Source organism: Lagopus muta, chromosome 11 (genome assembly GCF_023343835.1).
Source record: "Lagopus muta isolate bLagMut1 chromosome 11, bLagMut1 primary, whole genome shotgun sequence".
Lineage (NCBI taxonomy): Eukaryota > Metazoa > Chordata > Aves > Galliformes > Phasianidae > Lagopus > Lagopus muta.
In genome coordinates, this window is record NC_064443.1 from 1697717 (window position 1) to 1836788 (window position 139072).

The following is a 139072-nucleotide window of genomic DNA, read 5'->3' on the forward strand; positions in this document are numbered from 1 at the left end:
ATGGCTCTTCCTGGGCTGGCACACGCTACAACAGCTGGAAAGTCTCAGTTGGTTTGAGAAATTTTCTGGAAAAGTTGGTGCCTTCACATGCTAAATCCACTCCTAACTCAGTATCTGAATGTTGAACAGGACTTGAAAGTGCAACATATATGAATATAAAGGCTTACCAAAGAGAAACCAGTATGCAGGGCTTCACCACGCTCCTGCAGAAACAGAGGAGTAATCAGAACAGCTTTGCATGACCAAAAGTGCTTACAAAGCTACTGACTTCACAGAACTTTCTGTGCAAGATAACTGCGGTCAGCTGGAAAACCTTCACAAATGGGAACAATCAGATCATTTATTAAGTCCAAATGGACAGATTTTAAGTTTTATATCTCTGTGAACTTAGTCACAATTGTGTTCCTGCTGGTAACATTGGAAAAACTGACTGCCCAAACTACAGAGCAAGCAGGAACTCTCCTTTGTTATTCCACTATGTACAGAGAAGCGTGTTAAAGCAGACATAATATAAATTAGTGGCAAATTTGCAAGCCCCATCTTACCAGAGGATGATATCCCTGGTTTCACAGTCTGCCTTGCTCATCTCATTTTAGCAGTGCATACACTCGTGAACAACTGTTTTCAAGGATGAAACACAGGAAGAATAAAATATCATGGAACAGATCCTCCTAGAAGTTATGTTAAGGCACATGCGAGATAAACAGGTGATTCAAGACAGACAGCAAGGCCTCACCAAGGACAGATCGTGCCTGACCAATCTGGTGGCATTCTATGATGGAGTGATGGCTTTGGTGAATGGGAGAAGGGCAGTGGATGTCATCTACCTGGACTTCTGCACGGCCTTTGATGTGGTCCCTCACCACATCCTTCTCTCTAAATTGGAGAGGTGTGGATTTGAAGGGTGGCCTGCTCGATGGATTAGGAATTGGCTGTCTGGACACAGCCAAAGGGCTGTGATCAATGGTTCTGTGTCAGGGTGCAGGCTGGTCACAAGCGGTGTCCCTCAAGGGTCAGTCTTGGGACCGGTGCTCTTCAACATCTTCATCAATGACACAGTCATCGAGTGCACCCTCAGCAACTTTGCAGATGACACCAAGCTGAGCGGTGTGGTCAATACTTTGGAAGGAAGGGAAGCCATCCAGAGGGACCTGGACAGGCTGGAGAAGTGGGCCCATGAAAACCTAATGAGATCCAATAGGGCCAAGTGCAGGTGCTGGGTCAGGACAATACCATGTATTTATACAAACTGGAAGATCTCCTGGAAGCAGCCCTGCAGAGAAGGACCTGGGGGTCCTGGCGGACGAGAAGCTGGCCATGAGGCAGCAGTGTGCGCCTGCAGCCCAGAAGGCCAGCTGTGTTCCGGGCTGCATGAAAAAGGGGCAGCCAGCAGGAGAGGGAGGTGATCGTCCCCCTCTGCTCGGCTCTTGTGAGGCCCCATCTGCAGCGCTGCGTCCAGGCCTGGGGCCCCCAGCACAGCAAGGACGTGGAGCTCTGGGAGTGGGGCCAGAGGAGGCACTGAGATGAGCAGAGGGCTGGAGCAGCTCTGCTGTGACGAAAGGTTGAGGGAACTGGGCTTATTCGGCTTGGAGAAGAGAAGACTGCAGGGAGAACTCATTGTGGCCTTCCAGTACTTAAAGGGAGCATGTAAACAGGAGGGGATACAGCTGTTTACAATGGTGGATAGTGATAGGACAAGGGGAATGGTGTTAAACTGAGACAGGGGAGGTTTAGGTTGGATATCAGGAGGAAGTTTTTCACCCAGAGGGTGGTGAGGCACTGGCACAGGTTGCCAAGGAGGCTGTGGATGCCCCATCCCTGCAGGCATTGAAGGCCAGGCTGGATGTGGCTCTGGGCAGCCTGGGCTGCTGGTTGGTGACCTGCACACAGCAGGGGGTTGGAACTGGATGAGCACTGTGCTCCTTTTCAACCCAGGCCATTCTGTGATTCTATGGTTCTGCAGCACACACGCACTCACCCAGAGGTCCCCGGCCTTGGCTGCAGGGCCCAACCGCTGAGCTTATGCTCTACAGCATTGCTCACTCGGCCCGTATGCTCAGCCGAAGGGCGAAGCGCATTCTTTTCAGGCCCCCCAAAAGGCCGGGCTCTCCGGGGCCACATCTGCTATCAGCGTTCCGGCCTGATGACCCGCGGTCGTCGGAGCGCTACAGGGACGCACGGCGAACCGCGAAACAGGCGGCGCCGCCCTTCCGGCCGAAACTACAGCTCCCAGCGTGCAGCGGGACGGTGCGCATGCGCGCCGCAACCGAGCGGACCAGGCTTTTTGAGTTACGGCTGCTTGAATCCACGGGGAGTGCCGCAGAGCTGTCCTGGACGAGGTGTGGGATACGTGGCGCCTAGCCCAGGAGGAAGGCCCGGCTCCTGGCCCACCCCACAGCCGGCAGCAGCCGCGGGTCTGCCAAATGCAGCAACGTCCCCATGATGAAAGAAACACCCCCAGAATGGGCTGCAGCTGCCAGCCTGGCCTCCTCCACACTGCATGTTGGAAACGTTGTGCTCCGCTGGAGTCAGGGCCAGAGCCCAGCTCAGCCTGAACCCAGCCACGGGGAGGAAGGAGTGGGTTGGGTGCTGCAGGGAAGGGATCCCTGTGGCTGCAGCCCCTACAGCTGCCCACATCGGGAAAGGCAGAGAAGAACCAAACCGACAGTGGCATGATGGAACTGTCAGATTTATTGATGGACTTTGATGACTTTATACAGCAATTGGAGCTGGCACACGGCCGCTCCTATGACATCAGTGGGGCCGGCGGTTGATGTTCCGGGCCCCACGTGGAACCCGGGAGCGGCTTCGGCCCCAGGCTGGCCGTCGCCGCCTGGACCGGCTCCTGCGGCGTCTCTGGGGCTGGCTGTTGGTCTCTGCAGCCCGATGGTCCAGAGGCGAGCGGCTCCGAGTCCTGGCCCGCTGTGTCTGCCCGGAGAGCGGCTCAGGCACCTGGGAGCTGTGATCTGGTCCCGATGGTGCCTGGTTGGTGGTGTTGGAGCTGCTGCTCTCCTGTCCTGTAGGGCCTTGGGATGGCCCCAGTCCCTGCTGGCTGGTGGTGTTGGGGCCAGCGCTGTCCGCATTGGTGCTGGAGGCTGTAAGGGGAGGCAGGAAGGTGAGCGGGACAGATGTCCAGCCCCGGGGTGGGACAGGCTCTCATCCCTCCTGGGCCAAAGGGACTTGAGCAAGGCCTCGCCTGGCCCCAGCCCAGCAGCACGCGGCCGTTTGCCTCTTACCGATGCCCTCTCCAGCACAGGTGTTGCACTCCCATCTGGTTGTGCTCAGACTCAGGTTGGAGCAGAGTCGATGGGTGCCTTGTGCAGCGCAGGAGCTGCAGAGGAGCAGCTGCCAGGGCCTGGAGAAAACAGCGGGTTGTGGCCGTGAGGACAAAGTGAGCTGAGCCAGGGAGCGCCCGGCACAGCTCTGGTGCTCAGTTTGTGCTCTCCCAGCCCGTGGTGAGGCTGCGATCCCACACCGAGCCCCAGAGGGCTGCTGAGGTAACTCACCCGTCTCCCTCTTGTCGTTCCCTGCCGCCTGGGTAACGGCAGTCGCTGGCATCGCAGCGCCGATGCCTAACTCCCAGGGATGCGTAGGCACGGTTGTTCTCCCACTTTGGTTTTCTGCCAGAGAAAGGAGGGAATGTGATGAGCTGCCAGTGCCTGTAGAGTAAGACTGAGCAAAGCCACCCCCGCAGCCAAGGGCCAGGCCTGCTGGGGCAGTCCTTGGGCAGGCACAGCTCTTGTGCCCTCATGTGTCGAGAGCTGGCTGAAGGCCACCCACCTGGCTGGGATGTGGATGCCCAGGTTGATCATTTCCTGAATGAAGACCTCTCTGTCTCGGCAGAGAGGGCACTGGAAGCAGCGAAGCCCAGCGCTCTTGGCCATTCCCTGCAGCAGAAACACAAGCAGTGTGAGCGTGAGCCAGGCCTGGTGCTGCTGAGCGCCTGCCTGCCTGCTGGGCGAGGGGAGAGCTCCTACCTGGATGCAGGCGCGGTGGAACCAGGCGTGTTGGCAGGCAGGGCACACCATGGTGCTGTACGACCTGCAGACCCCCACGGGCTCCATGCAGATGATGCAGGTCGTGTCCTGCGTTGGCGCTGTCTCCACTGGCTGCTGGGGGAGGTGCTCCCAGCAGAAGGACCTGGAGGAAGGTGGGAGGGACGGGCAAGGTGAGAAGTGCTGCCAGGAGGGCAGAGGAACAGGAAGGAGCCCCAGGCCTTGGCTGTGGCTCTGCCAGGCTGCTGGGAGGCATCACGGCGCGCTCCTCGCTTCTTTGGCTGGTGCTGAAGCAGGGGTTGGAGGCCCACAGGCGATGCCTGGCAGCCCTTACCAGTGTCGGTCAAAGTGCTGGGTGACGCATTGACCCTCGTTGGCGCAGGGGAAATGGAAGCTGCGGTCGCAGCCCGTCTCCGCGCAGGTGATGGTGGCCCCGCGCTGGCCACAAACAAAGCAGAGCTGTAAAGAGCAGAGCATTTCCCATCAGCTGCAGGCTCAGGGCCTACGCAGCGGGCCCCGCACCTCTGTGCAGGGCACGGGATGGGGGCAGGGCTGGCTGGCACTCTGCAGAGCTGCCTGCTGAACAGGGCTGGTCTGCAAGAGCAGGGATTTCTCTTGGGGCTGGCTGGAAGGGCTGGGATTGCTTTCTTTGGACCAGGCTAAGCTCAGCCATGCCTCCGCTGGCACCAAGCTGCCTGTTCCGGTGCGGTGCTCACCGTCTGCTCTGCCTGCCTCACGGTGCGTATGAGGTCTTCAACGTGGAACAGACCTTTATTTTGATTGTCTATTCCATGTTGACAAAGACCGTTGGCAAATCCCTGTAGAGGAGGAAAGAGCATGATGTTATTAATGCCGAAAGAAGGGAAGCACTGGTTGGAGGAAGGTGTCAGGAGGCACGAGGGAACTCACCACACAAAATGCATGGAAACACATCCCATACATCTCGTATCTCCTGCCGAAGATGGATTTCTGGTTATCCACTCGGCCACAGAGCACGCATGCTGGAGAGGAGAGAGAAACAGCAGTGAGCAGCTTGCCGGGCCAGGTGTTCCCAGGGCTGTCCCAGGGGCTGCTGTGTGCCAGCGTGCCAGCTGAGGGGCAGGGCTGGTGGCCGTGGAGGGGTGCGTGCAGGGATACTTTGCTCTCACCTGGCTCACTCGAGCCGGTGGCATCCTGAGTCCCCTCGGACATCGTGTGCACAAACGGCGAGCACTCGCAGAGTGTCTGTCCCAGCAAAACCAGGCTTTCTCCTCCGCGTGACAACCTAGGGGAGAAGCGGGACGAGGCTGAGTTCTCAGCTCCGGCCCCGAGCGCTGGGGAACCCTCCTCCCTGGGCAGCCTCAGGCAGCCCCTTCCTCCCTGCTCACCTCACCAAGTCGCACTGAGCTCGGCCTGAGCCCCGCAGCCTCGGCTCTGTTCTGCACCCCGCAGGTCACAGTGGCCGTTCCGTGCCACCCTCTGTGATGCCATCACACCTCACCGGGGCTGAGGGCACCCAGGCAGCAGGGCGGAGGCTCTTGCAGCCAGCGCAGGGTGAGGGGCCCGGTGCCGGACGCAGCGCCGCTGGAACCCGGCGTGTTGGTGCTGCTGAAGGCACTGGGTGACACGTCCACCCTCCTATCCCCACCTGAGTGCTGCCGGGCCTGTGGCTCCAGCAGTATCCCAACCAAGCGCTCAGCTGTTCCCGTGACTTTTTGTTGCTTGCTGCTCATTACCTCTCGCTACAATAAATGACTCGATTCACAGAATCACAGCGTCCCTGTGGTTGGCAAAGACCAAAGATCCCCAGGTCCCACCGTCCACCCCCCACCTGCCCACGTCCCTCAGTGCCACATCCCCACGGTTCTGGGACGCCTCCATGGGCGCTGACTCCCCCAGCTCCCCATGCAGCTGTGCCAGTGCCCGACCGCTCTTTCAGCAAAGACGTTCTTCCTCAGATCCAGTGGGGATCCCCTGGTGCAACTGCAGGCCTTTCCCCCTCGTCCCAATGCTGCTACCTGGGAGAAGAGGCAGACCCCCTCCTTGCTACAGCCTCCTTTTGCAGAGTTATACGGCGTGGTGAGGCCTCCCCCGAGCCTCCTCCAGACTGCACAACCCCAGTTCATTCTGCCCCTCCTCATGGGACTTTTGTTCCAGACCCTTTCCTGCCCCGTTGCCCTTCCACGGACACACTTTCCTTCCTGCCTTCCTCCCATCCTCCCTTCCTTCCTTCAATCCTTCCTCCCTTCCTCCCTCCCTTCCTCCACCCCTCCCCTGCTCTGCCCCCCTCCCCCCTTCTTCCCTTCCCTTCCCTTCCCTTCCCTTCCCTTCCCTTCCCTTCCCTTCCCTTCCCTTCCCTTCCCTTCCCTTCCCTTCCCTTCCCTTCCCTTCCCTTCCCTTCCCTTCCCTTCCCTTCCCTTCCCTTCCCTTCCCTTCCCTTCCCTTCCCTTCCCTTCCCTTCCCTTCCCTTCCCTTCCCTTCCCTTCCCTTCCCTTCCCTTCCCTTCCCTTCCCTTCCCTTCCCTTCCCTTCCCTTCCCTTCCCTTCCCTTCCTTCTCTCTTTCTTTGTTTCCTTCTCTTTCTTTCCTTCTCTCTTTCTCCCTTTCTTTCTTGCTTTCTTGCTTGCTTGCTTGCTTTCAGAGGGAAGTGTATGTATTTATTTATTTACTTTAAATCACTGAAATTACTTATCATATATATCATATTTATTGCAGATCATATGCCAAACATCCTGTGGATCGGGGGGTTGCAAGTCTGGTTCCTTCCTCGGGCTCACCAGTCTGGTGTCTAAAGGGCAAATGGATCTCCGGGGCCCCAAAAGGTCTTTAGCCACAGAGCGCGTAGCTGCACCCGACAGCCTCGCTCCCGCTTTGTCCCACGTTTCTGTGTCACAGATCACAGCCCCATCTACTCCTTCTACATTACGAGACCCGCACCAAAAGTAGCCTTGAACCGAAGTTTCCACCTTAGCGTGGTGCTCCTGCAAAATCGTTTCCATTGATGTGGAACATCCTTCTTTGGAGTTGTTTCAGAACGGCGTTTGCTTAATTATGAACTAGGCAAGGGGTGTAGAGCGAACAAAGGCAACGACAGGCACTGCAGCGAGGGATGTTGAGGGGGGGCTTCGAGTCCGGGCCCCCCCTGGCTGCCTGGGCCGGCTTCCATCGGCTGCTGTGGAATCCCCCAAGGACCCTGATGCTCCCGGTCTGGTGAAGTCCTGTGCTGCCTGTGGGATGCGGAATAACAAAGAAGAAAGCACCAATAGCTTGTCAGTCTGTGATTTATGTTGGCTGTACCATTCCCGGGGATACGGAAGCCTGGGGATGACCTCAGCTGCACATCAATACAGATATTAAACACGATGGGCCCCAATCCCGACCCCTGGGAAAGTGAGAGGCGCTCAACTCCAATGGTTTCTGATCAGGAAATGATCTCAGTGAAGCAGCAAAGTTTTTATTCATTACTGCAACAGTGGGTGGGCAACCCCTTAGGGCAGGGAGACATTGGGCGCACGGTCAGTTGAACACTTCTCATATTATATATACATATATGTATGGACACTATATTATACCTCTTTCTCCCATCACAGGTTTTTACTGTTTCCTACTGGCCAAGTACTCCAGGCGTTCAATCCATGCAACAGTTAATAACTCGTCTTCCCATATGAGAGGTACCACGAGCCTCACGTTTTCAGGATCATTTTGTACATCTCCATGCATACAGGAGGGCAGTATTTCTTGAAGCTGTTATGCCTGTTTCATCCTATGCCAAGCCTTTCTTACCCTGCTCTGTATTTTTCCTTCCCTTACTACTTAGAAAGGACATGTTTAAGAATAAACCTGTAACAAAATACCTAAAGTTACTGAGCCCCAATTCCTGATTTATGACCCCTATTATGCTGCGCTAGCAAGCATAAACTTAATTCTGTATTTACATTTATTCAGCAGTTTTTCCCTCGCATATTCCTTTGCAAAAGCTCACATTGCTTGTGTTTGAACATGGTTGGTGCTGCTCAAGCCCTCTGTGTTAATTTCTTACCCCGGTCCATGGCCTAGCTTCTGCTCTGTTCTGCTGCTCAGCATCCTTCTTGCAGCAACTGCTTTGTAAGAAGGTTACAAGTTCAGTAAAGGCCTATGCCCTAGTATTAGAAGTTTCTACTGCTGTCACAGTTATCTCTAGATCTGTCTGTGTCCGTGGCAGGGGAACAGCAGGCCCACAGCCCCCCCCAAAAAAAGAGGGTGGGGGGCTGTGTCAAAGGTTTACAGGCCCATTCGGACCGGTTCCGTGACTGATGGGGCAGGGGACCCATAGACCCACGCCCAGGGAAAGGGGGAAGGGGATACAGGGGGAAGGGTAGGGAGATGGGCCTAAAAGCAAAACAGTGGCAACAAGCTGAGGGAGAACACTGATTTACTAACTATGATGTTGGAATGCAAGATAGCACAATACAATACATACAATTGGAGTTGAGGCTAATGAATCAAATAAAATGAGAGTGTCCAAAACCAAAGGCCTTACTCTAAAGCTGAAGGCAAGACAGCTGGGGAGCACGCACTGCTGAGACGAGCTGCAGAAAAAGAGCAGTCTTGTGACTTGCAAGCAGTTTTATCTTTCCCGCTGAATGGAGAACAGAAACACAAGGCCCTCTAGGGTACGCAGTTCTTCTCTTGTGAGAACCAGGCACCGGCAATGCAGCAGCCCGTGGTACCGGAGCTCTGACTCCAGCTCCCGGTGCTTCACGTGCTGTTACGGTGTGGAATACTGATAACAAAGATCATACAAGCATGACATTGGCAAAAACACAATCTAACTCTCACAGCAACACAACTCGTGACAGGTCGCCAGCCGCATTTAACTCCATTCACCGCCGCTCTGCACCCAGCCCTTCAGCCACTGCTTTACCCATCCCAGCCACGGGATGCCAGTTTCTCCAGAAGAATCAGCAGGAGACAGTGCCAAAGACTTTGCTGAAGTTAAACTACATCAACAGCCTTTGCCTCATCTACCAGGCAGATCACCTGATCATAGAAAGAGATCAGGTTGATTGAGCAGGACCTGCCTTTCATGAACCCACACAGGCCTTATTCTGCTTCCATCCCAGACCTCCAAGTCAGGGGGTGGAGTACCTGAGAATAATTGGTCTGACTTCTAAAGACAGGTGTAAAGAAGACACTGAGAACCTCAACCTTTTCCTTATCCACAGTAGTCATGTTCCCCACCCCATCTGGTAAAGGATGAAATCCTCCTTAGCCCTCCTCTTGTTGTTAACATATTTGTAAAAAGGTTTTTTGTTCTCTTTTCCTACAGTGGCCACCTTCAGTTCATGTTGGGCTTTCATCTTTCTAAGTTTCTCCCTGCATGATCCTGACCACTTCTGTGTGCTCCCCCTGAGTTGCCTGTCCCTTCTTCTACAGGAAGCAAACTGTTCTTCTCTCCCGGAGCCTCAGCAAAAGTTCCCTGCTCTTCTCTGCCGGCTCATTTTAAACCACATGGGAACAGCCTGCTCCTAGGCCTCTGAGACTGGGAATACAGGAAAACCTGTTCAGAGCAGCAGCTGTGGAGCAAGATAAACAGCATGAGAACCAAGGACACCTCTAGAAGAAGAAAGAACGGCTCACGGCTCTGATTGGATAAGCGCCTGCATGAACGGTTGAAGAGTGCTTTGTAGAATGCTCTGTCAATGTGGAGGGGTGGATGGCAAAGTTGTAGGGCAGGATGGGAAAGCAAGAAAAAGAAAACTTGTGAAGGTATGCAAGTGATGTGAGAACTTGTAATAAACACTTTGGATCATTCACATCTGAGTCCGTGCATCAGATGCTGCATAAGACTTCCTTCTGGAGGAGCGACCAGCCTTCCTAGACCCCCTAGCTCGTCTGGGCTGAATCCCAAGGGACCCTCCCTACCAGCATCCTGAGTAATTCAAAGCCTGCCCTCCTGAAGCCCAGGGTAGCAGTTTTGGAGAACCTGCAGTGTGTCAGGGAAATGACGCACGAAGGGTCTGGAACAAAAGTCCCACGAAGAGGGGCAGAATGAACTGGGGTTGTGCAGTCTGGAGGAGGCTCAGGGGAGGCCTCACCACGCCGTATAACTCTGCAAAAGCAGGCTGTAGCAAGGAGGGGGTCTGCCTCTTCTCCCAGGTAGCAGCGCTGGGACGAGGGGGAACGGCTTCCAGTTGCACCAGGGGATCCCCGTTGGATCCTAGGAAGAACGTCTTTGCTGAAAGAGCGGTCGGGCACTGGCACAGCTGCATGGGGAGCTGGGGGAGTCAGCGCCCATGGAGGCGTCCCAGAACCGTGGGGATGTGGCACTGAGGGACGTGGGCAGGTGGGGGGTGGATGGTGGGACCTGGGGATCTTTGGTCTTTGCCAACCACAGGGACGCTGTGATTCTGTGAATCGAGTCATTTATTGTAGCGAGAGGTAATGAGCAGCAAGCAACAAAAAGTCACGGGAACAGCTGAGCGCTTGGTTGGGATACTGCTGGAGCCACAGGCCCGGCAGCACTCAGGTGGGGCCAGGAGGGTGGACGTGTCGCCCAGTGCCTTCAGCAGCACCAACACGCCGGGTTCCAGCGGCGCTGCGTCCGGCACCGGGCCCCTCACCCTGCGCTGGCTGCAAGAGCCTCCGCCCTGCTGCCTGGGTGCCCTCAGCCCCGGTGAGGTGAGATGGCATCACAGAGGGTGGCACGGAACGGCCACTGTGACCTGCGGGGTGCAGAACAGAGCCAAGGCTGCGGGGCTCAGGCCGAGCTCAGTGCGACTTGGTGAGGTGAGCAGGGAGGAAGGGGCTGCCTGAGGCTGCCCAGGGAGGAGGGTTCCCCAGCGCTCGGGGCCTGAGCTGAGAACTCAGCCTCGTCCCGCTTCTCCCCTAGGTTGTCACGCGGAGGAGAAAGCCTGGTTTTGCTGGGACAGACACTCTGCGAGTGCTCGCCGTTTGTGCACACGATGTCCGAGGGGACTCAGGATGCCACCGGCTCGAGTGAGCCAGGTGAGAGCAAAGTATCCCTGCACGCACCCCTCCACGACCACCAGCCCTGCCCCTCAGCTGGCACGCTGGCTCACAGCAGCCCCTGGGACAGCCCTGGGGACACCTGGCCCTGCAAGCTGCTCACTGCTGTTTCTCTCTCCTCTCCAGCATGCGTGCTCTGTGGCCGAGTGGATAACCAGAAATCCATCTTCGGCAGGAGATACGAGATGTATGGGATGTGTTTCCATGCATTTTGTGTGGTGAGTTCCCTCGTGCCTCCTGACACCTTCCTCCAACCAGCGCTTCCCTTCTTTCGGCATTAATAACATCATGCTCTTTCCTCCTCTACAGGGATTTGCCAACGGTCTTTGTCAACATGGAATAGACAATCAAAATAAAGGTCTGTTCCACGTTGAAGACCTCATACGCACCGTGAGGCAGGCAGAGCAGACGGTGAGCACCGCACCGGAACAGGGAGCTTGGTGCCAGCGGAGGCATGGCGTGCTTAGCCTGGTCCAAAGAAAGCAATCCCAGCCCTTCCAGCCAGCCCCAAGAGAAATCCCTGCTCTTGCAGACCAGCCCTGTTCAGCAGGCAGCTCTGCAGAGTGCCAGCCAGCCCTGCCTCCATCCCGTGCCCTGCACAGAGGTGCGGGGCCCGCTGCGTAGGCCCTGAGCCTGCAGCTGATGGGAAATGCTCTGCTCTTTACAGCTCTGCTTTGTTTGTGGCCAGCGCGGGGCCACCATCACCTGCGCGGAGACGAGCTGCAACCGCAGCTTCCATTTCCCCTGCGCCAACGAGGGTCAATGCGTCACCCAGCACTTTGACCGACACTGGTAAGGGCTGCCAGGCATCGCCTGCGGGCCTCCAACCCCTGCTTCAGCACCAGCCAAAGAAGCGAGGAGCGCGCCGTGACGCCTCCCAGCAGCCTGGCAGAGCCAGTGCCATGGCCTGGGGCTCCTTCCTGTTCCTCTGCCCTCCTGGCAGCACTTCTCACCTTGCCCGTCCCTCCCATCTTCCTCCAGGTCCTTCTGCTGGGAGCACCTCCCACAGCAGCCAGTGGAGACAGCGCCAACGCAGGACACGACCTGCATCATCTGCATGGAGCCCGTGGGGGTCTGCAGGTCGTACAGCACCATGGTGTGCCCTGCCTGCCAACACGCCTGGTTCCACCGCGCCTGCATCCAGGTAGGAGCTCTCCCCTCGCCCAGCAGGCAGGCAGGCGCTCAGCAGCACCAGGCCTGGCTCACGCTCACACTGCTTGTGTTTCTGCTGCAGGGAATGGCCAAGAGCGCTGGGCTTCGCTGCTTCCAGTGCCCTCTCTGCCGAGACAGAGAGGTCTTCATTCAGGAAATGATCAACCTGGGCATCCACATCCCAGCCAGGTGGGTGGCCTTCAGCCAGCTCTCGACACATGAGGGCACAAGAGCTGTGCCTGCCCAAGGACTGCCCCAGCAGGCCTGGCCCTTGGCTGCGGGGGTGGCTTTGCTCAGTCTTACTCTACAGGCACTGGCAGCTCATCACATTCCCTCCTTTCTCTGGCAGAAAACCAAAGTGGGAGAACAACCGTGCCTACGCATCCCTGGGAGTTAGGCACCGGCGCTGCGATGCCAGCGACTGCTGTTACCCAGGCGGCAGGGAACGACAAGAGGGAGACGGGTGAGTTACCTCAGCAGCCCTCTGGGGCTCGGCGTGAGATCGCAGCCTCACCACGGGCTGGGAGAGCACACACTGAGCACCAGAGTTGTGCCGGGCACTCCCTGGCTCAGCTCACTTTGTCCTCACGGCCACAACCCGCTGTTTTCTCCAGGCCCTGGCAGCTGCTCCTCTGCAGCTCCTGCGCTGCACAAGGCACCCATCGACTCTGCTCCAACCTGAGTCTGAGCACAACCAGATGGGAGTGCAACACCTGTGCTGGAGAGGGCATCGGTAAGAGGCAAACGGCCGCGTGCTGCTGGGCTGGGGCCAGGCGAGGCCTTGCTCAAGTCCCTTTGGCCCAGGAGGGATGAGAGCCTGTCCCACCCCGGGGCTGGACATCTGTCCCGCTCACCTTCCTGCCTCCCCTTACAGCCTCCAGCACCAATGCGGACAGCGCTGGCCCCAACACCACCAGCCAGCAGGGACTGGGGCCATCCCAAGGCCCTACAGGACAGGAGAGCAGCAGCTCCGACACCACCAACCAGGCACCATCCAGACCAGGTCACAGCTCCCAGGTGCCTGAGCTGCTCTCCGGGCAGACACAGCGGGCCAGGACTCGGAGCCGCTCGCCTCTGGACCATCGGGCTGCAGAGACCAACAGCCAGCCCCAGAGACACCGCAGGAGCCGGTCCAGGCGGCGACGGCCAGCCTGGGGCCGAAGCCGCTCGCGGGTTCCACGTCGGGCCCGGAACATCAACCGCCGGCCCCACTGATGTCATAGGAGCGGCCGTGTGCCAGCTCCAATTGCTGTATAAAGTCATCAAAGTCCATCAATAAATCTGACAATTCCATCATGCCACTGTCGGTTTGGTTCTTCTCCGCCTTTCCCGAAGTGGGCAGCTTTAGGGGCTGCAACCACGGGCATCTCTTCTCCCCAGCACCCAACCCACTCCTTCCTCCCCCCAGCCCGGTTCAGGCTGAGCTGGGTTCTGGCCCCGCCTCCAGCAGGCGCAACGTTTCCAACGCACAACGTGGCGGAGGCCAGGCTGGCAGCTGCAGCCCATTCTGGGGGTGTTTCTGCCATCGTGGGGATGCCGCTGTGTTTGGGACACACGGGCAGCGCCACGGCTGCTGCCGGCTGTGGGGTGGGCCAGGACCCGGGCTTTCCTCCTGCATTTGGGCAGTGCCTCAGGTCTGCTGTCACTGCAGTCCTAGAGCTGGGGTAGACATCAGAGCTGCTCTCAGTTGAATACAGGCTGTTTGGCATTCTGGATTCCAGTCCAAAATTTCTCCTTCTCCTTTCACAGCTTCCTATTCCACGATCCTCCATCAGTCCACAGTTTGGTATCCATAATCTACAGCATCCTGCCGTCCCTAAGGAAGCTTGCATTTCCCATTTATTTGGATTTTGGCTCTGGTATTTGACGTACGGCCTCCTTGCCCTCATCCCCAGGCTTTGGTATCCCCGACGGATGGTAAAACCAACATAAATCACAGACTGACAAGCTATTGGTGCTTTCCTCGTGGATCCTCTGCATCCTGCAGAGCTCGGACAATTCCGGAGACTTGTTGCCACTTGTGGTATTTCCTCCTTGCCTCAGCACCTATAAGGAGTTCACCTGCACACTGGCGCAGTGTAGCTTCCAGCCGTCTGTGCCCTCGTCCCTCCAGTTCCTTAGCAAGCTGATTCCCAAGCATGATGGGGCGGGCTATTTGTAAAGCCCTCAGGGAGCACAGTCCAACACCACTGTGTTTTCCTTCCAGTTTGGGGGTTTTTGCACTCCAACACAAAGGAGGGCATGTGGGTTTTCCATAAGGGGATGTGCTTCCATCACAATTGGACTGACAGCCTTCCATCCTGAACCAGCTGACGTTCTGTGCAGTGAGGCTTTGTGGCTGGCAGAAGTGCGGTACTGCACCGTGAGCAGCATTCAGTGATGGTCCGTGAGTCACAGCACTACCAACCAGAGGCTGAGTTCCTCTCCTACCTTCCATTTCTAGGAGGTACTGGCTTTGTCTTGCGGGCTTAACTCCTGGCTTTAGGGGTATTCAGACTGTCTCTGGTGCTTTGGATCACCCTGGAATTTTAGCAGCCCACCCCAGTGGATTTACAGCAGACAGCACTTCATGGGGGCCTACGATTTTATTTTATTGGCAGTTATTTGCACATTCAGTGTGTTCGCTAAGTCTCTCCCAACTCAAGGTATTGGACACTGAAGGACATACGAGAACTCCTGGGTAAACACCTGGCTTCCAATCCTCTTCTCAACTGCCTTTGTCCAACCAGAAAGTAAGGCTGCATGGCTTTGGCCGTTCAGAAGCCTGCGTTTAGCCAGAGTATCAAAACGCACTTAATTGCCATAGCAGATGTTCGCCCTGCACCCCGAGGCCCGGTTTCAGCCCAGGTAGGGCTAACGTTGCACCAACGTTGGCTGGTTGGTGAGCAATGAGTGCGCACCCGCGGCCGGGCCGGGCCGTTGTGTGCGAAGAGCTGCCACCATGATGGCGTGGGGAAGGGGAGCCCATGCGCCGTGAGTTGGGCACGGACAAAAGAAACCGGACCCAGGCCAAAAAGCAGCAGCACAAGCCGCACCCCTTCTCCCACAGCATTGACATCTGCAGCAGCCGCCGGGGCTGCTCCAGCCAGCCAGGCCTGGGACGCTGCATGGGGATATGGGCGCCACGGCGTGTGGGCCTGGGGGGCCGCTGGGCTTCCTCCGAGCGGAACCACTGCGGGGGGCGATGCCTGGTGCTGACAGGCAAAGCGGGCGGGAGGAGGGGAACGAGGCCAAGGAAGTAGGAATCCGTGTCTGCTCCTGGGGGCCTGTGAAATACAAGACCTGCTCTGAGAGCCTTCCCTGTCGACTGGCTCTCAAATTGGCTTGGCTTTTATTGAGACTGGAGCCCTTTCTGCTCAGACGTTCCCCCGATGGAGCTGCTGTTCTCTGGATCTCCTCGCCAAGGAGGGCGACTTTGCCCACCGTCTGCCTCAGGGCTTGTGGGACAAACAAAGACATTATGAACCCTTGCAGCCTTGCAGATGAGTAAACAAGCTTTGCCGCTACTCGCGCCAGGCGTAAACACACACGAGGCGCCTGGCTCCTGCACGTTTCCAAGGGGCTGTGACGGGGCTATGAAAGCTTGTAAGCACCTACAGTAAAGGTCTTTGTTCTGCACCAGCAACAGAGTCCGCGTCTCGCTTGCCACAAGGACCCCTGCCCTCCCGGCAGCGGGTTGCTGCAGTTTTCAACTGGATGCACGCATGGGTGAACATCCAGTTATTCACGGTGCCTGCGCTGCTTTTCTGGTCGTCAGCTTGTAACAATGTCAAAAGACACATGCATTTCAATAGTTGCCACAGTATCTAAAATAGATACGTACTTCTGCGCCCAGCGGTACAAAGGCTGCTCCAGAGGTATCTCCTCCTGTCCGGTGATAGTGGCCCATGGCATCAGGGGGGGATGTGGGTGGGATGGCAGCAGGGCTTGCACCTTTCTGGCAGCAGGGAGCACAGCGAGGCACTGGGCTGTGCGGTTCAGCAGTGCTGACAGCCACAGTGCGTTACTCCCGCTGGTGCAGGCTTGTACGACTGTGGCATGCAGACTGTCCACCACTGCTGATGAAAATGCGCAGCTAATGGTTGCAACTACGTTGAGAAATAGCCTATGGAAGTGCAGAATTTGCTTTATTAAACAGTGTTATTATGCTGTGTCTGGAGTAGTTTCAAAGGAAATAGGGCAGGCATTATTTTTGGAGTGACCTACCTAAATCTCAAGTCATTCGATACCCAGATGCTAATGACAAGGACTTGCTACCACCAAGTACTAGTGGTGAGTAAAAGATGTGAGTGGTGCTCCAGAGGGCTCCAGACTGAGGCCAGTGGGGAAGAAGCGCTGATCTGCTTGAGAGCCCTGCACGGGGATCGGGATGGCTGGCTGGATGGGCAGAGCCTCAGCAACTGGATAGGGCCAAGAAGACCAAGTGCTGGCTGCTGCTCTTTGCTCACAGCAACCCCAGGCAACGCTACAGTGCTGCAGCACCGTGCCCAGGTGCCCAGGAAGGCCGAGGGCATCCTGGCTTGCAGCGGAAACGGTGCAGCCAGCAGGAGCAGGGAGGTGATCGTGGCCCCGTAGCCTGCGCTGGGGAGGCCACAGCTCAAGCGCTGGATTCTGTTCTGGGCCCCTCACTGCAAGAAAGACATGGAGGCCCTGCAGTGTGTTCGTGGAAGGGCAACGGGGCAGGAAAGGGTCTGGGACAAAAGTTCCATGAGGAGGGGCAGAATGAACTGGGGTTGTGCAGTCTGGAGGAGGCTCAGGGGAGGCCTCACCACGCCGTATAACTCTGCAAAAGGAGGCTGTAGCAAGGAGGGGGTCTGCCTCTTCTCCCAGGTAGCAGCGTTGGGACGAGGGGGAACGGCCTGCAGTTGCACCAGGGGATCCCCACTGGATCTGAGGAAGAACGTCTTTGCTGAAAGAGCGGTCGGGCACTGGCACAGCTGCATGGGGAGCTGGGGGAGTCAGCGCCCATGGAGGCGTCCCAGAACCGTGGGGATGTGGCACTGAGGGACGTGGGCAGGTGGGGGGTGGATGGTGGGACCTGGTGACCTTAGAGGTGTTTGCCAACCACAGGGACGCTGTGATTCTGTGAATGGAGTCATTTATTGTAGCGAGAGGTAATGAGCAGCAAGCAACAAAAAGTCACGGGAAAAGGTGAGCGCTTGGTTGGGATACTGCTGGAGCCACAGGCCCGGCAGCACTCAGGTGGGGCCAGGAGGGTGGACGTGTCGCCCAGTGCCTTCAGCAGCACCAACACGCCGGGTTCCAGCGGCGCTGCGTCCGGCACCGGGCCCCTCACCCTGCGCTGGCTGCAAGAGCCTCCGCCCTGCTGCCTGGGTGCCCTCAGCCCCGGTGAGGTGTGATGGCATCACAGAGGGTGGCACGGAACGGCCACTGTGACCTGCGGGGTGCAGAACAGAGCCAAGGCTGCGGGGCTCAGGCCGAGCTCAGTGCGACTTGGTGAGGTGAGCAGGGAGGAAGGGGCTGCCTGAGGCTGCCCAGGGAGGAGGGTTCCCCAGCGCTCGGGGCCTGAGCTGAGAACTCAGCCTCGTCCCGCTTCTCCCCTAGGTTGTCACGCGGAGGAGAAAGCCTGGTTTTGCTGGGACAGACACTCTGCGAGTGCTCGCCGTTTGCGCACACGATGTCCGAGGGGACTCAGGATGCCACCGGCTCGAGTGAGCCAGGTGAGAGCAAAGTATCCCTGCACGCACCCCTCCACGGCCACCAGCCCTGCCCCTCAGCTGGCACGCTGGCTCACAGCAGCCCCTGGGACAGCCCTGGGGACACCTGGCCCTGCAAGCTGCTCACTGCTGTTTCTCTCTCCTCTCCAGCATGCGTGCTCTGTGGCCGAGTGGATAACCAGAAATCCATCTTCGGCAGGAGATACGAGATGTATGGGATGTGTTTCCATGCATTTTGCGTGGTGAGTTCCCTCGTGCCTCCTGACACCTTCCTCCAACCAGTGCTTCCCTTCTTTCGGCATTAATAACATCATGCTCTTTCCTCCTCTACAGGGATTTGCCAACGGTCTTTGTCAACATGGAATAGACAATCAAAATAAAGGTCTGTTCCACGTTGAAGACCTCATACGCACCGTGAGGCAGGCAGAGCAGACGGTGAGCACCGCACCGGAACAGGGAGCTTGGTGCCAGCGGAGGCATGGCGAGCTTAGCCTGGTCCAAAGAAAGCAATCCCAGCCCTTCCAGCCAGCCCCAAGAGAAATCCCTGCTCTTGCAGACCAGCCCTGTTCAGCAGGCAGCTCTGCAGAGTGCCAGCCAGCCCTGCCCCCATCCCGTGCCCTGCACAGAGGTGCGGGGCCCGCTGCGTAGGCCTTGAGCCTGCAGCTGATGGGAAATGCTCTGCTCTTTACAGCTCTGCTTTGTTTGTGGCCAGCGCGGGGCCACCATCACCTGCGCGGAGACGGGCTGCGACCGCAGCTTCCATTTCCCCTGCGCCAACGAGGGTCAATGCGTCACCCAGCACTTTGACCGACACTGGTAAGGGCTGCCAGGCATCGCCTGTGGGCCTCCAACCCCTGCTTCCGCACCAGCCAAAGAAGCGAGGAGCGCGCCGTGACGCCTCCCAGCAGCCTGGCAAAGCCAGAGCCAAGGCCTGGGGCTCCTTGCCCTCCTGGCAGCACTTCTCACCTTGCCCGTCCCTCCCATCTTCCTCCAGGTCCTTCTGCTGGGAGCACCTCCCACAGCAGCCAGTGGAGACAGCGCCAACGCAGGACACGACCTGCATCATCTGCATGGAGCCCGTGGGGGTCTGCAGGTCGTACAGCACCATGGTGTGCCCTGCCTGCCAACACGCCTGGTTCCACCGCGCCTGCATCCAGGTAGGAGCTCTCCCCTCGCCCAGCAGGCAGGCAGGCGCTCAGCAGCACCAGGCCTGGCTCACGCTCACACTGCTTGTGTTTCTGCTGCAGGGAATGGCCAAGAGCGCTGGGCTTCGCTGCTTCCAGTGCCCTCTCTGCCGAGACAGAGAGGTCTTCATTCAGGAAATGATCAACCTGGGCATCCACATCCCAGCCAGGTGGGTGGCCTTCAGCCAGCTCTCGACACATGAGGGCACAAGAGCTGTGCCTGCCCAAGGACTGCCCCAGCAGGCCTGGCCCTTGGCTGCGGGGGTGGCTTTGCTCAGTCTTAGTCTACAGGCACTGGCAGCTCATCACATTCCCTCCTTTCTCTGGCAGAAAACCAAAGTGGGAGAACAACCGTGCCTACGCATCCCTGGGAGTTAGGCACCGGCGCTGCGATGCCAGCGACTGCCGTTACCCAGGCGGCAGGGAACAACAAGAGGGAGACGGGTGAGTTCCCTCAGCAGCCCTCTGGGGCTCAGCCTCACCACAGCCTGGGAGAGCACACACTGGGCACCAGAGCTGTGCCGGGCGCTCCCTGGCTCAGCTCACTTTGTCCTCACGGCCACATCCTGTTGTTTTCCCCAGGCCCTGGCAGCTGCTCCTCTGCAGCTCCTGCGCCGCACAAGGCACCCATCGACTCTGCTCCAACCTGAGTCTGAGCACAACCAGATGGGAGTGCAACACCTGTGCTGGAGAGGGCATCGGTAAGAGGCAAACGGCCGCGTGCTGCTGGGCTGGGGCCAGGCGAGGCCTTGCTCAAGTCCCTTTGGCCCAGGAGGGATGAGAGCCTGTCCCACCCCGGGGCTGGACATCTGTCCCGCTCACCTTCCTGCCTCCCCTTACAGCCTCCAGCACCAATGCGGACAGCGCTGGCCCCAACACCACCAGCCAGCAGGGACTGGGGCCATCCCAAGGCCCTACAGGACAGGAGAGCAGCAGCTCTGACACCACCAACCAGGCACCATCCAGACCAGATCACAGCTCCCAGGTGCCTGAGCTGCTCTCCGGGCAGACACAGCGGGCCAGGACTCGGAGCCGCTCACCTCTGGACCATCGGGCTGCAGAGACCAACAGCCAGCCCCAGAGACGCCGCAGGAGCCGGTCCAGGCGGCGACGGCCAGCCTGGGGCCGAAGCCGCTCCCGGGTTCCACGTCGGGCCCGGAACATCAACCGCCGGCCCCACTGATGTCATAGGAGCGGCCGTGTGCCAGCTCCAATTGCTGTATAAAGTCATCAAAGTCCATCAATAAATCTGACAATTCCATCATGCCACTGTTGGTTTGGTTCTTCTCCGCCTTTCCCAAGGTGGGCAGCTTTAGGGGCTGCAACCACGGGCATCTCTTCTCCCCAGCACCCAACCCACTCCTTCCTCCCCCCAGCCCGGTTCAGGCTGAGCTGGGTTCTGGCCCCGACTCCAGTGCGTTGCAACATTTCAATGCACAACGTGGCGGAGGCCAGGCTGGCAGCTGCAGCCCATTCTGGGGGTGTTTCTGTCATCATGGGGACATCGCCTGGCACAGGGGCTGCCCCCAGCAGTGCTACCTCAGCGGGGGGGGGACGGAGTGGCCGCATCCATGTCCTTCCGGGCCGGGGCCGGCAGCTTGGTGGGAGGCTGCCCGCTTCTGGCCTTGGGGACATTGCTGCATTTGGCACGCGCGGGCAGAGTTGGGACCCAGGCTTTCCTTGTGCTTCCAGGCGGTGCCGTGGGTCTGAGGGCTGCCGCTGGTCTGGGGATGCCACCTGGCTGGCGGTGCTGGCGTTGTCTCCTCGCCCTTGCCACGATGGCAGGGTGGAGTGCAGCTTCCCGACAAAGCTGCGTTGGCTGGCTCTCCTGCCCATCCTGTGCCAGCCCGATTTAAAACCTGGCCTCCCCCGTGCCGTTTGTTCTGCGCTTCCTCTAAAAAGGGTTCTGCTTGTGGCTGCCCAGAATGGGGAGTTCAGTGCCTGGCCTCAGTCAGAGCGCACATTTGCTGGGGCTGTATGGCTGGCTTTGTTTTTAGGCACCAAATCACCGATCCGAGCGGTGAAGAGGCTGATGTGTGTGCTGCTCTGCCCTCTCTCTGACCTGCTGGCAGCACCGTGGATATGCGCTGTGGCACGGCAGCAGTGCTGCACCCTCCTGCTTGTTTAGGGCATCCAGAAGCTCGGGTCCCTGGCTGGTCACTCCGCGTGGCACTTGCCAAGGTCCTAACTTGTCTCAGACCAACTTGCTACACGCTCTGTATAAGATGCGTCGCAGAATCTCAGCATGGTTTGACTGAGAGGGACCTTATAGCCCCCAGCCCCACCCCTGCCATGGTCTGGCTGCCCCCCAGCTTGGGCTGCCCAGGGCCCCTCCATGGCCTGGGGCACCTCCAGGGATGGCACCCACAGCTCTGGACAGCACTGCCAGTGCTTCACTGCCCATTGAGCAGTCAGTGTAAGAAGTCATTCTCCCTCCTACCTGCAAGCTCCCCTCAAGTACTGGAAGGTCACAGTGAGGTCTCCCTGGAGCCTTCTCTTCTCTGTGCTCATCACCCCCATCTCCCTCAGCCTGTCCCATAGGAGAGGTGCTCCAGCCCGCTGAGCATCTTTGTGGCCTCCTCTGGCCCCGCTCTAACAGCCCCACAGCCCTCCTTTACTGTGGCCCCCAGGCCTGGACGCAGTGCTCCAGGTGGGGCCTCATGAGGGCAAAGCAGAGGTGGAACAATCCCCTCCCTGCCTGCTGCCCCCCGCTGTTGATGCAGCCCAGGATGCTGTTGGCCTTCCAGGCTGTGAGCGCATGCTGCTGGCTCATACAGAACTTTTTGTCCATCAGGACCCCCCAGGTCCTTCTCTTAGGGCTGCTCTGAAAAAGCTATTCTCCCAGTCTGTACACAAATCTGGTATTGCCCCAAGCCAAGTACAGCACCTTGCCCTTAGACTTACTGAACTTTGTTAAGTTCACATGGGCCCACTTCTCAAGTTCGTCCAGGTCCCTCTGGATGGTATCCTTTCCTTCCATTTTATCAGCTGCACCACCCAAGTTGGTGTAATCCAAAGACATGCTAATCCCGCTGTATGTGTCATTGGCAATGATGTTGAAGAGCACTGGTCTTAAGATGGTCCCCCTGAGGGACACCGCTCGTCACCGGCTCCCACCTGGACATAGCGCTGCCAACCAGCCACTTCCTTATCCACCAAATAGTCCTCCCTTCAAATCCATATCGTGGGAAAGACTGGGGAAATCCTGGGAAGATTTTGGGCAGTTGGACAAGTGGATCTGAGAGCAGGATTGGCAGCTGTCACCAGCTTTGGGCTCTTGTGTGGTGGCATTAGTGGTGGCACTTGGACTTCTTTGGCTTAACCCTGTTGTTTACTCCAGGTGCATGAACCCACAAGAAAGGGGGAAGTCCTCAGGTGGCAGCATCCTCCCCAGAAGTTCTGTTCTAGCTGTCTGTCTTACCTCTGCTCTGGAGCTGGTGCCTGTGAAGAATGACCTCTCGGGGTGCTGGGACGGCTCTGTCAAGGAAGAACTACCGGCTGAGCACTGGGCCAGACAAGTCCAAGGTTGCAGGTATGGGCTGAGCATGCTTTGTATGAGCAGGACCGCTGTGGATCGGGGTGAGCGGCCCCGGCCTCACCTGAGATCACCTGCGTTCCAGTTGCACTTATCTTGCTGACAAGAGGCATAGCGGGGCTGAAAGTGAGCAAATCTCTGAGCTGAGGTGAGGTTTTGGGAGGGCCTTTCCTGCCCTATGAAGGACTCCACCAGCAGCTCAGGTCACAGTGCCCTTTCTTCAGCGATGAGAGGCTGGAGGGCATGGTGTTGCTTGTCTTTGTCCCATCTGACTCGGGGTAGATGGCTTCTCAGGTTCTGAGATCAGTCTTTTCCTTGGAAACGTTGGTACCTGGTAAGCAGTCCATTTTCTCCTGGACTGACCAGTCCATCAGAATCATGCGTTAAGATCACAGATGTGGGATTTGAGGGCTCTGTGGCACCCAGAGCTTTGTGACACAAGGGATAGCTTTGCACAGTGAAAGCTGGTGTGAGGTGTACAGGATTAAAGAGAGCTGTGAGTTTAGTCTAGATGATCTGTGTCTGCAAGCCTTCCTGTCTCTGCATCTTTAGTGCAGTTAACCTAAAATGTTCCAGGACATCAGGAATTGTAACACCAGTATTATTTACGTTTGTTTATGGGGGTTTGGTTTTGCTTTTAAATTGGATCCCCACTTTCAAATTTGAAGTTACTTTATCTAGCAGCAGTAAGCAGGGCTCCTGAAGATGTCGTCTCCCCCTGGGGAACCACTGGTAGCCAGAACCACTGGTTGCAGAAATGCACTCGCTCCACGTTGCTGGGCTCTAGGGCTGTTAGTGAAGAGAGCGAGAAGGTAAATAACTTCTGTGAGCCATTGGGCCAGCATAACACTTCCCCACCCTTGCAGCTCCACTCAGCCTGCTAAGACTTGGGGGTACTGCTAGACCTTTTATCTCTTAGGTGAGATCATTTCCTCCAGGACTCCTCAGCTTTTGGAGTACATTCCATTTAACAACATACTACAAAGGCAGTGAAAGGGACCTGCCATGACAAACAAACTGAGAGCTTTTAGTCTCACAAGCCCATTTCCACACGTCCCCAGTGCCGTGGGGTTAAGAGACAGCATGCTGAAAATGGAAGTACATCCAGCTCCCCGTGTCAACTCTGTGCTTACGCTTCCTTTGCTTTCCTGGAATGGAGCCTTGCACTTCCCAGAAATGCTAATGCCAGCACAGTTCCATTGCATTTAGTGCAGGGACAGCTGCTGGGGGAAAGTCCACCTCACATGTGCTGCAGTATGTTGAAAAGCTTTCCTGCCAGGCTTGGCAGGAATGGTGCAGAAATGCAGCTCGTTCTGTTCAGAGCTCCTGCATCTCCTCCAACCGCTGTGGGCAGGAACAGCACAACCAGGGAACCCAGGAGACCCGTGGCCGATGGATGCAGTGCTTCTCCTCTTGCAGCCACTCCATCTACAGCTGCAGCACCATTGCCTCATGCCTGAAGCGCTCCTGCATCAGTGCCCCATGCTCCCACGGGACATGGAGCGGTGCTGGTAACGCCTCACAGCGCTGTGCTGCAGCCGCCGTGTCCCAGTAGCCCTGCACAGCACCTCCACAGTACAGCCGCAGCGCGTCAGTGCAGCCACACAGCAGCATGGCACAGCAACACCGTAACACCTTTTTACAACCACTTCTCACCTGCAGTCCCACACAGCACCTCCATGGTGCGCTCAGAATGTCTTCATACTGATGCGAATTGCAGTGATATAACTAGCTTGGTAATGCTCATTGATGAACAGCCGTGTAGTTTGTTTAGAAAACAGGAAGAACCTGTGCCCTTGTACCAAGGAGCTAACAATGAAATACTGAACTCCTTATGCTAGGCAGGTAAGGAAGTTCTGCTTGAGTCAGCTTATTTTGTGAAAGCAAATATTGCGCAGTCAAGGCAAGGAGATAATTGAATGTGTGTGAAGATCAGGTTCAACCAGCAACCACAGTGAGAGAGAGTACTGACTTCATCCACCACAAAAGACCCCCTCGTCCATGCGCCAGCAGAAGGCGTCTGCCTGTTGCCAGAAGCCCGGCTGTAGCTCATCCTCCTGCAGTTCCTCCCATACTGCCAGCACCACGTCGGCTGCCAGCTGCTCCAGCACTGAGCTGCTTGGGGGAAGCTACCATGTGCTTTCCATGGGGAAACTACAGTGTGCTGGAACCATCACACAGCCACACAACGTGTCATGGCACAATGAGCATGGATAAAAGAATTACAAGACAGACCAACCACCAAGGTGAACTCCTCCAAAGAGGTGATTGCTCCTGTTGCTGCAGGACACGGCAAAAACATTAAGGATACTGATCGTGAGTCAAGGAAGAAGAATGATAGAGTTAACAAACAGGGGGCCCAGTCCCCAGCCAGGAGGGGGAAAGGGCAATAGAATATATTGGACTGAGTGGATTTGATAGCGTGACACATCAGAACAGAAATATGAGGCGCCGGTGGACACTGGTGCGCAGTGCACTCTAATGCCCTCGAGTCACGAAGGGACAGAACCAATTCATATTTCATCCCCAGGTGTGTGTTGGAAACGTTGGGCCTGCTGGAATCAGGGCCAGAACCCAGCTCAGCCTGAACCAGGCTTGGGGGAGGAAGGAGTGGGTTGGGTGCTGGGAGAAGAGATGCCTGTGGTTGCAGCCCCTAAAGCTGCCCACCTTGGGAAAGGCGGAGAAGAACCAAACCAACAGTGGCATGATGGAACTGTCACTTTTATTGATGGACTTTGATGACTTTGTACAGTAAGTGGAGCTGGCACACGGCCGCTCCTATGACATCAGTGGGGCCGGCGGTTGATGTTCCGGGCCTGACGTGGAACCCGGGAGCGGCTTCACCCCCGGGTTGGCCCTGGCCGCCTGGACCGGCTCCTGCGGCGTCTCTGGGGCTGGCTGTTGGTCTCTGCAGCCCGATGGTCCAGAGGCGAGCGGCTCCGAGTCCTGGCCCGCTGTGTCTGCCCGGAGAGCAGCTCAGGCACCTGGGAGCTGTGATCTGGTCTTGAAGGTGCCTGGTTGGTGGTGTTGGAGCTGCTGCTCTCCAGTGCTGGTGAGCCTCAGAATGGCCCCAGTCCCTGCTGGCTGATGGTGCTATGGCTGCCAAGATCCTAGTTGGTGCTGGGTCCTGCAAGGAGAAGCAAAGAGGTGAGGGGGTGAAACTCCAGCCCCAGGGTGGGCCAAAGGGACTTGAGCAAGGCCTCGCCTGGCCCCAGCCCAGCAGCACGCGGCCGTTTGCCTCTTACCGATGCCCTCTCCAGCACAGGTGTTGCACTCCCATCTGGTTGTGCTGTGACTCAGGTTGGAGCAGAGTCGATGGGTGCCTTGTGCAGCGCAGGAGCTGCAGAGGAGCAGCTGCCAGGGCCTGTGGAAAACAGCGGGTTGTGGCTGTGAGGACGAAGTGAGCTGAGCCAGGGAGCGCCCGGCACAGCTCTGGTGCCCAGTGTGTGCTCTCCCAGGCTGTGGTGAGGCTGCGATCCCATGCAGAGGTAACTCACCCCACTTCCTCTGCCTGCTCCCTGCCACCTGGGTAAAGGCAGTTGCTGGCATCACAGCGCCCATGCCTTCCTCCCAACGATGCATAGGCATTGTTTTCCTCCCACATTGGAGTTCTGTTACATAAGAAAGAGAATGTGGTTAAAACTCAGTGTCACCAGAATAAGTCTGAACCAGACCATACCAGTTCTTCCAGCCCAACCCATTTCCACCCTGTTCATGAAGCAGCAAAGTGCCAGGCCTGCCATAACGTCTCAAGAGCTGGCTGAAAGACACCAACCTGTCTGGAATTCGGATCCCCACGTTGAACAAATCTCCTAAGAATGTGTCTCTGTCTCGGCAGAGAGGGCACTGGAAGCAGCGAAGTCCAGCACGCAGAGCCATTCCCTGCAGCAGAAACACAAGCAGTGTGAGCATGAGCCAGGCCTGGTGCTGCTGAGCGCCTGCCTGCCTGCTGGGCGAGGGGAGAGCTCCTACCTGGATGCAGGCGCGGTGGAACCAGGCGTGTTGGCAGGCAGGGCACACCATGGTGCTGTACGACCTGCAGACCCCCACGGGCTCCATGCAGATGATGCAGGTCGTGTCCTGCGTTGGCGCTGTCTCCACTGGCTGCTGTGGGAGGTGCTCCCAGCAGAAGGACCTGGAGGAAGATGGGAGGGACGGGCAAGGTGAGAAGTGCTGCCAGGAGGGCAGAGGAATGGGAAGGAGCCCCAGGCCTTGGCTCTGGCTCTGCCAGGCTGCTGGGAGGCATCACGGCGCGCTCCTCGCTTCTTTGGCTGGTGCTGAAGCAGGGGTTGGAGGCTCGCAGGCGATGCCTGGCAGCCTTTACCTGTACTCTCCAAAGTACTGGGTGACGCATTGACCCTCGGAGGCACAGGGAAGGTGGAAGCTGCGGACACATCCCAGATCTGAGCAGATGATGGTGGCCCCACGCTGGCCACAAACAAAGCAGAGCTGTAAAGAGCAGAGCATTTCCCATCAGCTGCAGGCTCAAGGCCTACGCAGCGGGCCCCGCACCTCTGTGCAGGGCACGGGATGGGGGCAGGGCTGGCTGGCACTCTGCAGAGCTGCCTGCTGAACAGGGCTGGTCTGCAAGAGCAGGGATTTCTCTTGGGGCTGGCTGGAAGGGCTGGGATTGCTTTCTTTGGACCAGGCTAAGCTCGCCATGCCACCACTGGCACCAAGCTCCCTGTTCCGGTGCGGTGCTCACCGTCTGCTCTGCCTGCCTCACGGTGCGTATGAGGTCTTGACTACAGAAGTGTGCATTCCCATCTCTTCCTCGCTGTAAAAGGCCAGAGGAAAATGTCTGCAGAAGAGCAAAGTGTGTGATCTTGTTAGGACAGAAAGGCATAAGCCATTGCTTGCAGGAAGGAAGATGGCACTGTGAGGTCACTCACCACACAGAAAGTATGGAAATAGATCCCCTTCATAACGTATTTGTTCCCTGTGATGCCAAGCTCAACGTTCATCCGGCCACAGAACATGCATGCTGGAGAGGAGAGAGAAACAGCAGTGAGCAGCTTGCAGGGCCAGGTGTCCCCAGGGCTGTCCCAGGGGCTGCTGTGTGCCAGCGTGCCAGCTGAGGGGCAGGGCTGGTGGCCGTGGAGGGGTGCGTGCAGGGATACTTTGCTCTCACCTGGCTCACTCGAGCCGGTGGCTTCCTGAGTCCCCTCGGACATCGTGTGCACAAACGGCGAGCACTCGCAGAGTGTCTGTCCCAGCAAAACCAGGCTTTCTCCTCCGCGTGACAACCTAGGGGAGAAGCGGGACGAGGCTGAGTTCTCAGCTCAGGCCCCGAGCGCTGGGGAACCCTCCTCCCTGGGCAGCCTCAGGCAGCCCCTTCCTCCCTGCTCACCTCACCAAGTCGCACTGAGCTTGGCCTGGGCCCCGCAGCCTTGGCTCTGTTCTGCACCCCGCAGGTCACAGTGGCCGTTCCGTGCCACCCTCTGTGATGCCATCACACCTCACCGGGGCTGAGGGCACCCAGGCAGCAGGGCGGAGGCTCTTGCAGCCAGCGCAGGGTGAGGGGCCCGGTGCCGGACGCAGCGCCGCTGGAACCCGGCGTGTTGGTGCTGCTGAAGGCAATGGGCGACACGTCCACCCTCCTGGCCCCACCTGAGTGCTGCCGGGCCTGTGGCTCCAGCAGTATCCCAACCAAGCGTTCAGCTGTTCCCATGACTTTTTGTTGCTTGCTGCTCATTACCTCTCGCTACAATAAATGACTCCATTCACAGAATCACATCGTCCCTGTGGTTGGCAAAGACCAAAGATCCCCAGGTCCCACCGTCCACCCCCCTCCTGCCCACGTCCCTCAGTGCCACATCCCCACGTTTCTGGGACACCTCCATGGGCGCTGACTCCCCCAGCTCCCCATGCAGCTGTGCCAGTGCCCGACCGCTCTTTCAGCAAAGACGTTCTTTCTAGGATCCAACGGGGATCCCCTGGTGCAACTGGAGGCCGTTCCCCCTCGTCCCAGCGCTGCTACCTGGGAGAAGAGGCAGACCCCCTCCTTGCTACAGCCTGGTTTTGCAGAGTTATACGGCGTGGTGAGGCCTCCCCCGAGCCTCCTCCAGACTGCACAACCCCAGTTCATTCTGCCCCTCCTCATGGGACTTTTGTTCCAGACCCTTTCCTGCCCCGTTGCCCTTCCACGGACACACTGCAGGGCCTCCATGTCTTTCAGCGCTTCTTGACCACTGGCCTCAGTCTGGAGCCCTCTGGAGCACCACTCACATCTTTTACTCACCACTAGTACTTGGTGGTAGCAAGTCCTTGTCATTAGCATGTGGGTATCAAATGACTTGAGATTTAGGTAGGTCACTCCAAAAATAATGCCTGCCCTATTTCCTTTGAAACTACTCCAGACACAGCATAATAACACTGTTTAATAAAGCAAATTCTGCACTTCCATAGGCTATTTCTCAACGTAGTTGCAACCATTAGCTGCGCATTTTCATCAGCAGTGGTGGACAGTCTGCATGCCACAGTCGTACAAGCCTGCACCAGCGGGAGTAACGCACTGTGGCTGTCAGCACTGCTGAACCGCACAGCCCAGTGCCTCGCTGTGCTCCCTGCTGCCAGAAAGGTGCAAGCCCTGCTGCCATCCCACCCACATCCCCCCCTGATGCCATGGGCCACTATCACCGGACAGGAGGAGATACCTCTGGAGCAGCCTTTGTACCGCTGGGCGCAGAAGTACGTATCTATTTTAGATACTGTGGCAACTATTGAAATGCATGTGTCTTTTGACATTGTTACAAGCTGACGACCAGAAAAGCAGCGCAGGCACTGTGAATAACTGGATGTTCACCCATGCGTGCATCCAGTTGAAAACTGCAGCAACCCGCTGCCGGGAGGGCAGGGGTCCTTGTGGCAAGCGAGACGCGGACTCTGTTGCTGGTGCAGAACAAAGACCTTTACTGTAGGTGCTTACAAGCTTTCATAGCCCCATCACAGCCCCTTGGAAACGTGCAGGAGCCAGGCGCCTCGTGTGTGTTTACGCCTGGCGCGAGTAGCGGCCCAGCTTGTTTACTCATCTGCAAGGCTGCAAGGGTTCATAATGTCTTTGTTTGTCCCACAAGCCCTGAGGCAGACGGTGGGCAAAGTCGCCCTCCTTGGCGAGGAGATCCAGAGAACAGCAGCTCCTTCGGGGGAACGTCTGAGCAGAAAGGGCTCCAGTCTCAATAAAAGCCAAGCCAATTTGAGAGCCAGTCGACAGGGAAGGCTCTCAGAGCAGGTCTTGTATTTCACAGGCCGCCCGGAGCAGACGCGGATTCCTACTTCCTTGGCCTCGTTCCCCTCCTCCAGCCCACTTTGCCTGTCGGCACCAGGCATTGCCCCCCGCAGTGGTTCCGCTCGGAGGAAGCCCAGCGGCCCCCCAGGCCCACACGCCGTGGCGCCCATATCCCCATGCAGCGCCCCAGGCCTGGCTGGCTGGAGCAGCCCCGGCGGCTGCTGCAGATGTCAATGCTGTGGGAGAAGGGGTGCGGCTTGTGCTGCTGCTTTTTGGCCTGGGTCCGCTTTCTTTTGTCCGTGCCCAACTCACGGCGCATGGGCTCCCCTTCCCCACGCCATCATGGTGGCAGCTCTTCCCACACAACGGCCCGGCCCGGCCGCGGGTGCGCACTCATTGCTCACCAACCAGCCAACGTTGGTGCAACATTAGCCCTACCTGGGCTGAAACCGGGCCTCGGGGTGCAGGGCGAACATCTGCTATGGCAATTAAGTGCGTTTTGATACTCTGGCTAAACGCAGGCTTCTGAACGGCCAAAGCCATGCAGCCTTACTTTCTGGTTGGACAAAGGCAGTTGAGAAGAGGATTGGAAGCCAGGTGTTTACCCAGGATTTCTCGTATGTCCTTCAGTGTCCAATACCTTGAGTTGGGAGAGACTTAGCGAACACATTGAATGCGCAAATAACTGCCAATAAAATAAAATCGTAGACCCCCATGAAGTGCTGTCTGCTGTAAATCCACTGGGGTGGGCTGCTAAAATTCCAGGATGATCCAAAGCACCAGAGACAGTCTGAATACCCCTAAAGCCAGGAGTTAAGCCCGCAAGACAAAGCCAGTACCTCCTAGAAATGGAAGGTAGGAGAGGAACTCAGCCTCTGGTTGGTAGTGCTGTGACTCACGGACCATCACTGAATGCTGCTCACGGTGCAGTACCGCACTTCTGCCAGCCACAAAGCCTCACTGCACAGAACGTCAGCTGGTTCAGGATGGAAGGCTGTCAGTCCAATTGTGATGGAAGCACATCCCCTTATGGAAAACCCACATGCCCTCCTTTGTGTTGGAGTGCAAAAACCCCCAAACTGGAAGGAAAACACAGTGGTGTTGGACTGTGCTCCCTGAGGGCTTTACAAATAGCCCGCCCCATCATGCTTGGGAATCAGCTTGCTAAGGAACTGGAGGGACGAGGGCACAGACGGCTGGAAGCTACACTGCGCCAGTGTGCAGGTGAACTCCTTATAGGTGCTGAGGCAAGGAGGAAATACCACAAGAGGCAGCAAGTCTCCGGAATTGTCCGAGCTCTGCAGGACGCAGAGGATCCACGAGGAAAGCACCAATAGCTTGTCAGTCTGTGATTTATGTTGGTTTTACCATCCGTCGGGGATACCAAAGCCTGGGGATGAGGGCAAGGAGGCCGTACGTCAAATACCAGAGCCAAAATCCAAATAAATGGGAAATGCAAGCTTCCTTAGGGACGGCAGGATGCTGTAGATTATGGATACCAAACTGTGGACTGATGGAGGATCGTGGAATAGGAAGCTGTGAAAGGAGAAATTTTGGACTGGAATCCAGAATGCCAAACAGCCTGTATTCAACTGAGAGCAGCTCTGATGTCTACCCCAGCTCTGGGACTGCAGTGGCAGCAGACCTGAGGCACTGCCCAAATGCAGGAGGAAAGCCCGGGTCCTGGCCCACCCCACAGCCGGCAGCAGCCGTGGCGCTGCCCGTGTGTCCCAAACACAGCGGCATCCCCACGATGGCAGAAACACCCCCAGAATGGGCTGCAGCTGCCAGCCTGGCCTCCGCCACGTTGTGCGTTGGAAACGTTGCGCCTGCTGGAGGCGGGGCCAGAACCCAGCTCAGCCTGAACCGGGCTGGGGGGAGGAAGGAGTGGGTTGGGTGCTGGGGAGAAGAGATGCCCGTGGTTGCAGCCCCTAAAGCTGCCCACCTCGGGAAAGGCGGAGAAGAACCAAACCGACAGTGGCATGATGGAATTGTCAGATTTATTGATGGACTTTGATGACTTTATACAGCAATTGGAGCTGGCACACGGCCGCTCCTATGACATCAGTGGGGCCGGCGGTTGATGTTCCGGGCCCGACGTGGAACCCGGGAGCGGCTTCGGCCCCAGGCTGGCCGTCGCCGCCTGGACCGGCTCCTGCGGCGTCTCTGGGGCTGGCTGTTGGTCTCTGCAGCCCGATGGTCCAGAGGCGAGCGGCTCCGAGTCCTGGCCCGCTGTGTCTGCCCGGAGAGCAGCTCAGGCACCTGGGAGCTGTGATCTGGTCTGGATGGTGCCTGGTTGGTGGTGTCAGAGCTGCTGCTCTCCTGTCCTGTAGGGCCTTGGGATGGCCCCAGTCCCTGCTGGCTGGTGGTGTTGGGGCCAGCGCTGTCCGCATTGGTGCTGGAGGCTGTAAGGGGAGGCAGGAAGGTGAGCGGGACAGATGTCCAGCCCCGGGGTGGGACAGGCTCTCATCCCTCCTGGGCCAAAGGGACTTGAGCAAGGCCTCGCCTGGCCCCAGCCCAGCAGCACGCGGCCGTTTGCCTCTTACCGATGCCCTCTCCAGCACAGGTGTTGCACTCCCATCTGGTTGTGCTCAGACTCAGGTTGGAGCAGAGTCGATGGGTGCCTTGTGCAGCGCAGGAGCTGCAGAGGAGCAGCTGCCAGGGCCTGTGGAAAACAGCGGGTTGTGGCCGTGAGGACAAAGTGAGCTGAGCCAGGGAGCGCCCGGCACGGCTCTGGTGCTCAGTGTGTGCTCTCCCAGCCCGTGGTGAGGCTGCGATCTCACGCCGAGCCCCAGAGGGCTGCTGAGGTAACTCACCCCTCTCCCTCTTGTCGTTCCCTGCCGCCTGGGTAACAGCAGTCGCTGGCATCGCAGCGCTGGTGCCTAACTCCCAGGGATGCGTAGGCACGGTTGTTCTCCCACTTTGGTTTTCTGCCAGAGAAAGGAGGGAATGTGATGAGCTGCCAGTGCCTGTAGACTAAGACTGAGCAAAGCCACCCCCGCAGCCAAGGGCCAGGCCTGCTGGGGCAGTCCTTGGGCAGGCACAGCTCTTGTGCCCTCGTGTGTCGAGAGCTGGCTGAAGGCCACCCACCTGGCTGGGATGTGGATGCCCAGGTTGATCATTTCCTGAATGAAGACCTCTCTGTCTCGGCAGAGAGGGCACTGGAAGCAGCGAAGCCCAGCGCTCTTGGCCATTCCCTGCAGCAGAAACACAAGCAGTGTGAGCGTGAGCCAGGCCTGGTGCTGCTGAGCGCCTGCCTGCCTGCTGGGCGAGGGGAGAGCTCCTACCTGGATGCAGGCGCGGTGGAACCAGGCGTGTTGGCAGGCAGGGCACACCATGGTGCTGTACGACCTGCAGACCCCCACGGGCTCCATGCAGATGATGCAGGTCGTGTCCTGCGTTGGCGCTGTCTCCACTGCCTGATGTGGGCAGTGCTCCCAGCAGAAGGACCTGGAGGAAGATGGGAGGGACGGGCAAGGTGAGAAGTGCTGCCAGGAGGGCAAGGAGCCCCAGGCCTTGGCTCTGGCTTTGCCAGGCTGCTGGGAGGCGTCACGGCGCGCTCCTCGCTTCTTTGGCTGGTGCGGAAGCAGGGGTTGGAGGCCCACAGGCGATGCCTGGCAGCCCTTACCAGTGTCGGTCAAAGTGCTGGGTGACGCATTGACCCTTGTTGGCGCAGGGGAAATGGAAGCTGCGGTCGCAGCCCGTCTCCGCGCAGGTGATGGTGGCCCCGCGCTGGCCACAAACAAAGCAGAGCTGTAAAGAGCAGAGCATTTCCCATCAGCTGCAGGCTCAGGGCCTACGCAGCGGGCCCCGCACCTCTGTGCAGGGCACGGGATGGGGGCAGGGCTGGCTGGCACTCTGCAGAGCTGCCTGCTGAACAGGGCTGGTCTGCAAGAGCAGGGATTTCTCTTGGGGCTGGCTGGAAGGGCTGGGATTGCTTTCTTTGGACCAGGCTAAGCTCGCCATGCCTCCGCTGGCACCAAGCTCCCTGTTCCGGTGCGGTGCTCACCGTCTGCTCTGCCTGCCTCACGGTGCGTATGAGGTCTTCAACGTGGAACAGACCTTTATTTTGATTGTCTATTCCATGTTGACAAAGACCGTTGGCAAATCCCTGTAGAGGAGGAAAGAGCATGATGTTATTAATGCCGAAAGAAGGGAAGCACTGGTTGGAGGAAGGTGTCAGGAGGCACGAGGGAACTCACCACACAAAATGCATGGAAACACATCCCATACATCTCGTATCTCCTGCCGAAGATGGATTTCTGGTTATCCACTCGGCCACAGAGCACGCATGCTGGAGAGGAGAGAGAAACAGCAGTGAGCAGCTTGCAGGGCCAGGTGTCCCCAGGGCTGTCCCAGGGGCTGCTGCGTGCCGGCCGTGCCAGCTGAGGGGCAGGGCTGGTGGTCGTGGAGGGGTGCGTGCAGGGATACTTTGCTCTCACCTGGCTCACTCGAGCCGGCGGCCTCCTGAGTCCCCTCGGACATCGTGTGCATCAACGGCGAGCACTCGCAGAGTGTCTGTCCCAGCAAAACCAGGCTTTCTCCTCCGCGTGACAACCTAGGGGAGAAGCGGGACGAGGCTGAGTTCTCAGCTCCGGCCCCGAGCGCTGGGGAAGCCTCCTCCCTGGGCAGCCTCAGGCAGCCCCTTCCTCCCTGCTCACCTCACCAAGTCGCACTGAGCTCGGCCTGAGCCCCGCAGCCTCGGCTCTGTTCTGCACCCCGCAGGTCACAGTGGCCGTTCCGTGCCACCCTCTGTGATGCCATCACACCTCACCGGGGCTGAGGGCACCCAGGCAGCAGGGCGGAGGCTCTTGCAGCCAGCGCAGGGTGAGGGGCCCGGTGCCGGACGCAGCGCCGCTGGAACCCGGCGTGTTGGTGCTGCTGAAGGCACTGGGCGACACGTCCACCCTCCTGGCCCCACCTGAGTGCTGCCGGGCCTGTGGCTCCAGCAGTATCCCAACCAAGCGCTCAGCTGTTCCCGTGACTTTTTGTTGCTTGCTGCTCATTACCTCTCGCTACAATAAATGACTCAATTCACAGAATCACAGCACCTTTATGTCTTTCCATGTGATGCTTGAGGCTTTGCATCTCCCAGCTCCAAAAGTTAACGCCTCTCCTTTATTTCCTCGGAAACAACAACAGGTTTGAAGAGCACAATAACGCTAGGTGATACAGCAAGTTGTCAGCTACAAAACACTTTTTCAATGGTCTCCACTGTTAGCTGTGCATTTTCAGCAACTATGATCAACCGTCTGCATGCTACTCTCATACTATGCGCACCAGCCATGGTGATGCACTGTTGCTGTTGCCACTGCTGAAACGTACCACCCACCACCTCACTGCGCTCACAAGCGTTGCCTGGCCTCCAGCAATGTTCAGCAAGCATCAATCAACATCAGTAGGTGCCTTTGTTCTGCACTCATGAGTTCAGCAACACACATTTGCCTAAATGCTCTTCCATGTCCAACAACGCCATTTTCTCAGGCTGCCCCTCCGCTGCCATCTCTTGTATGACAACAGAATGTCAGAGCATATAGGTGGGAAGGTTATAGGGGAACTTCTCAGCGGGGGTGGCTCCAGTCACTGTAAAACCCAAGCCATTTTTAGAGGCCACCGATCGGTTTTTATAAGATCCATTGGTCTTGCAGCTCAGAAGGCCAATGGATCCTGGGCTCCATCAGAAGAGGGGTGGCCAGCAGGGACAGGGAGGTGATTATCCCTCTTTGATTCCTGATTTATGACCCCTATTATGCTGTTTTAGCAAGCATAAATTTAATTCTGTATTTATATTTATTTAGCAGTTTTTCCCTTGCATATTTTTTTGCAAAGGCTCTCAATGTTTGTGCTTGAACTTGGTTCATATTGGTCAAGCCCTCTGTATTAATTTCTGATCCTGGTCTGTGTCCTAGCCTCTTCTCTGTCCTTCTACTCAGCATGTTTCTTTCAGCAGCAGTTTCATAAGAAAGTTACAATTTCAGTAAAGGCCTATAATAGAAGCTTCTATTGCTATCACCAAGTTATCTCTGTATCTGTCTGTGTCCGTGACAGGCAAACAGCAGGCCCACAGTCCCCTCCCTCCCCCCCCAAAAAAAGGGGTTGGGGGTGTTAATGATTTACGTTTAGGGTTAGGGTTTGGAATTAGGTTTTGTATTAGTATTATGGCTAGGGTTAGGGTAATTGTTAGGGTTAAATTCAGGGATAGGGTTAGGGTTGCCTTCGGGCCTAGCAATCCACATTCCTTTTGGCGTTCAGCACTTCAAGCCTCCTTCCTTCACGAGTTCAGCTCAGCATCTCCAGTTTCTTCTGGCTTTGTGCTGAGTAAGCCCATTCCATCTGTGTTTCTGTCCAGTGAGACCCAATCCTTCTCGGTTTCTGTCCAACAGTGCCCATAACACTACCCTAACCCTAACCCAAAAACTAACTTAAACCATAACACTAAGCCTAACTCTAAACCTAACACTAACCCTAAACCTAAACACAACTCTTTTCCTCCCCTTACACTAACAAAACCCAAACCCTGAATCAAACCCTAGCCTTGATTGCAACTCTAAACCTTACTCATGATATAAACACTAACAGTAAAAACCTAAAACTAACCCTAACACGAACCCTAACCCTAATGCTACCATAACCCTAACCTTAACACTAACCCTAAAGCAAAACCTATCCCTAATTGTGACACTACACCTAACCCTATACAATATCTAAGCTCTAAACCTGACTCAAACCCTATACCTAAAAGTAATCCCAACATGTAGCAAATATAAACCTAATCCTATCCCTAAACCTTAACCTAACCCTAACACATTTATCTGAACCTTAACACAAATGCTGTATTTACCCCTACCTCTAACCCTAACCCTAACCGTAACTCTAACGCTTATCCAAACCCTAACCACAACACTAACACAAAACCCAGCTCAAAACCCTAATGCTAAACCTAAATGTAACGCTAATCCTTACTATAACTTTAACCCTAAACCAAACCCAATCCCTAACCATAACCCTAAAACTACCCAAAATTAAACCCAAACTCTAACCCTAACCCTAACTCTAAAGCTAACTCTAACACAAACCTGAAATCTTGCCCTAAACCTATTCCCAAATACTAACCCTAATACTAACATTAACCCAGCACTAACACCAGCCCTAACCCTGACCCACTCCATGACCCAAACCAAACACTAACCCTAATCCTAACCTTAACCTATATGCTAACCCTCGCCCTAAACCCAACCTTACCCTAACCCTAATCCTGTCCCTAAACCTAACAGTAAAACTAACCCTAAACCTAAACCTTACACTCGACCTTATCCTAATCCTAACCCTAACCATACCCTAGCCCAAACCGTAAACCCAAGCCTAATTGTGAAACTTAACCTTACCTAAACCCTAACACTAACCGTTATCCTAAACCTTACCCTAGCCACTAACCAAGTCCAACAAGACCCCTTCCTTTTGATTTGTGGCCCAACACACCCCCTTTCTTCTGGATTTTGGCCCAGCATGCCCCCTTCCTTCGGGGTAAGGGTCCAGGAAGCCCTCTTCCTACTGAGTATGGGAACAGCAAGCCCCCTACATTCTGTGTATTGGCCCAGCAAGTCCCCTTCCTTCTGCGTTTTGCACAAGAAAGCCCCATTCCTTCTTACTTTTGGCCCATCAAGCTCCATCTCTTTTGGGTTTTGGCTCAGCAAGCACCCTCCCTTCTGTGTTAGCCCACTTCCATCTGCCATGGGGCCAAGCAAGTCACACACACTTTAAAACATCAGTTCTGTGGCAGACAGAGTAAACAGTCCAGCAAGAGGAGGTATAGAAGGGTTTCTCCTGGAAGAATAATTAGCTACAGGAGGTAGAGTTGGTTGGTTTGGTTTTTCAGTGTGTGTGAGCAAAAAAGATGAACGTGACCTCATGGCAATCTTAAGTAACATGGAAACGGGAAAATCTGCTCAGGTATTCTGAACTGTTCAGAGGACATGACAGCCATTTTCTTCAATGCAGCTACATATGCAGTAATGAACAGAAGAATGAAAATTAAGGCATTTGCCTTCATCTTAATGGCACTGTATGTGCCACCTCTCTGCAGAACTGTGGCACGGACAGCACAGGAGTACCAGAGAACTGCAGAGTAACAGCTAATTCATGAAGACTGCATAAAAAATTATTTGCCTTTTCCCATACACAAAGAAATGCTGGCCAGGGCTCAAGGAGGAACCAAGGAAGTTTGTGTACCAGGTATCCAGAAAGTTATCAGTTCACAGAACTGGACTATCAACACTTTAATTACCCATGCTTTACATGATGTTATGATGTGGAACGCTGATAACAAAGTCATAAAACCGTGTCGCCAGCTCCCTCAGCTGCTCCTCGTAAGACCTGTGCTCCACAGCGCAGCTCTGCTGCCTTCCTCTGGACACGCTCCAGCATCTCAGCGTCTTTCTTGTAGTGAAGGACCCAACACCGAGCACAGTACTCAAGGTGCGGCTTCATCAGCACGCAGTACAGAGGGAAGATCACCTCCCTGCCCCTACTGACAACAGTTTCTGACACAACCAGGATGCCACTGGCCTTCTTGGCCACCTGGGCACGCTGCTGCCTCATGTTCAGCCAAGTGTCGACCAACACCCCCAAGTTTCTTCCACACAATCTTCTATTTACTGTGCCCCAACCCTGTAGCATTGCCCGGGGTGGCTGTGGCCAAAACGTAGAACACAGTATGCGGTCTTGCTGCTTCAGCCTAGCAATCAGCCTGTCCAGATCCCTCTGTAGGGCCTCGCTACCCCCAGGCAGATTGACACTCCCTTCCACCTTGGTGTCATCTGCAAACCTACTGAGAGTGCACTCAGTGCCCTCGTCCAGGTCATCAGTAAAGATATCGAACAGGACGGGCCCCACTACCGACCCCTGTGGAACACCACTGTGACCAGCTTACAGCTGGATGTGACTCCATTCACCACCGTGCTCTGGGCCCAGCTCTCCAGACACTTCTTTACCCAGCAAAGAGTGTACCTGCCCAGGACACGGGCTGCAGCTTCTCCAAGAGAATGCTGTGTTAGACAGTGCCAAAGGCATATCTGAAGTCTGGGCACATTACATCAACAGCCTTTCCCTCATCCACCAGGTGGATCACCCACTCATAGAAGGAGATGAGGTTGGCCAGGCAGGATCTGCTTTTAGTGAGCTTACGCTGTCTGGGCCCAATCCCAGGGATGGCCCACACGTGATTCCACTCAAGACAATCTGCTCCATGACCTTCCCCATACCAAGGCCAGGCTGATGGGCCTGTAGTTTCCCCATCTCTCTTCCAACTCTTCTTGCATATGGGCATCATTTTTAGAAAGTCGCCAGCTGTCTGGGACCTGGGAGCTCCCTGGTTGACCAGGACTGCTGGTAAACACTGGAAAGCAACATGTCAATCACTTCCATCAGCTCCCTCAGTGCCCTCAGGTGGATGCCATCAGCCCCATGGACTTGTGGCAGACAGGTGGAATAGCAGCTCACAAACTGTTTCCTCCAGAATTCTGGGGGTTTTGGTTATGGTCTGGCTTACATATTTGGGCTGTGGGTAAATGGTTTTCCTTTAGAGTTAGGATCTTTTGGGTTAGGATTAAGGGTTACACCTTTGGGTTAAGGTTAAAGGTTAAGGGTTATCCATTTGGGTTGAGGCTTCAGGGTGGACATTTTGGTTTGGATTTAAAGGTTAAAGATTACCTTTTTTGGTTTAGCATTCAGGGTTACCCTTTTGTGTTAGGGTTAAGGGTTAAGAATACTGTGCCCTAGAACTGACAGGCTGGACCATAAAACTTAGGGCATCAGCAGGAAAATCCAAATTTTGAGGGATCCAAAGCTGTGATCCTTCAAAATGGATATTTGGACCCCAAACCAAGGCTTTAGGCCCTAAAATTCAGGCCTTAGCCCCTAAAATGAGGCTTGGAGTTCTACAGAGAAGTATACAACTTGTCAGTGACTCTTTGGATCCCCAAGAGGAGGCAAAAGCTGATCACACAACAATTCAACAGCTCTATTTCTACGAATAGTAAAAATACGGTGTATTTACTTCTTCACATCGTAAGGAAAAGACACGGCGCTAAAACGGTGACAGAGCGCCTCCCCGCGCCAGCCCGGCGCCCTGCTCCGCAGCGGGGCTCAGCAGCGCCGAGCCGGCGGCCCAGCATCCCGGGACCCGGAGGAGGCGGCGCTGCGGAGGCGGGGCGGCGCCGTGGCCACGTGCGGCGGCAGCATGGCGGCGACGGGACGGCGGGCGAGAGGGGCGCGCGGGGTCGCGGCGGGGCGGCGCCGGCGGCCGCGGGTGGAGGTGAGCGCGGGGCCGGTTCCGACGGGCCGGTTCTCTGCGCGGCGTGACTCTGACGGTGCCGGCGCGTCTCCCCAGGGCTCGGGCGCCGAAGGGAAGCCCCGGCCGGCGCCGCTCCGGAGCCGCGACGAGGAGGTGTCCAGCGAAGAGGAGGCGGAGAGGTGAGCGCTGCTCCCGGGGCTCTCGGGGCTCCCGCGGCTCCCGCGGCTCGGCGCGGAGCTGACGCGACTCCGGCAGTGCGGCGGCGGGGCGGCGGCGGGAGGAGGCGGCGGCCGAGGAGGAGTTGGAGGAGACGCCGCAGGAGAAGAAGCTGCGCCTGGCCAAGCTGTACCTGGAGGAGCTGCGGCGGCACGGTAGGCGCGGGCGGCGGCAGCGGCGGGGCGGGCGGCGGCGGCGGGGCGGGCGGCGGCGGCGGGGCGGCCCTGAATCCCGCACCTATCGCAGAGGAGGAGCGGGCGGAGGAGGAGGAGGAGGAGGCCGCGGGTTTCCCCGGGGATCTCGTCGGCGAGCGCCTGAAGGAGGCCGTGGTGAGTGGGGGGCGACGGCGCGGCGGTGGGGCGGCCTCGGGGCCCTCCCTTAACCCGCTGTGCTCCCCCAGCTCGAGCAGCAGGGCCGGCTGCGACGCCCCGCGGCCCAGGACGTGAGTATACGTGCGGCCCGTAGGGCACCGCTGCCAGATCGCGGCCGGGACGAGCCGGCGCCGTCCCGCTCACGGCCCGGTCCCGCTAGGTGTGCCCTCCGGCCGCTGCCGCCATCCGAGTGCTGCGGGGCCACCAGCATTCTGTCACCTGCCTCGTCGTCTCTCCGGATGACAAGTTCATCTTTTCGGCTGCTAAGGATGGCTCCGTCATCAAATGCAAGTGCTTCCCTTCTCTTTCCTGCTGCGCTCAGCCTCGCTGCAATGGGAGCCTGGCGGGAGCGGGGCTGTGGGTGGAGGTGGATCTGCCCATCTCTTGCATGGAAGTGGCTGCGGTGCACAAGAGCTAGGCTTGTTCAGCCGGGAGACTTTAGGGAGACCCTGTTGTGGCCACCCAGGATTTAAAGGGAGTTTGTAAACAGGGAGAGCGACTTTTCACATGGGCGGATGGTGATAGGGCATGGCGTTGGTTTTACACTAAAAGAGGAGAAATATGGGTTACACGTGAGGAGGAAATCCTTTTCTCAGACGATGGTGAGGCCCTGGCACAGGCTGCTAAGAGAAGCTGTGAGTGCCCCTCTCTTGGAGGTGCTCACAGCCAGGCTGGATGGGGCTCTGGGCAGCCAGATCTGGTGGGGGGCAGCCAGCCCACATCAGGGGAGTAGGAACCAGATGGTCTTTTCTAAGCTGTTCTATGATTGGCCTCTGGGCAGGGCGGGTTGCATCGCTCTGGGCTTTGTGCACAGCTCACAGCTCATTCGTGCTTCCTGGGGCAAGGGAGGCTCCTGTAGGTGATGGTATTGCTTGTCCTGCAGGGGAAGTGGAGAGTGGGAAGAGACTCTGCGTGGTGCCTGGGGGCAAGAAAGGCACAGAGGGGCAGCCCATGGGGCACACGGCCCACGTTCTCTGCATTGCCATCTCATCGGACGGCAAATACCTGGTATGGTGACTGGGTGCTGGTGCTGCCCCATGGTGCCTCACGCTGTCACCAATGGCTCTTGGCTGTTCCCATATAGTCATGAACCTCTGAAAGAGGAGGCCAGGTGGGGAGGGGTGTCTTTTTCCAGGATTCTGGAGAACAGCTCCTAACACCCAGCTTATCTTCCTGGTGAAGCTGGGTTGAAGCAGCCCCTGCTTCAGCCATCGTCAGGAGTGTTCTTGGACATGCCCCCCCAGCAAAACACACGGAGTGGGAGTTGTGGGTCTGCTGGGGTAGGTGTTGGGCATCCCCTCCTTTCTGCCAGGCTACAGGAGACAGGAACAAGCTGATTCTGATCTGGGAGGCAGCCACCTGCAAGCGTCTTTATACGTTCACTGGTCATCGTGATGCCGTGTCGGTGAGTAAGGATGTTGGCTGAAATGGGGAGGAAGGCTCCCACCTCTGGTGGGCAGGGCATGCCACGTCCTCTTGGTACCTGGGACCAGTGGGGCCTCCCTGCAGTGGAGGCCCAGCTCTGAGACTGCCCTTGGGGACACTTGGGCAGGGCACTGTTTCATCTGTTGGTCTGTCCCTCCACAGGGCCTGTCTTTCCGGAAGGGCACGTACCAGCTGTACAGTGCATCCCATGACCGCTCCGTCAAGGTCTGGAATGTGGAGGAGAATGCTTATGTGGAGACCCTGTAAGACCCTGGTGGAGAGAGGTTTTGTCACTGTATCCCCAAGCAAAGGGAGGAGGAGTGAGGGTGCGGTGGGGTCGTGGCCCCTGCAGCTCCTTCTCATCTCCCCTGCCAGCTTTGGGCACCAGGACATCATCACAGGGATGGACAGCCTGAGTCGGGAGTGCTGTGTTACCTCAGGGGGACGAGATGGCACTGTGCGTTTCTGGAAGATCCCCGAGGAGTCACAGCTCATTTTCTATGGGCATCAGTAGGTCTGGGGCAGGAAGGGGGTGTGCTTCTGCTGGCGGTTCCAGCAAAGTTTCTGTATGTGCTCAGCATCACCAGGAGCCTGTCAGTACTGTGGGGATTCTGTCAAGCCTTTTGTGGGGATTTTGTCAAGCCTGGAGCTCTGCGCCCTCAGGATTCCACAATATGCTCATGGTTACTGTTAATTGTCTGCTCTTGCAGGGGCTCCATCGATTGCATCCAGCTCATCAATGAGGAGCACATGGTGTCAGGTGCTGATGATGGGTGAGTGCAGGGCTGGGATTGTGCACAGCCTTACCAATCCTTGTGCCTCCAGCGCCTTCAGCCCCTTCCCTGCAGGTCAGTGGCCCTGTGGGGGCTGGCGAAGAAGAAGCCACTGGCACTGGTGAGGCAATCGCACGGGACGCAGGGCGCTGCCCAGGACCTGCAGCAGCCGTACTGGGTATCTGCAGTGGCCGCCTTGCTCAACAGTGACCTTGTGGCTACAGGTGCCTGGTGCTGGGAGAGCTGTGTTCTCTTCTGGCAGGTTTGGGGTCCTGTGCTTTTGCTGGTGCTAGGGTGTGTGCCCTCTTTGCTCCAGGTTCCCACAGTGGCTGTGTGAAGTTGTGGAAGTGCGGTGAGGGATTTCAGAAGCTGGAGCCCCTCTGTGATATCCCATTGGTACAGATAGGGGGTGCTGGAGCTGGGGGGAGGCCCTTGCCAAGCTCCCCAGGGTGGGAGCAGGCCTGGGGCAGTTGCAGTGCACTGGTGCTGACACCTCTGCTATTTCCTCCAGATTGGCTTTGTCAACAGCCTGAAGTTCTCATCAACGGGAGACTTCTTGGTGGCTGGCATTGGGCAGGAGCACCGGTACCATTCTCAGGCCCCATTTTCCAGGGCTTAGACCTTCCCTACTAGCGCCTGGCTGGACCAGGAAGGCATGGAGGTGACACTCTTTTCACCTGCAGGTTGGGCCGATGGTGGAGAGTAAAAGAAGCCAAGAACTCCATCTGCATCATTCCTCTTAAATGTAGAGCGGGAGCCCCTGGTCCCACGGCAGCTGATTGCGCGTAGCCTCCAAGCGCTACCCCAAGAGCTACAGGAACTGGATCATTAAAGTCTGTGTAATACAGATACAACAGCTCCAGTGTTGTCAGTGCTGCTTGGGGCTGCAGCAGTGCACCTACCCCTGCCTAAGGGCCCTGCCTGGATACACACTGTGCCCTTCTTGAGGTTCAGCCAGACCTGGGATCAGGCAGAGAGTGTTAGAAAAACAATGAACAAAAATTGCTTACATACATTACCAGAAACAAACAAAACCCACAATTTTGGGTACAGAAAAAGATTACTTTTAAAAGGGGGTAGGACTTATCTGCTGTGGCCCTGTTCTTCAGCTGTGATCTGAGCCTGTGCACAGGTACTGCTGGGATCAGCAGTGCCCTGAGGCATGGAGCAGGTGTTTGCAGTTGGGCTCTTGTCCTGCTGCCATGGGAGCAGGGATGTAGAGGGGCCTCTGGTTCCTGCTTTTCAGGTTCCCCAGGGATAAGGAAATGGATGGGATCCTTACAAACCCAGGAGTAAAAATGAGAAGGAAGATGGAGCTGCCAAAGGTGCAGCCCCCTCTGATCAGGGTTGGCTGCAGATGTCTTGGGAAAGTTGATTTGTGGCATGGATCAGCACAAGGGAAATGTGAAATCAGAGAATGCGAAGGAGAAAGTGGTGTGAGGAAGAGCAGTGTGCTCCCAGATTATCTCTGCATGGAGGAGGCATACGGTGGGACACAGAGCAAGGGCTGCACAGCGGATAAGCATGGCTGACCTGGTTTGTGCAGCCCCCAGGCTTGAGCTGTTGCTTTTTGGGAGGAGGGGCAGGCGGGCTAGAGCACAACCTTCCCATAGCCATCACAAGGGTGATGATGTGGAGTCTGCTGATTAGTAGCTATTGCATGCTGTTGGCCTGCACTTCAAGGCCAAGCCTGGTGGGGAAGGCAGATGTTGAAAGTGTGGGGGTTCAGCACTTCAGCATAGGGCTTTAGAATTTAAAGCTGGGGCTTTGGACTCCCCTGTTTAGGGGCTGCTGGATACCAAAATGATGCTTTGATCCCTCAAAATGGGTATTTGAACCATAAAAGGAGGCTCTGAGCCCTAATTTTCAGGCCTTGTCTGATAGAATGGGGATTAGGGAACTTAAAAAGATGGGTCTTTTCTCTTTGGACCCTAAAAAGGTGGCTTTGCTGCTTGGGGCCTAAAAATTAGACATTACGATCTGAGAATGACAGCCTGGGTTGTAGAGCTGTTATCAACCAATATCAGAGCTGAGTGTAAGCAAAGTGATGACAGCTTTTGGTTCAGCATGGAGTCTCGGGGTCCTGGCAGCAAGAGTTTGGTCACTAAGAGCTGAGGGTCCAGCCGAGCAAAGGATTTGCTATCACAGATAGAGGCTGGAGACCCGAAAGCAAAGTTTGGAATCTGGAAATGAGACATGGGTAAAAACCATGGAAAAGAAAGAGCTTCGGGAGCCTGGGAATGGGGTATCTGGACTCTAAGATAGACCTGATGACGCTGAAAAGGATTTTTTATAACCGAAACGGAGGATCTGTGTCCCGAGCAGCAGACTCTGGGAGCTGAGAGCCATAGAATCGCTTCGGTTGGAAAAATTCGCTCAAAGTCTGTGGGGTGTCAGGTAGGCTCAGAGCAAGCCGGGACTCACAGACGCTTTGCGCTCCCTTAGGCCCCCCCCCCCATCCCGCTGCCCCGCCCAGCCGCGAGGAGGCGTAGTGGGACCTCCCTGCCGCCGGAGGGCGCTCCACCGCGCGCCTGCGACCGCGCGCAGCTGCGTTACTACGGGGGCCGGAAGGAGCGGAAAACAAACGGCAGCGCGCGGAAGGGCGGCATGGCTGCTGGCGGAGCGGTGAGGGCTCGGGCTGACGCGCTGCCGGTCCGGGAGTTCGGCGTCCGGAGAGCCGCTGAGGCCCGGTCGGAAGCGCTTTGGTGGTGGGCGGGAGCAGCTCTGGTTGCGTGGGGCCTTAGCGCTGCCGAGGCCGGGCTGCGGGACGGGGCAGGGATCGGGTGGCGCTTAGGTGTGAGCGCGGTCAGGAGGCGGGGGCTGCGTGTGTGGGAGCAGGGCTTGGGGGCCGGGGGACCGTTTGGGTGGACCGCTGGAATGTTTTTATTGCGTGAAGATGATTCTTAGTCTGTCTTGTCTGGACATTATTGTTTTCTAGGATGATCCGTCCCTAGAGAGGCATTTCAAAGGCCACAGAGATGCTATCACTAGTGTGGACTTCAGTCTCAATAAGAAACAATTGGGTAAATCATCATCTCTCTGTATTTTGATGGCCTGCTGATAAAAAAAGGATTTCTCTTCTTAAGTTATACAAAACTATGGAGGTCCTGAATTCTCAAAGAATTAAGAATTCATTTTTACAGTGCAAAGATTGGTGAGTGTTGGGACGAGTGTTTTATGTACGACTGGAAGAATTGCAGAAGTGCAGAGTGGTTGAGGTTGGAAGGGACCTGTGGAGTTTGTCGGGTCCAATCTCCTAACTGCTGGGTTCCTGAGAGCATGTTACCCAGGACTGTATACATATGGCTTTTAAGCATCTCCAGGGAGAGATTCCACAGCCTTTCTAGGCAACCTGTTCCAGTGCTGAGTCACCCTCTCTGGGAAGAAGTTCTTCCTCATCTTCATTTGCAACTTCCTATCCGCAAACTTTCTGTTTGTTCCCAGTGCCTCTCGTCCTGTTTTTGAACCAGAGTGACAGGCTGTGAGCGTCCTGTTGGAGCGTTAGGAATGTCTGCTGCTGCCTAAAGCTACCTTGCTTTGTGGTGCAGTAATTAAAAAATTACAAATTAAAACTGTATTTTATTATTTTTTTTCTGCTCTGCATAAGTATTTTTCTTCTTCCATCTTCTGTTTCTCCTGGTTTGGCATTTGCCTGTGGTTACACCAAGGCTTGTGTCACAGGTGCTGTTAGTTAACTTGCTGTGTATTCTTGGATCAGGAAACAGCAGAAGTTTTGGCTCTTGATGAAGCTGTAGTTTGGTCTGTGAGAATGTTGGTTCGGTTCACAAGGAAGATCAGGCAGAAACGGTCTTTGGAGGCAGTGTGTCTGATGGGCTGTGGACACAGACACGAGTAAACAGAAATAAAGCAGTCTAGCAAGTGTTGTAAATTGTCATAGTCCTGTTCTGTGTCTTACAACCTGCAGCACTGTAGTTCTGGAAGACACAAGGAAAGGAAAATCAAACCTGTATTGGACCAATGCTGTCCGTGTTGTTTTCTGCTGTCTTTTTCATCCTGCTCCTGGTATCTTTGATTATCTGGTCATATCTGGTCAGTGCAAATCTCTGCTCAGCTGGGATGCTCTGAATGTAACTTACCCTTTACCAACCGGACCTTGAGAGAAGTACTCTTGGTAATTTTAATAAATGTGATTGTGTAAGAAAGGGAATGAGTTCTAAGCATGTTTCTTTTTCAGGCGTCATTGGGTCAGTCACGTGTACTTTACTCTTAGGAGGTCTTAGAGTTCTTTCTTTCCCACATCCTTTCTTTTTCCACCAAAATCAGCCAATCAACCCTGAAGGACTCGATCTTTCTATTCGATTAGATTCCTTGCCTAGTCCAGTAAGGATGGTAATTACTGCTAACGAGTTCCAAATGGCATCCTACCAGAACACTAATGACACGTCAGAGCATTATTTTCCTTTATTTTTTTGGTATCAATCCTGTAAAAACTGAGGTATTTACAATAGTTTTTTGGCCAGATAATGTCTTAGTGAAACTTTGATTAAAGTTTAAATCCCTTTCTGCTCAGCCACGTACTCAATCTGCTTTTGTACACTTGTCTCCCTTTAAAACCTTAAGATATTGCTTGAATGAGATACAAAAGCAACAGGCAAATGTGTAAAGTTGTGGGCTTTTGTTTGTTTCTGTGTGTTTCTCCATCAAGAACATGTGTAATCATAGAACCATTGAGGCTGGAAAAGACCACTATGGTCTTAAGTCCAGCTGTGAGCCCATCCCCGTCCGCTCGCTGACTGCGTCCCTCAGTGCCACATCTCCACAGCTCTGCAGCACCTTCAGGGACGGTGGCCCCACCACGTCCCTGGGCAGCCTGTACCAATGCATTACTGCTCTTGGAAGGAATTCCTCCAAATATCCAACCTGGACCTCCCCTAAAGAAGGTCTGCACATCTGCCAGACTCAGAGCTCAGCACTCTTCTGCCCCATTGCTTGTGCACCAGCACCTGCTTTGCAAGTGACTCTGTATGAAATAAACATATCCTGAACCAGCATCAGAAGAAGATCGTTATTTTTCTGTTTAAGAGGTGGTGAAATGACATTTCTAGCAGAAGCTGTTTATTGTTTTGCCATAATGCTAATGAACTGAAATCTTCTCGTAATTACGATGCTGCCATATTAGGACCTACTGTCAAACTGATCTTTGTTCCTGGAGGAATCTTAAGATCTTGATGCAGTTATGTCCCATGTAGCTTTTGGGAAGAGAAAGACACCTTGGCAGTTAAAGACGTGCACACTGTGTACTCACCTGTGGAAAATCTAGAAAGTTTTCCATGGTTTAGGTGTTGAGGTGCTTTAGGAGGCAGTCTTTATTGGCACAGTCTCTGAGACTTGCTGTCTAGTGTTTTTCCTCTTTGCTAAGTTGATGCTATTATATATTTACTCTTTACCAATAACCAGGGGCACTGTGTTGCAGACTTTGTGCAGCATGGTGGGCTTCAGGGGCATGAACAGATTTTCAGTTTGCTGAGTTGGCAGTGAGACTGAGGAGGGCAATTGTAGGCTGGAATGGAATTTCTCCATGTAAGCTGCTTGTCTGGTGTTCTTGTCAGGGACAGTTTTCCCTCCCTACGTGTGGGGAGGAGCAATGGCTTGTATAAATTTCAGCAGCATGGAGATGCTTCTATTTGAGATGTGCTTTTGTCAGGTTGGAGCTGGCCTCTCCTTACAGCCAGCAGTGAGCTGTGGAAGGAAAGCAAGGCAAAGAACAGAGCATTTCTTGAAGACGGGGTCAGTTTTATTTGCTGTGGGTGCCATGTGCACGCATCTGAATCCTGCCTCTGATTTGCAGATCTTTTGCTCTTGCTGATGAAGGAGGTCTTAGAAAAACACCATCTGACTGGGGGCACGAACATTGTTCTTACTATAAGTAAAGCGTTTGTCCCCTGCAGAGTCCCTACAGCCCCTTCTTGTCTTTGGAGCATGCATTTCACCCCTTTTTCAGAAGCCCAGGAATAAAGACAAATTGCAGTTCGTGGTGGTTGCTTTTTTTCCCCTCTTTTTTTTTTTTTTTCTTCTAACTGTTGAGCATAGAAGTAGGCATGAGAATGCTGAGTGGGTATAGATAGGTAGAGGGACCCCTGTCTCCACCCAGAGTCCCTTAAGGCTTTTCATGATTGCCATGAAGCCCACTAACTCCTCCCATTGCAAAATGAGCACTGCTCTAATTTTATTGCAAGCTTGGATTTTTCCTAAGTCCTGAGCTGGGAGTGATCAACATTTTGCTACAAGAAAAGAGCTGGGTGTCAGGGGGATGAAATGTGTATGGGTTGCCTTTAAGTTATAGGCCACAGGGCTTTTCTGCCTAATTGGCAGGGTGCTATTTGATATTCAGACTGCCTCTGTTTCCACTGAAAAAGTGATAAGTTTAGAACTTCTATGCATTTCCTTAGTGTGTGTTTGTTTGGCTTTGCAGATTCTGTGGCCTTTTCCTCTGCAGCTCTTGCATTATCTTGGGAGCTGAAATGTCAGTTCAAGCCAATGCAAGGCTATGAATTGCTAATTAAATGCAGAGCGTGCAGCGCATCAGTGAAATGTGAAAGTGTGCATGAAGCTGTTGGAAGCTGTGTTGCCAAATGGAGAATGAAAAGTAGCTCCATTTTAATTGGAGGAGAACTAACACGAGTTGCCTTTTTTTCTTTTCAACACAGCGAGTGGCTCAATGGATTCATGCCTGATGATCTGGAGTATGAAACCTCAGATGAGAGCCTATCGCCTTGTGGGCCACAAAGATGCAGTGATGTGTGTTCAGTTTTCCCCTTCTGGCCACCTCGTAGCTTCGGGCTCCAGAGACAAAACTGTCTGCTTATGGGTTCCCAGTGCGTAAGTATCTGTTCCCTCTGTGTCTCCTTCTGTGTTTAACTCTGGCGTGGGATTTTTACCTCTTGAAAGCAGTTCTCCAGGTCTGGGACTGAGGAAAGAAAAGTTTCATGCAGCAGCAGCTCAGACAGAGAAGAGGCAATTCAGTCTTGAAATGCCACTGGAAATGAAATGGAAGCCCCTTAAAAAGCTTGAAGTCACTAATGTAGCCCCTTTGTCCCTGCCCTTGTCAGTCTCTTTTAGCAAACCAATCCTTTGCTTCTCTGCCAATCGAAGGCAAGATGCTTAAACTCCAGCTGGAGTATAGTGATGGAAATAATTGTTCTGTCAGCAGGGTGAAGGTCAGTAGCTTTCAAACCTGCTGTAGTCCATCCAATATTAGATCATTTCTAATCTTTATTTCTTGATCTAAACTAGTAACTTTCCTCCACTGACTGTAAATGATGGCATAGCACTAAAAGATGATTTTTGGACTGTGTATTGACTGCTTTTTGTGAGCTTTCATGTGATTAATTAGAATTTACTTACATTTTCAGTACTTTACTTGCTCTTCCCATAAAGATTTCAATTTTTGAGTAGAAGGCTTGGTTCCTTTGAATGGCTGTCCAACCTGTTGGCTTGCCTGGGTTGTCCTGAGTGAAGAGGAATTGTCTTGAGCTGTATATAAAGTATTTAATATTGTTAATGTATATAAGCTGCAAAACCTCTTAATTTTTTTTTTTTTTATTAAAGCATTAAAAGGCCAAAAACCATAACTAGCAGGATATTTGACCTTGTTTTAGTGGAACTAATGCATCAGTCTGGTTCATTGGAAGTGGTTGCAGTTCTTAGTGAGTTCCTAAGGTGTTCAGCAGAGATTTTTGATGAGATTTTGCTTTCTGTGTTTCATCCTTGAAAACAGTTGTTCACAAGTTTACGTACTGCCAAAAAGTCATAACATGAGCAAGGCAGATTGTGCAGCCAGGGACATCTCCCTCTGGTAGGATGGAACTTATAAAGGTCTGGTAAAGAGACATAATCAGATTTCTCTTTCAGATGAATATCTGATGGCAACCCTATACATTCCAGTTTAAAATTTGCAGATAATGTATATTATGTCAACTGAAAATGGAGTCACAGGTACACAAAAAAATTGATGATTCTTTCAGGCAATCTTGAAACCTGTTCTCAAATTGCTTTATCAAAATGAAAAGCAAGGCTGCATGTTTTTTGCTGTTCACAGGACTGTGTTTAGCCAATGTATCTGTAGTGGAAATGCTCAGTCACAACCTGAAGCAGTGTTTGAGCACCTGGTTGGAAAGCAGGGCCAACCCAGGGGAGCTCAGGTGCAAGCAGTGCAGCTGAGTGACTGGAAGGGGTGGAGCCAGGATTCATCCCTTCCCAGCCCTCATTTAAGGGTTGGCAGTGGAGGTGAGGGCATCTCTTGCTGGAGAGCCCTGCCTCCATGAAACCTTCCAAAGGTAAGCAGCTCTTTTCCTTTATTTTTGCATCCATGGCTGCTGCATTTGGGCTTCTTCTCATTTGCTGTAGCCAAGCGTTTTGCCACCCTGCTATCATCATAGATTACAGTATTAAAATACATAGTTATTAACTGGAGTCAGCCCTGTGCTGTGCCCACCTTGTGCCCTGGTTTCACCCCAGGCAACGTTAATAGCACACCTTAACTCATTTGCCAAGGTCTTGGCAGTCACTGAGAATCTTCATAGCTTCTTTTGTTTTAGTGTTATGCATTATTTCATGTGATGTATGAGAACACAAGCAGGAGAGAGCAGAGCTTCTGTTTCAAAACTTAATTTTGCTGCAAGTAAAGCTTTTTGTGGCTGAGATGCAGAAAAGGACCTCCCAGTTTTTCCTCTAACTTCTTGTGGAATTGTTTTTTTTTCTTTTTTTTGTGAATGGGCAGATGTATATAAAGAGGTGTTTGAGGTCCCTTTGCTTCTGAGCTTATTGACTGATGTTATTAAAGGTTAATAAATTGTTTCTAGAACCCAGGAGTGAAGCAGACCTGAAATCTGTGGTAGTAAAATAAAAGGGGTTTAAAAAACAAACAAAACAAATATCCCCCAATTTTAAACCTTCAGGAACCTGCAAAAGCATTTTTAGTTATTTAGGTTTTGTTGCTGGCTATGAAATACCTACTTAAAATTTTGTTGTTGTTGTTGATACATTCAATCATAAGCAGCCTATGTCATGGAGCTGTTAGGTTTTGAAAGTGTCTTTTTAAAAATCTGTCATAATGTTTGCTAGATTACTATTCTCTGTGTCCCCTGAGCTAAGTTAAATTTGTGTCCTCATTTCCAACCACTCACCAGTCATCGCAGGATCGCCGAGGTTGGAGAAGACCTCTGAGATCATCAGTATTTCCCACTAAATCATGTCCCTCACTACAACAGCTAAACGCTTCTTGAATACCCCCAGGTTTGGTGGCTGCACCACTCCCTTGGCAGCCTGTTCCAGTGCCTGACCACTCTTTTGGAGAAGAAGCATTTCCTAACGTCCAACCTGAATCTCCCCTGGTGCAATGCAAAGCCATTCCCATTTGTCCCATCATTAGGTATGTGAGAGAAGAGGCTGACCTCACCTCACCACTACCTCCTTTCAGGGAGTTGTAGAGAACAGTGAGGTCCCTCTGTGAGCCTTATTTTAACCCCTTCCCCCTTCATACCTAGTTCAAAGCCCACACTGTGTGCTCCTGTGCTGGAATCTGTTTTCCCCCTTTGAGACAGATGAGACTCAACTGCAGCCATCGGGCCAGGTGCCAAGTAAACCACCTCGTGGTCAAAAAAACCTGCCAAATTCCTGCAATTGCGCCAGCCTCTCAGCTACCAGAGATGGATTTTCCTGGTCCTTTCAGTATCCCTTCCTGCCACTGAAGGGATAGAAGAAAATACAAGCTGTATGCCCGCTTTGTCCTCTAACTACCCCAGTCCCCTGAAGTTCTTTTTGGTAATCCTCAGGCTTCCGTCAGCAACTCCATCACTGCTGGCCTGAACTGTCAATAATGGATAACAAACAGAGGGGTGAACCAGACAAGGAAGTTTCCTAGAAATAACCCTGACCTGGGTGCTGGGGAGGCAGCACACTTCCCTGGAGGTAGGATAGGGCCCTCTTATCCTCTCAGCACAGAGTCACCTATGGCAGTCATCCTGCTGTCCTTGGTGGAGGCAGTCTTGAGGTGTGGAGTCGGCCTTCTCACTCTGGACAGCCTCATGGGTGGACCTCCCACTGCATCCTCACTCACCTCTCCCTCAGGTTCCAGAGCCTCAAACTATTATGTTGGAGCACCTGGGGAGCTGAGGTAGGTTGGGATGAGGGTTGCCTGTGCTGTCAAGCTGGGAAAACAAAAATGAAGGGACTGCCATACTGGAATGATGCACAAAGTGGAGGGAGCAAGTACTGCCTCCAACTCCCATGCCCAACAGTCCACTTAATATGAAGTCCTCTCATAGAGGAGGTATCAGAAATTAAACTGCCAAGATATTAAAAGGCCAAGAAGTGATCATGGCACTCACCTGAAACTGATGCAGAACTCTTGTAAAAATTCCTAGAACTCACTTTGTATTCTGAATGAGTTACATACGTGAGGCAGATGTGTCATTTTCAGTTGACAAAAGTATGACCCCTTCTAGTGTAAATCTCAGTGTATCATTTAACTGCAAAATTATTACAGTGATTCATAATGATGTAATGACTACATGATAAATATGGGAGAAGTTTAATGCAGTTAAAATTGAATTCATAGTAAAAAAGAACAAAAATATGCACATTATAATTTAAATTACAGTTAACTTCAGCTTAGTTAAACTTTCCTGAAGTAAGTGATTGCAGTGGCATGTCAGCCTGTATGTTATTTAGAGACACAAGGTTAATTATGTTTGATAAAATTTTAAACCTTGCAACTCATCATTCTGGAGTAACAGAAGAGACTCACAGTGTCATTCTGATGTCTCCAGAGCTGTGCTGCTTGCTTTTTATAACACTGGAGAGGAATAATAGCGTAGAGTAGTTGAGCTAGAAAGGACCTATGAAGATAATTGAGTCTGCTGTCCTATCCCTCCATGCTATTTGTAGCTTTTTGAGACATGCATAACGTTGGCTAGCTTTCAGACAATGGGGGCTTCCCCATGCTTTTGGTAAACTGTTGAGAGGGTGACAGCTACAACATCCACTGATGCCTCAGCCAGTTGAATGAATTCCATCAGAGCTGATGGACTTGGGTACCACTGGTCCTATGCAGTTTTGGTATAGATGGAAACAGATGGAAAATCACTGCTCTGCCAGCCACTCACAGGTTTTGGCAGCCCACACTTTATCACTGGTGTTAAAAACAGAGACACAGAAACTCATTAAAGCCTCTGCCTTTTCCTCAGCCTTACTTGTTAGCGACTGTCTTCATCAAGTTTCAATCCTATGTTTTCCTTTCTCTTGCTGTTAATGTACATTAAAGGGTTTTTGTTGTTTTTTTTCTTCTAACATACTCTGGCCAAGGTGAGCTTTGGCTTTTCTTGTGTTCTTCCCACAGATATGAACCGCTGCTTTATCATCTCCCTGTGAAGCCTGACTGTGCTTCTGGAGTTGATGTATTTTCTTTTCCTGTGTGCGTTCAGGGAGGAGTTACCTGTGCAGCCATGCCAGCCTTCTACCCTGCTTGCTTGACTCGTGGCACAGTGGGATTGTGTGCTCCTGGGCTTCCAGGCACACCTCAGTCTTCTGGAGAGCCAGTTTCCAAGGGACCCTGCCTGCTATCTCCCTTAGCAGCTTGAAGTTTGTTCCCTTGAAGTCCGGGGTGGCAACTCTTCTATCTTCTCGTTACACCAGAAGTTTTGAATTTCATTTTGTGACCGCAGTGGCTGAGAAGGTACCTACAGCCATGTCCCCATAAGGCCTTCCCTGTTCTGAAACAACAGACCTAGGAGGGCCTTTCCTAGCTGTCTCTCTCAGCACTGGTCAGAGGACGTTACCTTCGGTACGCTCCAGGAATTTCCTACACGTGTTTGTTGCATCAGTGCAGTGGTTCCAGCTGATGGGAGATTTCAGCTTCCCATACAGAAGGATGATTTGCACAAGCTTGTTATATTTCTAGGAAGCTGTCATATAAATAAAAAGAGTAGGGGGGTAATGGCAAAACTGAACTTTAGTGATGCTATCTTAGTAATTTAGGGATGATCTCTGTGGACTAAACTACATCTATGGCTGTTGTGTCAGAAAGGTGCTAGTGTGACAGGCAAATTATTGGCATATCAGTTGTAGAATATCTTAGTGTGTGGCAGCTTTAATATGTGTTTACGTAGGGTTCTTTGTTAGCTTGTTTTCTTTAGACATGACTGAAACGAGGTGTTGAGGTTGAGTCAGTTTGTGACTTGTTTGCTTACTGCTTGTTGTATAGAATTGTTAAAGGGGAGGGAGAAGCCATAGCTTGGTCTGTTTGTTGGTCAGGACTTTGTTTCTGAAGAATCTGGGGCCTTGTAGTTGCTTTTGAGAAGGATATATTACTAACTGAATGCTACCCTGGTTGTGGATTTTTCCTTGTTTTTTAGGGGGGAGGGAAGCCATGTTAATGAATTTTACAATTTTGCTTCTCTGCTGTGAAATTTTACCAGATCTGGGAACGTTCTCTGGTTCTGTACAAAAGGAAAACTTCACCAACAAGAAATCTTTACTGTTCTTTGCCTTCTGACAATTAAGGATTAAATAAAACTTGGAAGCTTTGACCTCTCTGAAGAGGGTGGGGGTGTTGCTGGGAAGCACATAGTGTGATTTTCTGCTTTTCGGTGTCAGTAGTGCCGGGGAGCTCAGCATGTGCAACAGAATCCATTTTTCCAGAAGACTCAGAAATGTTTCCAGAAAGCTGGGCTGCTAAGGAGAATGGGAGTAAAACACGTCTCTGTTCTTTTCATTGCATTTGTGATAGTAAAGAATACATTGTGCATGCATGAGACTCTTACTGAATGTCAGGTAGTTGCCTTCTTGGCTTTACCTGGATGAGCTGTAGAAACACCTCTGTTTTTACCTGCGTTGCAATGAAGGTGCTGGTTAGCAGTAGAGAATCCCAGCCACTGCTCTTGTGTTGATGGTTCTGTAAATGTTTTAAATAGTTGCACAAATGAACAACAGCATTTTTGCCCCTTTCTGGGGCAGTATTGCAGTAGAACAACTTGATTTAGCTTTGTGTTCTGTACAGTTTGTTTGGGTTTGGCCAAAGTTTTCTCTCTAGTGTCAAACATAAATTTCCATAGAAATAATGGTTAACAGCACTTCATAGACACACAGAAGCTTCATTACAGTATCTGAAAATACATCTTTGCTGTGCTGCTCTGAGTGCTAAAATGTTCTTTCCTTCTGTATAGCAAAGGAGAATCTACTGTGTTCAAGGCTCACACAGCAACTGTGAGAAGCGTTCATTTCTCCAGCGATGGCCAGTCCTTAGTTACAGCTTCTGATGACAAAACAATCAAAGTGTGGACAGTTCACAGGCAGAAGTTTTTGTTCTCACTCAGTCAACACATAAATTGGGTTCGTTGTGCCAGGTAAGTACAGCGCTCTGGTGGTGGTTTATCCTTCAAAGTAGAAACTGAGCATTGTGGTCTCATATTCAGATGTGTCCAGTGTCTGAAATGTGTTGTTAACCTGCAGAGAGAGGCCTCAAATAGCAGTTGTGTAACCATTTTATATTTCTGTAGTGATCTTTCCCTCCTGTCTTTCACTTTGTATCAGTCATGAGTTCTATATCTTGAATTTACCAACAGAGACAAAAGAAGGATTATAATATAATTGGTTTTGCAGCTTGGTTGCCTTCAGTCTTGTCATGCATCTATTCAAAAAGGGCCATAGGTGCCTCATCATTAGCACTTGGTTAAGGAGAATACTTACAATTATACAGTAATAACCTCCAAGCATTTTGGTGCTTTGTGTTACTCGTTTCACACATGCAGAGAGTTCAGCTGATGATGTTTGCTTTTTCTGTGATAACAAGCAGGTGCACAGAATGCTGAAAGGGCTGCTGTTACGAGATCATCATTTCCTTGTTACTGCCTCAAAAAGCCAGTTTTCAGTGCTCTGTCATAGTTCTGAGGAATTGTGATGTGTATGTATTTAGTATAAAGCTGCAGATTTGTATAAGTGTGATAATTTCAGTAGATACTTTCATGGTGGCAGTGGTGGCATGGTGACCTGTAATACTATAGATGTCCACAGCAGAGTAGGTGAGGTGTGTTCTCTGCCATGCACAATGTTCTTCACTTAGACTCAAGTCCTGATCCTGTATTATATCTGCCTCTGAAGCTGTTTGTTGATCTCTCTTATATTAAGCTCCCATCTAAAAATTTTACATACGTTCATTTGATGCGCGAGAATGATGAAGCTTCTCCTCTAAGAGCTGTTATCTTGGAAGTAATTACGTTGTTGTGAATAGTTGTGGCAAAAGTAGGAATTGTTTCAAATGTATCTCAAGTTGTTTCTCCATCATGATTCAAAACAAGTAGGACAGGGGACCTTAAGTCAGACTGAAGACTTGCCTGGAGATGATGGAATGCACTTCTGGCATTGGGGATAGTTTGAGGGCTTACAGGTTGCTTTTTTCCCCCAACTTCTGACAATTGGATTTTCAGTCTAACTAATGTCAGTGTGGCTTCCTGAAGGATGAAGTGTGTGTTTACAGACTGACAAAGCTGGCTGAGTCCAGTTGATCCCGGACACCTTTAATTTTGATGCACTTTTAATTGCCATAACTGTTCTCCTAGATTCTCTCCTGATGGACGACTAATAGCATCAGCCAGCGATGATAAAACTGTCAAACTGTGGGATAAAACTAGCAGAGAATGTATACATTCCTTTTGTGAGCATGGGGGGTAAGTACTGCCAGGGTGTAAGGACTGGCCTGTTGTGATTGTTGAAGTGGGGATGTGATGGATGTTCATCTGTTTTGTTACTGCAGCTGGAGATTCCTCCCCTGGAAATAATTTGCACCTCTTAGGAAAACATGAGTGCCTATTACAGAAGGCAGCCAGAGAACAAGATGCAAAAAGAGCATCCAGAATTGCTCTGATCTTGTCCAAAGTTGAAGTGAACTAAAAGCAGAAATGCTTTGGATGCTTTGTTGCATCCTCAGAGTGACAAAGAGTTACTCAAAAAAGTTTTTATTTTTTTTTTAGTTGTCAGTTGAGGAGATTTTGTTTCATACAAGCTGTGAGCTGCACCAGAAATTAATTTGTCAAGAAATACAAAATGAGCCCTCGGAGTACTGAGATGGGCCTGTTCCCAGCTCCTCAAGGGTCATTAATTTTACCCAATTTTGTGCAAGATGTTCTTCACTAAAATTTTTTTGCTGTAGTTTTGTGTTTAAAAAAAAAAAAAAAAAAAAATAGAAGAAAAATGGTTGCAGACAAGTCCAGAAAGGAAGCTGGTCTCTACTCCACTGTCTTGTGAGTAGCAGCATGGGATTTGAGGCAGAAATTCAATTCATTTCTATCTTTAAAATTGTTTAAGACTAATAATGGAAAAGTCTGTGTTCATTTTTGTATATACTGATCTGGAAATACTGCTAAATTAGTAAAGGGCGGATATTATGTAGACATTTACACTTCAAAATGTTCTATGGTCAGATCCATGACATTTCAGGAGGTTCTTAACACCTGCAGCTCCTAACACAGCAGTGATGAAGAGCTTTGGGGGCAGCTATTTTGAGCTATGGTCTTGCAATCTGCTTGGGTTTATGAGCTTGGTCCTAACAGAAATTTGCCAGTATAAAATTTCAATTTATTCCCTCCTTTCCACAATGCTCACTGATTGTGATGTAGTTTTCTTTCCTGAAAAGCTAACTTCTTGATCTCAACCAAAGCTGAATATAAACAGTTGGATTTAACTGCAATTTGCAGGTTTGCAAATCACGTGGAGTTTCATGGCAGTGGTACGTGCATTGCTGCAGCTGGTACAGATAACACAGTGAAGGTGTGGGATGTTAGGATGAACAGACTCCTCCAACATTATCAAGGCAAGTTAAGATCTTTGAAAAACCTGACCTGTCCGTGTTTTGGTGTGGGTTGTCTGGAGTTCCAGGAATGTCTGTCTTGCTGTTTTTGCAGGGAGGTCGTGGCTTAGGCCCACAAGGGGAAGCCTTTCCTCACCAGCCTCCTGCTTGCTTTGTTCTAGCTCAGAGATAAATTCTTGGCTATTGATAAGAAATGCTTTTGTTCTGGTTTCTCTTTGCTCACTATGGAGAGGGGAAAAAAAGCCCTAAATTGGAACTGTCCCATGTTGCAGGTGTGCTTTGGTGATACCTGCTGTGCCACTTCTCTTCTGTTTACTTCAGGAAATGATGTGCAGTAAAAAAGATGTGGCATTTGCCACCAAATTAAAAACAAAAACAAAAAGAGTAGCTTAAGTTCGTTTATCCTTGGAGTAGCTTAGCTTTATAGTTAGGAGGCTGTATTTAATGGGGTTTTTTTTTTTCACCCTTACTTTCAAAACTACCTATTCTTGTCAAATGGATTAGTGCTGTTATTTGGTAGAACTGTGTACTGATAGCAGACCTTCCCCATCCCTACAAGCTTCTTTGAGCTTATTTTACTGTTCTGTGCATATTAGTTGAGCCTAAATTTGGCTGCTCTTCCTTTACTGTTACTGATTTGTGCAAAAAGAGGTTGGTGAGAAGAAGGAGCAATCTGCAAATTTTGGAAGCCTTTAGTAATCTTCTGTGTATAGTGGGCTGTTCTGCTCTTTGTATTTTGATCACATAATCTGACTGTTGTGCACTGAATGTGACATCATCATCACTGATGGTTTTCTTCTTGGGTTAAAATCACACACGTGTGTGCACATATACATGAACACACATGCACACAAATGTGTGTGCGTACACAGTATTCCTCCACCTGGATTATGTTTTGTCTTGGGTTCTAAGTTTAAGCTCACATTTCCAACTGTGTTGTTTTTTCTTTGCATGCAGGTCAAACAGCATTTGAACTGTTCAAATTTTAAACTGTCAGAGCATCTCAAACCCTCGTCCAAGGTTATTTGTGTGTTAGTTATTCCCGTGGTTATTACTGACTCACAATCACTTCTGCTTCTGATAGTTAACAATCTCATGGAATAGAGCCTTTTGAGGATTGTTGTTCCAAATCATTGTAATTGTACCAGCTGCATCATCAGCACTGAATGCTTCATCTTTCTTATGCATCATTTTCGCTGTGCTGCTCCTGTTGTGAACCTTACCATAACTTGGCAGTGCCTTTCTGAAGTCTTGCTGCTAACACAGGCAGCAAGTTTAAGTACTTCAGTGATGTCAGGTTGTCCCATAACCTACTTTATCATTTTTTCAACAGTGACAAGACTTGCAGTGCTTTTTTCCAGCCATCGTATCCTTTGGCTCAAAAATGGTCCTTCCTGCTTTCCCCTTACTGCAGTTAAATTGTCTGAGTGTAATGTGGTTTAGGTTCAACAGCCAGGTTCACTTTTGTCTTGGAGTTGTGTACTTTGCCTGTTTCTTACCCTTACTAAATAGCATTTTTGGCTGACGCTCTTTCTGTTGAAGAGATCTTTTCCTGTTATGAATGTTTTTTTAGCAGCTACTGTGCAAGTCCTCATAATGAATTAAATTTTGAGCTTAAACTTGTGAAAGCCAAAGAAACGTACAAGTGCTGTTGGCTGTCACTTCATCCCCTGATGCGAGTACTTCAAACTGATGCGTTCATAGGATGAGTTTGTGAATTCTGCTCTGCGAGGGGTTTCACACGCACCTTCTGGCTAAACCTGACTCAGTTTTGTGGCTTTCCCAGGTGGAGCTGCCCGCCCAGTCCCACTAGGGGGAGTCTCTTTCCTTTGTGTGTGCTTAAGCTGCCTGATTTCAGGGGAATCCATTTTAAATACGCGGTTGCACTGAGGACTTAATGGCTCAGCAGCCCTGCCGCAGACTCTTACGTGTTGAAGTCTGGTTGTTTTCCAGAAGGGGTAAGTCGTTTAGCTGTGCTGCTCCTGTTGCCAGGCCTTGTTCCAACTATAACATTTGCAAAGGAAAATTGGATGTGGAGTGCAAACTGCAAAACTTCCTGCATGGTGTGTGTTTAGAAAAGTAAAGGTGCTCCGGTCCCGTTTGCTGCTCAGAAAAGTAAACAGATGCTTTACTCACTTGCCTAGGTAGCGCTAACTCTCTTTGTACAGCAAGTCAACCCCTAATTAAAATGGTCAGTATTTATTACCTGCAGGCTTTTTTTCCCCGTATGAAGGTGTGTGCAGGGCATTTCAGTTGCACGCCTGTGCAAACAGCCTTAACCTAGTTATTCAGTGCTGGTTCAGAAGAGCTCCTGGGACACGTCTGCACTCCAGACAGAGCTGTGTGGTGGATAGCAGCTTCTGGGCTTGTGGCTGTGGCAAGTGCTTACTGGGTTGTTTTTTTTTTGCCTGCTTGTCACTACTTCTGTGTATTCAGTCCTGCATGGTGGAGTGACTCAGTGCTCAGCAGCTCACCTGTAAATGCAGTGATTGAGTGCAACATCCGTTGCTGAGCTGGAAGTTATTTTTCTCAGGCTCTGATAGCTAGAGTCAGCTTGTAGCAGCACGGCTGTGGGAGATGCCACCTTGTGCTGCACCCCAGATATTGGTTACAGTGTGAAATTGCTGTGTTGGCCAGCTTCTGGGGAAGCTGTTGTGAATGCTTTTTTGGGAGGTATGAGTTGGTGTGGTGGAAGAAAGATGCGGCTTTCCCTGAGCTTAGGCAGACAAGAGCTGCTTAGGCAAGAAGCTGTGACTGCCTCCACGGGCACAGCCTGTGTTACTTCTTTCCATGATGAAAAGTTTTTTTCACAAACCTGGAAATACTGCATTGACTCTCTGGAACTCCAAGGTTATGTCATTCGTTTCATCTCTTTCTTATTTGGTTCCAGTTAGGACTTGCTTTTGTTGACATAATATGTGCTTGCTTGTATCTGAATACAGGCAATGAAGGGCCGAGGGATATTAGAAATTCCTCAGAGTAAAATTTTCCAAGGAAAGGTGTATTCAGTGTTCTTCTAGAAGCTAAAATTCCACATACGCTTTTTGTCCAGCCTGACATCATAAGGGTCAAGAGGAAGATGTAGCTGTCTGTTGCAGATGGTGTTCACCTACGAGAAAAACTGTGGAGAAGTTACCAGTCTTGTGTTAAGATGCTTTTTATCGGTGTGTTTTTTCAATCATGCAGCTCAAGAGCAACTGTGTTGTAAGGACTCAAGCTGAGTTAGCTGTGTTTGAGACTTTGAAAAGCATATACATTCAGCTTCACAGTTGAGTGAGATTTTCTTTGGATTCCTTCTTCACATTCACACGTAGGTGTGAAAGAATTGATGCTAGTGTCTGGAATTGCATTTCACTTGTTCATTTTTAACAGGCAGTTTAGATTTGTCATGTACATCAGACTGCTGAGGGAGCATAGGTTTAGTTTGGAGGTGTTGAGAGGGGGTTGTATCAGTAGTAATAGTTTGAAGATAGAACATCGTAGGGCAGTTGGTGTAATTAAGAACAGTTGGTTAAAATTCTCTTCAAGCATAGTCTTACTATTGTACATCACGTATGTTTAGAAAGCAATGGAGAAATGTCTTGTAAATATATATATCCACAATAGTTCAATTTGTAAAAGGCTGGGGGAAGGAAGTTCTGCATTACTGCAACATCAGGCATCTGCCTCATACAGAAGTGTTTTTTCCTAGAGCATTTTCCTTAGCTCTCTTCAGAACGACTCTCAGGTTTCATGTTTGTTCAAAAAGGACTGCTTTATGGAGTCGTAGAATTGTAGCGGCACCAGGGTTGGACAAGATGGTACTCCTAACAGTTTGTCTGCTCATTCTGGTTATTTTAATTTTTTCTGTGGTAGGGAATTGGATGGCTGAAGAAGTAATGTTTGTATTGGACCGTTTTCAGTTTGGTTGGTTCTTTTTTCCTAGTTCTTGCTAAACCTAGCATTGATTAGAGTCAGGGAGTAAATAAAGAATGATAATTAAAAACAAAAGCAACCAAACGAACACCCCTGCACAATACCAATGTGAAGTTTGTGTTTCATAGGAATTTTAGCCTTCATTAATATATAAGCTTATAGATTCTATTCCAGAATTACTGGGGAACAAGAACAGCAGCTCCCCTGTGGTCAGATATGTTGGTGTCCCTGTGTGTCACAGAACTGTATAACTCACTTGTGAATATAGTTACATTATAGGACTACACTGGAAGCTTTTATAGTCTTAAATCTCAGAATAATTGGCAAAGTTTCCTTTTTCCTTTCAGTGAAGTAGTGGCTGTTTTTACAAGAATTGAATGCTGCCCTTGTTCTCCAGTGCTTTGAGGAGTTTGGTGGAATGCTTTCCCCTTGACAGTTTTCCTATTAAACTTTGTAACAGACATTGGAATGTGCATGTACTTCATTTTCTTCTTTTGCCTCGGGCTGATGTAAACTGGTCTCGGTGATCATTGTATGCATCTTTTACATCCTTAGTGCACTCTGCTGCAGTGAACAGTCTGTCCTTTCACCCCTCTGGGAATTACCTGATTACTGCTTCCAATGATTCAACTCTCAAAATTCTGGACTTGCTCGAAGGAAGACTTCTGTATACTCTTCATGGTCACCAGGTGAGGAAAAGCCTTCTGTGTGAAAGCACGGAAACATGCAACTCACTGGGCAAATCTGTGCTCAAGCCCTGCATTGTTTGTGGCCAAAAGTCTTTGGAAAACTTCCTTGCTTATTAAAATAATAATGATGATAATAATGAAAACCTTTGAGATCATCACTGTTTTGGAGGGAAGGCGTAAGGGAGGTAAGATGGGAGCAGAGAGAATAGATGATGACAAAGCAGGATGGTCTGAGTGCTCAGATTCTGAGCGTGAAGCCTAAGGCCCAAGGGACACCACCAGTGCTGTGCTTCAGCTCTAACACTGCTGTGCAGTCTGTGTTCTGCAGATCAGACCCCCTCCCTCTCTCTATAGAGGTGCAAACAGCACTTGGCCTTCTGACCTGAGTGAAGATATATGCTGTTTGCCTGACAGTAGGTGTGAAATGGAGGAAATTACATTTTGAGATGTCATTTGGGCACGTTTCCATTTTGTTAACTGACTGAATTAAATAATTGAAGATGATAAATACTGCCAGCTGGTTAGGCTAACTGATTGAACTGTTAGTATTATGCTGCCGGACATGTTCCTTGTGAAGTTAATTATTATATGAATGCTTGGAGCTCTCATTTTAAATACATTGATTAATTTTATTGTCTGTTCCAATTGGGGCTCAAAGGCACAAATGAGCAAATGTGTTTTAAGGATTCATTTACCGAAGGGACAAAACAAATTCCTAACCCACTTGTCTCTTTGTTATATCGAGGCTGAGTTTTGAAGCATCAAAACTATCTGAGGAAAATCATGAGCCCTGAAGCTGCTGGATTGATTCTGGGCAATAGCAACATCTGTGTAAGCTGAGGAACTGATCGTTCTGGTTTCTTGTGGCTTTATGCCTTGTGATTGCTTTATCTGATATCTAAAAATCCTTGAATTCATTCAGCAACTTCTCCTTAACTTTTGTTAGTAAACTTTTCTCCCTTTTGTGGTATTAGTGGGTAAATACAACAAGTTTGTACTTGAAGTTCTGCCTCATGGAAAGATCTGATTTAAACTCCCTTGGTCAGTTTTTATGCTGAAAGGAATGGAACAAAGATTTGGAGAAAAGATAACAAATGCTGCATATCTCAAGACATAAACTTCAACTGCATAAAACTTTCTTCTTTGGAAAGTGGTGAGTGGGTGCTAATATCAGATAGGACTTCAAAGCTTTTGCCTATTGTTCTAATCTGATTTTCGTATTTGTCTCTTTTGTTGGTGAAGCAGAAGCTTAGGAAGTAGTTTCCTGGAAAAGGGTCAGAGTGGAGGGAGAGTGGATCTTTATGCCTTTTATACTTCTCCTAGGAAGCAATGTGGATGGTTATTGTTTGTTTGGAAGCTGAACCTGCTTTCCATTCCCTCCTCCTTTCTGAAATGTAGGCAGTTTAGCTTTGAATGAGAATTCAACGTGGATTATTGCCAACGAGGTCCTCAGAGTGAGGTAATAGTAAGACCCTTTAGACCGGTGCAGTACTGAAGTCAGGGTTCCTACAAAACAATTGTTTCTTAAATCATCTATTCAGATGTGGGGTTAAAGCCCCTTGATTTTATTTTATTTTTTCCCCTGTTGTTTCAGATCCCTCACATAACAGCCATCACCCTCTCCTAGCCATCTAACTGGTGTTGGAAAGGCTTTGACAGCAGCACAGCTAGCTGCTGTTGTGGGGTTGTGCCTCTTCCATTTTGGAAACAAGCAGAGGTATAAAAGTGGCAGGCAGTGCTTTCTGATCTTAATGTAATACCCTTAAAAGAAGCTGAAATAGAAATAGAATCAATCCTGGCATAATCCTGAGTTGGCTTTCACTCTGCTGATTACTATTGTGAGGTTTTTAATTTGTGATGCAGCAGATGTGTCTTATTTTTTCACTTAACAAGCATAATAACCTGTTCTTTGTTCCCAGTGTTGGATTTTTTGATCCTCAGGGCCTTTTTCTTCCAGTCTCACTGTGATTTCTGCCTGCATCTCTAAAAATGAAGTGGGTGTGGATTTTTGTTGTTCTTCATTGAGTAGATGTGCTTTTTCAAGGGAGGGCTGTAGGTTAATCACCAAATGAACAGCCTGTTCTGAAGACATTCTTGAGTTGTGACTGTGTGGGTGACTGTGTTGGTCCTCAGTTCTTATTCTGGCAGCTGACTGCTGCTGTGTTGTTCTGGGGAGGCTGTGTGTAAGTGGACACTTGCAGGGCAATGCCTTGATGTCCTTTTTATGTACTTTGACACAGCTGTGGGAGTGCTGGGAATTTGTTACCAGCTGATTAGCTGTAGTTTACATGGGGAGGACTGCATTGCTGTCTCTTAAAGTTGTGATGGAGCTGGCCCTGTTGTAACAGAAGGATCATTAGAGGCAGAAGTTTGCAGCTTGGAGCTGACATCTTGCAGCTGTGAGATACCCTCCTGTTCTGTTCTGCGTATTTCCATTGTAGCGTGCTTCAAGCTGTAAAGTCCTATTGCCTGAACTCATACAGATGAGACACTGGGTTGGTATGTAAGTCCATCTCTGGCACTGAATCATCACAGAGGAACACAATGTTTTGGAGCGTCTAGGTAGTTGCTAGAGAGTAGCAGGTTGTAGAGCATTTCCAGACAGCTTCTGTAGTGGCATAAATATTCCTTGTAAATATTTAGGAAACAGGGCTTGGTTGTATGTACAAATAGGAGGCCAGAAAATAAATTCTCCAAGCGACTTGAACAGCCAAATAGCTGCATTCCACCTGCCTGGGTGGCATGAGTGCTCTTGGCTTTCCTGGTTGACTTAAGAGCAAGATTTTCTGAGCAGTGCTCAGGAAATGAACGTGCTGCTTAACTACCAGCTCTTGGTAGGTGGCATTAAGCGTCCATGCAGGCCTCGCCATCCCTGGAGGGTGCAAAGACATTCAGGGTTGCAGAGAAGTGGATCAACCTGGGGAGAAAGGTGTTATGCATTATGATAACCATTTGGCTTTTGATAAGCATTTGTGAATATTGAAAGGAAACGAGGGCTCTGTTCTTCCCTTGCTTGTGCTTTCTGTTGGTGGTTTGTTGTTTTTTAAACTGGAGCTTTCAGGAATCTAAATAAAAGATATTAATATCTAAAAGATTAATTACAAGGTGCCAGTATGTTAGGGAAGCAGAGCAGATTTCCCCTGTGCTAAGCTGTAACACACCTTACTCTATGCTGGGAAGGGGAAGGGGCAGGCTTGGCTTTCTCACTCAGTGTAGCTGGGAAAGGCTCTTTAAAACTCAGTCCATTCAAAATTATTACAACTGGGGGCATTTAGCATGAAAACATGCCATTTACCTTTAACACCTCAATCCTATGTGCTTTTCTTAATTTCTCTTTCCCTTTCTCTTCCTTTTACTTTCACTACCACTGTGCAGTTTTTAAGAATCCAGTGGTTTGTGTTGCAAGGATAGGCAATACAGATGCCACTTTAAACTGGTTTCTGATCACCCAAGAAAGGTAGCAGTCACAGTCTGGTAACAAAGGAGTCACTTACCTGTTTCAGGACTTGTGAAACATTCCAAAGGAGGCAGTGTCCAAGTAGAGATGCTTCCCTTGCAGCAGCCAGCCCTTACATGAGGTTCAGGGAGCACTGGTGCTCCCATCTGTGCTTCCAGAGCTGGCTGTGCCCCATCAACAGGTGTTCCATCCCTGGTTCAGGCTGTGACCCAGCAGTTCCTGTGCACTCAAGCCCTTCATGGTATGAACCAGCGATTGAGTGTATCAGGGTCAAACTGTCCTTTACAGTGTAGCACATAATTGCAGTCCCAGCAGAGATACAGTTTGCTGTGACACTGTGTTATAAGTTCATGGGCTCAGTTTTTTCCATGAAGAGGCTGCTGTTTTCAGTTCTCTGTCCTTCTGGCTTGTTTGGCAAAAGATGTTCAAAAAGTCCATCGTTAAATGTCACTGAAGAAGACAATGTCATGTAATTCTTCAGTTACACCCCACCTCCTGCTGCTTCTGCCTCTGTCAGTCATCTCAGGGGAGCTGAAGAGGCGTTCAGTGGGTGCTAGGAGATGCAGACCTGTCCTCTATGGCAGACCACGTGCTGTATTCCTGTCCTGCATAAGTCTCTGCTTGGACAGGGGCACGTCAAGGCCTTTTATACCACATCCTCTGGCTGATGGTTGGATAATTACCTCAGGTACCAAAGGAGGGTTCTGATCTGTCAGAGAGATATAACAAGGGTCCCCTTCGTGGTGAAAATTGGGGTGTGTATCATAATTTCTGATGGCCATGTGCCAGTTACTGGTGGTGTTACCGTTTCTCCTCCTTCTGATATTCTTCCCTGTGGTGTGAGTAGTCCACACCAATTTGGCCATACTTGCACTTCCCAAGGCCAGCTTACCTTGTGGGTTCCAGGTTCTAAGGGGCAGGGACTAGAAGGTTATTTATCATTCCAGCTTGGGGTTTCAGTCACTGTCAATGGTTTATGGGCTGGTTTGGCCCAATTCTGTGACTGGCAGGGTGGAAGGATTCACAAATATGTGCTTGTGGGAAGGGGAAACGAGACCCCCAAATAATTAAAAACAGTGGCAACAATCTGAGGAGAAACAAACTGATTCACTAAACATGGAATTGGAATGCAAGATAACAAGCACTATAATACAATATAATTAGAATTGAAGGTAATGAATCAGATCTAATGAGAGAAAGAGTAAAAAGCTGTAGGCCTTACACTAGCGCCGCAGTGATGCATGCGGTCGGGACAAGCAGCAGTGAGGAGAGCCAGAGGGAAAAAAAAAAAAGAAGGGACATCAGGTGACCTTGCCAGGGGTTACATCTCTTCTCTGACCACAAAGCCCCTTGGGGTATGTAGTTCTTCTCTTCCAGACAGGTGCCTGGAACTGGAGCATTAATACTTTAGCTCCCAGAGCACTACATGATGTTATGATGTGGAATAGCAATAACCAAAAATCATAAAACCACAACTGTCATATATCACTGCCCTTAGTTTGGATCCTGAGCTGTTTGTAACATATCCAAGGTGCTCGATCTGTCATCTTCAGGTCTTTCTTTCAGGTATCTCAGTATTTCATGTAGTCTTGCAGTCTCCCCCGGCAAGGACTGGTGCTCAGTCCTGAGACCAGCTTTTGGAATACATGATTCCACTCTATCAGGCCCTCTCCCATTGGATTGTAAGGCAGATGGAATGTGTGATTCAGTGTTATTGTCCTGGGCTCACTTTCGTGCCATTGCTCCTGTGAAGTGTATACCCTGGTCGCTTTTGGTGACTTGGGGCTTCTGTATGCTGCCATTAGTTCAGTTAATGCCTTGATGGTATAGGCTTGATTTGCTTTTGGCACTGGGTAGGCCTGCATTCATCCTCTTCCTGTGTTGATGCAGGTCAAGGTGTGCGTGGCCCCTTCAGATTGAGGGAGGGGTCCTGTAAAGTCGACCTGCCATCTCTGCAAGGGATGGTGTCCTCTGGTGAGACGTGCTGGTGTTTCTGGTAAAGGTCTCAGTTGCATCCTGGAGCATGCTTTGAATTCATGACATACCTGGGCGATGTGTGAGTTCAGATGGCAGCCCCCATGCTCTTACTGCCATCCACATTGTCTTCTGTCCAGCGTGTTGCCCTTGTTATGTAGCCATTATCTCTTGGAAATCTTCTAGCCATCTTATCCGAGTTAGCGTGTTGGCTTCATCATTCCTTGGTGACTGCGTGAGCTGGTGTCTGGATACATGGTAGGCATGGACTGTTCTATGCCTAACCATGTTCCAGATATCCAGCCACCTGCCTCTGCCCCAGATTGGTCAGGCATGGATATTCCAATCCTTATTCTTGGCTCAGCCCACTGGCTCCTCTGTCCCCTGGCTGATGAAGCCAAGTGATAAGATGATCACATCTCAGATTCTGTATGTTCTTTGGTGCTCAGATGCGTTTTTCTGGTTTCTCACCTGCTTTTGGTGTTTTCCCAGTAGTCCTGATCTTTTTCCATCTCTTGCTGTCAACAGTTTACAGGCTGGTTCATCAGGGTTCTGTGCCTGATGGGGTAGGGGGACCATTGGACCCACACCCTGGGAAAGGGGAAAAGGGTAGGGAGATGGGCCTAAAAACAAAAGTGGCAGTGATCTGAGGAGGAAAAAGAAAGCTAATTTATTAGAAAAGATATCAGAATGCAAGATAACACGATGTAATACAATATAATTGGAATTTAAGCTAATAAATAAAATGGTAGAGAGAGTGTCTGGAAACTGAAGGCCTTTCTGTTATGCTGAAGGTGAGATGTCTAACTGGGCTGAATAGAAAGGGAAAATGGAGAGTGGGGTCTTGTGACCAGCAGGCAGTTTTTGTCTTTTCAGTGGAAAAAAGTCTCCTGAGGTGTGTAGTTCTTCTCTTCTGAGAACTGGGTACCTGGAAAATTGTCAGTCTGTGGAACTGGAGCATTAACTCTTGAACTCTCAGTGCACTACATGATGTTATGACGTGGAATATCAAAAACAAAAAACCATAAAACCATGACACTTACTCTTTTACCCTTTGTCTTTGCAGGGTCTGTCTGTTTGCTGTCTTCCTCCTATGCTATGGAAGTACTGAAAGCAGTGTGAGCAGTGGCAGTTCTGGTTTCTTTGGGCTAGTTTTTTTGTGTGTGTGCATGTGGTTTTTTTGGTGTTGTTTTTGTTTGTTTTGTTTGTTTTTGTATCTTCAGTCAGTGAACCTGGGATTTCAGTGTACTTGTTGCTGTTTCTGATTTGCTTCCCAGGCCTCAACAACCATTCATTCTTCTTTTGCCCTCCCAGCAGCCCCGCAGAAAGGGACCTGGGGGTCCTGATGGATGAAAAGCTTAACATGAGCCAGCAGAGTGCTCTTGCAGCTCAGAAGTCAAATGGTATCCTGGGCTCCATCAGAAGAGGGATGGCCAGCAGGGACGTGGAGGTGATTTTCCCCCTCTGCTCTGCTCTTGTGAGGCCCAATCTGCAGTCCTGTGTCCAGGGCTGGAGCCCCCAGTACAAGAAAGACAGGGAGCTGTTGGAGAGGAGCCACAAAGATGATCAGGGGACTGGAGCACCTCCACTATGAAGACAGGCTGAGCGAGCTGTTCAGCCTGGAGAAGAGAAGGCTGCAGGGTGACCTCATTGCAGCCTTCAGTACCTAAAGGGAGCCTACAGACAGGAGGGGAATCAACTCTTTTAAAGGGGAGATAACAGCAGGACAAGGGGAAATGGCTTGAAGTTGAAGGAGGGAAGATTGAGGTTGGATGTCAGGGGGAAGTTCTTTACAGAGAGAGTGGTGAGGTGCTGGAACAGCTGCCCAGAGAGGCTGTGGATGCCCCATCCCTGGAGGTGTTCAGGGCCAGGCTGGATGGGGCCCTGGGCAGCCTGGGCTGGTATGAAATGGAGAGGTTGGTGGCCCTGCCTGTGGCAGGGGGTTGGAGATTTGTGATCCTTGAGGTCCCTTCCAACCCTGGCCATTCTGTGATTCCTCCTTTTACTATTTAGTCCATTCTAAGAGAGTTTGAATGAATGTATTGGCTGGTATATTCTGTCCTGTGGGCAGCAAAGGAAGCAGTTGTACTCAAAAGAAGTGATTCATATCCTCTAGAAATGCCTTGTTCCAGCTCCTGGCACCTTTCTTACATTGTTGTCTGGCTCTTCTCTAGTATGACTTAGTTTCTCCCACATTTTTAAAAAGTAAAATTAAATAATTCTGTCAGTATTGTTGACCCCACTTGTCACTCTAGCCAACTGCCTGCCTCTCCTTTGATCTCAGAGAGTGTGTATCATTAAACTTTTTGCCAGTGATTTAATCTTGGATTCTCTCTAGACTGGCTCTTGTTCCTTCTGTTACTCTAAAGCGAAAGTCTTTCCTCTCTTGAGTTGAATTGACTGATGGTGTTGGCCCTGCTGTTTGTGAAATCATCATCTTTCCTTCACTAGTTTTGCTGTGGAGGAAAAACTAATCCAGAGGACTTTCTCTGTGATCATCTGATTCTTATTTATAGGTAAATAAGTCATTTTTATTTGTCATTTGTGTGCAAGTATGACTCCGTGCTCCAAGCGTAGTTCCGTTCCTCCAAACCAAACCCTTGTTCTCTCTCTTCAGTATTTTTTTAGAGAGATCTATTTTTGGAACCATGTTTGAGAGCTTTGTTTTCACAGATGCTATTCCTTCTGTCTCTTGTCATGGCCTTGCCAACTGTTACAGATGCTCCTAGCATCCTGCCATCATTGAGTCCTGTAATCTGTACCTCGGCTTCAGATTCCATCCTTCTAAGGCAGTGAAGGCACACTGTGTTAAAGCCATTCAGAACAGTTCTCAGCATCTTAAGGCTGCAATTTGTTCTGTTAGCTGATCAAACTGGATTGCTAAGGCAGCGAATGCTGTGTGGTTGTTATCCTTGATCCATGTGTTCTTTCTGGAGGTGCCCAGCAGCAGTACAAGGGGCAGCAAGCACAGGCTGGAGCAGAGGAAGTTTCCTGTGAACATTATGGAAAATGTCTTTACTTGAAGGGCTGCAGAGCATGGGAACCCAGACGGGTCGTGGACTCTCCTCTGGAGATACTCAAATACCAGCCTGGTTGCTTTCTTATGCAACCTACTGTAGGAGACCTGCTTAGCAGGGAGTTGGACTGGGTGACTGCTAGAGGTCCCTTCCGACCCCTGTGATTCTGTGATTCTCTAAGTGAGAAAACTTAGAGGTGGGAAAGGAGAAAGTAATCTCTGTCTCTTGGGGATAGCCTGCACATCAGTTAGATTGCTTAAGATACTGTGCGTCCGCAGCAGAGGATTAGATACAATCCTGTTACCATTGCTGTTGTATGGCTTTCTCTCCCTTTGTTTTTTCTCTCTTTTTTCCGTCTGTGTGTATTTCCAGGGCTGTAGGCTGCATCCAGAGTGAGAGCATTGTGTCCTTTTGAAGACTCTCTGTGTGTCTCCACTCTGCCCGACACTCCTTCCCTACAGGAGGAAATGAGTAGCACACTGATTAGTTTTGATGTTTTATGTGCTTGCTACAGCAATACATAGGACATACATAGTTTGTTCTATCTGGGAGGGATGATGTAAATATGCATAGCAAATAAACTTTTCACTTAATGTAAAAACATCTGTAGAGGATGCTGTGTCTGTCAACTTGTTTGTCTCCTTTCTTTGAACTTAGAAAAGTACAGTTGGCCTTTGACATCAGTTTCTGTGTTGGGAGGAATATTTTCCGCTGCACTTCAGTTTTTTTCCCTTTCAGAATGCTGTGACTTTGGAGTCAGTTTACCTGATTTTATGTGATTGCGTTGTAGTAAATTTTGACTGAATACACTGAAATATTTATACTGATGAAACCATTTTGCAACACACTGCTGTTCTGCAGTCTTCCACACTTCTGTTGGTTCCTGAACACTGAGTCTTAAGAGACTTAGGCAGTATCTTGAATAGTTTCTTCACCCTCCTAACCGTACCTCAGGAGGCTGATTCTTTTAAATATAGCATCTGATACCCTGACAGACATAGATAGTGTGAATGGTTCCTTTCTCTTACATTTTCTGCGTCGTTCAGAAAACTTTCTTTGAGCAATATTGTGCAGTTTCTGTCTTTTTCCATTTACTTCAGAGGGTCTGCATTCTCAGTGGTGTGGTCAGACAGCTGAACTGTTGGAGAAGGTGGGTGGGAGAAAGTGGCATAAGCACATTTTGTCTCAGCTGATAAATGACAGTGTCTCTCGTTTGAAATATCTGCAGTAATTAATGCTGAATTAGTTGTACAAGCTTAGTCACACTAATGATTGTGCGTGTGCTTCAGCAAGATTTCTACAGAATGAGATGTTTCTATTAAGAAGCCTAAGAAACCTTTTGAAATTGCTTCTAGTGAAACGATAGCATGGAAATATCTTCCAGTGTTTTTTAAGGAGTCTGGAACTCCTAATTGAAATGTTAGTTTTGCTGGTATAATCTTGTGCCAGCAGATCTGAAGGCTGGAAGGACTGCATGGCACCAAGTGCAGTGAGTGTAGTGTGTTCATCCCAGATGTGATCTGTGTGTGTTCGTCGGGCTGTAAGATTTATAATGAAGAGTTCACCTTTTTAAAGACAGAGAGAAAGAACAAAGGAGAAACAGAAATAAGCTGGATGTGAGTTCCACATTTAGAGCTCTTTGGGAAGACGTGAGCTCCCATCAGAAAGCTCCTATTGGGACAGTCCGTTCTTGTAATTTGTAGTACAGTAATGAGAAGCTTCTTACCTGTCTTAGGTACGTACACTGTTACTTGAAAGAAGATAACTCAGAGTGTGGTGGAGTTTTCTTTTTGTAATAGTGGTGATTTTTCTGATCGTTTTTCAGTCTGCTGCAAACTCAGCTTTCTTTTTCAGCCAGCTCGGCCATAGGCATCCTCTGGAAATGTTTGTTTCAGCCTCTGCTCGTTCCAGCTTTGGCAAAAGCTCAGGCTTCAAATAGTGCAAGGTAGTGGCTCTAACAGTTGACATTAAGAAAAAAACAGAAATTGTCTGGATCCTTGCCTGATTCTGACTAGAACAGTTTGTCTCTTGTGCCTGTGCTTGAACACACTTAATGATTTCCCAGCTTTGTTTAGCTTCTTGGCTCATCCTTCCCATGTATTTCTTCCTGTAGGATTGCTTAAAGATTGGAAGCATACTAAAATAAATTTGTGGTGTGAAATTGATGCTTTTGCTCAAGTAGTACTTCAGTCAGTAACATCTAAAGACCAAGAAGTGACTTCCCAAAATGAGAGGCTTCTTCAAAATACAGCTGCCTGTGCTGTACGAAGGTGGGATCCGGGAGACATTAATTTGTGCATCTCTTCCATAAATCTATTAAGAAAGAGTCTGTTTTGGGCTAGTCTTCTGTTCTTCACTTAATGTGACAAGTGCTGTCACATTGTAGCTTAACAGTGGCCAACTGCAGTGCTGTAGGCTACCCTGCCTGCTTCTTGCACTCTCCATTGCTGCTGCAGGTGTCCATTTGTTGTCTGTCTGCACACCCCACGTGTGAGGGGGAATGAAGCATTGCTGCCTACTCCAAAACTGTATGGTAGTACTCCTTAAGCTGAAGCTAATGTGCAAAGACAGATATGCTCTGCTGATGCTGCTCCATCTGCCTCTCTTCTGCCACCTATTCTTTGCAGCGGTGCTCAGGCAGCCTTGTCGTTTTCTTCCTCCTGTGCAGAGAACCATGGGCTTGATGTTATGGACCTTGATGACTGGGTCATCAAAATGAATAACTGTATCCTGCCCTGAATCCTCTGCAGTTATCCAGATTGTACAGATTCCTAGGTTGGAAATTCTTCTAACCTTGGCCAGATTGATTGATGCAGATTGATTGCATTGGTTGATAACTGCTCAGGCATGGTGTGAAGTTATTTCGTGGTGGACTGGCAAGATCTTCTGTACTGAGCAGTCTGCATGGATCATATAGAGAAATCTGTGAGAGCACATGGCAGCTGTGGAAACAAAACCTTTTGTTCATAATAACTCATAGTAGAACTGATTGCATTTCACGTCTTGCATTTAGCACTACTTATAAGTGTTTTTGTCACCAGCCACTGTTTTATGCTGTCCCTTACTGGCAGCTATGTATTTTTGAAAGACAGGCTGTTGAGGTGGTGCATGGAGGACAGGTGCTGTTTTCCATGGTGGTCCTATTGTTCATAGCAGTCCATGAAATGTGTTCTCTCTTGCTGTCAGTCTCCTGAAGATTTGGGGTAACTCTTGAAGTTATGGACCTGGGAGCTATATGTGATTATGTGGAAAATCTTGCTTTAGTGGGTTTTTCTTTCACATTTCTAGTACTGATGGTGTGAAGAGGAACTTGGAAAACATAGGCTGTAGTTGCCATGACTTCAGAGATTGTATGGGATCATCATCCTTTTAACAGTTTGTAAAAGAAACCCTGTATTGTTACGGGGCATGGTGAATGATTTCTGAATGCTCAGACTTGTCAGTATTTTTTTTCTAACACCACTTGATGCAGCATTACCTGCATCAGTGTGTTCTGAAACCTCCTTTTCCCCTTTGAGCCTCCTCTTCAGGTGTGTCCCTGAAGGCTGCCCATAACAAACTCAGCATTTGTGAAAGAATGAGCAGGAGCTTTAGGAAATGCTAATTCTTAAGGGAAGGGGATGACTGAGGGTGAAAAAGGCAAAGCCTGGAGTTGTAAAACTGATTTGTTCCTCGCTCCATCTTAATGCTGTGGATCTTAAATTGCAAGTGAAAGTGGGAGAAAGGATAACCGAGTACCAGTTATCCTAGTGCAGTAACTGTGGGCTGCTTACCTGACAGAGAAGGATTTTTGACATCTTGCTGATGTCACAAGGGACATACCTTGTAATCAATGGAGACTTTGGTTTTTTTTTCCATATTTGTTTTAAATGTCTTTAAATTTTATTCACAGGGTCCAGCCACCTGCGTAGCATTCTCCAGAACTGGAGACTTCTTTGCCTCTGGAGGATCTGATGAGCAGGTGGGTGACTGGTTTCCTTTTATTGTTATGTTTGTTTGTTGCTGTTGTTGCTTTTTATGTTACTGTTTGTTTGTTTTAAGCATCTTACTGCTTTCAGAGAGAGAACCAATGTTAGAAAGTAACAATAAATATTTTCTCACTGAGGAAGCACTTACGGTGGGCTAGTTGGGAGTGTAATATGGACAACAGAAAACATTACCCTGCGTACAGGCCTTGTGATACGCATTTTTGAGGCTTCTGACTGCTGGTGGAGAATAGGCTAGGGGGTGCAACTGCCTGCACTGAAACAGCCTGAAGATCTGTTGTCATTGCCTGAGTCTGTCTCCTCTTCTGCCTCTGCCTAGTTCTGAGAGATGGGCAAATGGATGAGGAAGCAGGTGGTGATGCTTCCCTCAGTGCTCTCCCAGAGTCTGCTGCTCCACTGGCTGGGAGCTTATATTTTGCATTTTACAGTGCTCTTATCCTCCTATAGATCTGCCTTTCAGTTCTATTTGAGAAGAAGCTGTCTCCTTAGGTGGATTTGATTCTGAGCAGACATGAGATTGTTCTGTTAGTAAGGGCTGGAGCAAAGCTTTGCAAATGCTGCAGTTACACAGCTGCTGGAGCCAGAGCTGGGCTTTTCTCTGAGCTTGGCGTGTACTCTGGGATTGAGAACCTGAGCGTATCGTACTGCTAGTGAAGGGATTTTGTGGATGAAGCCCTTCTCTATTCCTTTTGCTTCTGGTCCTGAATTATAATCCAGGTTCACATTTGTTTAAAACATGTTGGGGTTTCTTTTCTGTTGTCTGCATGAGAAAACAAAAACACAGCAGACATGTCTGGACTGTGCTGGAATGCCTTGGTAGGTTCTTTGTGTAATATGTGTTTTCAGCATACTATTGAGAAGGAAATCAGTCCTGCTTGTAGTTCTTGTCAGCTGCATTTTAATGCCATTTTATGCTAAGGGAGGTGGTATAGTTTACCATCCTGTCTCTTTAATACCATGTTATTTCCTTTAAAAAAATTAAAGGGATTTTAAAGAGAAGAAATTCATCTATTATTTTTTTTTTTCCTATAAAATTATACCAGCATCACTTTTATTAAGATTTGCTCTTGAAATGCTTATCTAACACGGGAAGCAAATAAGCATCTTTGCTGTTGTTTCTTTCTCCCATAAGAACGCCTGGTGTTGCTGGAAGTTGGAGTTGCTTAGTGATTCTCTGTTATTTATTTTCCAAAGCGTTCACTTTTGTGAAAACTCCTATCTTTGTCTTTGATTCTTAGGCATAGCTAAGAAGTTGGTTTTCTTCTTTATGCTTTTTAATTTTTACTTCGAGAGGTTTTGTTACCCTGCACTGTCCCACTGCGCAGATTCCTGTGAGAAGCTTTTGTTCCATCAGGTCTGCTGTCTTTCCTCTTGCTGGGACCTGTTTTCATTGTGGATGAGATTCACTCTTTCTTTAAATTATCTCCCTCTGGGTATTGTTAGCTGGGACACTGTGTGGCAGTGCTTCCTCAGGAAGGTGCTTTGTGAAGGCCTGTTTCTGCCGTTTGGTCACACTGACGCTTGTGGCCATCAGTGCCATTGCAGCTCATGGTTGCATATGTTTCTGAGCCATCGGGAGCATCGGCCCTTAGCTTTCGTGAAGGAGTTGCCTCTCCCCTGTTAGGTTTGTTTCTGAGCACTGTTTCAGCAGTGCTTCTTTCTCCTGTGTATGGAGGAAGAACTTTCACATACAGTAAGGGCATGGATTAAAAGCGACGTTGGTCCCTGTATACGTATGAGATTTTTCTGTGGAAAGATCTTGCTGGACACTGGCTTTCTGGATCAGGAGAAACATGAGAGCTGATGAAAATAGCAGCACATCTCTAGAGATCAGAGAGAAAACGTGTGTGAGGAAATTTAGATGTTCTCATTCAAAAAGATGATGCAAATATTGAATAGAATAGTTAGTAGGCCGTCTGGCCACTGATCTATGAAGCTGTGAAGAAAGTATTGTGTACAATAAAGAGCATCGTGTTCTCCTGTTACTCCTGTTACTCTCTGGAATGGCCATATTGGTCATTGGATCTATGTAAGTGCAAAAAAAACCCTTCTACATTTCACGGAAGGCAGGAATGAAGCTGTGTGTACAGCAATGTTTCTGATAACTAAAATGAACTACTGAGATTTACAACGTCTTTCAGACTTTTAAAACAGTCGATTGATGCCCTTAGACTTTTTTGACTCTTTAGAGTGTCATCACTTCAGGATTTTGCCCCGTAGACTTGCTCTTCACGTGTTGAAGTGGTTTTTGTGTTAGAGGTTCAGTTACAACTCTTCTCTTTTGAAATAAATGCTGCATTACGGAGAGGCCATGCCTTTAGGTGGGACTTATTAGCTGGCAGACTGACTCAAAATGTCTGATGTTCGTCTCAAAGTACTGATCTCTCCTTTTCCTGTGAATGAATGCATTGATAAAACAGCAACTAGTTTGGTGTGTGACTAAGTGCTGTATTACTACATGTAATGTTTTAATGTATTTGTGGTTTTAATGCTATAATTGATGTGTTGCTTCAAAGTTCTCTGGGTATGTCTAGTTTCATGATGTTCCTAACCCAAGAAATGTTGAAGGAAGACACTTTCAGGTTGAGAACTCCATCTGTATTCAGTAACATCAGCCTTCTCGGACGTGGAGGTGAAATCGACCTCTAAGCAAATGTGGTGAGAAGTTTTCATAAAAGTGACTTAGCCATCTGGCCTTGTTCTGCAGGTGATGGTATGGAAGACTAATTTCAATGCAGCAGATTACGGCGAAGTTCTGAAATCTCACAAGTCTGGTGCTGATGTGGATGGGACCCATCACAGTCTGGTAGGTCAGCACACACAGGTTACATAAAGCTCCTTTTGGCGAACAGTGTCTACAGTTTGAATAAGATGTGACTCAGTTTCACATAGTTGGACTATGGAGCCATCTTTTTCCTTGGTGTTAATTTGAGCTGTCTGTTATTTACCATCTTGGTATTGTTTCTGGTTTGTTTAGACATATGTACTTTCTTGGAAAATGATAAAATGAAGTAATGATTAAAAAACAGAGAAATAAATGTAGTTCATTTTTGTGCACAAGGAGATGTGAGAGGCTTGGACAATGTTCTGTACTCCCACCTCTCCTCACCTCCCAGAAATAAAAGCACAGATGTGAGTAACAGCTGAAAGCAGTTTTACTAGCTGGTAGAAATCCTTGAGGGATGCCATTAGTTCTGAAAATAGATGTTCATTAAGTCTTCTCATTGACAACTATCAAAGACAGAAGAAATCTCTGCAGAGACTTAATGCAGGTGAGAAAAGGGTGACATTGTACTAGAGCTTTGTTTCTAAATATTTGGAGACATCTTAGTTCTGACTGCATCTAATGCATGAATCCATTAGCTGAATAATGCAGTGTGATGCAGTGATCTCAGTGTAGAGTGTATGTTAGATGTCTCGGATATTACAAGAGTAACCCTTTAAAGTTATTGCTGGTGTGAGTGATGTTTCACTTGAATTTTCGTGTTCTCTTACGAATCTTTGGATGCTTCCTTGATCTGTTGAAGTATAACTGCAGTATTTCAGAACATGTTGTTACCGTGACTGTTTTGTTGCCTATGGTTCAAACAGTGGATGTGTGAGTGCTGGTATGCATGCATGACGTGTCTTAACTCAAAGGTAAACTTCTACCTGATACCTTTAACTCTGTGGCAGTATCTGTAATCTTTCCAATTCAGTTTTTTTCCACTGGAATATAAAAAGCAAGGGAAAGTGGTTGTGTTATGGGTATAACACGTAATAGTCAGTGGTATTCTTACCTCCTATTTATTCCTTGGCCACACGGAGTAATACTTTGGCTTGAGGTAACTAGTGTTACCTTTTGGTGTGAACAGCACAAAGGATCCAGTAGATCTCCCACATCAGCTGTGAGCATCAAGAGAAACTTGATGTGAGTTAAACCTTTGACAGTAAAACTGTCCTTGGCTAAGAAGCAGGATGGAGGAAGTAGCAGTGGAGAGCTTTGGTGATAGCTGACATGACTGTAGCCAGTTGTCTGTCAGTTCAATTCTGTGCGGTTGTTACTGCCTCTCACTTCATGGTTGCCTGGGAAGTGTGATGCATCTTTGTCCTGCTGTAGAGGAGGGAAGTTCCTGCTCTTGTTTCGTGTCATATTGTGATCTGTGAGACCAAAGCCAAGATAGTGAAGGTTTTGGTGAGTATCACCCAAATAGTGGCTGCCTGTTAGCAGAACAGGCAGAGCAGAAGTAGAGTCTGCACCAGGTCTCTGCAGATGGTTCACTGTGTTTCATGAGAATAGAAATGCAAGATGTGACTAGTCCCTGTACTCACGGTTGGTAAGAATGCAGTGTCTGAACATTAAGACAGTTGTGATTGCTAAAATAATAAGGAAAATAATGTTCTCTGAGAGCCTTTGTTTTGAATACCACAGGTTAAGTTTAAAATTGGTACGAAATGTTCTTAGCTATTAAAAAGAAATGAATGTCTCTGAAAATATCTTGGTTTATTAAGGAACGTAAGTGGAACCTGAACGTGGTAATTCTGACTTCTTAATCAACTGTCCACAGCCCAATTTCTTTTCTTTCAAGTGAAGTGTGTTGTTAGGCTGGTTTTGAAGAGTGCTGCTGCAGCTTACTGCAAGACTTGACTTCTGCTGCTCATTTTCAGAAAAGCTTCCTGTTTTGAGCAAGGCACTGCTTTTTATTTTTAATTTTGAATAGCAGACGTCAGTATTATTATTTCTCCCATTTCTCTCTCAACAAAATGACTAAAAGCAGCAGTGTGTGCTTTTTCATCTCCTCTTGATGTCCTTCTGTGGAAAGAGGACCTGTTTCATTCTTCTCTACTGCTGTGTAGTACCAAGATTCTTCTGGAATAAGAGAAATGGTGCAGATGTTTTTTAATACTATAATTATGTGCTAGGGGCCTGTAGACTGTAATTTATTTTCGATGAGCTAGCATTATCCTTGACACATGTAAATCTGTTTACCTTTTACTTAAATGAAAGAATATTTTTCAAAGCTTGTGCTGTGTTGTGCAGCTTTGTAACTTTTTTTCTTAAGGACTGAAAGCATGGCTGCTTATCAAAACAGTGGATGTGTAAAAACAATGTTTTGTATCCAGCTTCTCATGGAAGAGTCAGTCTAACATACAAGTGCTAGGGAATAAGTGAATGCAGCCTTCAAAGCGAGTCAGTCATTGAGATGAGTAGGAAGAAGAAAAGAATCTTAACCTGTGTTGTAAAAGAGGCATGAAAAGCCCTGTTGGGGCGGTGAGCTTGAAAACAGACTTGTTCAGGAACAGTTTTCATTTCAGTAGGTAGATGGAGACTGAAGCCTGCAGAAGATGCTAATTTCTAAGGCAAGTGGTTAAAGTTCACTGTGAATCAGGGCATGGAGCTTGTTTGCAGAGATAGGTGTGAACTTCAAAGTTGCTCTGCCCACCTGCTGGTGTTTTCTGTAAATATATGAGGCTTTGGTGATGCAGCTTGCTTTGGAAGCAGAACTTCTCTGTGCAAGAATGATTGTAAATGAAAGAAGGCTGTGATGAGTAGGAATTACAGTCATGACTGTGGTGTAAAAGCATAAACCACAAAAATGTGATCAGAAAGAATGCTAAAACTGTCTGATATAAATGTAAATAAATGTTATTGTAGGTGCGAGGGGTTCTAGGTGCTAGATCAGAGTTATGGAAACTGAAATGCTTGCTTACCATTTATAAACTAGTAACTGCTGCAATGAAGTGTTCCCTAATTGCCCTGGAAACGTCAGTGAAGGGCAAACACAGTGAGTGCTGTGTGAACTCAGGGGAAGAAACGTCTTACAGTCCTGTGTCCTGATTTAGTTTGTGGCTTTGATCTAGAATGTAATGGGTACGAGTAAAATTATGTCCTAAGCTGGAATATTGGGCGGTGAAGACCGACAGGAAAGTGATAATAGTCATAGATCTTTGCCTGTTGTTTCATATTATGGGCTCCTACAGTTGCTGTGGGATCAGAATAGGAGCAAAAGGGTTGGTCTGTATGGAGAGCTGCGCTGGATAGGATCAAAGGACATGTTCTCAGAGCTGGTATGTTACTGAAAATATTTACTTAATCCACAATTGGTTATTTTTCAGAGAAGGTAGATAATAATGTTTTACTTTGGGGGTTGATTGTGGGTGTTTTTTGTTGTTTGTTTTTTCAGATATAAGGAAAGCTTTGTACGTGCAGCTATTGCTGACGTGAGTGTACAGTGACTCTGGTTTCTTTGTGGGATGGATTTGCTGCTATTGCTTGGCAAATTCCAAGAAAGCAATGTGTGGTGAAGTGTAATGAACAAATGCTAAGCAATTCATATCACGTGGACAGTTGGAAGGTGCTTGGGTGTTTCTCTACATTCGTACTTGAAGATGATGAATGACAAGAAAAACATTGAATGAGCCAAATTGGTAAACATTTTAATGTAAAGTTATGGAAAATAGGGAATACTCATTGATGGAAGGATTCTTTACTCAATCTTCAATGTAATGATAGACATTCTTTTGGCACCTTATAACTTGCTGTGTCAAGTACTTCCCTAGGCAAAGAAGGGATGATGAGGAGACTTTCCATCTAATCCTCTGATTCTTTTTGCTGTTGCATCAAACTTTCTAAGGAAAAATACTTGAATTGCGAGCTTTAATAGAGGGAAAAGTGGCATCTTATGTTCAAAAGGCAGTGAAAAGTCTGTGAGTTTTGAGTGCTTTGCTTGTTTGTCTCAGGGTATCCTGGTGGGAGAGGTAACTGGCACAGCAGGGCAGAAGACATAAGGTGGTGATCTGGAGGTGTTTTTCTTGCCGCCTCAGCTGCAAATCCTGCAGCCATGTAACTGAGATGAGTGTTTCACATGGATGCAGTGCTAGTTCTCCTGAGACCAGCGGGCTTCTTGGTTTGGAGGTAAGCTCTAGGATAAGTTCAAATGATAAAGGCAGCAAGTATTTAATTACCATCTCTCAGAAGACACAGGTTAGTTTTCAGCTCCCGATGTGCTGAGATCTGCCCATGTGAGCAGACTTTTGGGAGGCTGAGCTCACGTGGGTAGAGATGTAAAGTTGTCCTCTGTCACTCTTCTGCCAGGAGATCTTCATGGTGTTGTTATTTGTTTTTAAAGTTTAAGTGCACAGATATTTTAAGTGTAGTTAGCTCTGTTGAAGGCAAATGGTGGTCAATTTCAGAGCCACCCAATTGAAAGCTAATGACATAGCAGATTTGGTGAGGATCAGGAAGAGCAGGGCTTCCGTGGAAAGGGCTTTTGATGAAAAGGTAAACAGCTTGTGACTCCTCCGATGGGCCTTTTGTTAAGATGATAGACATTTAGGCCTCTTTTTACACTCTAAGTATACAACTTTCTCCAGAAGGTATTGGATTCTGTTTGTTTCTTCGGTATCTATTTTTCCAAAACAGATTGGAAACTTAATTCCTTGTGTAGTCCATGAGGCTTTGTACAAACTCTCATCTCTGCATGATTCTCCTGCATTTTGACTAAGAAGCCCTTCTGAACAAACAAGAGCCTGAATGATCATCAGCTGCAATTCATTTTTTTTTGTTTGACAAGCAATTGGCACAAAAGCTGAAGCTGTGACAGTGGTGGTAAGTCATAAATTGTTTAAAAGGAAAATGGATGTGAGCAGTGATTTGGGCTGGTCAGAGCTCTCTCTCCGAAGCCCATAGGCTGAACTTCCAAACCCAGCTCCACCTTCCTTCTGCAGTGTTGACCTTGGTCTCCATGCTGACTGCAGCACTTCAGTCTTTGTGTAAATAAATTCCTCCTGAATTACTCAGAGGCCAGATGTGCTTTTTCTTTTTTTAACCTTGTGGATTCCAAACTACCTCCAGTTTTGGCATCCATTAATACTTACAAGCGTGTACTTTTTTTAATCGCTGTGAAATTCTCTCCTAGAAAGGCACAGCTGGAGCTCTCTTCAGCTGAATGTAGACGTGTATTTCTGTTTGCATCTCCTTCACCTCGGTCTACTTATTGCCTTAGAATTTCTCTCTCAATTCTTAGTAATGTCTTCAACAGGGTTATCCTTCAGGTTAAATGTGGCCTGCAAGTTGTTGTGGGTTTTTCTGTTATTGCTGTTTCGTTTTCCAATTTGCTTCTCACCTTATTTCTCTGAGGATTTTTTCCCACTCTGGGAAGCTTCATCCTGGCATGTGGTTACCTTCCTCTTGGAGTAGGTAGGTAGATTTTTTTACTTACATGAGCAACAATGATGAAATGATAAGCTGCTTCTGCTTTCTGTGCTATTCTGCTGTCCAAGCAGAACCTGGTAAGAAAGGGCTGTCTTACTACAGCTGATTGTGGGACGTTAAAGGCATCTCCAAGGGGGGTGAAACTAGATATCTTACAGGTCCTTTTCAATCCAGGCCATCCTATGATTCTGTGATCATCCCTACATCATTTGCAAGGGGTGCAGTTGCTGATGATTACTCATAGCTGTCTGGTTTTCCACTCTCCTTTTTGCTGAAGGGATTCCACTCTCATAAGGCTGTTGTAACCTGTGACCTCACATTTTTGCAAGGAGACAGAGGTTCAGCAGGAACAGAGGAAAAGGCTGCTTATTTTTTCAAGCTGTTCTTTCTGATGTGGACAAAAGGATTCTCTGCTGTGGTCTGTGCCTGAAGAGGCTGTATTTGCCCTGGTTCTTCTGGGAGGTACAAAGGGACTTTGCTTAATTTAGGATGGAATAATTAAGTGTGGAAGGTGTTCAGCAGGCCGTCTTAATGCTCTCGGAGAATAACGTCACCAAAAGTCTCAGTACCAAAGTATGGTTATGTGTGGAAATGAGCTGCCATAGGAACAGAAGTATAGAAAGGAAATGTATTGGGAGGAACATTCACCACATAACCCCTCAGTTTCATTGTTGAAAAACTTGGATCCAAATGAGCTCTGGAGTTCAACTCTTAACTGATCAGAGAGTAACGCTAGGTAGCAATTCCAGGTTTATTCATAGCAGGAGGCCTGGATTTACCCAAGCAGAGCTGCATTGGTTTCCTGTGCCCTTCTCTCATTTTTTGCATCTTAATTTGACTGAATTTGCAGCATAGCAAAACAAGTATTTTCACTGTTCTCCATTGTTGCCAACTTCATGAGCAGATAATGGCAGCACTTCTTCACAGAAGTTATTCCTACAAGCCTCTGTTCATTGATAGCCGTATAATGTTCTGTTTTGGCTTGTTGTTGCTTTTGCCATATGAAACTATATTTTTCTCAGGCTAATGAGTTTTGCCTCTATGTTGCTCTTTCCCCTGAAATTCTTGAGTTTACTTTTCCATTGATCTGGCCTGTGAAAATAGCAAAGAGTGTGCAGGGTAAATGAACAAAAGCCCATGTCTTCTCTGAGTTTTAACATTTTTTTACGTGCTACTTTAGACAGTTTGTCAGATTTTTTCCATCTTGTCTTGAAGAAGGACTTGAGTGAGAAGAAGAGGTTGAATACAAGTTCCCTGTATTCTCCCAACCCGGTCTTCCCAGAGGATCTGAATGGCTGCAACAACCTGCAGCAGTTTTCCCAGTGGCGGCTGGGGGCAGCTGTGCTGCTCCAGCTGTTTCCATAGTGTTCTACTTTGACAAGATTTTTCATGGAAGTAAGACTTCAATTTTTGTTCTCTTACAGCAAATAGAATTGTTCTTTAAGAGCTTGGAACAATCAGACCTCAAGGTTGCCCCCCTCATTAGAGGTCAGAATAAAAATTGCCTTTCTAGTTCAGCTCCATCTCAGGTTAATTAAGATGAATTCACCCACTGAAGTTGCTACTGTACATGACTTGTTGTAATGCTTGGGTTATAATTCAAAGAGAAGAGATGGAGTCAAGATTTATATATTTCTCCAATCTGCCATTCTGTGCCAGGTTTAGGAGATGGGTGAAGATGCCTCAAGCTTTTTTTTTTCTTTTTTTTTTTTTCAAGATTTTTTTCATAAGACCTCAAACTCTGCTGCTGAAATCCAAACTTCCACTGAGTGAAATAGCAAATAGGCATTTCTGTCTGTCTAGTGGGGGGAAGCTATGTTTGTGTGTGTGTGCATAACAGTCATAAGTATATAACCTACATAGGCATGGCAATATTTGTGCAACGTACTCACATGTACTTCATTAGAAGGAGATAAATGATGCATAAGAAGAGCACAAGCTGGAAGTTGTTCATACTTCATGTTCACACTCAGTATGGTTTGCATTTTGCCTTGGAATCTGTGCTTTTGATGTGGAAGAATCTGTAGCAGGAGAATCTAAGTTGATGGGTTTTTGATGAGACATTTTGCTTCAGTGTGTAGCAGTTTTTGTTGGGAACTTTTCCCAAGAGCAACCTCAAATGCAGTCAGAGAGCAGTAGCTCAATTTCTGGTGGAAATCATTCCCTATGATTCTCTTGCCTGTGTTTCTGTTCCTACAGTGGCATATGTAAAGTGAGGAATACAGAATGTGGGAAACAGGACCCTGATCTCAGGTGGCACATAGAACAAGGTGATGGAATGATGTAGCTGTGCTCACAGACCTCCTGGAATGTGTGGACAACGCACAGCTTAGGTGCTTTTGACAGGACTGCCCTTGTTACTATTTTGTGAATGGGATTTAAAGGATGGAGGTAAAGCTGAACTCCCCTGTTCCCACTGCTCCAGTGTTCTTTTCTGGTGGACAGGAGCAAAGAGAAGAGGGGGAAAAAAAAAAAACCCAAAACACACAGATGTTTCCACAGGGTTTATTGATGAGAATCCTATTTTCTGATGTAGATGTGCAATTAAACAGGTAGGTGCTTACCTTGTCAGTATATTTTCTAAATATCACTACATAGAGAACAAAGCAGCATTTTTTTTGCATAATCCACTGCAATTTCATTACTGATGCAACCTATTCTGTAGTTAACCCTTGCCTCAGCTTCCTCATCAGCATTACAGCAATTGGTTACAACGTTATAGATTTCATGAAAGGTTAAGTAAGGGAGCTCTGGAATGAAGGCTGATGAATTTTCTCTTTCTAGCAAGTAGCTGCACTGTGCTAAGAAGTTGCCATGGGTAAATCACTTCAGTTTCTGCCTCATCACTAAGAGCTGTATCATATGCTGAAACTATTTATCCATTGTTCTTGTAATGTTAAACTGCTACTTGCTGTACCCACAGAGCTTAGTAAGTGGATGTTGTGATAAGGTATTTAATAGCAAATACATTTGTTCATTTATTGTGTACTTGAACTCAAACTAAGACAGATGAAACCTCGACAGCAGTCGCTGCTTGTGGTGCCTGCCTGTGGAATGCAGCTGGCACTGCACCGTCCAGCTGAGTCAGATGGGACCTCACGTTACTGTGCAGCCACAGTGTTTCACAGCACAGACTGTCATATAAGTTAGCTCCCATTCCAGGGCTCTTTCTGTATTTCTTTGCAACTTTCTAGATATCTGTTTGAATTGAAATCAGTAGTGTCTGGTTCACCACAGCGTCTAGATTTCTATTAAGATTAGGATAGTTGTAGTCTGGTCTTTGAGGGGGTTTCTTTCACCATTTTTATGAACAACAGTGGGGCTGATGTGATGTTCTTTTACCAAATGGGAAATATATACATATATGCATTATATGGGAACTATTGAGTCCTGGCCTGAACCACTGATTGAGCACCTGAGGAAAGGACCATCAGCCCTGGAAGCACAGGTGAAGGCAGTTCAGCTGTGAGACAGGAAGGGTTGGAGCCTGGCTGCACCTCTCTTAGACCTTATTGAAGGGCTGTCATCACCCCTCTGTTGTAATGCCTTTCCCATTGTATTGATCTGTCCAATTGCTACGTGCATGTATTTGCTGTTATTGTTCTTGTTAAAATACAGGGGCAGGCCTTCCCCTGAACAGTGTCACAATAACGTTCACCACTGTCAAATTTGGAGGCTCTTTGGACAGTGTGATAGAGATGTGGCATTGCTGCCTTAACCCAGTAGCTCCAACTAGTGCCAATTCTGTATTTGACCTGTGACAGGAGTGGAGGTAGGCTGCTTGTGGAGGGTAACCTGTCACGCTGAGCATTGCAGTCTCTTTCCATGAAAGAATGGAAAGAGAAGAGTTTTATCTCATTTAAATATTTGGAAACTTTCTAAAATGCATGTCAGACTAAATTTTCAAGGTCTGCTCAGTTTTTGTGGTGCATAAGCACCGTGGCATCTGCTCCATGTTGTCCTGTTTGTGCTTTCTTAATGCAGGAGAAGCTTTCATTCACTTGAAAGAAAGAGTATGTTTTGGCGTGGGAAGTCTGAAGCTGATCCAAATGGGATGCACATGCTCTGGTTTAGCAGATAAAAAGGAAAGTGCTGTGACTTTGAGAGGAAGCAGGCCACCTTTGTTGAGCTGGTGCTAAGCCCATCCTTTACCATTGTCCCATAGACACCCACAAATCTCTGGGTCCCAGTGAGATGCATCCAGAGGCCTGAGGGAATTGATGTTGTAGTCACTAAACCACTTTCAGTAATGTTGGAAATTCTGAAGCATTTCAGAATGACCCTGGGAACTACCTACCTGTCAGTCTCACCTGTGTGCTGGTGGATTTGCAGATGCTCCGTCCTTAGAATCATAGAATCATAGAATCACTAAGGTTGGAAAAGACCTAAAAGATCACCCTGTCCAACCGTTCACCTATTCCCAATAGCTCCTACTAAACCATGTCCCTTGGAGGTGTTCAAGGCCAGGTTGGATGGGGCCTCTGGGCAGCCTGGTCTAGCATTAGATATGGGAGTTGGAGCTTCGTGATCCTTGAGGTCTGTTCCAACCCTGGCCATTCTGTGATTGTATGTGGATGGTGGATAGGAAGGTGGACGTGAGCCAGCACTGTGCTCTTGCAACCCAGAAAGCCAACTGTATCCTGGGCTGTATCAAAAGAAGTGTGGCCAGCAGGGCAGGGAACTGATCCTGCCCCTCTGCTCTATGCTTTGAGGCCTCACCTGCAGTACAGCATCCAGATGGGGAGTCCTGTGGAGACGTGGAGAGATGTGGGCCTGTTGGAGTGTGTCCAGAGAAGGGCCACGGAAATGATCCATGGAATGGAACACCTCTCTACAAGGACCGGCTGAGCTGGTGCTGTGCAACATGACCAGAGAAGGCTGAGAGGTGACCTGATAGTGGCTTGTCAGTATCTAAAGGGGAACAACAGGAAAGAAGGGGACAGACTCTTCAGCAGGGTCTGTGGTGAGAGAACAAGGGGAAATGTCTTCAAGCTCAAAGTTGGTAGATTTAGGTTGGATATAAGTGATAAGTCTTCTGCAGTGAGGGTGGTGAGGTGCTGGCACAAGTTACCCAGTGACGTGGTTGATGCCCCATCCCTGAAGACTTTCAAAGTGGGGCTGGATCAGGCCATGGGCAACCTGACCTAGCTGTGCACGTCCCTGTTTGTTGCAGGGCGTTGGACTGGATGGCCTTCAGAGGTCCCTTCCAACTCTAAGAATTCTATGATTCTGTTCTGTGATTCTTCTGTGTATGTTGTGGGCTGCATTTATTGCTGAATGTTTTCAGGTGTTATGAGATGAGGGTTTGCTGGCGTTTTTAGTGAGATTATCTTGTGCCTGTGTTGGGCAGATTCTTAACCTTTGTTGTGTACGTTATGCAGCGTTCTTGGAGAGGCCTCCTCAGAGAGGTCCCAGATTTCAGAGTGTACCTTCATTCCATCCATCAAGCAGGTGGGATGAGTAAGAGGTTGGAGCGAGCTGATCTCAGTTTCTCTGCCCGCCTCTTTGTAAGCAGCGATCAGAGTGGTGTCTGTAAGAGTTCATGGTTTTAGTTGATTAAATTAGTGCATCAGTGAACAACACGTGGCTCTTGGGCTACCTGCAGCACAAACCTGTGACTGGGCTTTGCAGTGTGACCCGTGCTGGCCAAGGACTCCGGATAGTCTTTGATGGCTTGGTTGCAGTGGAGTGCAGCTCTTAAAAGCAGATAGTGGACAGCAGCAGGAGTTCTGCCAAAGCCTATTACCTCTCTCTTCTTGTAGTCCATTGTCTCACTGTTTGTTGCTTACTTTGCTTAACTGGGGGGCTGGATAGCAGCCACAGGAGCCTTTCTGACAGTGCCACCCAGCTGTGTGTGAGCAGTGTGTTGGTGGCCTTTCACTGCACGTGGTGACGGTTGGGCTTTGTGTGTCCTGTCCCAGGGAACATGTTCTGCCTGGACGTGCATTTCCAACCAGCCTTGATTGAAAAGACAGTGAGCCGAGTGCCTGTAGACTCTCTTTATGTTTTTATCTGAAAAGAAATCTTACTATGCTAAACATTTCTGGTTTTAAAGTTACATGAAACGTTCTAAATGGTCTTTTTGCATTAAATGCGGAGAGGTGAATGATTAAGTGCAGCACTAAAAATGCCTTCACAGCAATGTGTGTGAGTGTAGAAATGGAAGCTACACAGAGACTGTTTTTCAGTCTATCTGGATCCCTTTCTTTTTTGTCAGTTTTCCAAACTTCTGCCATTCACATGAGCAGTAAGTCCCATCCATGGGATAGAACTGCACCAGGCATCAGGCCGTGGAGAGCCACGTTTTAAGCTCTGAGTTCTCAGGTTTATACCAAGTAATGGCTGTCAGTGTAAGGTAAGGAAGTTGTCTGCAATTGCAGACTAATGTGTTGGTTGGCTAAATTGTTCAGTTAGATGAACTCTAAACTTCTGCTGGTGATAATGCAGACAATTAACACAAATAGCGTTTGTTCTAGAAGGAATACAGCATTTTGAAAGAAAAAGCTCCTTAGTAAAGATCTGTATATGTTTTTAAAATTTTCTTCTGAATGGAATATTCAGATTTGCATAACTAAAACAGTTGAAATTGAAATTTCAAAGTAATCTTGTACAGTTAATCTCACTGGGGAGGGAAAACTGGTTCAAGTTAAAAGAAGATAAATTATCAGGGTTAAATCAAAGCTGTGTCTGTAATGCATGTTGGATCATTTTGCTTTAGCTGAGCTTCAGTTCTACATCATTGCTTTCTTACAACTAACAGACCGTGGAGGGAACCTTTTGCTGCACAAGGCCCTAAACCTTTTCTTCCTTACACTGTTAGAATTGAATAATTTGACTCCTGTCAGGTAGCTTATTTAATTCTACAGTTTAGAGATAGCACTGTGTGGCTCTATTGAATATCCATTTACCAGCACAGTCTGTGGCTCTACATGAGCATGCAAAGCTTTTGATCGTACAGAACTTGAGCCTTTCAGGATTGCTTCAGTATTGTTATCTAAGCTTTGCCTTTCCTAATGCAGGCTTTAGAAAGAAAATGCACCACATACTGCCAACAAAAATCATGCCACTCCAGACTGTGAAGACAGATGAGTTTGCAGCGGCTTTTCTTTTTTCAGCCATGGCAAGAACAAAGAACAAACACTTGGATTTCTCTTGCCCTCTCAGACTGTTTCCCACCATAAATTGTCCTTCAGTGTTTACCCTCCATAAAACAGAAAATCTTTTCCGGTTGTTTCTGTTGCAGTAGCAGACTCTATGTGTTTATTTTTTTAGCCATCAGAAATGGATTGTGGTGTTCATCTTAAGAAAACAAAATCTCAGGATACTGGTAGGAACCATGAACGGCCAGAGGAGGATGTCCATATTGCAGATACCTTGGAACATATTATAGGACAGCTGGATGTTCTGACTCAGGTATGGTGTGCTATTTGATTTTATAATGAAATTTTCCAGTAGCTTCATAGAATAAATGTGGCTAGTCTAAAATCTCTGCTTTTCAGTGGTTAATTTGATGAATCTTTTGATCTATCAGCGTATCTCAGTTCTCTCACATCAGAACTTCAGGTTCTGTTCTTTCCCCATTTCTGTTACGCTGCAGTGCAGCAGAGAGCTAAACAGGCCATCTCTGGTACCTTCTGTTATTAGCCAAAGTTTATCCAAGGTAATATCTGAAGGTGTGGCTAAAATTGCAGGTAGTAGAACTCTTGTCTCAGTGACTGGCTGGTTACTGCTTCTCCCCCAGTTATGTTGTATTCTGTAGGTAAACTCAGATCCTTTCCCCAGCCCCCAACATTCACCTATGCCATTCAATTTCTGCAGTGTTCTTTTCTCACCTTACATGTCTGGGCCTTCCTGGGCCCCACCTCTCAAATGAGCTTTTCACCTACAGCTAGCAAACAACTGAGCCCTTGCAAAGCATTCACATGCTGTTCTTCCCCAGAGACCCAAAGTAGTGCTGGAATGGCATCAACTGTTAATGATCATCCATCACAGTGTGTGTTAGCTCTGTCCCTAAATTCTTCTTAAGCAGTCCTTTCTGTTTAACCAAATCATTACTCATTATTTCTGTTAGGAAATGTTTGTTTCTGACCATTTCTTGGGGCTAAATTTCATTGTATATTTTTGAGGGATGTGAGAAGTGGGGAGAAGGCATGGGGTGGTGTAAACACCATTGATCTGCAGAGCACAACGTCATCAGAAGGAAGAAAACTGCATGGGAGTTCTTTTCTGTGAGTTGGAATGTTGTTTCTGGGGAAGAGCAAGCAGATGTTTAACACTGAATATTGAACACTTGAGTTACTGGTTTGAGTTGGCTCTTTTTTCTTCAGAGAAGTACGTGTTATCCACAAAGAAGTTTAGGATGATGCACTGGAGTACCCAACAAGTACTGAAGCACAGCTGATTTGGGGATATAAAGCATTGTAGGACTACAGGCAGTCTAAAATAGAGTGAAAGCCAAAAGATATTGAAATTCGTTTGGCAGAAGTGCAAGAAAACACTTTTCTATAGTCTTTAGAATCTTCACTGGAGGGAGAAAGCTCTTCTATGACATTGGTTCTGTGTTTTTATGATAAAGTACAACCTAGTACATGCACAAAATATCTTACTGTTTTTGTCTCTGTAGTAAGTTTGGATTGTGATATTCATCTTTAATTAAACAAATCAGATCCATGGTCCTGATGAAGTTTGTGTAATGTCTTCTTTTCAACTTCATAGGTACTTAGAGGGAGCAAATATTGCAGTATGTGGGGTTTAAACTAGATAAAAGCAATGCAGACATCTCTGCAAGTCGTTGCATAACTGAAAAAAAAATAAATCAAAATGCTATTTTAAACCTAGCAAAAAGAGAGTGAAGTGGAGATCACTGGGGGAGGAATGAATTAGGAGGTTTTAGGATAACGTTGAAACTAGCCCTGAAATTATAGTGTAAGGAAAAAAAAAAGAAAAAAAAAGAAAAAAAAAAAAAGTAGAAGCTGCTTTGAGTAATTGTGCATTCAGCAACCTTTCAGCTGTAGTTTTTTGCCATCTGTACAGTACTTTGTTATCCTTTGATTCTAGTCTCTTGTATTTTGTTTTAACACCATGCGTATGCACAAGTAAATGTACCCAACGTGTTGTTCACATGGTTTCATAATTCTTCATTATAATTGTAACGTTGTAATATTTAGAAGTGAAACAAGTCTGCACAAAACTGTCAAGCTTATGCAAATGAACGTGGAAGAATCCCTTGTGTTTGGAGTAGGAGAGGAGATTCCTGAAGGAGGAGGAGCACAGGTGCAGTTAGCAGGGCAAAGAAACAGAAGGTAACAAAAAGGAACCTGCTTGTGGAGCTGCACTTTTTTTCCTTCTCCTTATGGGCATGCTGTGCAGGTGAGTTACAACAGCAGGGAGCACAGAGCCCTCGAAGGCACCTTTATCACCTCTTTCAATCTTTTATCACCTGGTCAGTGCCAATTAAGTGTTGTCCAGGAGGGACCACAACATGCTGGTTGCTAGCTGAGATCTGCAGAGGAGACAGCAGCAGTGACTGTTGGATGGTTGTCTTTGTTGGCTGTTCCTTTCAGAGCCTGACAGAGCATTGCTTCCTGCACATTGCAGGCTCAAGCTAATGCATATTTTTACAGTTTCTCCAGCTTTGGAGTTGGTGACTTCTTTCTGTGAAAGGACACCACTGCTTCTTTTAAAAAATGCTTTCACAAATAAACAGCAAAAAGTCTTTGTGAAGAAATAAGGCATCACAGGCTTCATCATTTTTCTCCCTTCAAGAAAGGCTGAGGCTATACCAGTAGTCTCCCAGTGCTCTGTTAAAAGTCATTGCTACATAATGCCTGAGCATTGCTCACTTAAAGATAACACTAACAGCATCAGTGGGTTGATATTTTGAAGCTGTTTTCTTAGCTGAAGAGAAAGGACAGGCACACCTCACCAGCACCCCAAAAATATTTCCAGGCATTTTCTATTGATGTAGCTATCCATGAGTTCACCAAGAATTTTGGGTTGGTTGGCGGTGCGGGAGCTTGGGTGCGTTTCTGTTGTGACACCTTGAGTTCCTGCTCTCTGTGCTTATCAGAGTTTCCAGCACTGTATCAATTTAGTGTGGGGGGAACTTGAAGTTGTGATAAACTACTCTGCAAAAATATGCAAACGTAAAATTAATCTGTTGAGTCTGTCGTTTTTGTAGCATTTCCTTAGCTATCATTTCAAGGTTTATTGCGGTAAAGAGAGGGAAGGAGAAAAATTGTCTGCTAAAAGTGGTAATAGCAAGAAATCATCTGAGCACTGTCATCTCCTGCTGGCACACAGCTTCGTTCTGCGCCACACGCTTGAAGCTGCATTGTCTGCTGCTCATCCATTACCAACGCCTTCACTCTGTTGCTAATAGATCTCTGGATGGAGTGTCATGCACTTGAAGACAGCAGAATTGTTTTTGTTCTATTTAAGAGGTGTCTTCCTGCCAGCCACCAAATGAAAGTAGAAACACTGAAGCAGTAAGGCATTAGTGCACAGCAGGATGCATGGAACAGGCTTGTTTCTTCACTTGGCACTTCTCATCAGATTTCTCTAATAAGAGCAGAGGAAACTGGTGTCTGTTGCTTCAACATGGAGCAGTTGCTGTTACAACTAATAGATGTGCTTCCTTTTTATGTTGTGAAATTCTGACTGTGATATCACTGCATCAGTGGACAAGGGAAGAGCCACTCATGTCATCTAACTCGACTTCATTGAGGCCTTTGACACGGTGCCCCACAAAACCCTTCTCTCCAAACTGGGGAGATGTGGGTTTGATGGGCAGAATCTTCAATGAATGAAGAACTGGTGCAGGGTTGAGTCCAGAGGGTGGCAGTCAGTGTCCAGATGGAGATCAGTGATGTCTCCCAAGGGTCGGTGCTGGGGCTGATGCTCTTTAATGTCTTCATCAGTGACATCAACTGTGGGGCTGAGGGCACCCTCAGCAAGTTTGCTGATGACACCAAGCTGTGGGGTGTGTTCAGTACAGCACAGGGAGGGAAGGGATGCTATCAGAGGGGCGAGACAGGCTTGAGCAGTGGGCCCAGATGAACCTCAGGAGGTTCAACAAATCAAATGTAAGATCTGCACCTGGGTTGAGGTGACCCTCATTACCAATACAAGCTGGGGGGATGATGGCTTTAAGAGGTCCCTTCCAAATCCAAGGATTCTGTGGTTCTGTGATTTTATTCTTAAATGTCTTGACAGCATCCTTTCAGTATGGTTTAATAAAACCTTTATCTTTTCCTCTTCACCAGCAAGCTGTGTTTTTGTTTTAAGTAAGAAAGTGGTCTAACGTGACCTGACAGCAGCTCCATATTTTTTTCTAAACATGTCTGTAGACAGTATTTCACATGAAAATAAAGAAGTTAGTCTTTGACTGCCTCTTTCAGGTGAGTAGCACATGCTCGATAGTCTTGCTATCTTGAAATACGATGTGAAGTCATTTGCATTAGTTGTTGGCTTACTGAGAGATGCCCTGGTGCCCTTCTGTAGCAAAGTGGGCAGTTCAAATCCAGTAACAAGAAGAAGGGGATGGGAGTGATGAGCATGCATCATGTAAGCCTTGCTCCTCCCTCCCCTGCAGTTTTGTATCTTGCCAGTGTCTAAACAATTTATTAAAATCCTCTTATTTACTGTTATTTCAGAGATGTGAAAATGAGGAAAGAGGTTTTTGTCTGTTTACAACTGAAGGCTGGATCTCAGTATCTCAGTGTGTATCCAAAGGGGTGGGAATGAAGATTAAAGGTGTTGTGTTTTTCTTGGATAACTTCTCCTTAAAGTCGTGGGGCGTAAAGGTGGTTTTCAGCTGGAACCAAAATGGGGCAGATATTAAGAACACACATTACTTGGTGTGTGTATCTGAAATGCATTTTCTGCACTTGCAGCTGAACTGCTCAGCTGGAGTAGGATTGTGTGTGAGTAAGCATCCTGGCTTCAGTGAGAAATTTGCATTAGCAACAGTGATATTAAACAGTTTGTATGCTCCTGCCTTCACTCCAGACACTTGCAGTTGTCTACTGTGAAAAAAGACTGCGAGAAATGAGATGCTTCCTAATTAAAACTAAATGTGTGTGCAATGCGTGTAATACAGATGATTAATATCATGCCTGCATCGTACATTTTAGGGAAACAATCTTTAAAGTGCGTGTTAGAATAAATGCCATCTCTTTTCTGAGAGGCATTAAACCTGTTGTTTAATCTACGTGCAATAAGGTAAATCCTTACACAGTGACAAGCAGTTAGAAGTAAAGGAATGGTGTTATTGGTCACAAAAGCTGCTACCTGTGCCTTGCACAAATGTCTTGGTTGATATGTTGCTTGTAATATCTGAACTGCTGCTGGCTATGGGAGCTCCCAGCAAGTAGGAGAAAGCAGCAAACAGGTTTTTTTTCCAAAAGAAATGATTTGAAATCCAAACCATCATTTAGGGGGGAAAAAAAAAAAGCAAAAAAAAAAAGCATAAAGCATTCAAATCTGAAAAGTCTGTGAAATGCTAGATGAATTTCATTTTTAAATCTTAATTAAAAGAGCTTAGAGATGACTCAAAACCATCTCTTGGAGATGTGGCATCTTTGACCTCTTGCTCAGAATAAATGAAGCACCCTGTTTCTTGCCAGTCCTCAATAAACCATCATCTGTGTTATTATTTTCTGAAATGCATTTCTAAACTACGCTTGCTATAAGAATCTCATAAGGATTTTGTTTCTTTCTAAGACTGCCTGGGTTACACGCACTTCCAGTGACTGTGCTGTGTTTGCACAGCCCTGTCCTGAGGCCAGGTTCTCAAAAACACTTCTTGTTTCCCTGCAGGTTCTGAGGGTCTTCCCCTTGTAGCTGGTGGTGGGCAGGCACATGCAACGCCTCCCACAGTCTGTTTTGTTTTTCTTAAGAGCAGATCTTTAAGAAGGATCACTTGATACTGCTTGATTATCTTGTTGTTTTTCAGCCACTGAGTGGCAGGAGCTGGATGCGTTCAGCTGAGTGCTTTGCATCCTTCCAGAGTTAGATAGGGTAATGTGTAAAGGACACAGTACATCTTTGAGGCACGTCATCATCCCTGTGGTTGAGAAGACCTGAGTGTTCTGGGCTTTCTAAACAATATGCCGTGCAGTCATTTTCAGCATGCATAGCTTAATATTTTACCTTGGCTCATCTCAGTGTGCCAGATTTTGTCGCTGGACTCTGTGACCTGTGGAAGCTGTAACAGCGCAGCTCTTCTCCTGCAGAACCTTTCAGCACCCTGTGCAAGTACTGTCAGTTTAGCTTTTTCTGATCTACTGAATCAACAGAGAGGCACGATGAAACATTTTAGTGAGAGCCTTCTGCTTTGGAAGGCACAGTTAGAGATACAGCTACGTGCCTTGAGTCTCTGCGCTGCACAGAGCTCACTGTCACAGCTGTAGCTCATCTCCTGCACTCTAGGATTGATTTTAGTACACTGGTGTCCAAACTAATGGCTTGCCTGGGCTGCAGTGAGTGAAGGGCTGATGTTTTGGTTGCTCGCCGGGGGTGAGCTGGGCTGGGAAGAGCTGCTGCCATGATGGCAGTGTCAGAGGGCAGGCTGCATTACATGGGCTGCAGGTTGGACGTGTCTGATTTAATGCAATGAAAAGCCTTGGCTGAGTTCCAGGGCCTGTTTGGCTGCTGCAGCGTTGGCACTGACCATGCTGCTTGGTCTGGCAAAGTTGACAGTGCTGGAATTTTCAGGTACTTTGTGTGCCTTCTCTGTTGTAGAAGTTGGAATGAGTGTTATAAGTGATAGTGCTGTTGTTGTCACTGAACCCAAGCCCTTTGCAGGACCACCAAAGCTGCTTCTGTCCTCTTTCATTGAGGAGCATTGAACTGATTCAGGCATCTGAGAAAGTGAAGTGTTGGAAGGTAGAAGGAACACATATTTAGAAAAGCTCATCCAGTGTGTTTGTGGGCCTTCCTAACCCTGGCTGTACAGCAGCTGTGAGCTGTACAGCCCTGTCTGCCTGCACCAGGGCTGAGTGTTTGGCAGCAGCAGAGAATTTTGTGGAATTAGTGTTTCAAAATAAGCTTGAAAATTCATGAGGTTGCATTGAAGAAATATTGGGGGAGTGAAGACAGAATGATTAAATGAAACATTTTCATTCTGAAATAATCAATGTGCTGCTGTTAAATCTGGCTGCTGTGAGATTCTTGGTGCAGACAGGCTTTGTGAGTTTACCTTAGAGCTTGGATTCAAAATAAGTAGGATGATGGAGCTTGTTATATGGAGCTTATTTAAAATACCTCTGGCTTAGCAGATATTGTTTTAATTTGAAGGAACAAGGCACTGTCATCTTTTTTCATGTGAAAAGTTACTGGTGTATTTGGTCTCTGAGTTGAAGGTTTTGACTAGTATAAAGTAAGGCTGGTCCTGCCATACGAAGAGCACCAAGTGCGTTTGTTTGCTCCTTAATGCATTGATACCAGCGAAGGCATCGTGTCTTGTTCTGCTACTGGATGTGAGATTTATTTATCTTTCCCTTGCTTAGTCTAAAGCACCAGCTTTTGCTAAGAACGCTTCAGAGATTCTGAGTGTTGGTAGCAGGTTCGAGTCCTAACTAGAAACAGTGCTAGGGTATAATTTGTGCATAAAGAGGGCAGCCTAGTTTTCTTTAAGTATACTTACTAATAGCAGGAGCATCCTTTGGATTCCTCTGGATATGGCGACTGAAGTGGAAGGGAGGCTGACAGCAAGTCAGGGCAAAGCTTTGTGCAGTGGGTGGAAAGGGTACTTCTCACCAGACACATTTGTGTGTGAACTTTAATGTGACTTGCTGCTCAAGTTCTCCCATGAGCCTCTTCATTTCTGCAGTTTATGTCTAGTATTTTAAACTGTCATTTGTGGAAGGAGGTGTTTTTTCTGCAAACATGCAGATCTATGGCTACGTGGATGAGAACTGTTTCTCTGCTAGTTTATTTTACTCACTGAACTTGTTTAGAGAAAGCGTAAGTACCACTGAGCCCACTCATTAGCATTTGCTGAGGAGGGACCCTTCTGCCCCCTTTTGATGCAGTGTTTTTGTAATGCAATTTACTTTCTGTACTTTCGGGCCTCTTTGGGGCTTAACCATTTTTATGGAAAGCTGGGTAACCTGTAGAGAATCACAGCTGGACTCTTCAAACAAGCCAGTGTGCATGCCACCTGCATGGCAGGAGTCAGAGCAAGTCCAGGTCGGAGCTTACCTGTCTCATTCTGCAAGTCCACATGCCATCCATCCCCTTTGTGTTCTGCTCTTCTGCTGCTGCACTGCCTGCCCTCTCTGCCGGTCCCATAAGGTGAAGAGAAGGAGAGGCTGCTGCATGGAATCTGTAAAGATACTGAAAGATATGTTTGGTTGGATTTGTTTTTTCCCCCCATCCAGTAGACAGTTGGTCCCTGGATGAATTAGGGCTGTAAGGAACTTCTGAGCTTCGCTGTGAGCAAGGAGAAGCTTTAAATAGCCACAGCATTGCATGTCCTAGCTTTTGCCATCAACATAGTGAATAAGTACAGCTGCTTATGGCGTCCTGCCCAGAGTGCTGCTGCAGGTAAGTGACATAAAAGCCTCTTCAACTTTCATTGTTACTTAACATACACCTAGAAGTTTAAAACATATTACACTCCTAACATCATCGTAAGTTGATGCAAAGAATTAAAGAATGATGTATTCGTGGCACAGAGATGTAATCATTCCAGTGTCTTTGTGCTTTGTGATTAGAAATCCCTGTTTTATAACTGCTGTTGGATCATCTGATAGTTTTTCCTATTCTAACATTTCTGCATTTGCTGCCTGTTCTTTTGCAGGCAAATGTGTTTTTTTAATACATTGAGAGGAAAATGCTGTCTTCATAAATTGACATGCAGATGAAAAGGAAAAACTGAAGAGGTAGAAACAACGCTGCTTCTTATTTGATGCATTATAAGTCAGCGGAAAGCTGACAACCATTGGGGTGGAGTGAACTTTAGGAATCTATTTACAGAAGTAAAACTAGGAAACTACTTCTACATTCAGTGCAGAAAGGGATTTTATGATATGGTTCATGATGTCAGGAATAGAGGAAATGTGTGTAACGTTTTGCCTGCAAGAGGCAGTGCTGCGCTTTGCAGTTGGTGTTTGGCTGTATCCTTTGTAGGCACAACCAGCACCTGATTCCAGTAGCATTGTGCAGATAAATGTTTTGAAGGGTCCCGCAGTGCTCAACCAGAGCAGCATTGCATCCCCTGTCCTTTACTCAATCAAACCCTGTCTCATCCCCGGCTTGTTAGGCATCCTGTAGCCCAGTGGGCGCAGCGTTATTTATGTTTTTATGCTCTGGTCTGCTTCTCTCTCAGTTCCATGCTCAGTGCTTGGCTTTAGTTAATTACTGGCCTTCTGTCTGGACTGCTCTCTCTTGTGGTTAACCACAGGGATTTGTCTCGTTGATCTCTAAAATGTGCTACAGGCTATGATGAGGAGTCTGTGTCACCTGAGGAACACAAATGTCCTTTGCTCTGCTGCTTGGGTTTTCCTTGAGCAGTGGAGGAACTGGTTTCTGCTGGCATTCAGCTACTGCTGGGCTCTGCTAATCTGTAATTCTCAAAAGAAGCCAGCTGGACTGCCCCACAGGGCTCTGCAAAAGCCTCTGCCTGGAGGCCGTGTCCCCACTGAAAGTATTTGATTCGAATTAAAGAGAGGATGTTGATAAAAGCTGAAACTGTTGCAGGATTGTACTTGGGCCACCGTCACTGCAATAACACGGGGGAACGAGATGGGAAGTTTATCATCATGTAAGCAAATAAGACTGCTTTGTGTCTCAGCTTAGGGGAGGATGAAGCTGAATGTTTTCTCCAGACCTTAGAAAGTGCAAATGATGCAACGCTGTCTCTTCTGTGTGGCTCTCCTCACCATTTTCCAGTGTGCAGTGCACACATGGCTAAGGCTTCTGACACTGAGAACCCAAAGTCATAGAATCATAGGATCGCTCAGGTTGGAAAAGACCTTCAAGGTCATCGAGTCCATCCACAACCCAACCATCCTACCCCAACTCTAACAACCCTCAGCTAAATCCTGTCCCTGAGCACCACATCCAAACGGTTTTTAAACACAGTCAGGGATGGAGACTCAACCACCTCCCTGCCATAATCCTGCCATAGGGAAACAGTTTGAGTGCAAAGCTGCATCTGGTCAACCCGGGCTGGTGGCATTTGTCTCCTGGGGTTGTTGGCTCATCACCTTCTGAAAAGTAGCACCAGTTGAATACATGTGGGTTAATTTGCTTCCCAACAAGGGTTTGGTTTGGGAATAGGCCATAGAAACATTGTAAAACTGTCAACTGAAAAGGAAGTAGCCTTTTTGTGTGGAAGTTACTTTCTCTCTTTGTGTGGTGCCTGTGTGTGTATCAGTAATGGCATTTTTGTACTTTCCCACACCTTCCTATGACTGCGTATTTTAAGCACTGTGTATTCAGAATGGTCTGTGCTCATCAGCTCTTTGAATTCAGTACATCTTCCATCTTTCTCCTTTTCCTTTTCTAGTTTGCAAAACAGTGCTCACTATGAATTCATTGGAATGAAAATTACATGAAAGTATGAAGCAGACAAGACCTTCCTTGCAACTCTTCCTCAAATTTGACGTGTTCTGAAGTCCACTGTGTTTGTGCTTTGTTCCACCGCTGTGTGTAGCAGTGTGGTTGGCTCCTATTAGCTCTGATATGCTGCCTGGGGCCTCAGCTAAGATTTGAGCTGTGTTTGGAGGGAGAAAAGAAGTGTATTATGGTGAATCTTACGATGCAAAGCCCTTCCTGACTTTGTCAAGATGAGGTGTTGCAGTGTGGCTGACAGAGATGTCTTCATAGTAGTGCTTGGTGGTGTGCTTTCACCATGCCTGTGTTTTCACTTCATCCCTTCCAGCTGTTCCTCTCATTTCCCAAATGGTTTTGCAGGAGACGTTTCCTGGCCTATCAACTGTCCTTAGCCAAACGATTTCCTTTCTTTGCATTTTAGTTTCCCCAGTAATAAAATGGAGATAAAGAGACCTGCTTTCTTTTGTCAAGCACTCAGTCGTGTGCTTATGAAATGTGCTATTTGAAGATTTTTTATTTATAACCTCTATACAAATAGCCCAAGTTTGTTTGAATTACTTTATTGAAGTCTGAGGTTCTGAACATCCTTTGTTTTTGACAAGGTATGTTATTGATGGCAGTAAAAATGCTCAGAATATGAAGCTATTGACTGCTGTTTATGGGTATTAAAGCATTAAATGTAATTACTGCCTATTATCAGTTATTCCAGCATCTTTGGAATCTGAAAGTGGTTTTCCACAGATAGCTCTCTTGGTTACCTAAGGATGGTCCATTAAAGGATTTTCAGCAGAGGCTTTTATTGCTTCCTGGTTAAAATGTTTTTTCCATATACTCTGTCCACGATGACTTCAGCTTTAGGAGGAGCTAATAACAACCCCTTTGTGAGGTAACTGGATTGCACAGAGAAATTCAGGCCACATGTTGAGGTATGTGCTGCCAGTTTGAGTTGTAATTCGCCTTCATCACCCCACTGTTCTGCCTTACATTGGGACGGTTCCTCACTTGACCCTGGTGCTACAGCTCTGAAATAGCTCAGAGTATTTCCTTGAACATAGCATTCCCTTGCCCTCTGACAGCACAGCACACAGCTGGTCTCTCTGCATGGCTCGGTGGCAGCTTTCCTTTTGTTTTGCAGACAGTTTCCATCCTGGAGCAGAGGTTGACCCTCACGGAGAACAAGCTGAAGGAGTTTCTGGAGAACCAGCAGAAAATAATTCAGAACAAAGAGAATTGAGTTTGTGAAAGAGGAGCGCTGAAGGCCCTTGGAGGATGCAGGGGTTTGTATTCTCAACAGACTGGGTGACTTTAATGGTTTGGAAAGTAATCAATTTTTAATTCGTATGTACAGTTACTGTATCTGTAAATACAAAGCTTTGTTACTTTACTAAAATAAAAGATTTTTATTTGTAAGAGTGGATGATTTTTGTGATTTCTTATGTCTTCCAGGTACTGTAGGAACCAGTGAGGGGTTTGAGGACCATCTGAAAAAGTTTCATCTCTCCTGCCTTAGCTGCTGCTCAGTTAAAGAGTTTAAGCATTCTAGAGCTGCCAGATGGTTTGTTGCTGGCTATGTGGCTCAAGGAAAATCTCCCAGAATATCCTGGCCAGTGGGAGCTCCCCTCTGTTCTCAGATCACAGATCCTAGTTAGCACCTGTTGAATGGTCTGCCTCACCAAGTTCCAGTTCGTGCCTGGCAAATTTGATGGCGTGGATTAAATGCTGGTTTTGTACAGAGGTGGGATTTAACCTGCTTCCTCATGCAGTCTGTGGAAGACTTTGCTGTGCTGAGGCTAGAGGAGAGGCCCTAGTTCTGCTAGGTCAGATGCTGGGTGGATTGTCAGGCAGCTTTTGTTTTGTATCTGTCCATTTATTTAATTTAAAGGAAGGGGAGAGGGGGAGAAAAGGCAACCAGATAGCAGCACACTGGCTGCAGTCAGAAACCTTTTCTCTTTTCACGCTGGACTGCCTTTAATTTTCAGTCATTTTGCAGATGATTTTACAGCTGAACAGCTCATCACTCACCCCTTTCCCTGCATCACACGCTCCTAAGACTTCCAGGTCTTTAGCAGGTGTTCAGTATGTAGCTGCAAAAGAATTTGGACTTCTGGTACATGCTGCTCTACAAGATAGCTTTTGTGAACACACACGAATTATTGTAATAATCTGTTCTGTACATTCTCAAGAAATGAGCTGTAGGAACTTGAGTGTCTCAGGGTTCACCAAACCCTCCCCACGACTTTCTGAACCGTTGGGAGTTTGCTTCTCTCCCAATCCGTGACAGTCACACTTGTTTGCCAGACTCCAGGGCTTCCAAAGCCCCCATCTCCAGATGTGCTGTGGGCATCGCAGATGCTTGCGACTTGGCTGGCACCCTTCTTTCACACACAGCTTTACAGACCTTAAGGCTACACCAGTGTTTTGCACCTGTTCCTGCTGCAGTCTGCTTGTACTGTGTCTGGACTGTGTTAATCCTCTTCCCACGTGGACAAAGCTGTTTGCATCCCCTGCCATCACCAGGAGGTTTTTGCTCTTTCCATTCTGGTGCTTTCCATGTCTTTAGCCCCTCTTGGCACTGTCACTGTTTTTATATTTTATTTTTATTAATTCTCTTTCATTTGTGTGAAGCTTTCTCGTTTCTGTGCTTTTTGGGTGGATTGTAAATGTGAGTTTCTCTGTGTTCTATCACACGATTGTTTTCTGTTTCTGAGCTCCCAGTCTGATTAATGTTATTTTCTGTCAGATTACGATAATGGAATCACTTCACTGAAAAACTTCCATTCTCTTGTGCTATAAGCTTTCAGTGGCTTTCCACAGAGAGAGAGAGAGAGAGACTGTAAGTGTTTTAGCTGAGATGAACGGATGTGATGGACTGGCTGGGAGGAGGGGATTCTGATGTGTGTGCCTGTCCTGCCTCTGAAACAGTGACAAAAATGAGCTGCAAGACCTTCATTTGTCAGCCTGACCCCAGCGCTGTGAGCTGGCTTTTGAGGTGTGGGTATGGAGAGGATGTGAAAACGAGCTGTTCCAGCGGCCATCGATTTTTAAACTTCTCTTAATTGGTAATTTCTAATGTCTTGGATGCCACGGAAGTGATTTGCCATTCTCCCTAACGTACTGTATGAGGTACAAATGACTCGGGCACATTTGATAAAGATGCTTTTTTTCTTTCAGACATTAAGTGAATCCGTTTGAAAGATAATTGTGCTTGTAAAACAGATGAGATGCTCAGGTGCTGAAGGACAAGCTAGTGGGATGCAGGGGAAGTTGCTTTTCCTTACTCAGCTTCTTAGAAGTATTCATTTGATCTATGAAACCTGTTCTTGTAAAAGTAATGCGCCATGGGTGCGTGTGAAGAGTGAAGGGAAGGGGGAATCTACCAAGTTCCACGTGATTCAGGTGGTAAGAAGGGGATTTCTTTTGACAGTGCTCTCCATCTCAATCATTTCCTTGCCCTGTATCTTGGCAGCATGCTTTCTTTTCAGTGTCCCCTTCCTATTGCCTCTTACCTTGAGCTGAATACCAGGACTTAAAATGTACCAGCACTTCTAATATCTGGGCATTACTTGGGAGGCAGGTGAGATGTGGAAAGCACACTTTAAGTAATTGTTCTTGAGCAATAAGCTCAAAAAAACATTTGAGGAGCCCAAATCCTCCTGTCCATCTTTTCCCTGGGTTCTGTGCTTAGCTCCATCCATGAAGCACCATGTTTCCACACGCTGAGGTCAGGATAGCTTCCAGAATGAGTTGAATCCACTTCTGCTTTTACATTTGTGTTTGTTTGTTTGTTTGTTTGTTTAAATTGTATTTTACCTGGGGAATATCTACAGTAACTGATTTGCAAAGCCATTAACCCGAGAAGCAATGGATCAGCTGTGAACAAGGAGCCTGACATCGCTTCTACACCGTGTGAGGGTGATATGGCATGAAAACTGCTTGTGGTAAGCTCTGCAGGAGGAGGCTACGAAGAGTTAAATATTTTGTTTTGGATCTCCAAGGCACACAGGCAGCCAAGCCAAGTTCTTAAAAAAGTAGTTTAATTTGTTGCCATTATATTTGCCAGATGTATGACCTCACTCAAGTTTTAGCAACAGTTCTTTGTGCTGAGATTGGTCCCTTGGGGAAGCAGGTTGTGCCTGGAGGCTGCTGCAAATGCCTTTTTAATATTTCTATGAATCTGAGATTTTGGCTGCTCTGAGCATGAAGCACGTTCAACGTAACTGCGATGGGCAAAAAAGTTAGGAATCCTCATGCTCTGCCCGCTTCCCTTCCTGTGGGAGAGCTGGAATTGGGCAGATACAGCAGTTGAGTTCATAACTGAGCAGACAAAAGCACCGGAGCACTGTGGCATTGATTCTTCTGGCCAGGAAGTGAGATGGCCAGGAGAATCCTCTGCCTGCATAATGGTTTGTCAGCTAATTAGAAAATAAGACCCAACTATGATCTAAGTCTCTTGGTGCTCACCACTTTGCATAACATCTTTAAAGATCTGCTCTTAAGCAAAGGGTTATTTGAAACGTGACTGAGCAGGAGGGGAGAGAAACGGATCAGTTTGCAAAGGTTTGTTGCTTGTGACACTGAAGTGGTGCTACATTTCTTCCCTTGCTTTCAGAAATTATTTGTCTCCTGGTACAGTGCAGATGCTTCTCAAATCGTTCATACCGGTCAGCTCTAAGAACAAAGTGTAATGAGAAAGAATATTCTCTTACTGATTTTCTTCTGTATGTTCAACCTCGATTTAGCCTGCTTCAGAAAGCCTATGTGTGTTTCCAGGAAAGCTGGGATCTATTTCTAGCTCTGTGAAGAAACTGCCACTGCAGGCAAAAATCACTCTTCAATCCCCCGTTCTCTTTGTTGCTGGAGATGAATATAAATTGCTTCCTCTTTTGACGTGCAGTTTCTGTGGATGGAGAGCTAATTGAATGTAGTGTGTCAGGGAAGAGAGGGGTCAGCTCATTCCCAGAACACGTCTCTCATCCTTTACCTTCTCCCTTCCTGTAGCCCAGCAGCTGTGTTTCTGGGGATGTGAGGACTGACCACCTTGCTGTTACATAGTGCACCCATTGCTGTCACCTGAGGCTTCAGCGTGAGGCTGCAACTCCCTGCTTGGTGCGTGAGGTGCTGCTCCCCAGGACTTTCCTGCCAAAGGGCTTATGCTACACCAACGGCCATCAAAATGACCTGGCTTTAGAGGAGAAAACAACCCCTTGAAGTTAAATGGGATCATTTCTGAGCGAAAACTGAGGAATGTGTCAGAAGAGGGAGCTGTGGGGTGACGTCTGGTGGGGAGTGAGCATCATGAACGCCTGGGGACCTGTAGCACGTGCTATCTCATAGCCTGCTTAGCAGCAACTGAGACAAGCTGAATGGCTTTGAGTCTGTGAATTTGCCATCTGCAAAGAAGTCTTTCCATGCTGACTACCTTTAGATTTTTATCCTCACTCCAGTCCTGTCTTAGCAATAACCCGACACAGCAGGAAACCCACTGCTCTGTCTCCTTCACTGTTCCTGATCCCTGCAGGCCTCTTCCACACTACTGATGACTTGCTGCTGCCCTCTGGGCACCCATCAGGCTGAGAGTATGGCGATGTTCTGCATGGTGCAATGCTTGTAGTCAACCACGGAGATGGTTTTTCAGCAGAGTTCCAACAAGTGGTAACACAAAGGTTAATCCCATTTACTCTGAGAGCTCATGGCTGTGCAGCGTGCTGATGGTGGCAGCTGCTCTTTCAGCTGATGACCAGAAGGGTTAAACTAAGCTGTTGCCTGGATGGAGCTCTAGCATTGCTTCACTTCCTTTCCTCCACCCTTTCTGTCAGTATTTTCTTAGCAGCTGTCTGGGAGCTGTTCCACCCAGACTTCCCCTCATGTGTGCCTACAAAAACACACTGTTTTTGGTAAAGTTTCCATTGTCACATTTGCAGCCATCTGAAAGCCAGAGCCAGGCTTTGGTGCCTGAAATATAGCAGATCTTCTGAATGGAGGAGAAACTTCCCTTCTCAGCCTTTCCAGCTTCTGAGGGTGCTAAGCACTGTGAGGTCATCCCTGGAGGATAAGCTCCTTGTAACAAGATAAAATCTCATTGAGGGGTTGTTGCTTCTGCCCTTCTGTGAATCTGCTCTGCAAATATAAATGCTGGGTCCACACAGTGCAGCAGGCTGCCTGGTGCTAATCAGGTTAGCAGTCAGATGGTTTCTATCCTATGAAAACCTAGGAATATCCTTTTTTGTTTGTTTGTTTTTTTCTTCTAGTTGCCCATCTTCTCTGAAAGACTGTGGTCGATTCAGAGGACATTACTGCTTTTGCTCTGGCGTGTTTTTTGTGTCTGTCTTGTGATGCAGACCTATGGCTGAAGAATGCACTTGTTGCATGTTCCTCACCAAGGAAGAGCTTTCTGCAAAAGGGACTGGCGCTGCCCCTGTCTCTTGTGACCACCAAGATGGGAGCGATCGTGCCATCATACAAACTCTTGAGAGTGGTTTTCCTGTACTAAGCAAACTCACTACTTGGGAAACAGTGGCCCAAGGGCAACACCCTGAACTCAGCAGCTATGTGGATGGTGCAGGGGAAAGTCCCCAGCCAGGACTCGTGGCCTGATGCAGCAGGAGAAGCACCGTGTCAGCCTGTTCAGTTTCTTCTGAGGGAAGATCAGTAGACTCTGTGGGTCTGCTGGCTCCTACTGTGGAAAGTATTCTGTGAAAGTTTCTTCTGGTTTAATCACAGGTCGTAGGAGATTTTGGGAGAGCAGGCTTTGGTTTTGCAGCTGTACATCAGTTTCTCTTCTATGACATTCTACCCTGTCTTGCATCTATCTGTGGTAGTGGCAGAGCTTAAGGAACCCAACCCCAAAGCAGCTTTAAATAAAATGAGGCTTTGGGCCCTCACAGAGGGGGTTTATCCTACCAAAGGAGAGTTTGTCCTGTCAAATATGTTAATACAGCATGGTCAAGAGGCTGTCTGGTTTCTCCTTTTGAGGTCTTAGGGAAAGGCAGCATTTAACATGGATAAACTTCACAGAACTCCTCCTCCACTTATTGCTTCTTTCCTGTTCTTTTCACGTTGGCTGTAGGTTAAGCCCCAGTTAGGGTGATGTTTTGTAATACAGAGTTGATGTGAGGAAAAGATGTGGAGTGAAAATGGCAGCATTGTGCTTAAAAAAAAAAAAAAATGTTCTTCCCTGGTTCTCTCTCTCGTGCAATGGTGGCACAGCTGGAAAGGAGCAAAGCTGTGGGAAGCAGAGGGTGTACTGTAACAACAGCTGTTCAGATGGGCCCCAGCAGCAGACTGAGATCCAGTGTGTGGGGTGGAGGGGAGGGATCTGGGAGAGGTCCAGCTGCATTTGCAATGGAGCTGGTCTGTTCTCCCAAGACTTGGTACTGAGGACTGCAATATGGTGTTAAAATACCATGGATGCTTCCACAGCTGTTTGTGCCTCTCCCTCAAAGAAACCCTAAGGGGGGTTATTAGCTCCAAGTTAAGCCTTGCTCTCTGTGCCTCCTTCCCCATCCCACTGACTTTCTGTGTTAGGAGACAAACATGCTCGAGGCATGCAAGTGTTGTCTGGCTCCTGCCAAGTGTTTTTCTGAGAGAAATGCAGGCTAAAAGCCTGCAGGTTTGTGGAGCAAAACCCTTCCAGGTGACCTACTTCAATATGGTTGCACCTACGTGCTGCCAAGGTGATTAAGAAATGCCTTTAGTGTCACTTCATCTGCTTGAAGATCAATACTCATATGCTGGGTTATTTTTTTGTAGACTGTTGGTTTCCTGAGGGAGAGATTATTTGACCTGTGTCATCACAGGATATGTTTCTTCCCTTTGCTGTACTATTTATGAAACTGATAGACCTTACAAAGGAAAAATTGCTGCAAAGTGTCTGGAGCAAGGTGTGCTTGATGAGAATGTTAAAACACGCCTGCTTTTCCTGCCTTTCCCCTCAGTCAGGCATCTTTGCTGGAGAGGGGCTCATCTGAGCACAGAGGAGTGATTTGTCCATGAGTGCAGTGCCTTGAGAGCAGTCCAGGTGATGGGGGATAGGGGGGGTGAGCCATGGGACTGGCTTTCTAAATTTGGCAGCCCAGGTGGGAGAGTGGAGGCCTAAGGATGCTGGAAATTCCTGAGATGCCTGTCACCGAGGCAGCACTGAGCACAGTTATTTTGTTCTGAAGAACTTCTGATGCTCTATAAGGCTGTTTGATCTGATTTTTGGAGGGCCAATCTTGTGCAGCACCCTGCAAAAGCTGGTACAAAACTGTCCATCGTCAAGACTGTCCTTTCCTAACACAGATATAGTCTAGCTTTTTGCCTGTCAGAGTGACACAGCTCCCTCTGGCTTTAGGGTCCCAAACCCAAAACTGGAATGCAGCTTCTCAATCTATGGCTTTGCCTCAGCTCATCCAGCTGTACTGTGACCTGGAGAAGAGGTGGCACTTTCTACCCCCGCTCCAGTAGTCTGGAGAACAGCTTTTTTGTTGTTCATTTGCTTGGGTTTTTTTGTCTTGGCTCAGGTATGGTCACAAGCTGGTGTTGAGAAGAACCAGCTGTCAACCATGCTCTGCAGATGTGGCTTTTTTTAAAGGAAGCAAAGACAAGACTACATTTACAAGAAGGGTCAGAAGAAGAGTCAGGGGAGCTCCTGGGAAAGGTCATGGGGCAGATTGTCTTGAGTGCAGTCACTTGGTGCGTTCAGGACAGCCAGGAGCTCAGACCAAGCCAACATGGGTTCATGAAAGGCAAGTCCTGCTAGACCAGACTGATCTCCTTCAATGATTGAGTGACCTTCCTGATGGATGGGGAAAGCACTGCGGATGTGATCTACCTAGACTTCAGTAAACCCTTTACTGACTCCCCCAGCATTCTCCTGGAGAAGCTGGCAGCCTGTGGCTTGGGCAGGTACACACTTTGCTGGGTAAAGAACTGGCTGCATGCCCAGAGAGTGGAGGTGAATGGAGGTAAATCCAGCTGGTGACCAACTGCAAGCAGTGCTCCCCTGGGGTAGGTGCTGGGGTCTGTCCAGGTCGGTATCTTTATTGATGACCTGGATGAGGGCATTGAGTGCATCCTCAGTAAGCTTGCAGATGACATCAAGTTTGGGGGAAGTGTCAATCTGCCTGGGGGTAGGAAGAGCCCTACAGAAGAATCTGGACTGACTGGATTGCTGGGCTGAGGCCCTGAAAAGATGTTGTGGCAAGGTGGGGGTGGGCCTTTTTTCCCAGGTAACTAGCAATAGGACAAGAGGAAATGGCACAGAGTTGCACCAGGGAACATTCAGGTTGGATATTAGAAAAAAGTTCTCCTGAGAAAGGTGAGGTATTGGCACAGGCTGCCCAGGCAGGCGGTAGAATCACTGTCCCTGGGGCTTTTCAAGAACTGTAGATGTGGCACTGAGGTTTAGTGGGCATGGTGGTATGGGTTGATGGTTGGACTGGATGATCTCAATGGTCCTTTCCAGCCTTAATGATTCTATGACTGAAAGCCACTAGAAGAGCCAGCTTATGAGGCAGTCGGTGCAGTGTGTTCCTTCAATACCAGCTGGGGGAAGTAGACCAGGAGGAGCTCAGAGATGCACTGGCTTCTTTTTTCTACAGGTAATTGAGAACTCTGAAGATCAGGTGGTGAACCACTCCAACCTGCAACGTGGATGGAAAGGAATGAGGGTGGGGTGGGGAGTAGCACCCAGGGAAACCCTGTCTGTGTCCTGCTCCCCACTGTGGTACTTTACAATAGCATCTCCAGACAGAGCTGTTACGGTCTGTGCCAGCAGCCTGTGCTGGTGTAAGCAGGAGTGACTGCCTGCTCGCAGCCATCTCCATCATCTCCCTGGTGCTGTGAAAGGCTGGGAAGGTCAATGCTGTCTAATTCAGCAGGGGTTGTGCCGTTCCCAGGCTGTGGGTGAGGGTGCAGCCATAGCAACTGGCTCTGCAGGGCCGTGGTGTGCAGCCAGCTCTTTTGCCACCTCTGGCAATCTGCTGCCTCAAGCAGCTGCCTGCTTTGCCTATACCTGTTGCTAACCTTGCTGCCTGCTTGCTAACAAATGCAGCGGCATTCAAGAAAGTGAAAGTACTGATGGAGAACCTGGGGTTGGTGCTGCACCATTCCCTCCACCAGGAGTAGATCCACTTGCTTCATTTCAAGAAACTGTGAGCCAGCCTCTGGCTTTGCTCCCTTTTTCTCACCAGACAGGTGCCAGTGCTTCATCTTCCTGCAGCTGGTGGGTTTCCCTGTGCTCTCTGCCCCTTGCTCTGAGCAAACTCTCAGGGCTTACATTCTTCGCTGCAATTACTCCGCCTCTTTCCCCACCTCATTATGGGGCTTCCTTTACTGCCAGGTCTCAGAGGAGAAGCCAAGATTAAAGAGAGCAGAGATTATTATATTTAACAGCAGTGAAAATTGGCAGGGTGGCGAGGGGCCACTTCTCTTCCCTTGATCCCACTTCTTGTAGTTCAGAGGCAGCCTTGGATTCACACATGGCCATCCCACCTGGTTTCACCACTGCACCAAAGGAACAGGGAGATCCAGTGGCGAATTTTACCGCTGTGTTATCTGCACTTTCTAGCCTGGCTCCTGGTGAATTCTGCCTTGGCCTCAGAGTACAGGGCTAGCTGTGAGAGGCTTGTCCCCCTTTTAGATGCAAATACCTTATTAATTTGCCATGATGGGAGAGAAGCAGCAGAAAGTGAAATAAATGTCTGCTACAGCCATCTTTCCTTAGTTCACCGTAGTATTGCACAGGCTTGGTCAGAGCTGCTCTCACACTGCAATAAGCTGCTCTGGTCCTGTCCAGGGATTTGAGGGATGCATTGCTCCTTCCTCCCCTCACTGTTATTGCTGCTGCTTGGGATACACTGGTAAAAGGTTGCAGGAGGTAAAAGGTTGCAGGAGGTGGTGAGCTGCTTTTTCACCCACCTTCATTTTGAAAGGTGTTGTGTTTGCCTTGGACTTGAGCAGTGTGTACCTCTCTCTTTTATCCCTCCCAACCTATCTTGGGTTTAATAAGAGCTGTCCCCTTACATCTTCAGACCACTCAGTCATGTACCTTAGCTTACTTGGGTGTCACAGGGATTCTGTGCACAATAGGGGACTGTGTACAACAGACCACTGTGGTCTGGGGAAGCATTCTATAGCAGCTAAAACCATCTGAGGGACCATGCCGTTGCTCTTAGATCTAAGGATGCTTGTAGGATGAAGGCTGGGGACCACAGAGGGTGGAATGCTGCGGCAGGGAGAGGATGGGTGTCTGACTGGGTCAGGAGCTCTAGAGCATTGTGTAAGCAGTGAGGGGGGAATAAAAAATCCAGTTGGCATTTGTGGATTTGATTTTAATGCATGAACATTAAACATGGGTGTGGGCTCTGTCTTCTCCCAGCTATCCTGGGGGCACAAAGCATCACAGAGATTTTGATGAGCTGTGGTTTCAGCTGGTGGGAGTTGTAGCTTGTACAGCTCCAGGCTCCTCTGTTTAGCTGTAGCTCTTGGGACCATGCCGAACACGTGCTGGCTTCTAGACCCACCAGACAGCAGCACGAGCCAAACATAATGGAGAGTGCTCCTGGTCCTTCGTGCTGCTGGTCCTTCCAGCTCCTTTCTGCTGCGGGCTGGAGCCTGATACTGGTGTATCTAGGAGGAAGGAGCTTGCTGGTCTAAGCTTATACGCACCCTAGGGCAGGAGAGCCTCTGGGTTGAAGAAGTGAGCTGTGGCTGTGAGACACATAATGTGCGGGAGTCCAGGCCAGCCCACAGAAAGGCTTTTAGAGACCGCTTGAACTCTTTCTCACATCTTTCTGCACGTGTGGAGGGTGAGCAGTAGGGATGGGCAGCCACAACAGCTTGTCTGGTCATCAGTGTTCACAAAATGAAATTATCTTCCTTCCCTTCTTACTCCTGTTCCAGGCACTGCCCTGCATTTGCCACACTGCATCTTAGGATGTCTTTCTCACCAACCCTCCTTGTTTTGTCCAGTGAGAAACAGTATGATTTAAACAATTAATGAAGGTTGGTTTTTGTTGTTGCTCTATTTTATTTTTCTTGTTATTGCTAATTCTCTGTCTGTATGGAAGTTAAAAAGGTTTACCTTGATTTTTCTGAAGTCAATTCCTTAGCACTCTGAGCATGACTGCTGCAATCCATCCATTGCTATCATCATCCATCTCTGTCTGCACCGGTTTAACTACTAAATCAGCTGAAATTCCTGAGGTTAGTTAAAATTAGCCCCTGTGCCTAAATTAAAGGATTTCTGCAGTTGTGCCAAGCCTGCAGTGAAGTTCCAGCTGAGGACTTTGTAGTTGTTGACCCAGAGGAACTTAAATGTCTTCTTCACCCTGAGCATTGAGCCTTTGCTTTTTTGAATCTGAGTCGTGACATAAAGCTGCTATGTGTCCCTGTAGGACAAACTGCTTGTTGTCTTGCAGCTGGTAGTATTCAGTTGGGTCCTGGCGCTATTTAAGCAACATGTTGGCTGGTGGTGATCCCACTCCAAGTGGAGGAGAGGTGTACTGTTCACAGAAGGCTCTGTGTTTAATTGTATTTCTTTATCTTGCTTTACAGGGATGGAAGTCTCTCCACCCGTCCATCCCCTCGAGGGGCCACCATGGTACGTGCTCAAAAACTCAGTACCCTCTAGTGCAACAATCAGGTAAAGCCAGAAAAAACAATTCTGGGAAAGTGTAGGGCTTATCCATAGGGCTTGATTTTGGTTTGCCCCTACTTACTTGAGGCTGTGGCCTCTGCTGAAGAGCAAGCCTGGTGTGATCATGTTTCTCATCACATGTGACATTTCTGGACTTGGTACAGCTGGACCTGATAAAATGGGACTGACTGAAGAGAAGACCACATGCTGCCCTTACATGATGATATGTGGATCTCATCAGTGAACCAGGTTACCCTAAGAAGTCTTGGGTGCTGCTGCAACTAGTCATCTTCTGCAGCTGGAGGCCCTTCACAGACCTCACTGTTATGTTTCTCAGCAGTCACACAGCATCACATAGAAAACCAGTCACACAGTTGCAGCACTGAGCAAGTGTCTTGGAGACCTTAGCTGGAGCTCTGTGAGATGGGCAAGGTGATACTGAAACTGCCTCTCATGGACAGGGATCCTGACTGGAGGTATGGTGACTTGCTTATGACCATATGTCGCAGCTCTGCCCACAATGCAGTCGCACTGTAGTCTCCAACTTTGATGCAGAGACCTATGGTTTCTTTAACTTGGCTTGCTAGGGTGCTGCTGGCATTGAAATGTAAGGCCGCCTGTCTGGCTGTTTTGCCACCATCTCAGCTGACGTTTACATCCAGTGTTAAGCTCTGTTACAGTGTCCGAGCTGGTGAGAGGCTGAGCCAAAATCAGCACCTCTGTTCTTCTTTCTTTTGGCCAGGCCATCCCATACAAACCTTAACTTATTTGGGTCCTGGAAGATGCCCTGGTGTTTGGGTGCTGGATGGAGATGCAGCACTGCAGAGGGATTTTGGTTTGGCTCATCTTGAACTAGAGCTGGTGAACGGAGTCATGAAGATCCCAGGTCATTTCCTTCCGCAGATAGAGGTAGTATTTCCCATTAACGGGTTGGTGTAAAAGTAAAAACCAAGTGAACAGGACCTGCTGAGCAGAGGTAGTGCTGAAAGGTCTGAGAGTGTCTGAAAGCTACAAGTTTCACCCATATTCTCTTCTCTGGTACTATAGTCTCCAAGGCAGAAATGTTTGTCAAGATGGGTTGCTAAGAATGAACTGTTTTTGGAGACTGTAGAACAGCGTCCTCAAGAGAGGTCCCTGCAATCACCTCCAACTCTCAGCAGTGTCCATATTAGGCCAAGGAAACAGCTTGTATCAAAATGAGCATGGTTGTGCCCAGGTACAGAGGTGCAGGTCTGATTTCCTGAGCATGTGGTTCCTCTCTCGAATGCATTCCTATCTCCCATACTGAGCCTCCTCCCCTGATGACTCTAGACAAATTTCTTTCTCTTCTCAGATTGTGACTTATTCCCTTTCATCCTTAAGGGGTTGATGTTGCCTCATGGGTTTGCTGGAGACCTGAGAAAGGCCTCTCTTCCTTCTCCCTGAAGACAGCTTCCCTCCGGTTCCCACTTCTTTCAGGTACAATGCAGCTGGTTTTCTCAGCAGCCTTATTTGGGGTGCGTGGTTTATTTGTGAATCCTCCAGCTGTGGTCCACACTCTCCTTATGTCTTCATTCTTCAGAATTTTTCTCTCTGTGATCCAAGGAGCGTAAGCCTCCCCCAGCTCTCATCATTGTGTTGAATGACCAGACATACCTCCCATCTCCAAATCCATTTCCTTGGCTTTGTGACAACTTAATGTTTTAAGCCCTCCTCAAAGAGAGAGTATATGAAGAATAGAAAGACTCCCCACCCAACCACAGAATTCAGAGGACATTCTGGAATCCTGCTGTGCAAAGTCATCTGCCCCACGCAGCCCAGTTGGCTACTGCCGGGTCCCCTGTGAACAAGATTTAGGCCTGGCTACATTAATGGCTTGAAGGGAGGGCCAAGATCCTCTGAGAGCCTCCTTGGGGACCAGAGTCCATACAAAGAGCTTACAGTGTACTTTTTTCTGGGACAAGTACAACAGGTCATGACTCTGGTCGACACTGGAGCCAAAACATCCATAGTTTACAGCGATCTGTCAGTTCCTAGGCATGCATTCCATTATAGAGGAGTTTGGGGGAAAAATGATTCCCATAACACAAACCTGGCTGAAATTAGGTGCTGGGTGCCTACCTCCCTGGCTCACCCCTTCTAATGACCATTGGCAGCTTAAGAGGACTGTAATCTCTATCTAGAGAGATGTTGTTCCCCCAGCTGCTAACCCTCAAATGAGGATGAGGGGAGGTGGATCCTGGCTCCACCCCTTCTGGTCACTCAGGTATGTTGCTTGCACCTCTGCTCCCTGGGTTGGCCACATCTTCTCACCTCGTGCTCAGCCATTGGTTCAGGCTGTGACCTGGCAGTTCCAATGCACTGCACCCCTGGCAGTATGACTCGTGGCTGAGCAGGCTGGGGGTAAGCTCCTGCTGTTTTGGCAACCCAAAGTACAGTGCACATTGCAACACAATACCTATCGTGATGTAGGATTTAGGGCACTGAAGATGACTGTTGACAGTATTTTGTGGTTCTCTTGGCCAGTGCTTGATGTTCCTTCTGGAGGCATAGCTTCTTCAAGGACCAGTAGCAGCTCAGGTTTGAGCTTGCTGGTTCCCAAAGTTCAACGGTCCACCATCAGGTGTCATGATGTTTCCTCATGGGCACTGGAGCATGTTGAAGTGTTGTTGGTCCTTCCCTAGTATAGATAGCAATACCCCCTTCCCTTCTTCCTTGCTTTGAGTAGCTTGTAGCCTTCAATAGCCACACTCCAGTCATAGGAATCATCCCACCAGGCTTTGGTGACAGCAGCTATATTGTGGCTTTCTAGCAGTACGGTGGCTTTCAGCTCCCTCCTGTTTGTTTCCCAAGCTGCGTGCATTGGTGTAGAGGCACTTCAGCTGGACAGCTGGTCTTGTCAACTTCTTAAAGGATAACTCCTTAATTTCTTTTAAGTACTTCCCTTGATTTTTGCCCTGTCGCCTTCTCCCTTTTGCCCCCAGTAGCCCTTGCCTCATCATCATAGGATTTCATGTGTTATAGTGTTGCCAGCACATCTCGAGGCAGCAGGTCCTTCAACGCCCCTGCCAGCATCCTGTCACTCTAATCTGTGCCATCCTACACCTTGTCATGGGAAGGCTTGCTATCCCTCCCCTCCCCTTCAGACCTAGATTATTGGTATTCCCTACAATATTTTGCCTGATACGGCAAAGAGCTTGTCAGAACCATTTTCACTGCTTCCTAGGACAAACACCTAGGGGTCGGCACTGGGGCCTGTCCTGTTGGATATCTTTATGGATATCCTGGACAAGGAGTGATTGAGTGCACCCTCAGTAAGTTTGCAGATGACACCAAGTTGGCAGGAAGTGTGGATCTGCCTGGGGGTAGGAAGGCACTACAGAGGGATCAGAACAGGCTGGATGGCTGGGCTGAAGTCAGTGGGATGAAGTTCAGCAAGACCAAGTGCTGGATCCTGTGTTTTGGTCACAGCAGACCGGGCAGCACTACAGGTTTGGGGCAGTGTGGCTGGAAGACAATGTGGAAGGATTGTATCTGGGGGTGCTGGTCAGTGCTTGGATGAATGTGAGCCGGCAGAGTGCCCAGGTGGTCAAGAAGGGAGGAATCAGTGCATTTATGTATTATGCTTTTTTGATGTCCTCTCCTCTGCAGCTTTCTATGAGGGTAAATTTTGCCGGCTAAAAATTTTGCAGTTCAAAAATTTTTTATTTTTTCTGGTTTCTTTCCTCTTTCTCCTTTTTCAGCTTTCTGTGTCCTCATTAAACGAAACCTCACAATAATGAAAAACCCATATTTTTGGGAAAAAAAATGCAGAAAATTGAAGGTTGGAGGTGGAATCCCATTTGATGAATAGTGAACAATCTGGGCCTCAGAAAAGCCTCAGGTTTTTTTGGTTTTGTTTTTTTTGTTTGTTTGTTGCTTTTTTTTTTTTAATTATTTTTTAAAGCAGCCGCTGGACTGCTAGCTTGATTTGCTGCTATAAATATTGGTCAGGTTCTTTCAACTCTTCTGAAGGCAAATGAGCTGCCAGGTTTGCTTGGTGCTGCATGTCTGGGATGATGAAAGGGCCAGAGAAACTGGAAGATCTGTAGTTGGTGCTCAGCCATGCGGTCTGGGAGCCCAGGCTGCTGGGAGTGGCAGCCAGGTATGTGCTTGATGTGGGATCAACCTTCACCATGCTTAATACCTGCCAAACCCCAGCCTGGGAGATAACTCTCGCTGGCTCCAGCATGGGATGTTGAAAGCACTCCTGCCTAGATGGTGAGACCAGCCCTGGTGACACTGGGGGCACCTCCAGCCTGTCCCGTTGTGCTGCTGATCAGCAGTGAGGGGCCTCGAGCACTTCCTGCTGGTGACAGCAGCTGGACGTTAGTGGGCAGGTTGGTGTGTGATGCCATTCCTTCCCTCCTCCTGGCTCATGGGGGCACTTTAGCTTCCTTGACTACTACACGTAACAACTGAAGCTTTGTTCTCTCTCTGTTTTTGGTCATTTGAATTTTTATTCAATTTTGTGTCACAATCTCCATTTGGTGCAGTAGAGCCCTGTCTCTTTGGCATCTTGAAAGGACTTGTCTGCATCCCTCTGTGCTTGCAAAGCCCTTGCTGCTGTGCAGCTCTAATGCAGCTATCCCTTGTCTAGCCCATGGAAGAGATGTGTGCAGGGCTGTGTGCGTGCCCTTTGGCAAGACCTGGGCTTTGTGTTTGGGTTGCTCTCCAGCCCTGCCCACCATAGGTGTTGACCACAAGCCTGATGGAGGAGATGAGCACAGCTTTTATGGCTCCAACTGGAAGCAGCACAGATGAAGCTGTGATTTTACAAGCAGTGATGGTTCCCAGCCCATCACTGGTCATTACCTGGCCAAAGCCTTGAAGTGCCTGAAAATAGTTTTGTGAAGAATGAGAAACGTGGGGATGTTTGTTGCTTAGCTTACCCCAGGGGTATGAATGACTTTCCAATGGAACTAACTAAGCAGGTGCATTTATAACAACACGCTGCATTGCTACCAACAAAAACACCAAGTGATCTTCAAGAGCCTCCTGAAGTAATCACCACTGCTACGACTGCAGGGCTCAAACAGCTGTGAAACCCTTTTGTCTCTAGACTGAGAGGAGTTGGCTGTTGTTTGTTTCATTTCTATGACTAGAACAAGGTGTTCTCCTGCCGTGCTGTGTAGGGGGGCAGCAGTGCTTCCTGCTGGTGTCCAGACATGCTGCAGCATACTGATGGCAGCAGCACATGCATGGCTGCAGAGCAGATCGCTGCAGCTTCTCTGTGCATGCAGACAGGGGAGGCGTTTGCTGAGATAAGAGCACAAGTGACTTCCAGAGGAGTGTTTTGGCTTGGGAAGGACAAACTTTCCAGTGCTGAGGGATGTTTCCTGCCATGCTAGAAATGCTCATGACTGCGGTTTGAGTGAGGTTCTTGGGATCTTGTTTCACTCTGCCGAGAAGATGTCTTGCGTGCTTGTAATAGGAGATCAATTTAAAGGATGACTGCCAAAAAAGAGCTGCAGAGCAGATATCTGAAGCTTCTGCCTGTCCCACAGGACAATAAGGTTGGCTGTATATTTCCTTAGAAGATGCATTAAGGCTTGCTTGCTTGCTGTGGGATTCCATCTCAGTCTGGACTGTGTTCCAGAGCTCACACACTCCCCTCAGATCTGAACTCCTGACAGCAGGAGCTGGGCAGATCTGTGCCTTGGCTGGGCCAGGGATGAAGATGAGACCATGCTCAGTCTCTTGCCACAGCCAGCCCAGAGCTGCTCTTATCTCTCAGCAGGGTTACTAGCATCCTCTGAGCTCCCTTGGAGGAAAATGGAAACGTTTGTTTACTCTGAAAACCCGGGTTCAAGTGCAAGGTGCCACTAGTGGTAGATGACCTAAGGGTTGCTGGACCAAAGGACTCCATTTCCTCTGCAGCAGGAGCTACGTGGTTTGGCAAATTATGCCCTTGCAACATCCTAACCTCTCCTCCTCTGGAGCACACATTGCTGGACCAAGAATGCTCATTTGGCTTCTCTGAAAGTCTCTTCCAACTGGGGCTGGTTTTTTTGTTGGTGATGGGATTTTATTGGCTTACTCTCTGTCAGTTTCAGCACAGTGACAAAGTTTGTAAGCATGCAGAATGATGAGTTCTTCTTCCCCACCATGGCATGTCCAGCACTTCTGGTTAACAGCAGGAGCCTCTTTAATGTGGCCCAACTTGGCTCTTCCTGGCCAGCTCAGCAAAGCAAGATTCCTGAGAGCATAATTTCTATTTAATGCCTAAACTGTACTTTAAGCTGTTGGAATTTAGGTGTTCTGTGGCTTTTTGGAGAGCTGAACATATGAGGACAGTTTTCCCCTTTGTGATATATCCTAGAAATAAGAGAATAGAGTTTGAGGATGCTGAAAAGACTAAAAATGTTGTATTTAGAAGTGAAACATTGCTTCTTTTTTCATATGCTTTCCAATGATTTCAACATTTCTTTTCAACTTATCACTGAAAAAGGGAAAAGGGGGGAGAAGTAATGAGAAGGCTAAATGTTTGATTTTCCAGTTAATCTCTTAAGGGATTTGTAAAGAGGAAAGTGCCCCAAGCTGGTTTCTGGAATAAGGAAGAGAAATTCCACCTTTTGCATGCGTTTGTCCCACTCTTCTTGACATAATTCATCCTCCTTTAATTATAACATTCAATCTCAAAAATGGGAAAGGTGGCAAGTGCATGTGGGAATACAGAGTGGAGGAAACCTTTCTTAAGGGTCCCGTGCAGATGCTGGGCTACAGGATGAAGCAGTACTGGGCCTTTCTTTGGGTGAAAAGAAGCACTTCTGCTCAGTCTATCACAGCCATAGCTACTGGAAGTTGGCAACATTCCCTGCTCCTTGGGCCATCCACCTGAGTACCACTGTCCCCCTGGACAACAGTTCCTCATCTGCTTGGGTGTCTCGCTGAGCATCACAGGGGGTGAGGAGCTGCCCTTCCAGCTGGAGCAAGATCATCACTGATTCATTCATCACTAATGCAATCTCATTTAAATGAAGGTTTCTGTATCCACGTGCACATCCCTGGAACAGCAAGACGGGATCAATAATCAGTGAAAATTAAAGATGCTTAATTAATTAATTAATTAGTCTCCATCCTGGGACTTTGGACCCAGATGGTGGCTTTGCTGAGCCCGTGAACTTCTGGTTGTCTGAGGTGCAGGTATGAGGATGCTTCTGAGCCAGGGATTCTCAGGGATTTGTGTGGAAACACCACAGTGCTCTGGGCAGCAGATATTCAGCCCCATTGGGCTTTCAGTGACAGTTCTGCTCAACCGCTCATGAATGCTTACCCTCGCTGGTCTTTGTGTCTTGCTTCGTGCTTGCAGTCCTCCCTGGGAATGCTGGTTGAGCAGAGACATCGTTTGGTGATACCTTCAGAAGCCTGCAGCAGAGGACCCCTGTTATATCTGCCTTCTCTGGCTGATGTCAGGGAGGAGAAGGAGGACTTGGAGTTGCTCCGGGAATCAGACACCGCCTCCCTGCAGCGAGGGCTGCTGGAAGGGAGAGCAGGCAAAGCACTGCCGATTGCCTTCATCCTCTTGATCCTTCACAGGTAGTGGTTGCAAATACAGGCAGCGTTGTTCTGCCAGGAGCCAGCCAGCTCTATCATTAGTGCAGCTTTTGGTTGTTGCTAAAGCCCCAGGAGCCTCATGGTGCGCTCTGGATGGAGGGCTGTAGAAATGGGTTTGAGTGGGAGTAGAAGAAGTGTCTCCACTGGAGACGCTCCATGCTTTAAAACATGCCTTATGGCTTTTCTGAGCTGTGCTGAATAGAGATGAATTATCTTGAGCTGATGTTAGTTAGGTGCTGAGTGATGAGTGTGCGCTCAGAGCCCAACTGCCTGGCAGGAAAGGGCTGTGTGGTGGTGCAAGGCAGGGGCAGGCAGAAGAACAGGGCTAAGCCAGTAGGGGACATGCTCAGCTCCCACCACATCTGCCCTAGTGATGGACACAGGCCCCAGGCCAGCCCCTGCACCCAGTGACAAGTGTTGAGGAATGCTCACCAGGTGGAGAAGCAGGAGATAACGTAGTAGCTGTGACCAGGATCCCTGGGGTGATGCTCCTGGGAGCTTTGCTCGTTGCTGTATTATACAACGTTGACAAGTCTGCAAATTTCTTTGTAGCTTGAGTCTTTGGCGTGAATCAAATCATTACATCCAGCTGCTTAATTGCTATTTGAGGATGGGAGCTGAGAAATCAGGTGGGTGAAATGGTCAAGTCTGGGCTATCCTGAGAGTGTCCACCTGCTTCAAAATAGAGCTGCTGTTTGCTGAGATTCTTGGAATTTGGTAAAGCTTGGAAAAGAGAAAGCTCTGCTTAAGCCCTCTGGCATTGTACTTTCTACTGGCTGTCCTGGACTGAGTTCCCAAGGAATCAGGAAGGAACCTGGGTGGAACAAAACCCGTTTTGGTCCAAAAGGAGGCACAGGGTGAAGTTGTAGATGCAGGTGGCTGGCAGATAGGTTTCTGTGTTGCTTTCCCTTCCCAGAGTGTGGAATAACTCCGGAGTGCTCAGACAGCATCTTTTGGTGACCAAAACTGCAGAGCAGCAGCCTAATTGCATGGGAGATCTTGCACCAGGGCTTTGTTCCCATGTGTCGTGAGGGGAAGCATCAGAACCCTGTGAGCTATGGTTTTCCCCTGGAATTGCTTCAGCTCTGCAAACTTCTCCAAGTATGATTCCCAGACCTGGGGACAGGTTGCCAGCCCTGTGCTAGGGGGCTGCTGGAGCAGCCAAGCTTTGGCTGGCAGAAGCAGTAAACTGGTTGATGCTATGAAGTTTAGGCCAGCACAGGCTTTGGGATAGCTGTAGTGCACAAGCTGTGGTATTTGGATGAGTGAAATGTCCCTAGTTTGTTAGCATGCTTCTTTTCGTGCTGCCTGTTCCCTCCATTCACATGATTCTTAATGGATCTCAGCATCCTACCTAGGAGATGGACAGACAGACAAAGTCAGCGCTGGCATGGCAGTAAGCAGGCTTCAGCCTGATGCAGTTATGGTCAGCCACAGGGAGCTTGCTAGGACTGGGACACAGACGCTCAAGGAAGAGACTGATAATAGCATGTGGTTTCTTGGTATTGCTGAGGTTGCATTAACTTCTACCTTTTCTCTGTAACCCCAGCCCTGATGCAGCAGCACATTATGCAGAGGACGGGGGAGCTTGGAGGGTGAGGCTGGATGGAGGAGCAGCAGCTTTCAGTGCAAAGAAACAGGACACAGGCAATTTGTTTTCGTTCTGTTTTACCACAGATTGCTTTCATGTCTGCAAAAAGCAGAGCAGGGTGTTTCCTTTCTCTCCGTGTTCCTGTTCTCATAGAACCAGATTGGGCTGTAAATTCCCCATCCCCTGCATTTGGTTTGGTGGCTCTGTCAGAGTGCAGGTACCTAGAGAACCAAATCCTTGGCCAAAGGCTTTGCTAGCTCCAAGTCTCTCCAGAAAACATTTGGCAAATGCTTCACCTCTGTGCTTCTGCTATCTTTAGCTTATCAGCCCCAAAATGCACGTCGGCCTCATCATGTGCTTAGCACTGCTGACTGCAGTACATGCACAAATATTAAGTAACTTGCTGATACTGGATCTGTCATGGGCTGATGGGATTAGGGTGCTTTCTTTCCATTTGGGTCACCAAGTGCATTGGGTTGGATATTTAGATTAGATGCTGCCCCAAACTGATGCCAGGTGTTTGCCCACCACTGTCAGAAATAGAGGGAATATTGGGGGATTGGAAACCCAACTCCAGAGCTGGATTCTTTCAGAGTGGAGCTCAGATTTGAGGAAGGGAAGAGGCTGGACTGCCCAATAGGTCAAGTAAGGTTGTAGGTCTGGCACTTCCCATCAGATCACTTCAAATCCAGCCTCGCGTGCACTTTGCTTCTGATTTAAACAGCATGAATGAATCTTTTCCAGCAGGGAAGCTGTGTTGGACTGGGAGCTATTAAGGTGATTTGAACACAAGAGCTGATAGTTTCAGGTAACTGAAACTTAACTTTGCCATATGAAGCATTATTGTCCTGCCTCAGCAGTCCTCTGTCCAGGAGCACAGCTGCAGGTGAAATAAATGCTCCTCTTCAATTTTCTTCTTTTCTCTTTCATTCCCTTTTTTTTTTCCTTTTTTTTTCCTCTCTCTCCTTTTGTTGTTTATTTAAATATGGGGACCTTGCCCTGGTTTCCTGGCGTTGGTCATGACGGTATGGTTGGTGGGATGCAGACCCTGAGCTCTCAGAGGGAGCTGGGGCACAAGGCTCTGTGGTGTAAACTCCCTTTAATCCTGGGAATTGCATCCCAAGCAGAGCCACTCATAAGTGTGGATTTAGCTCAGATCCAGGCAAAATCCTGTCCCCATTGAAGCTGAATGGGAACTTTAACTGCTGGTTTCAGAGGGATCTGGACAGGCTGTGAGCACATCTGCCCTGTCAAGCTCAGCAGCCAGTTCCCCGTGGGATGAAGGATTTGTGGAGCAGTTAAGATGTCTGTGGATACCCTGCCTGAGCTTTCTCCCTCCACCTTAAGGCCAGCCCAGGCTTTGCTCCCATAAAAAACTCAGCCCCATAAAAAACTTCAGCCCCCATAAAACCTCACTGAGCAACAACCACTTCTGGTCCTTCAGCTCCTTCTTGAAACCATCTCATGTCACAGAAACGGTCACTGTGTGCAGCCACTGTGAATGCCAGCTTCCACTGGTGCCTGCTTTGGGTGTGGAAGCAAATGGCTCTGGACAACTTTCCACCTTGAGTGGAAAAGCACTGCCATCAGTGGCATCATACCAGGGTTGTTTCTCATCCACAGTGCATAGGGCTGGGAAAAACACTTCTGCACAGATTGAGCTGCCTCGCTGTGTTCATAAAATAGGTTAAAAAAATGAAAGTACGTATCTGAAAACCCAAAAGGATAAACTCAAAGCCCAACTTGTAACTGGGAGCAGTTTGCCCCACTTAAAAAAATACATAAATTTTAAAAATGGTGTTTAAAAGCTTGTTTTTAAAATTCTTGCTTCAGGCTGGGGCTGATGAAAAAGCAGAGGGACGTGTGACGATGCTCCAGCCCTGCAGGTGCTGCTGGTCCCCAGGTGCTTGGAGCTATGGGATATTGCTCAGACCTGCCTGGAGGCCACAGTGCCCAAGTCTTACAGCCAAGGTGGTTTTCAGGCAGTGTAGACTGTTTTATGAAGATAAGGAAATGGTAAGGAAATATGCATGTATATGCTTTTCTCTTAAAACAAACAAACAACCCCACAAACAAACAAACAAACCCTTACTATTTTCCTGAATTCCTCACCCACTCATGTAATTGAAGTCTCAGTTTAGCTGGCTTTGGGTGCACTCAGAAATCCCCGGGGATTTTTTCTGGCTGGGCTGGGATGCTCTTCCTGCTTGTAGCTAGCCTACCATGCAAACACTTCTTTTTGTTTAGTTGCATTTATTTATTTGTCCAAACGCACAGCAACCCGAGTGTGTATTTATGTATGAGTGCTCTAATGTCTTCCAGAAGCTACTCCTTCCACCCCTGCAAAATAGTTTGAGGATGATACAAGAGCAATAAATATTTGGCCAGGGGAATGGTCTGGGTTGAATGAATGGAAGTTGTGAATGGAGACGGCCGTGGCAGCGCTGATCTCACCGATGTGAGACCAGAAGAGCAGAGGCAATGCCCCTGTGTCCCAAGGCAGCTTGGGCATGTCCCTCACTCAGGCAAGAGGCATCAAGCCCCATCCCTTGTGCAGGCCTGGATTGAGGTCTCGATGGTTCATCCCCAAATCCACGCTTACCTAGAGGGGATGGGAAAGGGGAAGCAGTGATTTGCAATCCATGATGAGAACTAACTGTGCTGTTCATCAAGGCTTTCATCACAGCTTCATCACAGAATGCCTAATTCGTAAGAAATTAGATTGCTTGAGGCTGAAATAATGTCACTCTATCGTAAATTCCCAGGGAAAGCCTCAGGGACTGTGTTCCTCCTTAAAGCTGGTCAGTGTGCTCGTGAAGTCCTACACGTGTGGTTATGTTTCCTGACACGGTCTCAGGAGCTAGCAAAGTTTTAGTATTTTTTTATAATTTTTCAAGCATCTTCTCTACAAGCTACTCAAACTTCTGCAGGAGAATGTTACTGCCATTAAAATCAAGCAGCTGCTTTTTAAGGGACTAGAAATAAAACCTGAAATTAAATCCAGGAATAATCAAATCATCTGGTTTTGCAATCAATTCAAAACCAGAAGTTTTTTTGGAGAAATGTCTCTTTGAAGCATTGTCGTGGTTATGGATTGACTCCTCTAATTCCCGGCACAGCTACAAATCACTTGCTGTTTGGGTAAGAAGACATGCACAACTGAGCTGGGCGCTGGGCTCCCATCAGCAGAGGTGTCCTGGTGGTGGATGGGTTGTCCTTCAGCCCAGTATTGTGTTCTCAAGCAGGGAAACGACAGTGGGTGACAGGATAATGTCCCGGGGTGCCATTGCTTGGTTGCTCTTCAGTTGCTGTTAACACACCTGTTTTGTTGTGCCACAGCAAGAGGCTCCAGGTACAGCTTTCTCCTCCTGCCATTCTTCCCACAAGCAGTAGGATGCTCCAGAAGCTGCTTTGCATCTGCTGTGTCATTTTCTCCTTGGTCTTTTTTTCAGACACTTGGGTTTTCTGATTAAAACGATCACAATGATGGGAAATGGTTTTGACAGAAGACTCAGCCCTTTCTGTTGCATGCTCTCAGCACTGAGGCAGAAACCCAAATATTTTCCAGATTATGCACTCCTCATCTGCTTCCATTGTGGGTGCTGGAGAGATGCAAGAGAATTTCCCTAACAGCCAGTGGGAAACTTTGCTCTGGAGACAGAACTGTGAACTTTCTTCTTACCCACACAATAGAAAGGGAGTCTCCAAATTTGGCAGAAGTTGAATGATTCAGATTTTCAAGCCACAGCTGCAAGCAGCTCAGTGTGGGACTCCATGGACCATGCAGCCCTGATGCCTTACATCCCTCCTGGCTCCCATCCTTGCTTCAGCACATTTGCATCTCCTCTGTGGACTGCTGGTGTGCCAGGACTCCACCGCTCCTTGACCTGAATTTCCTGCCCTTCTGGGCTCTTCTTTTCTCTCTACTGCCTGTAATTAGGGGCAAATCTCAAACAACGAACCCATGTGGGAGTGGTAGTTAATGTGGCTTAGGCTGGCTGGGAAAGACCTCAGTAAAGGACTCCAATCCACAAGGACCAGGGCAGTGATACCTGAGGATCGGCGTGAGTCTTTGCCTTCTCAACTCAGTGTCCCTTGGCATGTATCAGACCACGATCCCAAGATGCTCCAAGTCGTTGTGTTGCTTCTGTAAGTTTTGACCTGTGTATCCAAAGCCAGAGATGCCAGAAAAAACTCATGTTATCTTTTACAGGGGGGCAGAGCTGGGAGCTGGGTCTGCTCACATTTCCACAATGTGGATCAGATGCCAACATAACATTGTTCTTCTTCGCCAGTAGAGATGCATGGCCAGAGAAATTAGGCCAAAACATGGAGTTTTACTCACTTTGTCTCTTGAGAAATCTCACAAGCTGTCTGCTCCCATCTTGTACCTAGATGCCTAGAGGCATGCCCTGGCATCAAGGTTTCTTTCCATATACATCAATCCCAGGATGGAATTTTTCCTATTGGAAGACTGAGGTTCTTAATGTCTTCTTTACATCTGTCTTTAATAATCAGGCCAGTTATCCTCAGGGTACTCAGCCCCCTGAGTCTGGAAGGCAGAGATGGGGAGAAGAATAACCACTACCACTCAGTTCAGGAGGCAAAAGTTAGGGGCCTGCTGCTTCATCTGGAGTGTCACAAATCCATGGGGCCAGATGGGATCCACCTGAGGGTACTGAGGGAGCTGCCAGAAGTGATTGCAAGCTGCTTTCCATCATTTAGCAGCAGTCATGGCCAACCATGGGGAGGTCCCAGACCACCAGAGATTTGCCAATGTGCCACCCACCTACAAGAGGGATCAGAAGGAGAATCCAGGAAACTACAGGCCTGTCAGCCTGACAGGTCACGGAGCAAATCATCAGCAGACACGGGACAACCAGCTGATCAAGCCAAGCCAGCATGGGTTCATGAAAGGCAAGTCCTGCTTGACCAACCTGATCTCCTTCTACGATTGAGTGTTGGATTAGGTAAGGGCTGTGCGTGTGATCTGCCTAGACTTCAGCAAAGCCTTTGACTGTGTCCCACAGCATTCTCCCAGAGAAGCTGGCAGCCTGTGGCTTGTACAGGTACACTTTGTTGGGTGAAAAACTGGCTGGAGGGCTGGGCCCAGACAATGGTGGTGAATGGAGTTAAATCCAGCTTGCAAATGGCTTCAAGTGCTGTTCCCCAGGAGTTGGTGTTGGGGCCTCTCCTGTTTAATTGATGACTTAGACATATGGGGGTTGAGTGCATCCTCAGTAAGTTTGCAGATGACACCAAGTTTGGAGGAAGTGTTAATCTGCCTGGGGTAGGAAGGCACTTCAGAGAATTGTGGACTGGCTGGATGCATGGGCTGAGGACAATTGTATGAGCTTCAACAAGACCAAGTGCTGGGTCACACACTTTGGTCACAACACCCTCAGGCAGTGCTATAGGCTTGGGGCAGAGTAGATGGAAGACTGTATAGAAGAAATGGACCTGGGGGTGTTGGTCAACACTCAATTGAATGTGAGCCAGCAGTGTGCTCAAATGGCTGAGGGCATCCTGATTTGTATCAGGAACAGGGCAGCCAGCAGGAGCAGGGAGGTGAGCATCCCCCTGTACTCAGTGCTGGTGAGACTGCACCCAGAGTACTGTGTTCAGTTTTGGGCCCCTCATTACAGGAAAGACATCGAAGCCCTGGAATGTGTCCACAGAAGGGCAACGAAGCCGATACTGAGTTTGGAGCACAAGCCTTATGAGGAGCAGCTGAAGGGATGAGGCTGGGTTTCAAAGTAAACCCACAAGGATGTGCTCGTTGATCTGTTGAGGAGGAGGAAGCTACTGTGTCATCTCGTGCAGGTGGCAGTGAGCACACCAGCTTTCCCTCACTCCCTCATCGTGTGTGTGGTGGTGGGGAGAAGCTGCTAGAAACCAACCTGCTACAGGAGATTTGAGAGCTCCATTTCTGTCTCCACCTGCCTGGGAAGGAGACAGCACTGTCCACGCCTTCATGCCTGATCTCCTGAGCTAAGAGAACTGGGACACTTGTGGCTTTGGTGATATACTGGATAGCTTGTCCTGTGTTGTAAGGGATGAGAGGAATAGCTATGAGGCTGCTTACTGTTTTGGGAGGGCAGACTTACACTGGGTTCTTTGCAGGAGGCCTGGAAGGGAATGACCCAGGCCAAGATGACTGCTTACTGCGAGCACAACCAGATGTTATCCGAGGTGCTTGGCAAGATTAATGGGGAAGAATGAGAGGTTCTTAAGGTAAAGGGAATTAGGCTGGCAGATGACTGCACCATCTATGTGCAACCTCGTCTAAGCATATTTATATAAATCATGTGAAACTCAAATTAGAGTTTCATCCATCTGCTCTGCAGCAAGTCACTGTTCTGCTGGCAAAGCATGCCAAGAAAATGCTCTTAAATCTGTAAGATCAGCCTCTAGCTGAGGAAACTTCATACCCCAGAAACTTCATACCTCTTTATACCCCAGATCTGGTGGGGAGGCTGGGGTTTTGGGGCAGGTGAGTTTTCAAGCAGAAGAGCTGTGGGAATGTCCAGGCATTGCTCTTAGAGCTGCAGCAACTGGGGCAGAATGCAGGGGAGAAAAAGAGAAAGCAACTCAGCCGCATTCACGTGGGTAACAGAGGTTTGTACTTACTGACCCAGTAACTATTTCTGAGCAGGATGGTGTCAGGTAGGTAGGAGGAGAGCAGGCAATCTTTGCTAACCATGCTGTCCTGCCCAGCTCTTGCTTCTCCTGAAGATATTCACTAAAGGCTGCAGTGCCCAAACACCAGGGTAGCCTTGTGCTGAGTTAGCACATTGAAGACGGTAGGAAAATGCCCTTTGTTGTCTCTTCGCATCTTCCCACGTTTCCTACTTGTAACATCTGTCTCTTACTGGACTTCTTTATCCTTTCTTCCTCAGAGAAGCAGACAGTCGTTTGCTTTAGAGGTGTTTGCTTTAGAGGCCAGTAAAGCGGTTGGGGGGAGCTTTTTGGCACCTGGAAGCATTGCACTACAGGCAAATGTGGCCACGCTTCTGTCTGCCCTCATGCATGGTCACCATCAGGGAGCGCGCTGCTGGTACGAGCATCCTGCTGGTTTCCAGGTCTGTGAGTCAAAGTTCTTGCGAAACTTGAGCAGTTCATACATCCTTAGGCACGGGAATGGTGGGAGGAAGGACACAAAGATGCAGACCATGCAAGGTCACAGGAGAACAGTGCCTTATGGAGAAGAAGCCAAGTGACTCAGCAAGACGGATACTAGGCTTGCTTCCGAAGAAGAGAGATTTCTAGGAAGCAAATCTATCTGCACACATGGGTGGTCTCTGAAAGCGGTGACTCACTGAGCAATCTTTGACCTTCTGCCTGGCTTTCTTGGCATTTGCTGCTTTTCCTGTCATTAAAAACAAGATCCCATCTTCCCCATCTTCCTGAATTGAGGATTTCAGCAAACAGTTTGGAGACAAATAAGTGAAGATGACACAGCAGAGAAACAGTTGGTCAAGTCTGTAAGAGATAGAGCTAGATCTAAATACAGCACAGCCTTGTTGGTATGGAGAGCAGCATATGTGTCTCAGTGGTTGGATTGCTGTGTGTGCTCTGTTAGGTTTCCTTAACACTGAGTCTGCCTATTTCTTTCCTTTTTAGCAAAGCAGCAGCAGAGTCTCACCAAAAGTGTTTTCAGGCAGAAGAGAGGAAGAGAGGAAGGGCTCCAAGGAGGTGATAAAACCCTGTGTCCTCTTTGTATCAGCTGGCGGGTGGAGGCAGATGTGTCTGGATGGGATGGTAAGAAACCAGGAGGCAGAGGCCACACGTGCCTCACTAGAAGGAAGTCCCCTGTGCTAGAGAGTGGATGTTTTCTGATGCCTGGAGCATGCTCTTTGTGGGCAGGGGCAGGGAGCAGGGTAGGGGAAGTCCTGAGGGTTTGGCAGCAGATTTGCCAGCTCTTGACTTCATCCACAGCGGGGCTGGGCCCTGTGGGATTGCTGGCTTCTCATCTGTCCTTGCAGGTGGAGCTATCTTGTGGGTGGGTGGCAGGGTGCAAATTGCTCCAGAGGGTTTGTGAAGCAGAGGGTTGAAACAGAACTGGGGGCTCTGCATGCCAAACTGCTCCAGGCTGGCTTTCCATCAGGAGACATGGATCTAGCGAGAGCTGGTGAGTTGCTTTGGTTATTCTTGGGAGATGCTCAGAAAGATACTGCCCCCGAGCACTTCACAGGCTGTTTGGCAGAGAGGAGAGTGCAAAGGCACTCAAGCCTGTGACTTGAACATGCTGCAGTGTCCCCAGACCGTAATGTACAGTAGGTCTGTGAGTACCTGGGTAGTCCTGCACATCACAGTGATGCTGGCTACCTTGGGCTAGCACCACAGTTTGCTTTTAGCTGCTGCTTCTGCCCAGTGAAGACTGGGGTGAAGTTAATAGGAAATGAAGAGGTCAGCCTGCACTGGAAGAGTCAGAGACTGTTGGAACCACCAGCAGAGAGTGGTCCTTAATTAAAGAGGCAGAGGACAGCGCCCGAGCTTCTCTGCCTGCATCCACAGAAAACAAGTGGGAAATGATGCTGTCTTGGTCATCTGCTTCTGAGCTCATTATTAATGCCAAGCTTGGGAGTTAAAAAAAACCAACAACAACAAGATAACAATAAAACTGTAGTTCAAGAGCCTTGATCATCTAAAATAGAGATAGTTGAAATGCTTGTGTAAGATGCCTTAAATGCCCTTTGGAAGCCTGGCCTGGCTGAGAACCAGGAAGTATTTATTTCCAAAAGGGCTGAGATTAGTTTTCTTTTAAGGAGTAAGAAACAGATATTATAAAACCGGAACCTTCTATGATGCAAAACTGCTGCTAGCTTCATGGTTTTACTGAATTCATTTTATATAAACGGAACTTTAATTTGATTTGCCTCAGTTCTCCCCCACTTCCCCTGTGCAATGCCAGCCTGTTTGTGTCTGGGAGGCTGGCAACACGCGTCTCAAGTTCCAGCCAAGTGTGTATTAAAGTGCAGTTGCAATTTGCTGAAAACCAGGTTTTAAGATGGAAACAAATAATTAGAAGCACACAAATTAGTGTGTGTCTGACAACAGGTTGAGCTCTGTACAGACTTCTACAAAGTTGGTGACCACAGGATGAGAGTGATTAAATCCTGAGGCAGCAGCTGAATATTGGCTGTCAGGTGGAATAAGTGTTGGGAAGGAGAAGATCTGGACAGGTTTCACAAGGGCTGCACTCCTGGAATTGAGATAAAACTGTAACACTTCAGGGACTTTGTATAAAATGCTGCAGTTCAAGATTCAGTGCCTTGGCTGCGCTTGGTCAAGATGCATGAGCACTTGATGCATGCATGAGCACTTCCAGTGACAAGACAGCCATCATTTCTTGGGCAGTGGTGGGGCACCACCAATCCCATATAGTTTTCACCAGTGTAGAAGTATTTTATGTGGTTTCCTACCCTTGGTACTGGTTGTTTCTCACACTTCTAGGCTCAGATAGTGTGGGATCCCAGCCCTCCCATGCCCCTTGGTGGACAGCAGCTCACCTGGGTGGCTTTCCTGCAGCAACTGGTACCAAAGTGGTTAAATAGTCCTCCTGTTGAGTGCCTGCTTCTTCCTGTGTGTGTGTAAGCAAGTGAGGCACAAAAGCAGCATAGATTGTTCTTCTGCACTCATGGTGATAAAAATTGCCTTGGAGACATTTGCTCTACTGTACACTTTTAGGAGCGCCAGCAGGAAGACTGCTCAGAGAGGAGGAAACCCAGTTAATGTGGTGCCAGCACTGCCCCTTCCTCGGGTTCTCTTGGAGAGTAAATGCAGGGATGTTTTTGTGCCTATTTAGGCAGAGGGAAGGATCCTCTGAAGGAAAACCCCATCTGTTGGTCTCCAAGAGAACCTTTGGCCGAATAGCTCAGCCTGTGCTGCACACCCTGAGTTTGGCCGCAGAATTGTGCCTGGACCTGTGAGAGTCCTTCACCCTGCCAGTGATGCTTCACTACTGTAAATGGCCTGATTTTAGTCTAAAATAGTTTTTTTCTATTCCTTGATGCCACTTTATCTCAAAAAACGTTTATCTTTAAAACATTTGCCATTGAATTGGTATGCCAGAAAAACAATGTCCTTCTGTAAGCCAGAAAGAAACTAGCCCTATGTGTTTCCAATGCACCTTCTTCACCATCAAGTCTGAAAGAAGGCTTCTAGTGCTCCCAAATCTCCCAGTTGCCAGAACACCACAGATACTGGTGAGAGGGGGCTTGCAAGAGCACATCTCCATGATGTGCTTCCCTTGCACTGCTGTTTTCCAAAGAAGCAGAAAATAAGGGTGTGGGACCACTGAGCTCGGCAGTGCTGTGGGGTCAGCAGGAGTTGCAGGCACTGTCCTTCTTCCAGCCAACTTCTGGTTTTGAGTAAGTGCTGTCCTTTTGGTCCTTCTACCACACTGTCCCTACTTTGAGAATGAGCTTTCATCTGAAAGGATGATGGCTGGGCCAGTGAGGAGTGATGTGTGGTGGGGTTTAGGACTGCCCATCCTCTGTTGACATTGAAATGCCTAACCTCAGGTCAGTTTTGATGAGAAATAACATCTCTTCTTATCTCAGTTAGTTGAAAAGTTGGCTTCTCTCAGGTTTGCCTGTGCTTTTTGGTCCCAGCAGCAACACTGTTCCCTACCCCAAAGCAGGACTAAGCGTCCAGCCTGTGACCAAGAGCTGCGCACAACTTCTGCCACTGCAAGAAAACAGTGCTGATATGGTGACCCTTGTTTGCATAACTGCTGCTTGCAGTTCCTGCCTGACATTTCAAGACGATTGTAAGAGCAGGGGATATGATGATGGGGCGCTGGGCAAAGTAGATTAATCTTATCCTTGTTGGCAGGGCACTAGGATGTGCAATGGGCTGTCCTTTCTCTTTTTGGAAGTCCCAGTTGATTCACACCAGGATCCACAAACAAGAAGCCTGACAGAGTTTCACCACGATTTGGGCACTCCTGGGACTGTCTGTGGCAATAGCAGATCTGGACAAAGGTGAAGCATTTGGCTTTTTGGGGTAGTACATCCATCACATCGCTGGGATGGGACCTGACTGGTGTTAGCATCAGGAGGAGAAAGCAGGTAGGTCTGGGCAGGGGAGAGCAGCAGTGACTCTCCTGCAGCCCCTCTAAGCACTCCCAGCCTTGTGGCTGTTGCTGCTGCTGCATCTCAGAGTGCTTGAGAGCTGGCAATGATAGTGCTAACCCCAAAGGCTCAGCTTTCAACTGTCAGAAGCATCAGAAGCGTGAGATTTGCAGCACAACCTTCCAAGAGTTTCTTTTGAAACAGAAAATGTTGGAGGGGTGGAGAAGGGTAATTCTTTGCATTTTACATCCTGAGCTTCTTTTACTTTATCTGCTGCTGCTGTTGCAATGGTAGGAAGCACTGTGTTGGTTTTTTTTGTTTGTTTGTTTTTTAATTGGTTGGTTGGTTTTAATGTGAAAACAGATATTTGAGGGGTTGGTAAGCAGAAACTTGGCCACTGGAACTGACAGCCCTGGGCTATGCCTGTCTGCAGCCATCAGATGCCTTGGTTTGACATCTGGTTGCTTTAGAGACGGGTAGCAGAGTAGAGCATTTTAATCCTTAACCTAAGCTAAAAAAAAAAAAAAAAAAGAAAGAAATTAGAATGGAGAAAAATAAACAAAGTAGGCCATGACAACACAGTGTGAACATCTGAGATCCGCTCCTAATTAACAGCAGTTCCCATCCCAGAAATCATACCGTTCAGCAGAAGTTAATCATCTTTGCTCATACATACAGTGCTCTTCAAGAGGGAATGAGTCACCCTCATTGAAATGTCTAATGTTATGAAATCCAGTGTGACTGATGTAATAGACCCAGCTAAGCTCTCCAAATTGGCTGGGAGCACCAACAGAAATGCTCAGCCTGTGTGTAAGTTGACTCCATTGAATTTTTTGTGTTTGTACCCTGGCAGAGTTTAGCCTTCAGAAATTAAAACAAACTCACAGGGAACGGCCAAAGAAGGAGTTGGGTGAACCTGTGACGAGGGACTGGTGGCACAGGGACAAGTAGAGGCCAAGAGCACTGGTACCACCAAGCCTAGCGATCCTCCTGGCCTGGAGCTGTCCCCACTTTTGGGACAGAATGGTCGCACTCGAATCCCAGCATTCTACATATCTAAGCATTCACAAGCCTGGGTATTTATGCTCCATTCTGTGGTTCAAAGAGGAATGTTGGCTGAATTCGGAGTTAAGAACCTGTCTTGATATCAGCTGTTCCTTCTTAAATTAAGTACTATTACCTGCAAATGTTTCCTTCAAGCACTGGGTGCCATTTGCTTGGCGTCCTTTGTTTAAATGTCACTGTATGAATCGCTGAAAGTAATTTAAATATGTAAAATCACGCGCCACAAATCTAATTTTATTTTGAAATGCCAAGCCACACTTGCAGCTGATGCAACCAATAACAGCTCCGCCCAGCACCCTGAGATCCTGTCCCAGTTCTGTAATGTTCTGCATTTCCAACACCTTTCACTCCACAAATCTGGGCGCTGAGATTTCTTTTTCAGTGCACGACCACTTCGCCAATAGCTTTTACTTGACCTGAATATTCATGGTTTCCAAGGAAATAATGTTCCCCTTGGGAAATGCCACCTTCACCCAAGACTGTCCTTTCCTGACTTTCACAAGAAAAGCTTGGCTCTGCAGAAGCCATAATTTCTCCAGCTCCTGGCAGTAGCCTACTCTGATGAGCTGTGCTCCCACCAGGGCTCATCCCTGCTCCCACCTGGCTTGTGGGGCTTTATGCTCATGCCTCCGAACGCCATCTCCCACAGGTCTCCAAACATAAGGTCCAAACTGCCTTCTAATCATGCAGCCTGCAACTCCCCAGAACATTTATTTTGCCACGTGCCCTCCCTGCTTCTTTCCATCCAGGGATGAGTCTTGTTTCTGCTCCCCAGGACATGCTTAGGAGTTGCCTGGTCACTTCTCTCTCTGCCTGCTCTTGCCTTCCTGTTCAGACCAGGAGTGAAGACGGTGACACAGACACGACACATCTGTGCAGTAATAGCAGGATCTGTGTGCAGGATCTTGTTCTCCTTGGGTTTTGTGTCCCCAGGATGTGTGTCTCCCTTCTTGCAGCAGAGGTCAGCACGGTGCATGGGTAAGGAGGAGGAGGGAACCCGCATCTCCTCTGGGATATTCGAAGGTTTGCTGTGCTGTCCCAGCTTGTCATCTGCTCTGCAAGACCAGATAAGCCCCCTTTCGAAACTCTTGCCCCTTTTTATGATATTTGTGGTCATTAAACCAAGGCAAGGAGAAAATGCTGGTCCACTGTGTAACTCTCAGATAGGAAATGTATGTTTCAAAGCCCATTCCTTTCTTCCTAGCCCGTCTCTTGGTCTAATAAATGATGTGAGCTCTCTTACACCCTCTGCATGTCCTTGGGCCATCCCAGCATGTGGAAACAGTTCTACGGGGAAAAAAGCCAGCTTAGTTGTGCTCATGCAGACGTGTGTGAGAGCAGCCCTTTTATAGCTGTGTGCATTGGAGAAGTGTGTGAAAGCGGGGGACAGCTACCACAGGACAGTTGAGTTCAGCATCCTGAGAAAAGGGTAAGGCAAAACCAACCCCAGATCAAAGCATCACAATTCTGGACTTCAGAAAAGCAACCTTTGGCCTCTTCAAGGATGTGTTTGGAAGAATCTGACGAGATATGGCCCTGGAAATAAGAAGAGGTCTGAGAGATGTAGTATATGTTGGAGGGTGTATAGCAGAAGAAGGTAATGACAGTGCCTTCTAACAGGTGAAAGCAGGGAGAGCTGACATGAAAGAAATGTAGGGAGATGTGGGGATGGAGATGGGAAAGTCAAAGTTCATCTGGAATTGAATGTGGTGATAAACCTGATGGGAAAGAAGTCTTCTTTGCTTCAGTCCTTACTGGCAAGACCAGCTTTTGGGAATCCTAAGAGCAGAGAAGAAGTCTAGAGCAAGGAAGAGTGACCTTTTAGTGGGGAAGGATTATGTCAGGAAACATCTAAATAAATTGGACATATGCATGGCCACCGGCCCTGATAGGGTTCATCTATGGGAGCGATGGGATGGGAGCACACTGTCACTGCAAAGCCATTCTTGATTATCTAAGAAAGGACACGTGATTGGAGAGGGAAGGGGATTTCCTGAAAACTGGAAGAAAGCAAATGTTACTCGGAAAGGATGATCCAGGGAACCACAGCAGGGTTGGCCTCACCTTGATGATTGAGATGGTGGAGCAAATAATCTTTGAAGCTGTTTTCAGCTATTTTTAAGGACAAGAAAATGACTGGGAGTAGTCAGCCTGGATTTACAAATAGGAAGTTAGGCCTGACCAACCTGACAGCCTTCTGTAAGGCAACAACCAGCTTGGCAGGCAGTGACTTTAGCCAGGCTTTTGATGCTGTCTCCCGTAACATCCTCACAGACATGCTGATGGAGTGCATGGTGAGGTGAACCAAACAGGCTGAATGGCTGTACTCAGGGGGTTGTGGCTAGCAGCACAACGTCCTGATAGAGGCTAGTGGTGTGCTCTAGACATTGATTCTGGGGTCAAGCCTGTTGAAGATCTTTATTAACGACCTGGGTGACAGGAATTGCACCAGATGGTACAAAACTGGGACAGCTGATCCTCCAGATGGTTGTGCTGCCATTCAGATGACCTTGACAGGCTGAAGAATGAACAGAGAGGAACTTCATGAAGTCCAACAAAGGGAAATTCAATGTCCTGCTTTTGGGAGGAACACCCTGTGCACCACTACATGGCCTGGGGGACCTTGTGGTCAACAAGTTGACCATGAGCCAACAATGCATTTGCATGGAGTTAGGAAGAGCATTGCCAGCAGGTTAAGGGAGAAAAAGGAAAAAAGTTTTGATTCCTCCTTTGTTACTGAGCGCTAATATGGCTGCACCATCTCAGCATCAAGAGGAAATCCTTGCCGTATGGTGATGAAAACAGTGCTGTTGCACTGGTTCAGATGTGAGGGCTGCATGGACAGGAGAGGGCAGATGCAGGTTTAGGACCTGGTAAGGAAATGGTGATGAACGTGCCTAACCAGAGCAAATTGCCATTGGTGATGCTGGTGGAAGCTGGACTTGCACCTTATGAGTGTCACAGCTATTTCTTGCCAATGCTTAGGTCAAGCTGTGTGATATTACTGAGTATCCTTCTTCTAAGGATAGGAAAAGGGGAAGGGTCCTGCTCAGGACTGGGCCAGGGGCTTCTGAGACCTGGCCTGATTTCTTCTGTGCTGATCATGTTCTTGCAGGTCATATATGTGCATCCAAGAGCTGTGAGTGTGCTCACGAGGGTCAAACAGGCTGGACTAGTGACCAGAAGGGACAGCTGTTTTTTCTCACAGAATATTGCCTTTTGGATAAGTGCACTGAGGAAGGGAGAAGGACGGAAGTTCTCCCAAGAGACATTTTGCATTCAAACTATTATTTTTTTTGTTTCCCTAAACTAATTTTATGGACTAAAAAAGAGCTGGATTCCCTGACCACCAGCATTAATAACATGGGGAGGAAAACAGAGAACTCATTTTCCAATGCTCTGAAAGGGGATCCAGCCCCTTGCTCATGAAAAACTTCTTGAAAATGGCTTCTTAGGTTTTGCTCACTCTTGTTTATTCGCAGTGAGGAGAAACAAACTCAGGAAATAAAGCATCTTCAGGGATCTCTTGCAAAGCTTTGCAAGGAGAAGACAGGCAGTGAGCCCTCAGTGAGGACAGGAGGCCATGTCTGACCAACAGTAGGCACCAAAAACCATCCAAACCAGAACTACTATTTCACTGGAATGAAAGGCTGTGAAAAACAGTTGACTAACACCACACACATAGAAAAGGGGC

The 139072-nt window shown here is 48.6% G+C and overlaps 6 protein-coding genes and 1 pseudogene across 11 annotated transcripts; 4 read left to right on the plus strand and 3 right to left on the minus strand.

Moving 5' to 3' along the window:
- Positions 1–2573: 2573 nt before the first annotated feature.
- On the minus strand, positions 2574–5025 carry LOC125698689 (PHD finger protein 7-like). Its single transcript, XM_048957356.1, has 6 exons — positions 4712–5025; positions 4330–4454; positions 3781–4140; positions 3507–3620; positions 3237–3355; positions 2574–3095 (listed from the first exon to the last, which is right to left on the minus strand). Exons 1-6 carry the CDS (start codon positions 4832–4834, stop codon positions 2755–2757), a joined length of 1182 nt encoding a protein of 393 aa, XP_048813313.1. The 5' UTR covers positions 4835–5025; the 3' UTR covers positions 2574–2754.
- A 6115-nt stretch (positions 5026–11140) lies between these two features.
- Positions 11141–18643, plus strand: LOC125698716 (PHD finger protein 7-like). The gene is made up of 3 exons (XM_048957407.1): positions 11141–11198; positions 18144–18245; positions 18502–18643. The coding sequence occupies exons 1-3, from the start codon at positions 11166–11168 to the stop codon at positions 18628–18630; spliced, it is 264 nt and encodes an 87-aa protein (XP_048813364.1). The 5' UTR covers positions 11141–11165; the 3' UTR covers positions 18631–18643.
- Positions 18644–18880: 237 nt separating this feature from the next.
- Positions 18881–20218, plus strand: LOC125698907 (uncharacterized). The gene is made up of 5 exons (XM_048957832.1): positions 18881–18967; positions 19058–19164; positions 19325–19438; positions 19490–19695; positions 19837–20218. The coding sequence occupies exons 1-5, from the start codon at positions 18881–18883 to the stop codon at positions 20175–20177; spliced, it is 855 nt and encodes a 284-aa protein (XP_048813789.1). The 3' UTR covers positions 20178–20218.
- A 5097-nt stretch (positions 20219–25315) lies between these two features.
- LOC125698908 (PHD finger protein 7-like) lies at positions 25316–27982 on the minus strand (annotated as a pseudogene).
- A 5399-nt stretch (positions 27983–33381) lies between these two features.
- LOC125698910 (G2/M phase-specific E3 ubiquitin-protein ligase-like) lies at positions 33382–34798 on the minus strand. Its single transcript, XM_048957833.1, has 4 exons — positions 34200–34798; positions 33960–34051; positions 33767–33868; positions 33382–33510 (listed from the first exon to the last, which is right to left on the minus strand). Exons 1-4 carry the CDS (start codon positions 34249–34251, stop codon positions 33382–33384), a joined length of 375 nt encoding a protein of 124 aa, XP_048813790.1. The 5' UTR covers positions 34252–34798.
- A 5196-nt stretch (positions 34799–39994) lies between these two features.
- On the plus strand, positions 39995–43729 carry RRP9 (ribosomal RNA processing 9, U3 small nucleolar RNA binding protein). Its single transcript, XM_048957396.1, has 15 exons — positions 39995–40069; positions 40145–40227; positions 40304–40419; positions 40511–40593; positions 40665–40706; positions 40796–40922; positions 41519–41643; positions 41948–42040; positions 42223–42323; positions 42436–42570; positions 42771–42833; positions 42909–43057; positions 43150–43229; positions 43345–43418; positions 43517–43729. Exons 1-15 carry the CDS (start codon positions 39995–39997, stop codon positions 43620–43622), a joined length of 1452 nt encoding a protein of 483 aa, XP_048813353.1. The 3' UTR covers positions 43623–43729.
- A 1607-nt stretch (positions 43730–45336) lies between these two features.
- On the plus strand, positions 45337–114033 carry POC1A (POC1 centriolar protein A). Of its 6 annotated transcripts, XR_007379283.1 has the most exons (14): positions 45337–45458; positions 45772–45856; positions 49502–49673; positions 56018–56197; positions 57410–57517; positions 58544–58659; positions 63127–63260; positions 75601–75669; positions 78402–78500; positions 91161–91301; positions 102586–102727; positions 102897–105388; positions 113334–113435; positions 113988–114033. XR_007379283.1 is itself a non-coding variant. In XM_048957398.1 (12 exons), the coding sequence occupies exons 1-11, from the start codon at positions 45441–45443 to the stop codon at positions 102682–102684; spliced, it is 1221 nt and encodes a 406-aa protein (XP_048813355.1). In that variant the 5' UTR covers positions 45337–45440; the 3' UTR covers positions 102685–102727; positions 102897–107143. The 6 variants fall into 6 exon arrangements, 5 of the variants coding, with proteins under 5 accessions (XP_048813355.1, XP_048813354.1, XP_048813356.1 ...); XM_048957398.1 differs by lacking the exons at positions 113334–113435; positions 113988–114033 and having other exon boundaries at positions 102897–107143; XM_048957397.1 differs by lacking the exons at positions 102897–105388; positions 113334–113435; positions 113988–114033 and having other exon boundaries at positions 102586–102860.
- Positions 114034–139072: the final 25039 nt, after the last annotated feature.

Coding starts and splice junctions, on each gene's coding strand:
- LOC125698689 (XM_048957356.1), bottom strand. CDS start 4,834: ATGCTCTTTCCTCCTCTACAGGGATTTGCCAACGGTCTTTGTCAACAT. Junction 3,356..3,506: donor GAACGACAAGAGGGAGACGG/GTGAGTTACCTC, acceptor TGTTTTCTCCAG/GCCCTGGCAGCTGCTCCTCT. Junction 3,096..3,236: donor CTGTGCTGGAGAGGGCATCG/GTAAGAGGCAAA, acceptor CTCCCCTTACAG/CCTCCAGCACCAATGCGGAC.
- LOC125698907 (XM_048957832.1), top strand. CDS start 18,881: ATGGAGCCCGTGGGGGTCTGCAGGTCGTACAGCACCATGGTGTGCCCT. Junction 18,968..19,057: donor TCCACCGCGCCTGCATCCAG/GTAGGAGCTCTC, acceptor TTTCTGCTGCAG/GGAATGGCCAAGAGCGCTGG. Junction 19,696..19,836: donor CTGTGCTGGAGAGGGCATCG/GTAAGAGGCAAA, acceptor CTCCCCTTACAG/CCTCCAGCACCAATGCGGAC.
- POC1A (XM_048957398.1), top strand. Junction 45,857..49,501: donor TCTCAATAAGAAACAATTGG/GTAAATCATCAT, acceptor TTTTCAACACAG/CGAGTGGCTCAATGGATTCA. Junction 56,198..57,409: donor AATTGGGTTCGTTGTGCCAG/GTAAGTACAGCG, acceptor CTGTTCTCCTAG/ATTCTCTCCTGATGGACGAC.
- RRP9 (XM_048957396.1), top strand. CDS start 39,995: ATGGCGGCGACGGGACGGCGGGCGAGAGGGGCGCGCGGGGTCGCGGCG. Junction 40,420..40,510: donor GGAGGAGCTGCGGCGGCACG/GTAGGCGCGGGC, acceptor CACCTATCGCAG/AGGAGGAGCGGGCGGAGGAG. Junction 42,834..42,908: donor GTGTCAGGTGCTGATGATGG/GTGAGTGCAGGG, acceptor CCTTCCCTGCAG/GTCAGTGGCCCTGTGGGGGC.
- LOC125698716 (XM_048957407.1), top strand. CDS start 11,166: ATGTATGGGATGTGTTTCCATGCATTTTGTGTG. Junction 11,199..18,143: donor GTTTCCATGCATTTTGTGTG/GTGAGTTCCCTC, acceptor CCTCCTCTACAG/GGATTTGCCAACGGTCTTTG. Junction 18,246..18,501: donor TGAGGCAGGCAGAGCAGACG/GTGAGCACCGCA, acceptor TGCTCTTTACAG/CTCTGCTTTGTTTGTGGCCA.
- LOC125698910 (XM_048957833.1), bottom strand. CDS start 34,251: ATGCACACGATGTCCGAGGGGACTCAGGAGGCCGCCGGCTCGAGTGAG. Junction 33,869..33,959: donor GTTTCCATGCATTTTGTGTG/GTGAGTTCCCTC, acceptor CCTCCTCTACAG/GGATTTGCCAACGGTCTTTG. Junction 33,511..33,766: donor TGAGGCAGGCAGAGCAGACG/GTGAGCACCGCA, acceptor TGCTCTTTACAG/CTCTGCTTTGTTTGTGGCCA.